Source organism: Sorex fumeus, unplaced genomic scaffold (genome assembly GCF_029834395.1).
Source record: "Sorex fumeus unplaced genomic scaffold, SorFum_2.1 ptg000098l, whole genome shotgun sequence".
Taxonomy (NCBI): domain Eukaryota; kingdom Metazoa; phylum Chordata; class Mammalia; order Eulipotyphla; family Soricidae; genus Sorex; species Sorex fumeus.
The window spans coordinates 88,859,964-89,004,142 of NW_026606155.1; the positions used below are offsets into that span (position 1 = coordinate 88,859,964).

At 44.6% G+C, this 144,179-nt stretch overlaps 2 protein-coding genes, 3 non-coding genes and 2 pseudogenes across 5 annotated transcripts; 2 read left to right on the top strand and 5 right to left on the bottom strand.

Annotated features, from left to right (window-relative positions):
* Positions 1–613: 613 nt before the first annotated feature.
* SHF (Src homology 2 domain containing F) lies at positions 614–20,779 on the bottom strand. Its single transcript, XM_056133570.1, has 7 exons — positions 20,291–20,779; positions 11,007–11,148; positions 8,337–8,546; positions 6,555–6,695; positions 5,413–5,584; positions 5,157–5,276; positions 614–1,330 (listed from the first exon to the last, which is right to left on the bottom strand). The coding sequence occupies exons 1-7, from the start codon at positions 20,777–20,779 to the stop codon at positions 1,144–1,146; spliced, it is 1,461 nt and encodes a 486-aa protein (XP_055989545.1). The 3' UTR covers positions 614–1,143.
* Positions 20,780–27,511: 6,732 nt separating this feature from the next.
* TRNAH-GUG (transfer RNA histidin (anticodon GUG)) lies at positions 27,512–27,583 on the bottom strand. Its single transcript has one exon. It is a non-coding gene; the product is annotated as a tRNA-His (tRNA).
* Positions 27,584–29,085: 1,502 nt separating this feature from the next.
* On the bottom strand, positions 29,086–29,157 carry TRNAH-GUG (transfer RNA histidin (anticodon GUG)). The gene has a single exon. It is a non-coding gene; the product is annotated as a tRNA-His (tRNA).
* Positions 29,158–29,474: 317 nt separating this feature from the next.
* Positions 29,475–61,033, bottom strand: LOC130041749 (dipeptidyl peptidase 3-like; annotated as a pseudogene).
* On the top strand, positions 29,728–29,799 carry TRNAH-GUG (transfer RNA histidin (anticodon GUG)). The gene has a single exon. It is a non-coding gene; the product is annotated as a tRNA-His (tRNA).
* A 3,695-nt stretch (positions 61,034–64,728) lies between the features above and the next one.
* On the bottom strand, positions 64,729–66,044 carry LOC130041750 (tubulin alpha-1A chain-like; annotated as a pseudogene).
* Positions 66,045–70,748: 4,704 nt separating this feature from the next.
* Positions 70,749–118,222, top strand: SLC28A2 (solute carrier family 28 member 2). Its single transcript, XM_056133984.1, has 18 exons — positions 70,749–70,794; positions 72,004–72,095; positions 72,226–72,314; positions 78,411–78,499; positions 79,668–79,851; positions 82,093–82,234; positions 85,546–85,659; positions 86,014–86,091; positions 86,460–86,540; positions 86,978–87,058; positions 90,398–90,523; positions 90,606–90,736; positions 91,117–91,285; positions 91,467–91,664; positions 92,831–92,912; positions 94,735–94,833; positions 94,981–95,092; positions 118,078–118,222. Exons 2-18 carry the CDS (start codon positions 72,015–72,017, stop codon positions 118,220–118,222), a joined length of 2,001 nt encoding a protein of 666 aa, XP_055989959.1. The 5' UTR covers positions 70,749–70,794; positions 72,004–72,014.
* The last annotated feature ends 25,957 nt before the right edge of the window (positions 118,223–144,179 follow it).

A 144,179-nucleotide genomic window follows, 5' to 3' on the forward strand; every position in this document is an offset into this window, starting at 1 on the left:
AGGAGGGCAGGCTTGGTGGGTCGCCCCGGGGGTCCAGGAACAGCGCAGGACTGGAGCTGGTTCCTGTGCTGAACGCCCTGGCCAACAGGGCGCGCGCGCGGCCGGCCCCGCCGGGCTCGGGCCCCAGGCTGGAGGGCGCCCTGGGCCGTGGCCCGTCAGGCTGCAGGTCCTGGTGGGGCGCCGAGCCCGGCGGGGTCGGGGGGCGCGGCCGGCCCCGCTTCCTCCGTGAAGGAAACGCCGGCGGCTGCGCCCGCCTTCCCGCCTCCGCGTGGCAGGGCCGCCCCGTTCCCTCCAGCCCGGCGCGCCGCCTCTTTGTCTCCCGCGGCTCCCCCATCCTCCCAGACGAACCGCCGTTGGCAGGAAACCGGCCGCGGGGCGGGGAGGCTGCGCCCGTCGGTGCGGCAGGGAGGGGGGCGCCGCGCGGCCGCTCGCCTGCGGGCGGGGCGGGACGTTTTGACGTCTCGTCGGAGGCAGGAACTCGATGCTTCGAAAGTGCTTTTCACAGCCGGCCCGCGTCGGCTCGGGGCGGGTTTATAAACAGAATCTGCGCTCGCCCGGCCGCTCCCTCCCGCGCGGGTCTGCGGAGGGGCGGCGCGGCAGGCGCGGACGCGCGAGGCCTGGCGGGACGCGCTTTATTTGTTGCCTCTGGCCGGGAGCCGGGGTGGCTCGGGGACCGCACAAGTTCCCTCCGGCCCGAGCCCCTCCTTCCCCTCCTCGCCTCCCCAGCCGCAGCGCCTCCCCCCGGCCCGGCCTCCCGGAGCGGCGCACCAGACTCAGGGCGGAGCCCGCCCGTGGTTCCGGGCTGGAGGCGGAGCGAGGTCCGGGCGCCTCGCGGTCTGTCCCCGCCCCACCCGGCACCGACCCCGGGAGAAGGTGGTGGTGGGCCGAGGGGTCGTCGCTCCGGGGAGATGCTCGGGAGACCCAGGGCTCCGGCACTCCCTTCCGGCAGGGCTCTCCTTTCTCCCTAGTGATGGGTTCCTCTGCTGTCGGCTCCTGGGCAGCCCTTCCCCTTTAGAATAAATTAAGGACTCTGGCTTCCACCCCTCCGGGACCGGGAAGAAAGGTAGGGGAGAGGTCCTGTCCCGAGGACGGGGGACGGGCACAGGGCTGGTCCAGATCTGTCACAGTGCTGGGGCCTCATATCTACAGAGTCCGGATGGCCACGGGGTAGAGCAGGGACATGTGCTCAGCCCCCTTAATGGGCAGCTTGCGGCTGGCGTAGTGATGCACGATTTCGGGGACGCTGCTGAAGGGCGGGCTGTTCTGGCCCAGCACGTACTTGTGTTCCTTGGTCCGAGACAGCTTCATGTGCATGAAGCCCTGACTGCTCCTGGGGAGAGGAAGGAGATCCGGGTGAGCGGGGGCGTCCTCCAGGCCTCCTCCTGACCCCACACAAGCTGCTGGCTGGGCGCAAGGGGCAAGAGGGGAAGCCCAGGTCAAAGCAGGGAGGGGGGCAAGGGAGCTGGCTTTGTAGCCAGGGTACTGGGTGTGCCAGGAATGTGTGTGGTGAGTATACTGGGCGTGTGCAGGTGGGAACTGGAGTGACCAGCATCCACCCGCCCCTGCAGAACCAAAGCAAACCTTCCAGCCCGTATCACCAGGGTCCTGGCACTGGGTTGGGCAGGGCAACCAAGCAGGTCTCCTTGGGGCTGGCTTGTAGAGACCAGGGAACAGGCTGAACCACCCTGGACATCCTTCCCAAACCTGGGGTTCCCCAGCAGCCTGGTCTGGGATGATGCCTTCACTTTTCCATCACACACACAATCCCTCTGCCTGGACACAGAGAGGACTCACCCGCCCAGTCCCTCAGCTTGGGCTGACCTCATACATGGTATCACCAGGCTGCAGCCCCGCCCTTAGTGGGGACCCACACCACAGCGGCTGAGTCTCCTCTCAGCCAGCCAGGAAAGCTGCAGTGCTTGGCCCTGCCTGGGGGAGGGGCTCTAAACTCCATGTGGGTGTGGGCCCCTCAGGGAAAACAGGTGCCCTCAAATACTACAGGCTTGTGGGTTGGACCCTCACATAAAGGGGACGCCATGGATGGGACAGCCCCAATGCCTGAGGACTCGTCCACTGCTGGTCAGAGCTGGTGGGCAACAAGGACACAGCCCTTATAGAACAAGTGAGGCCTGCCAGTGCTGGGAGACAAAGCTGGAAACTCCTCTCACACACCTCCCCTGCAAAGAAGGTTCTGGCTGGGCCATGAGGCCATGAGGCCAGTGAGAAAATGGAGAGACTGAGGAGGGAAATGACCTGAAAACAGGCCCCTCACTAAACCCAGCCCACCTGGGGTTTAGCACCCTCCTGGAGCCTGTTGCTGCCCCCCCCCCCCCCCCCCCCCCCCCCCCCCCCCCCCCCCCCCCGCCTCCCAGGGCTGGGTGTATCTATCAGGGTGGGAGGGGTTTATCCATCAGCTGCAGGGCTAAGATAATGGCTGAAGCTGATAGGGAATGCACAGGCCCAAGAGAAAAGAGCCTAAGGAACGTGCACAGAGCCCACAGATGGCTGGAAGGGCAGAGAGCATTTGCCTTCCCCAGGCCAGGCCCCCAGACTGGGGTTAGCAGTGTGTGTGTGTGGGGGGGGGGGGCACACTTCCCTTCCCTCTCTCCCAGGTTGGTGGGTAGCCCGTCCCCCCACCCACCAACAGTCCACAAAAGTAATTCTCCGTTCCCTAACCCTTGTACCTTCCCCTTTGTACCTTCCCCAAAGGTAACAAGTGGCCAGAGATCTGTGTGGGATGCCGAGTGTCCAGCTTCCGTGGCCTCCTGGGACAGTCCCCTGGGTCCATTAGGACACTGCAGAGCCCTTGCCAGACCCTCAGGGAGCTGGGGTGGGGCCAGTCTGGCCACAGGACCAGGGCTGGTCTGGCTTTTTGAGGAAGCTGTTTAATTACCAATGAAAGCCCTTCCATTACAGAGAGAAGAGAAACCATAATTGTATTTCAGAGAAGCCATTTATATGCAAACGAGATTCTGGCAGACAGATGCTGGCGGGGGCCAGATCAGCCTGGGCTAGAGCTGGTGTCCAGGCCTGCCTCCCCCTTTCCCTCTGCAGGCTAAGGCAGGGCCCAGCTCAGCCAGGCTGTACTTGGCTCTTGGAGCCAGACCCTTGGGGTCTCCCCTGGCCTTGGATGTTACTAGACTCGTGAGGGGTGGGGCTGTCCCCTGGAACAGAGCAATTCTTGGAGCCAGATGGAGCTGGGTTCCAGACCTGCTATTAGCACCTTAGCTGGTGGCCTTGAGACTCTAAATAAAAGACCAAACTTGGGGCTGGAGAGATAGCACAGCGGGTAGGGCGTTTGCCTTGCACGCAGCCGACCCGGGTTCGATTCCCAGCATCCCATATGGTCCCCTGAGCACCTCCAGGAGTGACTCCTGAGTGCAGAGCCAGGAGGAACCCCTGTGCATTGCCAGGTATGACCCGAAAAGCAAAAACAAAACAAAACAAAAAAAAGACCAAACTTGCAGGGTGCTAGTTGGTTTGGAAAAGGTGCATGTACTGTTTGGCAGTACTCAAAGCTCTACAGATCCCTTATTTTTATTTTTGTGGAGTCAGGGATCAGACTCAGGGTCTTATACACATAGAGCAAGTGCTCTACCACTGAACTACATCCCCTCCTAAAGTATAAATCTTAATTATGCTTTTAAAAGGAGAACATGTTAGTGAAGAAACAGGATTTTTCCCTGGCTGCTTTTTTTTGGGGGGGGGCACACCCAGAGATGGTCAGGGGCTACTTCAGGTTCTGCACTCAGGAATTACTCCTGGCGGTGCTTGGGGGACCATATGGGATGCTGTGAATTGAACCTGAGTCATCAGCCTGCAAGGCAAATGCCCTACCTGCTGTATTATCACTCCAGCCCCTCTAGCTGCTTTTTTTGACTGATAATGTGAGTCCTCCATCTACACATTCTAAAAGGAAGAGAAGTTAAGCCAATTTGCCTAAAAGCCCAGAGAAGTTAAGCCAATTTGCCTAGAGTCACATAGCCAGAATGGAACTCAGATAAAATTCAGATAATCTCACCATAGTTTAGTAATTTTTCTATTTTCACCCAGTGATGTTGAATAACAATCCTCAGCTTTATCTGCTGATAAATACTGATAAATACATTTCCAAATACTGGACTGTATTCTAATGTTGCCAAGAAAGTGGCAGGAAGTAACACAGATGCGCCAGGAGTGATGGGGGGATCTGACTGCCCCTAGTGGGGTGCTGGCCCATCAGGTAGAACTCCTGGTCACCCAAGTGCAGGAGAGCCAGGGGAGCAGGTGCTATTCTGAGTGTCTGCTCCTAGAGAGGAAGGCTGATGGAAAGGGAGGCCCTGCTCCCCTTCTTCTCCCAGGACCCTTGAAAGCTTAGTCTCCCTTAGCCACTTCAGAGTCAACAAGAACTGGGTCCTCCAGCTCATCCACCAGCTCCACTCTCGCTCTCCTCCCAGGACCCGCCTCCCTGCAGACTCCCCCAGGCAAGTTCCCATTTCCTTGCCTGGCTTTGGGCAACACAAGGGCTTCCGCTGGTATAGATGATGGTGACAACTTACCCAGCACACAGCTTCACCTAACTGTGTCTCTTCTACATTTCCTTTAACCTTGTCCTATAAGATAGATCTGGTTTGTGGTTCATTTTATTTTTTTTTTGCAATTACCAGGGCTCTTACCACTGAGTTATACCTCGAGCCCAAGGCAAACAGGATTATTCACCCATTTTTATAAGAAAACTGTCCTGAGGGGCTAGAGTGATAGCACAGTGGGTAGACTGTTTGCCTTGCACACAGCCATATGGGTTCGATTCCCAGCATCCCATATGGTGCCCCGAGCACCGCCAGGAGTAATTCCTGAGTGCATAAACCAGGAGTAACCCCTGTGCATCGCCAGGTGTGACCCAAAAATAAAAACAAACAAACAAAAAAAGAAAACTGTCTTGAAAGGTGGTGTCAGGCCATAGAGGTGGGAGGCGGCAGAACCCCGTTGCTCCTCCACTCTCCCTCCATTGACCCAATTCCCCAAGTGTTGGAGGGGGGCCTTGGACGGCTCTGGATCCAGGGTCCAGAAAAGTGGAGGTAGGGACGTTCTCCCTAGCTGGTGGTAGTGAGGGGTACATGGAGAACCTCCTGCTCTGCTCTTTGTGTCCCCTCCCCCCTGCAGCTACCCCCACTCACTTGAGAGAGAGGGAGAAGTCATTCTTGCTGGTCTCACTGTTGCGCACCAGGTAGCTGGCCTCTTTGCACAGCCGGAGCAGGTTCTCGGCATCTGTTCGACTGATGGCCCCATGGTACCAGCTGGGGACGAGAGAAAGAAAGGCGCATCTCTGCTGGGGCCCCTGTGAGCCAAGCCCACCCATGGCGGGTGTCGCCTGCAAGCAGGAGGGGAGGGAAGGAGAGAGAACAGAGTCCCCAGCTGGACACAGACACTCACACCTGGTTTTCCAAAGGTAGTGCTGGGTCTGTCCACTCCCCCAGGGGACTGCTAGGCTCCAGGCTTAGGGGCTTGGCAGACTTGGGGTTCCCTGCAGAGAGCCGGGGAGGTAGCCGCCCCTTCTCTTCGCGGCCAGGTGACAGGCAGTTCTTCTCCGATCCTTCGAATTGGGCTGTGGGGAAAACACCAGTCACAGGTATGCAGGATGCCAGACAGCCCCACTGACAGCCCCAGGCCTGCCCGCATCTCCCTCCCCATGGTATCTAAGGAAAGGTCCAGGTCAGGACCTGCTCATGGGCCTGAGGGGCCACAGGACAGAGTCCCAGCTAGGATTCACTTAAGCGTCTCTCTGCAGGAGGAGAGGGGAGAGGTGCGACCTGGCAGAACTTGGGCTTCTCCCTCTGGAGCAGCTGCTGCCTTCCCGGTTCCACTCGGTGGCTGCAGCGTTGATAATATTGTTTCTTTCTCCTCCTCAGAGTTCATTACCGTTCTCCAAATCACCCTGCCAAGCCATTCTGTAGAAATGACTTATCGATTGGAGCACAATTATCTGATTCCCCTTGGTGCCATCCTGACAGGCTAATCCTGCCCCACTACCGCCCCCAAGGTCGCTGCCCGCAGGCTCCCCTCCCCCCACCCCCTCCATGGAGGCTCACACTCGCCCTCTGGCTGCCCTTCTGGGGAGAGGGAATCTGGATGCTGTGCTTGGGAGCTTCCTCCCCTGGGGGTTCCTCTGCTGGGTAGTACTTTCCAACCCTTATCATCTTTCAGTCCCCAGATGTGCGGATCAGAGCTTTCTCTTTACTGGAAGGAGCCCACACTTCAGTGCAAGCAGCCCCCACCCCTTACTTAAAGGCAAAAGATATGGTGATATGGTTGGGCAAAGCCCAGGCCCAGACTTCACTAGCAAGGATCTGTGGGGTGAGGTGGGTGAGGCACATGGAAGGGGCCTTCCTGAGCATTCACCTCCCTCAGACTCTGAGCAGGGAGGAATCCGCCTCTGTCTCCCCCCACCACTTCCTCCAGGATGAGAGGTTCCGCCACTGGAAATGGTCCTCCAAACCCAGCCGCACCCCTGGGCTCCTCCACTCCAAGCCCAGGGGGCCTGAGCGCAAGAGGCCAGCAGCCCCCACAGGACCCACCGCTGCCGTCCTCCAGGCTGGGCTCGGGGAGGGGCGAGGCTGGACCGGAGATGTCCCTGTCCCCGTCGGGCAGGGAGGGGCTGCTGTCCAGCTGTCCCACGGGTGGAGGCCAAGGTAGGTCTTTGATGACCTTAATGTCAACTGGAGCCAGTAGCAGAAAGGAGGAGAGAGACAGGGACAGAGACAGAGAAGAGAGAGGCAGAGGTTGAGACACCAATCCAAAGCCAGGACACAGGAGCGCCTAGAAAGGAGGGTCAGAGCAGAGGCGGGGAAGAGGCTCTCAGAGGGCTGAGCAGGGTCCCACTGCCTGCCCACCAGACCAGCTTGGTCACAGGGTGGAAGGATACAGGGCTGGCTGGCCTGCCCAGCAGGGCGCCTTCATCTGACCTTTCACAGGGAACAGGGAAAGGGAGAGCAAGAGGGACAGGACTGCCCACAAGCCCAGCACCACACCCAGGCTCCAGCAGCCTCCTCAGCCTCCTGGCCTGAAGGAAGCTGGGAACTCCTGTGGGAAAGGTAAGGGTGAGACAGACGGGCTGGCTGCTGGGAAGGTGCTCACGCGGGCAGGTGGCATTTTATTGAAATCCAGCCCCTCACCACCAACCCCAACACCCTCAATCCTCAGCCCTGACAATTAGGAGAGTGAAGCCACTGACGCGGCCAGGCTGCTAACGAGGTTTCCTAATGACGAGCATAGATTTTCCCATTAAGCAATCCAAACAGTATTGATTCTCCGAGGAGACTTCTGTAGATAAACGGTCCAGCCTCGCCGGTGCTCCCTTTACAGGAAGCAAATGGGAGACTTACAGTCGTCCAGGCAGGTGGCCTGCCGCTGGGGAGGAGAGAGTGGAGGGCTCGGGGGCTGCTGAGGGCGAGCCCCTTGCTGGAGAAAGGAAGGGGGCACTAGTGGGAAGGAGGTCTAAGGGAAGTCAGGTCCCTCCATGCTCCCCCGGAATCAAGGGGTCAGCAGGACAAGCCAGCTCCCCACTGCAGGCCCCTGTTGCCCCTGCTCCAGCCATCAGCAGCACCTTCCCACACTGGCCTCGGGCCTGGGCTGGACACCGAGTGCCGCCTGGCACCTGAGGAACCTCACTCTGCATAGGGCAAGTCTCACAGCCTCTCTCTTACCACTGGGTACTGCCCCTCTGAAATCCCATGGGGTAGAGCGCCCTGTCTGGGTGGCATGGCCCTCTCCTTCACAGCCCTCTCCTTCATGGCGGTATCTCTCAGGGCTGTATCTCACACTGGCTGTCAGTGTCAACAGCTTTTAATGTCTCCTTTTGTCAAGAAAAATGACTTAACATAGTATGTTGCAAGTTATATAATTTTGTTTGGAATTTATTTTTGGTTTTGTGGGGCCACACCTGGCTGTGCTTGAGGTTGACTCCTGGCTCTGTACACTGGAATCACTCTTGGTGGGTGTCAGGGGACCACATGGGATGCCAGGGAGTGAACCCAGGTCATTCTGTCTCTAGGCCCTGGCATGTCTTTATCTTTAAATACACCTTTCATGGACTGTCACTTTCATGGACTGTCCCAGCAGACAGAAGGAGCACCAGCCTCTGGGTCTCTGAGGGGTGATACACATAACACCCTCCTCCTATATTCTCTGCCAGTTCCTTGCCCAGCACTCAGCACTCCTTCATCCAGTTCATGGTTTCCACGTGCACTTCCTGCCATGCTGTTCTGAGCCCAGATGCAAGTACCAATCCCCTTTCCATTTTTCTAACTCAAGAACCTTCCATAGGCCTCTGCAAACCCCTCCCCTCCAGCCAAGCTCACCTGCAAAGGCTTTGGAAATCCTCTCCTTCTTCCACTCCCAGGGCTGGTCATACTCCTCGGGGGGCCTCTCATCATCCTCAGGCAGGCGGGATTCCCGGGGCCAGGGGGCTCCCTCACCCTCTGGAGTGGCTCCCTCCTCCTCTGGTTCATAAGGTGTGTCATACAGTGGCAGGGGCTGAGCTGCCACCGCGTCCTTGGAGCCCCGGATCTCTGCCAGCACAAGACAGGAGGGGTGACATGAGTGGGGCCATGGATGCCTGCTCTGACTGACATCTTGGACAAGATTCTCAGCCCAGCTCCTACACAAGGTACGAGTGGTCGGGGGTTGAACACCCTCAAGACATCTCTGGGATTGCAAACGGATGTGACCCAATGGAAGCAGAGCAGAGAGGCAGCCTGATAGAAGAGAAAAAATGCTGTGACCAGCAAAGGCTGAAACCTGAGGCTCGTGTCCATGCCCGCCTCACTCCTCATCTTCATCAATTTCCTTAGTCCTATCACTGTACAGCTGGGAAAACCTTTCCTGATGCTCAGATACTGACAGCCTCAAATCCTTGAAGCTGTCCCCTTCAACAAGTCACTTTCATGGACTGTCCTCTCTGACCAACCTGCTGGGCCTCTCCCTGGATTTTCTCTGAGTCTCTGCTCCTAAGGAGTCTTGCTCAGCCCTCACTCCTTGGACCATGTGCCCCATCTCCGGCATCCTTTGATGTGTTTCCAATGGCTATAACCAGTTTCCCCTTATTTAGATGTCTCAAGCTCACCTTTTTCCACAGAAGTTCTATCTAGTCTGTTCTGTGATTATCTTTTGATGCTAGCTGAACCCTGTGAAAAACTGGTGAGAATTTGGGAGCGACTTGGCAGGAAAATGCACCATGTGCACATACAATTCAAGGGCCTGCATGGGTTTTCCTAGGAGCTACCTTCTCACTTATTCCATTCTTGTCTCTGGACTGCTTTCTCTGCTGCTGGACCTCTTTCATACCAATCCCTACAGCTTTCTGGGCACTAGGTTCCTCAGAATTATACTCTTGACCACTGTTGGCCCCTCACAGCTTGTCTGAGCAACCAGTGGAGGGTCTCCTTAGACCTTTCTTGCAGAGAGAACATCATGGTTCTTTTTTGTTTGTTTGTTTGTTTTTTGGGTCACACCCAGCCATGCACAGGGATTACTCCTAGCTCATGCACTCATGAATTTTCCTGGTGGTGCTCGGGGACCACATGGGATGCTGGGAATCGGGTCGGCCGTGTGCAAGCAAACGCCCTACCCGCTGTGCTGTCGCTCCAGCCCCAACATCATGGTTCTTTCACCTAATTCTCCCTCCTAAATCTGGAATCCTAGAGCTGTCCCGCATCTCCAGAGTCTGAGTGGACAGTCTATTCTGTGTATTAAGAAACCCATTGTGGTAACAAGGGGAAGTAATGTTCTCTAATCAGCTTTTATCAGTTAGTAATGAAGATGACATTATCTCTATTTTTCAGTTTCCTTAATCTTAGTTCTTAATTATTTCCGAGTTCAGGAGGGAAAGAAAAGGACATTAATTGTTGGTCTCTTATAGCAGCTGATTTCCACAACAGCCAACTATATCCTTCTCATGCCCAGTTCTTACGGTCTGTTCTACACACCAAAGCCTCAGTAATCCTCTTACAATGTGACATGCATCCTGGCCCCTTGTTGCTCAAGAATCCATAATGGCATCCCTCCCCTTTGGAGCAGGTCCAAATGTCTTGGTCCAGCCCTTCAGTCCCTCTTACACCCGCTTCCCTGCAGCCCCAACACTCTCATTATTTGCCCCTGAACAAACTCTCCTCTTATTCTGTCCTGGAGCCTGGGCCTATCCTCCTCTCCCCATCCTCCTCTCTGATCACCCTTTTCATCTTTTTTCCTGGCTCCTCTCAGCTTCTTTCTCCTGGGCCAGGTCTTATTCGTGTCTGCCTGCCCTCACTTTCAGGGTCACATCTCTGCCTCCTGTGCACTATGTCTGTGTTTCTACTTACATGTTTCTAATCATCAGGAAGATGTTTCTCATTGCCATCACATCACATCAAACTCGCCACCACCACCCCTGAGCTAGTGGTTCTCCTGTTGGGTTCCCTGACCCCACACTGGCAGCCCAACCCTTATTCTGCCCTCTCAGACAAGTCCCAGTTATTGCTCTCCCTCTGGGCTGGAGCGATAGCACAGCGGGTAGGGCGTCTGCCTTGCACGCAGCCAACATGGCCGACCCGAGTTCGATTCTTCCGCCCCTCTCGGAGAGCCCGGCAAGCTACCGAGAGTATTCGATATGCCAGACACAGTAACAACAAAGTCTCCAATGGAGACGTTACTGGGCCCGCTCGAGCAAATCGATGATCAACGGGAGGGCCTTTACTTACTTACTTACTTTACTCTGACAACTAACTCTGAGGCTGGCTCTATGCGTCAGGGCACAGGTGCCACCAGTCAGAGCTCGACTCCAAGAGGACCGACCCTCTTGCAGGTGGCGGTCAGGGAGCTGCGAAAGTTTTCTCGACAGTCTCGGAGGACTTAGCCCTTGCTGTTGTGGATCCCAGAATTTATCTACAGAATCTATTCTGTAGACATTCAGGCACCGGAGAGCACCTCCTCAAGCCCCCTCCTTTCAGCGCCTCCTCTCTCCCCCCCCTCACCCCCTGTCAGCCATTGCTTACCAGCCATCATCTTTTGGGCCTCATAAGGCTCCATGTAGCCATCATTTTCAGGGACCTTCTCTGAGGCTCCTGCAGCTCCTGCCGGGCTCTCACCCGTTTCCTGGATATCAAATGGATCTGCATAGTCTTCGAGGATAGCCAACTGCAGGATGAGAGTGAGAGTGGGCCTAGCTGTCTGAGGGGCAGCCCTGCTCACACCCCCTTAGAGCCCCCCTCCCCAAAGACTTTGCATGTGGGAGCCAGAGTCTGGGGCAATTTGGATGGGGACACAATGGGGATACTCTGGCTCCTCCTTTGCAGGGGTCCCCCCACTTAGCCAGCCAACAGAGAAGTGTATCTTTTCTGTTAGTCTTGTATCCCTGGGTTGTTCCCTCAGATTAAAGGCCTTTAGGTCCATTGCAGCTGGGGCCCAGGTAGGGCCAGAGCTACACCAGGAGCCTATTCCAGTGAATGAGTTCAGGGAGGGGGCAACAATAATGCTGGAATTGTTCCAAGGAACAGCAGAAGCTTGGAGAAATGCTCTATGTGTGACTTCCCAGGTGTTCACTTCCAGATGCTGGATCAAATTTTGCTGTGCACTCAGGGTGTGTGTGTGGGGGGGGGGGTGAGGGGGGTTGTGTGGCTGTCACTGGATGCCACAGCTCGATGGGCTTATCCTCACAGCGTCCACCACATCACACACTATCACCTCTCCCAACATCTCAGAAAATAGGGGTTCTTGGCACTTACAGAACAACATGCCCAAGACCTTTCTGCTTAAGTACAGGAACCAGTGGCTTTTTGCAAAATCATCCTTGCCAACTGGCCACCACAGGACACAGTGGCCATATCAGGAGAGCACAACTTGTCACAGGCAGAGGAAAGCCAGGAGTGAGACTGGCTGCAGCCACCTTGGTTTCTGGAGGGCAGGGCCGGGAAGGCTTCCTCCATCCTCCATGTGCCACCCAGCCCCCCTCTCTCCCCAGCAAGAGGTCATGGCTGCCCCTCTCCCAGGTTCCCAGTCCAGCCAGTGAACCACAAGCCGCACACCCTGCAGAGATCCTCAAGGTGCTGGGGCGGGTGTGGTTGAGGACAATGGAGCCCTTCTCCCTACTGGGCACAGCCTCCTGGGGACGGGCAAGGACAGGCAGAGGTGGAGACAGCCCAGCCCACCAGGGTTGCCACTGACAGGCAGGCGTTGACAGGAGATGTCTCTGGCCTGCAGCGTGGGGAGGGGCTGCTCCTGCTCAGACCCTCCCCAGTCTCCATTCAGGCTTTGCTTCTGACCACATCAGGACAGGGGTTTGGGTGGGGTGGGGGTGGGCAGCTGTGCAGCACTTGACCACCCTGCCTCGGTGGAAATGCAGGACCACCAGCAATTCAGAGATGGAGAAAGAAACCTCCCCACCTCAAACACCACCTCTATATGTTCCTTTGACCCTTGTCTTTCCCCGTTATCACTCCAGGATCTCTGAAGCATGTCCCAGTGGTTTCACCGTGTTATTTTACAATGTTATCTCACGGCGTTCTGGTCTAGACCCTGGCTCCTTTACCTGCCCTGATCTCGGCCTACTTCTGAGAACCAGCCCCCAGCTCCTGCTCCAAAGCTCTCAGTCCCTCAGTCTTTCCAGACCCACAGGATATCCTAGAAAAGGAAATGGTCTCACCAGCTCCCCACCCCTCCACCCCCAGCTCCCCTCAGAGTCGTTCTCCAGACCTCCTGCCTCCAAAAAGCAGAGAAAAGGAAAGGCTCTCCCCTTTTACCTCAAGCCAAACAGTATAGGTATACTCACGGCTCACCCGGGGGTCAATCTGCTCAGGAGAGATTCTGCACCCCGGACCCAGCCTCACAGAGCCACACAATGGCAGCCAATGGCTGTGCTCTCCTCAAACCTGCAATGCCTAAGTCTACAATTAAAGCCAGCAGTGGACAGATTCCACTTTCTCCTTTGTTTTCTCTCCACCTCCCCCGCGCCACCCCCCCCCCCCCCTTTAGGTCTGTGACCTTAAAGTAATGGGTTCTTTCTAGTCTCAAAGGCCTTTTCCTAGCATGGATCAGTTATCTTCCTTCAGAAAGTCCTGGCCAGCTCAGGGGCCTTAGTGCAAGGCTACCACCTCACTGTGCAAATACTCATTTCATTGTCTGACTTGGAGCTTCCTGAGGGCAGAAGCCCTGTTTACTGCTAAATCCCCAGTGCCTCGAGGTGCTGAGTAAATATGTGTTAAGTCAGTTCTCAGGAAGAATGGACAAAGGAAGCACTTTGCCTTGTTGGTTCAACAGAGGAAGCAAGAATCTGGGTGGGGCAGGGGCTCCTCCATGGGAGCCAGTCCCTGGGAACTGCTTCATAAGCAGAAGCACCTGGCCCTAGGACCCTGACCCCCCACTTCCACGGGGCCCCCTACCCTTCCCTTACCACCAGGCATCCTCCCTACGCCCTGGTTGATGCCCAGAGCCACAACCCCTCCCAGGCTGGCGTGGGCCTCCCCAGCGCCAGCGTGCAGGGCCCGTGGGCGCCCAGGTGGCAGCTCAATGGCTCCTCTGTTCCATGGCTGGTTCCACACCCTGCTCCAGGAAGCCCAGCTCTTTGCCCTGGGCCAGGCACCTTGGGGAGACACCCACGGGGCCAGGGAGTCGGGAGAGGCAGAAGAGGTGCTGGCTGGGAAGATAGGCAGTATGGTACCGGCCATGGGCACAGACAACCCCAATCTGAGGTCACGCCTATTTCCCCTCTAGCTTCTGGGTCAGGCGAAGAAGGAAAACTTTTTTGAAGGGTGCAAGTTGTCCCACAGACTCAAAACCTTTCCCACCACCTCTGTTTCCAGGTCCTTTGCCCAGTTCCCTGGTGCTTGCTTCTGGATCCTGCATCCATCCGTAGACCTGGCATACAGTAGGGTTCAAGGTCTCTGCATACACTAGGGACACTCAGAGGGTCTCCAACACTCCAGACTCCTGCTCATCCTTGCTGACCAACCCATATAGGCTGTCTCTTGAGAGAGAGATTAAGGCTCTTGACTAAAAGGCAGAAGGGAGAAACTGGAAGTACCTAAGATAAGGTACCAACCCGTATAAGAGAGAGGTTAAAGGCCCTGACTAAAAGGCAGAAGGGAGAAACTGGAAGGAAAGTACCTAAGATGAGGACTGATTCGAGCTAAAGCCTCTGGTAGTATGAGAACACAGCTAAAGGCAGAAATAGCGCCAAGCTAGGAGGTTTGCAGCTGCTGCTGAGAAGTCCCCTCTGTCCCCATGCCTCCCACCACCCTGCTTCCCCTTTCCCTGCTGCCATCCAGCAGCTTTAGGCACCTGCTCTTGCCCCTGCTCCAGCTGGGAAGTGTTCCTCCCAGAGCACCTGCCGTGCTTTGCCTCTCCTTCCTGCCCTCGCCTCTTCTGGGTAGCCGTCAGGCCACCATCTGCTCCTACCTTGCACCCTGTGGCTGGGCTGGGCTTCAAGTTTCTGACCCAACCCAAGGGTTCTGAGAGTCTGGGGTAAGCAATGAGGCACCCATCACAAGGTTTGGGCTTTGTTAGGTCCCTGGCATCTATCACTGAGTCTTGCCTCCATTTCTTTTAGTTTGATGTGTGGAAGCTTCTGTTTCATTACTTTTAAAATCTGTAGAATGTAGATAGTGCTGGAAAGAGGGCAGAGAAGTAAGAGGCCTAGCCCAGCGGCTTGCTCAGAATCAGTGCTCGATAAATGGGAGCTCTGATGATAATCAGACACAGGCATTTACTAAAGCTCAGAGCTTAGATACTTGTCCAGGGAACCAGCGTGACTCCAGCAGTGATAAAGACTGAGGCCTCAGTTTCCTGACATTCACTGCCTCCCCAAAGATTTTCTGAAAGACTGGGAAATGCAGCATCTTCTCTATTTGATTTAAAGTACACTTCAACGGGTTAAAGGATCCGAAAAAGGGCTGAGGATGTAGCTCAGTATAAAACATATGGCTTGCACACATGAGACCTGGGATTGATCCCCGGCACCATACACACACACACACACACACACGCACACAGGCTTTGAGAATTTCTATAGCAAGCAGCAAGCAAGCAGTTTAATTTTATTTAATCCAGCATTTCTCCAAAATATTTAATCAGAACCCCTTTCCACTGTCAGCTGGGGAAATGGTATCCTATTTACTTTCTCTGAGATCAAACATTTTGTTTGTTTTGTTTCTGGATCACACCCAGTAGTGCTCAGGACTTAATCCTGGCTCGGGTTTAGGGAATTACTTGCAGTGGTCTCATGGGACCATATGGGATGTCGACAACTGAACCTGGGTTGGCTGTATGCAAAGCAAGCTCCCTATCCATTGTACTATAGCTCTGGCCTTTGAGATCAAACTTTCTGCCTCTCCTGCCCTCAACTTGCAGGAATGCCCCTACGGCTCTCTATGCCAGGGAAACACCTTCAGATGAAACAAATGTGGCATTTTCCTTTCTAATAATAAAGAAATACCGCTGGAGCGATAGCACAGTGGGTAGGGCGTTCGCCTTACAAGCGGCCAACATGGCCGACCCGAGTTCGATTCCTCCGCCCCTCTCGGAGAGCCCGGCAAGCTACCAAGAGTATTCGATATGCCAGACACAGTAACAACAAAGTCTCCAATGGAGACATTACTGGGCCCGCTCGAGCAAATCGACGATCAACGGGAGGGCCTCTATCTCTCTATCTATCTCTAATAAAGAAATGCCACACTAGTAGAACTGTCAAACATCAGGCATGAGACCAATGCTACAAACTCCTTTCAGACCCTACTCAGGTGGGCCTGGACCTTTTCCATCTGGATGCCAAGTGCTGGCCTCATGCCTTTGCCCTCAGCAAAGTAGATGGACTGCTCAGCACTCCTCTTCCCCTTCCTTCTCTGAGTGCCTCCTAACCCGCTCATCAGCCAAGGCAAAGTGAGCACCTCTCTTTGAGGAGTTGGGGGGGGCTCCCCTCCAAAGATAACAAAGGTTCCCAGAGCAGGGTGCAAACCACTGTGCAGAGTCACACATGGCCGTGGTGCTCTCCCAGAGACTGGCTGTGAAATGGAACGAGTGTGCAACCACCCTATACTTGAGTCTCCCCCAGGAGAACCTGGGGAGAGAATCATTATTCTCCTCAGGGGCCTGCTGCTTCCACAGGGTACTGGGCCGACAAATGTCTGTCATGATCTTATTACAGACAAAAAAGCTTCCTGGGTCCTCCAGGAGCTCAGAGAGAGGGTGAAGGGAGGGAGGGAGGGAGGCAGGGAGGAGTGTCCAACTAACTGGTAAAGCTGGTGTTTTTAGGGGTGATGAAGCCCCTGGTTGGACCCTAGACTCTGTAGATACTACAGTCTCTCTTCTGCTCTCATCTACTGTCACACTTATTCAGTGGTGAGGGCAACCAGACTGGGCATGCCAAGTGCTAGACCCTCGCCAGGGTTTGCTCAAGCAACCAGCTGCTCCAATCCATGGCCCATGGGTCTCTTGCACCAGCTCTCAATGGGAAGAAACCCAGAGTTGAGGAGTCCTGAGTCATTGGCCAGGACAATGAGACTCAAGTGCCTTCCCCAGGGAGAAGTGCCACTGTAGGATGAAGCAGCACTGGGCAGAAAGACTGGCTGCCTGCCAATCCCACAGGTGCCAGAGGTCTCAGTCATCTGCGAGAGCAATACAGGCCACAGAGGATTGGGAGGATGGGGCTCCCCTGACCTGGCCCTTCTCTCTCCCTCCTCTCCCCAGGAACCTTCCTCCCCTCTACCTCCTCCAGAGAACACCTGCCAGACAGACAGATCTGATCTCTGTGGGAGTCCTAAGAGGAAAGGGAAGTAAAGCAAACTCAAAACAGGCGAGGATCAACCTCCAGGCAGTGAGCACCTGGAGTTCTCAGCACGCAGCGCTGCACACATTCTCAGCACCACAATTGGGTGCACACATGCTCAGCAGAGCTCACACTCCCAGTGGTACACACATCCTCAGAGGTACACAGACGCTCAGAAGCATGGACACAGAGGTAGGTATACACATTCAGTAAACATCCGCTGAGGGAGGGGCCTGCAGCAATGACCCCTTCCCACCTCTTATCCCCAGATGGACACATCTTGTTCACCTGCAGATGCCTGGATGTCCCTGTCCTTTTTCTTTTCCTCCCTGTTCATTCATTTCTAAATTTGGTCCCGAAGGATCCAGTGCAAGTGGATACCATCTGTGAGGTCTATTCTATCTATATGTTTTTTCAAAATTTCTTAATCTTGGGGGGGTCCTGTGAGGCTCCATGAGAATCTGAGAGCTATAAGCTTTTGCAGATATTCCAAGAATATCTGCAGGTTCATGAGCCCCAACCCCCTTTTATGAGCTAAGAAGAGCCCTTGTGTCAGTTCATGTGGGGTGCCTGGTCTTATTATTTGAGGCGTCCCCTTGGCCTGTCTCTCTCTCTCTCTCTCTCTCTCCACACACACACACACACACACACACACACACACACACACACACACACGCCTATTTTGTCCTAGAGGCCAAGCCACACTGCAGACGGCCACAAGCAGTTCAGAGCTTCCTCCAGCCAAGCCATTCTTCTCATTTCATCTGCTTCTCCTCAGAAGACTGTTTTCCCTCTTGAAGGGCTGAGAAAAGGGAACGAAGCAAGGCTCATCAGCCCCCTGCCTATGTGCGTTACGGTGGCCAGACGGGGCATGGGGCCATGCAGGGGCGCTTCCTGCAGCCAGATGGCCAGGTCTGCCTGTCGCCCAGGGCAGGGTGCGGCTCCTGCTGCTCCCACACCTGCCTTGCCAGGCCTGCCCAGATGGCCACCATGGCACCCCTGCCAACTGCAGCAGTGGGTCTCAGGGTGGACCAGTCGCCAGAGCCCCACACAGGGGGAAAACCAATGGCCCAGAGCCTCTAGCTCCTCAGTGCCAATCTTGGTCCTCCTGTCCTGCCTGCCCCCACACACTGGGCTCGCTTCCCCTCCACCCCTCTGGCTCATCATAGAAGCATTTCTACCCATTTCATCAAACATTGTGCCCCAGCCCCTCTCCCAGGCTGCTCCTGGCACTTGCTACTGTGCCAGGAGCTACACACGGGTTCTGTGCAGCTGCCTAGTCCCCAGTTCGTTTGAGAAAGTGACCCCAAGGCAACAAGCCAAGAGGAGCTCAGGTTGAGGAGATGAGAACAGGGAGAGACAGCCATACAGCCATACAGAATCGAGGGTGCAGCAGAGCCTCCTGGGGGCTGGGGCCGAGGCTGGAACACCTTCCAAGGGCCGGAGTAGTGTTAGGTCTGGAGGCTCATACCCAGGAGGCCTTAGCAGGGGCTCAGGGGAATGGACCCAGGTGGCTAGTTGGGCTCTTCCTAGGGTAAGGCTCTGGAATCCCATAAACTCTGCTCCTCGGAATGCTGGGTGGCCCATGGAAGGCCACAGAACAGCCCCCTGTCCTGGACCCGTTTGGAATGTACCCAAGGTCCTTGTCTTTACCTCCTCTGAAAGAACTGCCTGCATGGCCCCTCAGAGAGCCTGCTGGGTTCCATGCCTGCACCCACAGCTGACAAAGGAGTGAGACACCTCTCTGGCCCTTAGGTCTGAAACAGATCACAAGCCCACCCAGAGGCAGCAGGGGGAGGCCCTTGGAGAGAAGAGGCTGTGAGTCTCCAAGGCTGTGTGGGCACAGCCCATTTCTTGGAAGTCTCTGGAGGTAAATGAGCAAGGGAATCTATGGTTAGGGGAGTCCATAACCCTCATCCTGTGAAAGCAGTTTTCATGCAGGACGTATTCAGGCATCCCTCTTTAGGCCAAGCATCATTATCAGGCACTTGAGGGAAATGGACAAGAGGAGGTCCAGGCCTTGTCCTGAAAAAAGAAAAAAACCCTTGCTCAGTGGGCAGCTGCTGAGGCCCTGCTAAGACACTCGCAAAAGGTGAGGGTAGGGTGAGGGTCGGTGCAGAGGACAGTCAGTGGTCCACAGTGAGAACAAGCCCTGTCCTCCTGGAAGTGGGTAAGGAGGAAGAAGAGAGTCAAAGAACATGTGAAGCCAAAGCACAGGCTCCAACGGGAGCTCCCGCAAACCTCTGCATGCTAAGGATCCTGGCCTGGGATGGGCAACCATGCCCATGGCAGGAGCTCAGGGGAAAAAAATAATTCACATTCCTGAGGCTTCTGCTCTGACCCTGTCACATTTCTTATCCAGGAAATCAGGCAGAACCATACTTTCTCCTCTGCCAGCCTCAACCCTGAAGCCAACAGATTAAGAAGCCACTACCAGCTCTCCAATGGAACAAATCTGCATTCTCTGCCAAGCAGAGGGAGCAAGCCCCCAGCTCCGTGCTCCTAGGAGACAGTGAGGGGGCGAGTGGAGCTGCCGAGGTCCACATGTCCACATCAGAGAATTGGGTGCATCGGGAACCTGGGGGTCCTGCTGCCAGGCAGGGAAAAGGCTAAACTGGGGTTGGAGCAGGGCGGCTTCTCCCCTGAAGCCCAGTACATGTCTTGGGGAATCCAGGATGCCCACCTCTCCCTTCTCCCAGGGTGCCCCCAAATGCCCTAGCTGCCCCACACTGCAGTAGGGGAAGGGGAGGCCAAAAGGAGAGGAGGACTGGGCCCAGTGCCTCGGCACCTCCTGGGCAACAGGTCTCAGTCAGTGCAGACGGAACCCTCCCACCCCCCCACCTCAGGGGCAGCGACCTTGGCCGAGCGCTGCCTGTTCTGGTTTCCGGAGAACAACAGTACGGCCACCCCCAGTCACCGGAGGAGGCAACGGCCAGCTCTGGCTGCGCCCACCGGGTGGAAGCCCAGCAGTCACCTTCTTGGGGTGGCTGGGTGGGCTTCAACACCTGCAAGGATGCCGTATTCCGGGAGGAGGAGGAGCCTAGCTTTGTGCTCGCAGGGCTGGGAGGGAGGGGTCAGAGATCAAAGGGCAGCGAGCGGCTGCTCCCAGAGGGCAGAGAGGCTATAAAGCAGCAGGGGAGGGAGCGCCTCCAATCCCGTTAGAAAAAGGCTCGCCCATTAGCCTGGGGTGTGTGTTGGGGGAGGAGGGGAAGGGGGGCAGGGGCGGGGGGGGGGGTATCCTGGAAGAGGAGCGCTGAGTCCAGGAAGGGCAGGATCACCAGTCCCGGGGCGATAACAGGGAATAGAAAGCTGAGTTTGGGGGGCACGTCTGAGATCGGTCGGTGGAGAATCTGAACAAAGGTGGATGGAGGCTCCGGAGTCCCGGGGTCAGGGACTAAGATCTTGTCTGCCAAGAACCTGACACCGAAAGGCCAGGCCCCAGTCAGGCCACCTTTGTCCCTCTCTAAGCCCCAGACCTCCGGCCACCTTCTGCAGGCCGTCCCCGCCCGTCGTCGCACTCACCCTGTCGCTGCTGGCAGGGGGCCCAGAGATTCGCTCCTCGGGAGGGGGCGCTGGGGGTCCAGGGGTCTCAACCCGAATAAGGCGATGGGGGGGCGAACCGTGGCGCGGGGGCGGCGTAGGGCCGGGAACGGTGGGGGTGGCCAGGGCAGCGGTGCCGGACGGCCCCCCGGAGTACGGGTCTTCAAAGTCGCGCTCTCTCTGCAGCCGGTAGGCGGCCAGGATGTCCGGGGGCGGCGCGGGGGGCGCGGCCGGCGAGGGTGCCGGGGCCCGGTAGTCCGGCTCGGGGGGCGCCGGCTTGCCCCCTCCTCCACCACCGCCCCCCCCGCGGAAGCCCAGGTGCTCCCGGAGCCACTTGGCCACTCCGCCGCTGCCGCCCCCTCCTGGGCCGGCCCCCGCGCCCCGGCGCGATCCCCCCGGGCCGCCCCCCGCGCTCCCCTGCGCCCGCGGCGCGGGGCCGGAGCCCGCGGGAGGTGCTCCGCTCAGTAACATGGGGCGAGCCGGACTGAGCGCGCCGAGCGGAGGGCGCGCGGGGGGCGGGCGGCGGAGGGGCGGGGCTCCGCCGGGCGGCGGGCGGGGCGGGGCCCGGCAGCAACAAGGGGGGGGCGGGGCTCCGCGCCCAACGGGGTCCACCGCCCCCGGCGCGGGCTGCCAGCCAGTGTGCAAGAAAGAGAAGTGAGGTGGGCGTCCCCTGGGCATGCACCCCCGGGGACGCCACTCCCGGAATGAGGGTACATTTCCCTCTGCAGCTCCACGCCGAGCCCCGGTGGGGGCTTACCTGTCCCCCATCTGTTCCCCACTCCTGTGATGCCTAGAGAAGTACCCTCCTTCTCCAAGCACTCTACTCCTGCTCGTCCCATCTCTGCCCCGGACTCCCCTTGACCACCCCCCCCAGCCCCACCCTTTCTGGGTCTTAAGTAGGAAAGAATACAAGGAGGAACAGCCTGGGGAGCCAGAGAAGGGGCTGTTCCCTAAGGTGTGTCTGAATCCCCCTGCGCGAGGGTGGGGAGTGGGGTGAGGTGCGGGGGGGGGGGGGTACCCTGAAAGCGCCACCTCCCTTCTCATTTGCTCTCATCGCACAGACCCAAACGCTGGTTGCTTTTGGTCCAGCAGATGTCATCACAAACGATTCATTTCTTAAAGATAACGACTTTGCCAGTGGTCTTTCCTCCCTCCCTCCCTCCCTCCCCCGCACCCACCCCACCTCTCCTCAGAAGCCAACCTCACACAGAGCTTCCCTCTCTCCCTGAGTGCACAGAGCCCTGGAGCAGGCCCACTGCCCCCAAGCAAGCGCGCACCCACACGCAAATCCCTTCCCGTCACATCCCGGGTTTCATTGTCAATCAGATTAGTGACAGAATAGAAAGAGACAAGTCAATAAATCAAGTCTGGAAGCAGTCCCAGTGTTGTCTATCACAAACCCCTTATTCTCCTGAGGCGGGATACTCAAGCTATAGGCATTTTTAAAATAAAGTCAATCTCCCCCTCCTCCCCAAAGATGTCATAGTCTTGAAAATGCCACAATATTTGCTTTTAAGTCAGCTGATAAGGTAGTGCCTTCATCTCACCATCCTCTTCCCGGGCCTCTGTGTTTACTCTCTCATAACTGTTTTGTGAGGGAGCAAAAAAGCCACTTGAGGATCCAAAGGGAAGAGACCTCAAAGCCGCAGGAGCAGAGAAGGGTATGATGAAATAACTCTGACCCCCCTAGATCAGTAGGACCTCCATATCTAAAAATGTTTGCTGAGTTCTGCTTTTTGCATGTCCCAGCCAGTGTTCTACTGCTGTGCTTCTCAAACTTGAATGTGAACACAAATCACCTGGGGAAACTGCATCATCTTTGTACATCAGTCACCAGCTCAATTGCAGTTGCTGTCAGTCTAGGTCGGGTGGGGTCCTAAGTAGTTATTGGAATAGGATCTGAAGTGATACAGTTGCTGCCTGACACCCACCTCCACTGAATATTTTGAGTAGGGAAGCAATGGGGATACCCATAAACACTAAGTTCACAAACTCTTGCAGCAAAAATAACATGGGCACATTTTTTAAAAGTGTGGTTTAAAACTTGACTAATGATGTGAAACTGGACATAAAGATAATACCAGAAGAAAGGTCCAGTTAATCCACATTGTACGGTGTCTGAAATCTCAGAAGTCTGCCTCATGGTGTTCAAAGTTGTGGGATCCAGTCAAATCTCTGTATAGAGCACCAAAACCCAAAGTAAATAAAGGCAGAACAAAAGTCTCAATTAAATTCCTGGGTGAGACACAAAACACAATACCACTGATAACTGCAAAGGGCATGATAATTGTAAGAATGAGGCAAAGGGCCAGGGAGTCTAACTTTGTTAGATGACCTACCTCACGTGGTTCTCAATTGGGGCATTTGGCAAAAAAGATAAAGAACTGGGAAGATGGAGAATATGAACAGACTCTGGACATTTTAAAAGACCTTATTAATAGGTGTCAAATAAAGCCACATATGTTTATGTGGAAGTTTGGAGTTAAGCTGCTGATGACTCAAAGGAAAGGAATCAACCAAGTCTGCACAAAAGATGGCAGGCTTCATGGAGGAGGCAAACATGATCAAGGCAGGAACTGAACAGATGAGAGTGTAAAGTCATTCTAAGCTGGGAGGCAGCATGAACTGAGTGAAGAAGACACTGAGGTGAGAACCAGCATGCCATATAAAAGGGAATGATTAATGGAAGAAAGGAAGTAAAGTTAGATGAAATGGGGAGAGGATAATATAAGATTTGAAAGGATCATTAGGGTCCAAAATAGTACAGCAAGTAGGGAGCTTTCCTTACACTTGGCCTACCTGGGTTCAATACCTAGTACCACGTATGGTCCCCCAGAGTTCACCAGTAGTGATCCCTGAGGGCAGTGTCAAGAGTAAACCCTGAGCACTCCTGGATATAGCCCCCAAACAAAACACACATAAAAGAAGGATCGCTTAAAAAAGGTGCAGGATGCACTTACTCTAGTTTTATATGGTATGTTAATGTAGTTTTCTCCTCACCAGTGTGAAAGCTGTTGGAAGCAGGTACCTCATGGAGGCCAACACTGTCTAGGAATCAGGCACACAGCTGATACCGAAAGGCTATTAGGAGACTTGGGTTGGAGACATAGGTGCAGTCTTGCATGTTAAATATTGTTGGGCATGAAACAGTAGGATCAGGATTCTTAAGGGGAGCATTGTGTTCCCATCACCTAGTGCACAGCCTGTCATGTGGCAAGACCTCGCAAGTGTTCAAATGAATAAAGATCATCTCTCGTTACTATTTTTACATAGCTATAATTGCAGTAGGCACAATTTTGTTATTTTTTTCATAGGGCATTGTATAATTGCCCCCATTTTTTATTGTGAAAGCTTTGTTTTCCTTTAGCTTTTTTTTTGCTGTTGTTTTATTTTTTAATTCAAACCTAGAGAGTGCTAAAAGTACAAAGGAACTCTACACACTTCACTTAAAATTTTGCCATACTTTCTTCCTTTCTTTTTTCTTAATGATTTGATGCAAGTTTCAAATATCATGACACTTCAGTTCTAAATACCTTAGCAATCATTTCCTAAGATTTCCTAAAAATTTCTTCTATAGGGCCATAAGATCATTATCACACAACGGAAAGGAAACACACACACACACACACACACACACACACACACTATAATAGCATTGTATTCTGCACATTTTTCTCAATCTGTACCCCCCAAGTCATGTATCAGTGCATGTACATGGAAACCTATACAGTCCTATTTAAGATTTACTCTGTTCCCCACTGCATTTGCTGTTTTACTTGTTGCTTTTCTTTTCTCTTTTCCTTCCTTCCTTCCTTCCTTCCTTCCTTCCTTCCTTCCTTCCTTCCTTCCTTCCTTCCTTCCTTTCTTCCTTCCTCCCTTCTTGTTGAGCCACTCCTGGTGCATGCTCAGGACTTCTGACTCCGTTTTTGGGGATCAGTCCTGGCAGACTTTGGGGACCATATGACGTGACGGGGATTGATCCCAGGTCAGACATGAGCAAGCCTTACCTGCTGCAGTATCACTCCAGCCCAACTCTTTTTTTACATTTTGGTGGTGGTGAGGGGACAGTGGGTGGTTTGGGCTACACCCCGCAATGCTCAGGATTTACTTTTGACTTTGCATTCAGGATTCACTCCTGGCTGGGCTAACAGGATCATATGGGGTGCTGGGGAACTGAACTCAATTCAGTGTGCAAGACCAATAGCCTGCCTACTGTACTATGGCTATGCACCCCCCCAACTTTATATTTTTTAAATGACTACTATTATCAAATAAAATGGTTTAGTTTAACATTGCCTTATTTGTTGAACATTTAGGATATTTTTTATTCTCCTCTCTTCCATATGATTCTGGGATAAGGTACTAATAACAAATCTTTTTATGTAAAAACTTATGTAAGTTTAGGATTATTTCTTGTCCAATTTTCCAAAAGTGGAATTACTAGAGCCAAGTATGTACATTTCCCCTTAACTTTTATAAACATAGCCCATTTGACTTCATGGAATGTTTTAATACGCAGTGCAATTTATAAGGTCATGCCATGTAAAAATCATGCATATAAGTCATGATTTATAAGTATCAAACCTTATGATTTTCTCTCATCCCTTTATGTCATCCAAAGCACCCTCGTCTACTGTCCTCCTTTGTCCTTGAAACCTTCTTTTGAACTTTGTTTGTGGGGAGCCACACACTGCTGTGCTCAGGGCTTACTTCTGGGTCTGTGCTCAGGATGGCTATGTGCTCAGGACTGCATGCTGGGGGATCATATGCTGGATTTAACCTGGATTGGCTGTGAACAAAGCAAGTGCCTTACCCGCTATAATACCTGAGTTATCTCTCTGTTCCTCAAACTTTTCTTGAAAAAAAATTTTTAAATAATTTTTTAATTTTATAATTTTTAAATTTTTCACAATATTTCATTACATTTAATATTCAAACACTAATTCTACCATCATTACACCTTCCCACCACACTTTAGTTGTTTCCATCCTGAACCCCAATCCCTGCCCCAAAGCAGACCCGAAATAATATATTTTGCAATTGTTATGAAAAACCGCTGAAAATGCTACAAAAAAGTATCCTTGGAGGAAAGAGTGTGGAGATTGTTGTATTTCACCCAGGGGCCATTAAACCCTTCTAACCCTTCTATAAGAGATCACTTACATGTTGTTAAAGGTTGAGTCTTGTGTGATATATATATAAATATATATATTTATTTATTTCCCTCTAAGATTGGCTACCTCCTTCTTTAAACCCTATCAAATGTGGTGCGGTAATCTTGGAGTATGGGTAGGGGTTGTGTGGTTTGAAGTATCATGATGTGTGAATTGTCATCATGGCTGCGTGATCCAGGGATAGATTCACTCGTGGGTGATGCTCTGCCCGATCGTGTGGAGAGCGGCCATGAGCATGAGCATGGCGGCGGCTGGGTTCTGAAGATTTCTGGCTGCCGGGGTTGGGTCCCTTGGGGAGGGGAAGGGTCTCACCCGCCCCCTTCCAGGGTGCCCCAAGTGAAACAGCCTGATGTGGGGTCTGGTGGCATGGCTATGGCAAGCGTCATGTTAAAGCATCATTATTCTGTGTTCCCCCCCCCCCCCCTTTTCTTCAACTTAAACAACTCCTGCACTAGGTCCCAAGCTTTGGCCAGAGCAGACACTTTGTAAACTGATAATGAATGGGGTATTCTCACTTCTGCTTGCCTGTCTTTGGATGTCCATTCCTAAACAATGATCCTTTCTGAGTTGTCCTTCCTCCCTCCCTCCTTCCCTCCCTCCCTACCCACTGCACTATTGCTCTTTGCCCAGTACCCTTTTCTTTTATTTGGTTTCCTTTTTCTCTTCTTTTTTCTTTTCCTTTTAAAAATTTAATAACTATGAGATTACAAAGTTACTCATGAGTGTGTTTCAGGCATACAATGTTTCAACACACATCCTTTCACCATTGCCCACTTCCCTCCTCCTTTTGTCTCCAGGTTTACCCTGGGCGCATCTCTATCCAGGACTTTGAGAGGGTAAAATATCCTAGCATATTCAGGTATGTACACTGCTCTTTGAGATTCTGGATATAGATGGAGTTTCATTTACATCAGGTTTTCTAATCATTTATTATGAAAACAGCATGGTTCTGTGTTGAAAGACTACAATGTAAGATGTAACATATGGCAAACCAAGCCACTCCACTCATTTATAAACTATAAGAAATCTCTCTTCAATTATGGAGAGACTATGCTTGCCACACATAGGAAAATTAGTTCTGCCTTCAGTGAGCTTTAAAATTTTTTAATTTTAGTGGTTTGTGACATAAGCTGGATCCTGACAATAAGATATGGGAGAGGTGAAGTGGAAGATTTTTAAAGGTCTTCCTTGCTTTGGACGGAAGCAAATGCTTCTCAACTCCCAAATCTAGGATTTTTTCCTGCTCTTCCAACCTGAAATTTAAATAGGAGTGCTACCAGGAGAGCCAGGCTCCCATCCAAAGATTTTTAATGAACACAGTTAAGAATCCCCTTCCCCTATTCTAGCCACACAAACTTCTAATCTCCCTGCCCAGGAACAGGATCTGGAAGAAAAGGAGCAGGACCCAAGTGGGTGAGATCCTCTCCCAGTATGATGGAAAGAGGACATTGCCTTTCCTGTAAAGGGAAATTGCCCAGCAATGCAAATCTGTCATGTCAAGTCCTGTCTGATTTCTGGGCAGCTGAAGAAGTGAAGACTATGTATTAAGTAAAAGCAAGAGGGAGATAATTACATATATATCTACAGTGTACTTGTTTATACAAGACTGTCGTGCAAAGTGACAATGATTGGGGGAGGAGGAGAAGAAAAGGGAGACTTACTTTTCACTGGAATTCCGCACATGTAGTCTGTTTTAAAATGAGTAACACGATTTTAAGATACACGAAAAAAAAATTTGCAAGGTCACGGGGGCGCTGTTTTGCTGGTGTAAGAGGATGATTTAGGCAACGATTTTCGATGTTTTCGAGGGAAAGAATTACAGCTGCATTCAGAGAATTAAACGAGAACTAACGGAGGTGGCGATTTTAGGGGTTGTTCAGTGTTCAAGGAAAAGGGATGCAAGCGGTTGATTGGTTGATTTAAAAAGCCAGTTAAGATTTACACAGAACATTATGGATGAGGTTAAAAAAAAATGTTGCTGACCATTTTTAAAAGAAGTAGTCCCCTTGCCGCGCCATTGTTCCCACAATGCCGTGACTCGGATTCGAACCGAGGTTGCTGCGGCCACAACGCAGAGTACTAACCACTATACGATCACGGCGAGCTACCGGAGACTTGCAGGACAAGTTCTCCTGTTGTCCTCTTCAACAGTCATAGGTCTCCCCAGTCTGTACGTCATCAGCGGGCCCGCCTCCGGGGCGGGTTCCAGCCCGAGGAATAGAATGCGCAGGCGCATACCACCCTCGGTTGCTCTTTGCGCGGGTTCTAGCCTGTTCTGTCTGATTCAGTAACTGCAGGTGCGGGTTGGTAGTCCCGGGTGCAAGAAATCGAACCCTAGAGCCTGGGAGATCTGTTCAGCGACCTTGGGCCGATAGTCAGTGCTCCTCCGGGGTTCGTCTCCACTGACTTCCGAAGAGTGCTCCTGTGCCGCCTGACCAGAGGATCTGGACACCCAGAGAAGTGGGCTGGATAGGTAGAAGCACTCGCTGAATGCCTCTCGTCCGATGTTTCAACTCAACCCCCGCCCCGGCACACATTTCCCTGCAGCTTCTGTTAGTCGTCGGGCAGCCCTGACACCTTCCTGATTTACTGCTCCAGCCAGACTCGGTACCCACCTCTGTTACACCCCTGGGCGCCACCGCAGAGACGATCCAGGTTTTCTTCTTATCCATGAATACTCCCAATTTTCCGAGGCACCTAGAATCAGGTCGAATCCAAAGCAGGCAGTGGCTTCTTTTCTATTTTCTCTCTCTCTCCCCTCCTTCCCTCCTCTCTCTCTCTCTCTCTCTCTCTCTCTCTCTCTCTCTCTCTCTCTCTCTCTCTCTCCCTCCCTCCCTCCTCTCTCCCTCTCCCCATCCCCTCTCCCTCTCCCCCTCACCCTCCCTTGCTAACAACGTAGCTCCTGATTCTATACCGGACGGTAGTAATCACCCATCCCGCCAGGGTCACATGCTATAACCAAACGCACCCCCTCCCCCGACACCTGCAGAGTCGCCAAATTGGTCTTTCTAAACGCGAAAAGAAATTCTTTCATTGCAGCACCTCTCACCCCCACCCTGATTGCAAGGAAGTTAACACCGATCTTCCCTGGCTCATCTCTTTGGCGCGATTGTTCTTATTCCCTAATTACTTGTATTCTTCACTCCACAGGTAACTGAGAAGCACTACTCGGTCAAGCCAGGGCCTTTGGGCGTCTTGGGGGCGGGGAAGGGAGATTATTTACAAAGAAGAGTTATCATGTCTTTTTCAAGTCAGCTCGCGAAATTATCCTGGCGGCCTGGCAAATTTCCTTTTTAAGAGCTACAAGTCTCGACTTCCAATTACTGGGAGTCGGTTTCCACTACGGGCAAGGACGTTCTTCAATGCCTATTACACTTACCAACCCCATTATAACTGCTCTGTGCTTTGTCCCTAAGAACGCGCCTAATAATCCCGAAATACACCGACCGAAGGACACTTTAGACCGAACTGGCGCAAATCGCGTTCCCAATGGTCGCAAGGGAATTTGGGATCTAGTTTTGAGAATACTGTTACAGACTGGAAACCAAAAAAAAAAAGGAGAGCAACAAAATCGGATGCCCCTGCCGTGCCATTGCTTCGCAATGCCGTGACTCGGATTCGAACCGAGGTTGCTGCGGCCACAACGCAGAGTACTAACCACTATACGATCACGGCGAGCTACTGGGGAATCGAAAGCAACCGCTCTCGGCGGAGCTCTTCTCTACTGAAAGCCACGCCCCTCGGCCTCGTCACGCCTGGTTCCGCCCCCGCCGGTCTCCCGGTGCCTAGCAGCGGCCGGCGCGCTGGTCTCCTTGCGCGCTCTGGCTCTCCGTGAGCGCTCGCTCCGGGCCTACGTTCTGCCGCTGCGGAACCGCAGTAGCTCTCGCGCTCGCCTTCCCCTCTTTCGCCCCTCGAACTGCGAATTGTGAGGTGGCTCAGAACCAAATTTTCCTTCCTGCCGAATTGAAGAGACGGCCGCATTCCGAGCCCGTTCATTCCGATACCTGGGGCGCGAGGCTTTCGGGGCCTGAGCCCTGAGGGGACTTCCTCTCCGCTACGGATTCCTTTAAGCGTTTTTCCGGACTCCTGCGCGCGGCGCGCATGATTTTAGGGGGCGGCCGCCAAGGCACGTGTCGTTCGCTCCTCCTCAGCAGGCAAGGGGCGGTCCCGGAACCCAACACGTCGGCCGTCGAGTAGAGAAGGACGACACTTGGTGAGCCGGCCCGCGTGGCGTCCCGGTAGCTCGCCGTGATCGTATAGTGGTTAGTACTCTGCGTTGTGGCCGCAGCAACCTCGGTTCGAATCCGAGTCACGGCATTGTGGCGGCAATGGCACGGCAAGGGATTCCTTTTGGACTTGGGGGACCCTGTTGGTCTCAGGATGACGACGTCTTTCCTACTTCTTGTCTGGCCTAAGAACCGTTCTTGAGAGAAAGACCTGGACGTTTCTTTCTCCAAATTCTACCTTTTAGCGCAGTGTGTTACCCTCGGTTTTAATCCTTCCCTCTATTTTAGCTTTTGATCAGTATCAGTCTGTGCGGCCCTAATCAGTGTGGTTGACTCTTCACTAAAAACTACACGGGCATGAAAAAACAGACAAACAAACAAACACACAAACCCTCCGTACTTCGCTGAGTAGGGTTCTAGGCAAGTGTGTCTAATGTTTGAAGAATGCAGATTATAAAAGCCAGCGAACTGGTGATCCGGTGACAAGACTCAGACGTGAGCGCTTGAGGCACTGGTCACCCGTCCAGGCCACCGTGATGGGTGCTAATGGGAGCTCTGTGGCCTCCAACTCCATAGCCCATTATGTGAGAGGGTGTTCCCCACCCTCAGGGATTTTTTTTTTCTAATCCTCAGATTTAAAGGGAATTTTGTTACTTGTTTGTTTGAGGTGCACTTAAAGAATACACAGATAATAAATTCAGGTCTGTCACTTGGTATCACACAAAATGGAAGTGAATTTTGGATTTGGTCCTGGGGGTGGGGTGGCAGCAGTGTCACTATCACCAGTGAGGAATGAGGCTCTCCAGCCCCTCCTGGGGGATCTGGAGGTAGGGAAGTCAGGAAGCATTTCTCGGAGAGATGGACATGGCAGTGTAGTTGCATTCTTTTACCAGCGCCATCAGCTAAGACTTGTTAGTGTGTAAAAGCAAGACATTGGTGAGAGTTATTATTGTTCTCATTTCTATTCTCCCAATTCTCTAAATTTGATGCGTTCAAGACCTCAGATAGGAGAGTTTAGAGCAGGAGAGAATAGAATAGGGGAAGTAAGTGTGAAATCTCAATATCCCTTCCAATCCTTTTTACACACTTTCCACCTCCGGATGGTTTTATCTTGATTGGATTTGTTACTTTCTGCAGATTTCTAGTCTCCACTCTGTCAGTTAAATTTTATTTTCCTTCCTTCTGATGGACTCTGAGGTATAGTAGTTCACATACTGTAGACTGCCAAGCAGATGTGTCACTAGGATGATTCAGCAGCATGGTGTCTCAGACTTACCAGGTTTGGCTTGACTGTGTTATTTCTCTGTCTGAGGGGCTGAACTGTGTAAATACCAGTGGGTGTGGGCAGGTGGAGCACTGGGCCCTCCCGGGACTCTGCCTGCACAAATCTTGAGAAGACTCCAGTGGTCCGACCTATAAACCTGGCCCACCAGGTTTGGCTTGGCTGCAGCTTCTCTCCCACACAGTGGAATTTAAGCACCTAGGTGAATGTTATATTTCAAAGTAAGCGTTCTCCTTTCTCCAACTAGTTGCTCAAAATACTTTTGGAAATATTGTTTGGAGATTATCTTTAGAGTTAATTTAGAAGCTGCACTGCACTGTAGCACTGTCCTCCCGTTGTTCATCGATTTGTTCAAGAGGTCACCAGTAACGTCTCCATTGTGAGATTTGTTGTTACTGTTTTTGGCATATCAAATACGCCATGGGGAGCTTGCCAGGCTCTGCCATGCAGGCAGGATACTCTCGGTAGCTTGCCGGATTCTCCAAGAGGGGCGGAGGAATTGAACCCAGGTCAGCCGCATGCAAGGCAAATGCCCTACCTGCTGTGTTACCGCTCCAACACCGTTTAGAAGCTATGTAAGAAAATTAATTTCAATATATAGATTCTGTTATGAAGTTAACTCTTGTATAAGTTTGTAGACTTTTTTTAGGGAAGGGACAACATCTAGTGGTGCGTAGGGCTTACTCCTGGCTCTGTGCGCATGAGTTGCTGTGGATCACAAGACAGAGCCCTACCCACTGTCTGTAATTTTTGCTGTTGTTTTTGGTCCACATCAGGCAGCGCTCAGGGCTTACTCTGACTCTGTACTCAGGGATCACTGCTGGAGGGGATGTGGGTCTGTAGATTTAACCCATTGTGCAAGGCATGCACCCTGCCCACTATAATACCTCTCCAGCCCATAAGTGTGTAGGTGTAATTTATGATTCCATAAGTGCCATGTACTGTACTATGCACTGTACTAAGCATTTTAAGAAGGTCCTTTCTAGTGAGTCTTCTATGAAAGCTAGAACAGTGCTGCTCTTGACTAGAGGAGCTACTGTCTCCCATGGAACACCTCATTGTTCACCTTGTATGTATTTGAGTTATCAGGAGTGACCTGCCTGAAACCGATGTGTCTCATTGATGAGGGTGACATTGAGATTTGGAGAATGAGAAGATGAAGAGAGATGTAGGAGCCAGTTACTGTGTTTTGTGGGCTGATATGATGAGGGTGTAGCACAGAATTTCCACTAGGAGGTGCTACCTCCCAGGAAGTTGATGTGAAAACAGACTGGGTAAACACTTTGGATTTAAACTCTATACCACTGAACCCATTTCTTGGGGATTCTCTTGATAGTTAGTACGCAAGTTCCATTCATTGGTCCATTCATTATTCATTCATTCAGTGAAGTAGTATCTTTTGTATCTCAAAATGTTATGCATCCAGGGCACCGTAAAGCTTTATTAGCAGCATATTTCAATTTGAAAGTGCTGTACCACAGGCAACAACAGAAAAGAACAAGAAATTTTCTTTGGAAGAGACATTTCTTGCTGTGGTGTAAGGAAACTCCAAGGAAGAGCTGAGAAACTAAAATCATAATTAGAAAATAATCAAAGTTTATTTCCAGCATTTCACATTTAACTGGAAAATAAATTCAGTAAGAAAAGGAATGTTACATGTTGCATTGTTTTGCATTCTTGATTTTGTCATTTGAAGTGTACGACTACTACATGTCACAAGTGACTATGCTGGAGACTGACTCTGGATGCATAAGTTGGTCCTTCGTTTCCAAGTACTTTTTGTCACCTCCGCAAAATGAAGCCACAGGGAGATCCTGCAGGATTATTCCTGTCATGAGGCCTGAAACTCTTTTCTGGCTTAGGGAGATTGCCAGAGGGGACCACCTCTCAGAAGTAGAGATCAAACTAGTGATTTCTAAACATTTCAGAACAATAAATGGGAATGATTTTTTAAATTTTTAAATTTTATTTTTTAAATTTTTATTAGTGACAAACCATGAGGTACAGTTGTAAGGTAAAAGGTAAAGGCCCTCCCGTTGATTGTCGATTTACTCGAGCGGGCCCAGTAACGTCTCCATTGGAGACTTTGTTGTTACTGTGTTTGCCATATCGAATACATCACGGGGAGCTTGCCAGGCTCTGCCATGCGGGCGAGATACTCTCGGTAGCTTGCCGGGCTCTCCAAGAGGGGCGGAGGAATCAAACTCAGGTCGGCCATGTTGGCCGCTTGTAAGGCGAACGCCCTACCGCTGTGCTATCGCTCCAGCCCACACAGTTGTAGACTTACAAATTTTTGTGCTTGGGTTTCAATTATACAATGATTAAGTACCCATCCCTCCACCAGTGCCCATTTTCCACCACCACGGAACTCAGTATCCCTCCCACCCCCCATACCCCCAGTCCCACCCTGCCTCTGTGGCAGGGCATTTCCTTTTGTTCTCTCTCTCCTTTTGGGTCCTGTGGTTTGCAAGAGAGGCATTGAGTGGCAATCATGTTTGGTCTATAGTCTACTTTCAGCATGCTTCTCCCATCCTGGGAGGATCCTCCAGGTACTCCCTTTACTTGGTGCTCCCTTCTCTATCTGAGCTGCCTTTTCCCCTAGCATGTGTGGCTGGCCTCCAAGCCATGGAGTAAACCTCCTGGTACTAATCTCGGCTATTCTTGGTTGTTAGTCTCCTATTTTGTTACTTTATGTTCCTCAGATGAATGCAATCTTTCTATGTCTATCCCTCTCTTTCTGATTCATTTCGCTTAGCAGGATACTTTCCATGTAGTACCACTTGTATGTAAATTTCATGGCTTCATCTTTTCTAAATAAAAGGGAATGATTTTTTAAAAAATATTTAATGAAAAAAATTGTTCAGTGTGACAATTTTTTCAAGATTCAGTGTATTTACAGGGGTATGGTGCTGCCAGCAGGTCAGTCTGTACCTGTGAGGTGAGTACATCAGCAGCCTGATGGCACTTTCAGACTTCCAGATACCCCAAAATTGCTGCTGTGCCTTTGGCCAGACCCAAAAAAACTTGGGGCAAAGTTTACCAAGACCATTTACAAAATAAATGGCCAAAAGTTAGGTATGTGGGAAACACACCCACAAACCACCTCCAGCTCAGCTATATAATTGGAGGCATGGCCTCTCTGGTTCCTGATTGAACTGCTTAATGGCCATGATCCCAGAGACTCAGAAGTAAATCTCGAAACCCAGCGGCTTTTGACAGAAATGCGTCCAGTCCTTGCAGTAGGTTACTGGTGCTGGGCCAACCCAGGTGGGAATAGGTTTCGTGCCTTGGCCTATTCCCCCTGGCAGCCCAGTGGCCACTGAACAGTCAAGTTTGGGTCTGCAATGACGAGACACGCAGGGCTTCAAGGGATGGGGGTGGAGCCAGTCCTGTCCTCCCCACCCCAACAAGACCCCAAGACATCGCCCCCAAACGGCCTCTCTGGCTCCTGATCAAGCTGCTTAAAAGCCATGATCCCAGACTCAGAAACAAATCTCGAAACCTGGCGGCTCATTTCGAGAAATGGCAGAAATGCGTCTGCACCACGCAGTAGGTTACTGTCTCCGGGCCACCTAAAAGAAGATTATGTTCTTCTTAGTTTTTTAACTGTAAGAGTGATTTTTATAAGGTGATGGAGAAACTAGATGATAATTTTTAAAAGTTCTTCCTTAGAAACATTAAAATTTGGCAAAGCTATGCGGTTCTCTGTAATTATTTTTGAACATTTACTGCCAGTGGAATCTAAAAGGATAAAGTTGACTAGAGAGCCTAGAATGTAATATATTAAGCCAAGAAAAATATGGTCCTCAATGAAGAGGTGAATCTGAGTGAATGCTATTTAAAAAAAATTGTTATTTTCTCCAAGGATTAACTAGGTGTTGGGAGTGGGTTTGGGCTCCAGGGCCATTTCTGAGTGCTGGTAGGGGGACCGTATGTTGCAGGGATTAAACCCGGTTACTGCCTGTCCAAACTCTGCAAGAGAATGCTTAGAGGAAAATGTGCCCCTTTCTGTCATACAGTGGGCTCAATTTGCAAACCACCCACTCACTCATTCTACTGTAATCCTTAGTATCATCTGTGCTAGGACTTGGAGCTATAAACATGACTAATATCCCTTTCTACTCTCAAATCATCTCAGTCCATAGTTATTTAGATGAGTGAAGTACAGCTATGCTAAAAGAGTACACAAAATACATTGACATTTAAACCACTTAAGCAGCATATAACATTTGAGCAGGGTTTCAAGACACAAAAGAATAATTTTCTTACGGCGAAGGGGGAATGTATTGTAGGCAAACAAAGTCAGAAACAAGGAAATGTGAACCTATGGATTGTATAGGGAGACACAAGTGATTACTACAAGGTACCGAGGGAGTGGATGAAGAGAGGGTGGAGCCAAGTTATGATAAATCTATGGCTTATTTTTGAGTCAGGCCTTTTTACTGGAGACTGGTGCTCATGACTAAGTAAACGTACCACTTTGGGGATCCCCTGAAAGCCAAAGGTTTAATCTTCAAAACAGTATATTTATGACAAAATATTAGTAATTTACAGTATTACTGTGTTGGATAACATTGGTTTGTCCTTGCTCCTCCCACAGGAAGCTTAGATTTATTGAGTTACATCCACCACATTGCTCCCAAGGCACACCCAATTCCATCAGGCATTCCTATCCTATAATTGCTTTTCTCTTTCCTTTATGTCCTTTGCATGTTTAGCAATGTCCTTTTTTGTATAGACACAGGAAGACAGCTGATATGCTTTTATAACATGGGAGTTAATTGACTCTGAATAATATTTACTTCTGGGCATCTATCATATTTACCTGACAAGCTTCAGTTCCTCTTACTTCCTGACACCCCCAAAAGGAAAGAAAGAAGGAAGTGTGAACCTGTGGATTATATAGGGAGAGACAAGAGACAAGATTGCAACAAGGTACCTAGGGAGTAGATGGAGAGAGGTACTTGGATGGACTAGGGCAGGCTGTAAGCTATCCTGGCAGGGTAGGGAAAGGGAAAGGTAAGCACCATAACAAGTATAATAATTTAAGAGAACGGTCATGGACAAACCCTGTCATGACCCAAAAAGAAGTAACTGAATAAGGACCCTGCTAGGGTTAGGAAAGACTAACCTGGCTTGAGGAATGTAGTTTGGGATATATAGTGAGATGTTACCAGGAAGAGCCATTCTTTAAGTTTAATATATCTCTTACTGTGTTCATATAAAATGACTAGAAATAATAGTCTTTAATATGACTTTAAATGGATTACTAGCTAAGGAAGGAGAAAGCAGTACACCTTTAGATGGACTCTCGCCCTTGAGCTGATCTCCTAGTAATCTAGAGTGCTGAACTCTCAGGTGAGATTTTGCCCCTGAGTTAATCTCTTAGAAGAACTTCCCCTGAAGGAGGGGCTTTACATCTGTTTATTATTATGATAATGTTCAACCCCATCAATGTGTACCCCTCCTCATGATTTCTCTATAACTAAGATGTAAGAGAGAAGTAGAGGAGAGAAAAAAGGAATAAACGGTCACTGATAACCAACCAGACTGTGGCCCCTATTCCTCTGTTTTCCCATTCCTTTGACCATTGCTGTCTCGTTCTTGGCCACCAGATGCACGTGTCGTGCACCCACACTTTTTTTGAACTCACATTACTGGATTTTGATCATAGTCATTGGGGACCCTTCTTAGTCTCTGTTCTATTCATTCATTTATTTATTTTTAGACCTCCCAAGCCGTGTAATCACAAAATAAATAAGTGATCGACGGGCGATCTCTCTCACCTGCATGTACGTTTGGTGGCCATTTGCCACTTTCCCACTCCAGCCTGTTGCCGCTGACAATGGGTGCATGAAGGAGGGAACAGGGCCGCCAGGCTAGTTGGTGATCAGTTGCCATTTATTTCATTCTCCTCACGTGCCTGTTCCAAACTCACTAAGCACCCCATTTCAGGTTGACAATGCCCCTCATTCTTTTTTTTTTTTCTGGAGGTTTCTTTTTTTTTTTTTTTTTTTAGTGAAACACCATGAGGTACAGTTGTAGATTTACAAATTTTTGTGCTTGGATCTCGGTCTCACCATGCTCAAACACCCATCCCTCCACCAGTGCCCATCTTCCACCACCAGGATAATATCCCTCCCTCCCCATCCCCCCCATCCCCCTCTGCCACTGTGGCAGGGCATTCCCCCCTGTTCTTTCTCTCCTTTTGGGTGTTGTGATCAGCAAAAGAGGCATTGAGTGGCAAACATGTTCAGTCCAGTCCACTTTCAACCTGCATCTCCCCTCCTGGGAGGATCCTCCAAACACCCTCCATTTGGTGCTCCCTTCTCTATCTGAACTGTCCCCTCCCCTAGAATACCCGGCTGGCCTCTAGGCTATGGAGTAATCCTCCTGGTGTTGATCTCAGCTATTCTTGGGTATTAATCTCATATTTTGTTATTTTATATCCCCCAGATGAATGCAATCTTTCTATGTCTATCCCTCTCTTTCTGACTCATTTCGCTTAGCATGATACTTTCCATATTGTACCACTTGTATGTAAATTTCATGACTTCATCTTTTCTAAGAGCTACGTAGTACTCCATTGTGTAGATGTACCAAAGTTTCTTTAACCAGTCATCTGTTCTTGGGCACTCAGGTTTCTTCCAGTTTCTGGCTATTGTAAAGAGTGCTGCAATGAACAAACAAGTGCAGATGTCACTTCGGCTACACATTTTTGCCTCTCTGGGATATATTCCCAGGAGTGATATCGCTGGGTCAAATGGGAGCTCAATTTCTAATTTTTTGAGGAACGTCCATACTGCTTTCCAAAAGGGCTGAACCAGTCGGCATTCCCACCAACAGTGGAGGAGTGTCCCTTTCTCGCCACATCCGCGCCAAGCGCCAGCATCGGTTGCTTTTGTTCTTTTGAATGTGGGCCAGTCTCTGAGCTGTGAGCTTGTATCTCATTGTGGTTTTGATCTGCATCTCCCTGATGATTAATGATGTAGAGCATTTTCTCATGTGCTTTTTTGCCATTCGGATTTCTTCTTTGAGAAAGTTTCTGTTCATTTCATTGCCCCATTTTTGGATGGGGTTGGATGTTTTCTTCTTGTGGAGTTCAACCAGTATTTTGTATATCCTGGATATCAACCCCTTGTCAGATGTGTATTCGGTGAATATTCTTTCCCATTCTGTAGACTGTCTTTGTATTTTGGTCACTGTTTCTTTGGAGGTGCAGAAGCTTCTTAGTTTAAGATAGTCCCATTTATCTATCTCTATTTTCACTTGCTCAGCCAGTGGTGTGGCATCTTTGAAAATACCATTAGCCTCAATGTCATGGAGGGTTTTGCCAACTTTGTCTTCAATGTACCTTATGGTTTCTGGTCTGATGTTGAGGTCTTTAATCCATTTTGATCTTACCTTTGTACATGGTGTTAGGCAGAGTTCTGAGCCCATTTTTTTGCATGTAGCCATTCAGTGATGCCAGCACAATTTGTTAAAGAGGCTTTCCTTACTCCACTTCACATTTCTTGCACCTTTATCAAAGATTATATGATCATATGATTGAGGGGAGATGTCAGTGTATTCAACTCTGTTCCATTGGTCTGCAGTTCTGCCTTTGTTCCAGTACCATGCTGTTTTGATTATTACCACTTTGTAGTAAAGTTTGAAGTTAGGGAGGTTGATTCCTCCCATTTTCTTTTTCCCAATAATTGCTTTAGCTATTCGTGGGGGCTTATTGTTCCATATAAATTTCAGGAGTGTTTGCTCCATTTCTTTGTAGAATGTCATGGGTATCCTTATAGGGATTGCATTGAATTTATACAATGCTTTCGGTAGTATTGCCATTTTGACAATGTTAAGTCTCCCCACCCATGAGCAGGGGATATCTTTCCATTTCCTCATGTCCTCTTTTATTTCCTGAAGTAGTGTTTTGTAGTTTTCTTTGTACAGGTCCTTTACTTCCTTAGTTAAGCTGATTCCTAGGTACTTGATTTTCTGGGGCACAATTGTGAACGGGATTGATTTTTTCATGTAGCTTTCCTCTCTCTCACTATTTGCATATAGGAAAGTCATGGACTTTTGGGTATTGATTTTATAGCCTGCAACTTTACTATACAAGTCTATTGTTTCTAGGAGTTTTTTGGTGGAGGTTATTGGGTTCTCTAAATATAGTATCATATCATCTGCGAATAGTGAGAGCTTGATTTCTTCCTTTCCTACCTGAATGCCCTTAATATCTTTTTCTTGCCTAATCGCTATTGCAAGTACTTCCAGTACTATATTGAACAGCAGTGGAGAGAGTGAATGCCCCTCATTCTTGTCTTCTCCTGTCCCCCATGCTAGTCTCTCTGCCCTCTGTCTCACAACCTTGGTCTCATGCCCAACCTCTAAGTATTGGGGGTAACTACTACATCCAGGTCAGATAGCACAATCAACATATCAAAGCCTTTCCTTCCAAAGGAAGCTCTTTTAAAACAAAGATCTCCTGTAGCCAGGAGATCTGCTCAAGGGTGAAATACCACTTAGGGGTGTGTTTCTCCTTTCCTTAGTCCAACAACCATTTAAATATTCATCTTAACTCTACTTCTTAATAATATTAGTCATTTTGTATGGACGCATGCAGTAAGAGATACATTCAGCTTGTAGGGTGGCTCTCCTGGGGACATGTCACTATAGATCACAGACTACATGTGCTCAGGCCAGATTAGTCTTTCCTAACTTTAGCAAGGTCCTAATCCAGTTATTACTCTTTGGATCATGACAGAATTTGTCCATGACCGTGCTGTTATTATTAAATTTTATGGTGCTTGGCCTGACTTGTTTTGATGCCAGGGTACCTCACAGCTTGCCCTGGGTCCACTGCATTTGGGGTGTTAGGAACTAAGGGCAACAGAGGCTTAAGTTGAGAAAACAGATTTCCAGTAGCAAATATTATTCGGAGTCACTTAACTCCCAAGTTACAAAAGCATAGCATTAACTGTTTTCCTGTGTCTATACAAAAAGGACATTGCTCAGACTGGAGCTATAGCACAGCCTGTGGGGCATTTGCCTTGCACAACCCGGGTTCAATTCTCAGCATCCCATATGGTCCACTGAGCAGGACATTGCTCTTAAAGTAAACTCTGCAAAAGGACACAAGAGAAGGATAAAAGCAATATTTTACTTACAAATACAAAATCAGAGATTTCTGAGGAATTTGACTTCACAAGTCACAGGTAATAGTTAGGGGAAATTATGATTAACTGGTTGGAGAAGAGCGCATAGAGAAGAGGTTAAAGGTAAACACAGAGGAATGGGAGTGCCTCGGGAATACTGTGAATGGGCACAGTCCAACAAACCCAAGCTCCCTGTGACCAGGGAGAAAGGACAAACCAATGTTATCCTACACCAAGCTATGCTCAAAGAGACTGCGGCAGGGGTCCCTTTTGATGAAAGTCAGGCTAAGGATGTCCTGCTGCTTGGGGCTATCTGTAGCTGGGATCAATTTCAGGGCCTCAGATATGTAAAACACGTGCTCAACTGCTGGGTCACATTCCTTCGAGTTGTCTCCCTGAGTCTCCATTTTCATGAGCGGGACGGTCATACTTGACTGTGCTCAGGGATTATTTCTGACTATGTGCTTAGGTTCACTCTTGACGGTACTCATGGAGATCATAATATGTTTCTGGGAGTTGATTGGTGGTCAACCATGTGCATAGAAAGCACCTTATCCCCTGGACTATCTCCCTGGCCTAAACTTCCATTTTCCAGTGAGTGGAGAGGCATAATCACATTTGTGTTTTAGAAAGGTGAGGTTCAAATGAGTAATTATTGACAATATTATTGACACAAAATAGAGACAGAAGAGAATTTCAGTCTCTTAGTTTGGTTGTTGAGGTTGGAGATTAGACCTAATTTGGTAGTAGAGGAGGGACTCACATTGCACCTGTGTTTTCTGCTTTAAGTCAGGTAGAAGAGGTGAGTGTGTCAATGAAGGAAATGGATATGAGGGTTTGAGAGGAGTTCTGTCAAGAGTGAAATGTTGGGGCCAGAGATATGTTTAAGAATTAAGGCACTTGTCTGTACCACCAGGGTTGATTCCTAAGCAGAGTCTGAGAACCTTCACCTTCCCCTAAAAGTTAAATGTGTTCTAGAGTCACAATAGTCAAGCCAGTATGAAAAAATATCACTTCACTTCACTTAATCACTTAATCCCCGTTATTCATCGATTTATTCGAGCGGGTGCCAGTAACGTCTCCATTCATCCCGGTTGCGTGCTAGCGTAGCCCAATGGTATCTGTTCGTTTTAGGAACATGTAGAGCCTCAAACCGATCATTTAGGGTCTTGACGAAGAAGTCTGACCATCTTATAGGTGGGCGTCCACGTGATCTTTTGATGTCTCGTGGAATCCAATCAGTAATGGCTCTAGTCCAGCGGTTGTCTGTAAACCTCATTACATGTCCAGCCCATCTGATTTTTGATGTCTTGGCAAATGAGACAGCGTCTCTGATTCTTGAGCGTTGACGAAGATCAGAACTCCGGATTCTATCTCTCATTTGAGTGAATCGTGATATTCCAAGCATAGTTCTTTCGATTCCTCTTTGAGAGACCCGAATAGTGTTCTCATCCTGTTTTCGTAGGGTCCAGGTCTCTGAGGCATATGTTAATGCAGGAAGAATAGTGGAATCAAAGAGATGTGCTCGTAGTTGGAGGTTCTTTGTCCTTTTAGTTATTTCTTCAATGCTCTTGAAGGCATTCCAAGCCGCTCTCTTCCTCCTGCGTAACTCAGGTGCCAGGTCATTCATCATGTTGATTTCTCGACCTAAGTATATATAACTGTTGCATTCGGAGATGGTGGTTCCGTTGAGAGCGAATGGAGCGTCAGGAACAAGGCTGTTTCTCATAAACATTGTCTTCGTAAGATTCAGCTGTAGTCCAACCTTTCCACACTCACGGTCAAAGTCCGCAAGCATTTGTGCCGCTTGGCTGATGTTTGGTGTTATTAGAACGATGTCATCAGCAAAGCGGAGGTGGTGTAGTTGCCGACCATCTATCTTCACTCCCATGTTTTCCCATTCTAGTCGTCGCATGATGTTCTCGAGGGTGGCATGAAAAAATATATATGCAATTAATATTGTAGTATAATTGCTAGTATTGAGAATTTGATACAATGGACATTTCAAATATAAATTTAATTTAAAATGAAGAGAACTTGTTTTCCCTTAATTATCTTCAAATCAAGTACTCTGAAGGAACATATGATGGTTAAAGTTTGGGTCCGGGGAAAGGCATCAAAGGGCTGGAGCATATTTTGCATACTTGAGCCCTGGGTTTAATTCTTGGCACTGCATGAGCAAACACCACTGCCCTGGGAGTCAGCCCTGACTATCATTGGATGTGGGCCCCCAAATAACAAATTCTTTAGTTCTCCATTCCAGAGGTAGAAATTAATTTCTCTTCCTGGAGTATCTTCTTGGAATTACTAGATAAGAGATTACGTAGTAAGATGTTTTACTTCTTAAATGGTATTATAAAGTGTACTGTGACTTCCTATTTCTTTTCTTTCTTGAGTCATTGCTCATTTTTTTTTTTAGTGAAGCAAATAGGTTTTTTGGTGGGGGCATACACCCAGTTATGCTAAAAGATTACTCCTGACTCTGCACTCAGGAATTACTCCTGGCTGTGCTCAGGGTCAGATGGGATGCTGGGGATAGAATCAGATTGACCTTATGCAAGACAAATGCCTTACATGCTGTACTATTGCTCTGGCCTGGAAGATAGCTTCTGAACACAGGCTTCTTCAGAATAGAAAAAGCAGGATCATTGCTCATTGAATTTATTGAAAAACTCTGCCCCCTCCATTATGTGACAGTATATCAACCTGCTACCAGGGAATTGGCTGATGACACTGAAGCATGATAAAATTCTATGGACTCAGCAGTGGTTTCTGCTCTTGGTAGATTCAGTGGCCACCTGTCATCAGAGAGAGGGCAGATAAGCCTCGGTGAGTAGTCACTGGTATAGGGTGTGTCCATAACTTTATCAATCTGTCACCCATGTTTATGTCCACTTTATAAAAATCTGGAATATCTAAGGAAATAGATGGGAAGATAGCTGATCTCCTTCCAGTGGCTCCTATTAAATTCTACCAGAAACTACAGGGTGAGCTATTGATTACAGTCAATACAGGCCAGAATTGGAATGAAGACAGGTAAGGTCATTGAGAGTACAATATAACCCCTATATACTACTTTCTTAAGAACATCCATACTCTCACTAGAATTTATATGTTGCCATCTAAGCTCTGCCATTCTCATATCTCATTATTCCTATTGAGATCAAGGACTTAGAAAATGCCTTGTGAATAATGTGTGTTTAATACATCTTGAATACAAAGCACTGTGTGGAATAGATTTTGTCATTTGCTCTCATATTTTCTTTCAGTGAATTGGTATAATTTTCTAGCTGTGTTTTTATAGGTAATCCTACCAGATTTTAAATGATTCTTAAATACTTAATGTTATAGTAACACATACATACATATACATATACATATATCACAGTCCTCCCGTTGTTCATCGATTTGCTCAAGCGGGCCCAGTAACGTCTCCATCATGAGACTTGTTGTTACTGTGTTTGGCATATCGAGTATGTCATGGGTAGCTTGCCAGGCTCTGTCGTGCGGGCGAGATACTCTTGGTAGCTTGCCGGGCTTTCCGAGAGGGGCAGAGGAATAGAACTCGAGTTGGCCATGTTGGCTGCGTGCAAGGCAAACGCCCTACCGCTGTGCTATTGCTTCATATATATAACTAATATTAGTATTTTGTTTTCTGCTTGGGGCTTACTCCTGACTGCTCAGGGACCACTACTGATGGTGCTTGGGGGACCATATGCAGTGCAAAGCATGTACCTTATCCTCTGTACTATCTCTGTGACACCATATTACTTTCTTAAAAATAGGGGCCACACCGTCAGTACTTTTAGAAGTGGCACTTTCAGTACTATCGCTCCAGCCCCCAGGTATATTACTTTTAGTCCCAGGAAGCTTGGTTGTTGGATGGTCTAAGCATTAGCTCATGGAAGCAGCAGCGTCTACAATACTCATAATTGCCTCTATGTCAGGAGTTATGTTTTCAGCAGTGAAGAGTGGATTTTTTTCACATCTTTGATAACATCAGAACTCTCAGAATACGAAATGATGGCAGAAAAACAAAGTCAGTACTACGGGAGTTTAGAGGATTGGAGTCTAGCCTTGTTTTCGATTGGGCACTATATTTGTTTCTTGGAGTTGTCGTAAATTGCTATATCTGAAAACAAGAGAATTTTTGTAGGAGTACTGCTATTTATTCAGCCACTGATTAGCTGATTGAATTGTGCATGAACTCCACCTTACTTTTTTTTCCCCATTTTTTATAATTTTATTTATTGAATCACTGTGAGAGCAGTTACAAAGCTTTCGGATCTAAGTCTCAGTCATACAATGAAACACCCGTACCTTCACCAGTGCCTATTCTCCACCACCAAAAATCCCAGTATACCCCCATCCCACACCCTCCCCCTACCTGTGGGGCAGATGATTTCCACATTACTCTCTCTCTACTTTGATCACATTCACTATTTCGACACCAGACCCACCATTATTTGAGATTTTACCCCAACACTCAGATCTGCTGAAAAGGCAATAGACAATTTGTGTTCTATTGCTGGTTATGAATAACATATGATGTCGTGTGGCTGCAGTAGGGCCATGTGGTTTTGAAATTCTGAAATTTTAACACTTAAATCTGGAGGGATTTCTGCCAAAAGCCACTGGGTTTAGAGATCTGCTCCTGAGTCTCTGGGATCATGGCCGTTGAGCAGCTTGATGAGGAGCCAGAGAGGCCGTTCGTGGGCGATGACTTGGGGTCTCGTTGGGGTGGGGAGGACAGGCCTGACTCCCCCCCATCCCCCATCCCGTGAGGTCCAACAAGTTTTGTCACTGCGGGCCCAAGCCTGACCGTCCAGTGGCCCCTGGAGGATGACAGCCACCAAGTCGCCAAGAGGGAGCAGGCGGAGGGACAGCACCCATTCCCCACTGGGGTGGCCTGGCGACAGTAACCTACTGTGGAGTCCGGATGCATTTCTGCCAAAAGCCACTGGGTTTTGAGATTTGTTTCTGAGTCTCTGGGATCATGGCCGTTAAGCAGCTTGATCAGGAGCCAGAGAGGCCATTTGTGGGCGATGACTTGGGGTCTCATTGGGGTGGGGAGGACAAGCCCGGCTCCACCCCCATCCCGTGAGGCCCTGTGTGTCTCGTCACTGGGGGCCCAAATGTGATTCTCCAGTGGCCTCAGATGGATGGCGGCCACTGGGCCGCCAGGGGGAACAGGCCAAGGCACGAAACCTATTCCCACCTGGGTTGGCCCAGCACCGGTAGCCTACTGCAGAGGCCAGACGCATTTCTACCTAAAGCCACTGGGTTCTGAGATTCGTTTCTGAGTCTCTGGGATCATGTCCATTAAGCAGTTCAATCAGGAACCAAAGAGGCCTTGCCTCCGTTTATATAGCTGAGCCGGAGGTGGTTTGTGGGTGTGTCTCCCACATACCTAACTTTTGGCCATTTACTTTCTTGGTAAACTTTGCCCCAAGTTTTGGGGTCTGGCCAAAGGCAGCAATTTTGGGGTATGTGGAAGTCTGAAGGCGCCATGAGGCTGCTGATGCACTTGCCTCACAGGTACAGATTGACCTGCTGGCAGCACCATACCCCCCACAAGAGAATTTTATTCTCACAGTTTAGGTTGGAAGTCTGAAATAAAAAATTGTACTCTCCAAAAGTTCCAGGGGAGAATCCTTCTTTGTTCTTCCAACTACTGTTGGCTATAGGCATTCTTTGATCTCTGACTTGCTTTAATTACATCTCTGTATGTGTCTTCATATTGTATCTCTCTCTCTCTCTCTCTCTCTCTTTCTCTGCCTCCCTCCCTCCCTCCCTCCCTCCCTCCCTCCCTCCTTCCCTCCCTCCCTCCTTCCCTCCCTCCCTCCCTCCCTCCCTCCCTCCCTCCCTCCTTCCCCCCCTCTTTCTCTTTCTTGCTCTCTCTTTTGGTGGGGGAGTGGTTTGAGCTACACTCAGCCATGCTTAGGGGTTACTTCTGGTTTTGCCTCCAGGAATTACTCCTGGCAGTGCTTGGGGTACCATATGGGACATTGGGGATTGAATCTAGGTTGGCTATATGCAAGGGAAACACCCTACATCCTGTACGATCACTCTGGCACCTTCTTATCTTTTTTAAAAAGTTTGGGTCACACTCAGTGGTGGTCAGGGTTTATTCCTGGCTCTGAGCTCAGGGATCACACCCAAAGGTGCTTGGGGGACCATATGTGATACTGGGGATCAAATTCAAGTGTTTAACCCCTTGTACTATCTCTTTGACTCCTGTCTCTTCTGAGTCTCAAATCCCTTTACCTTTCTCTTATATGGATACTTGTTATTGGGTTAAGGGTCTCCCTTAATTAAGAATGATCTTAAGATATTTGGCTTAATTACATTTTCAAAGACATCTTTTCTAATAAGATTATGTTCAAGCTTCTAGGAGTTAGGACTCGGACCTATCTTTTCTAGAGTCCACCATTAACCCTTTCTGTAGGCACCTCAAGTTAACAGAAACTGGGCCTCAGTTTTCTCATGTGTAAAATGAAATAGTTTGGGGTTAGAGAGATAGAATAGTTGATAGGATGCTTGTCTTGAAACTGACTGATCTGGGTTTGATGCCTGGCATTGCATATATTCTTCCAACTACTGCCAGATGATCCCTGAGCACAGAACCAGGAGTAAGCCCTGAATACCGCTGGGTGTGACCCCCCACAAACAAATAAACAGAAAAGTAGATGGTCTCTAAATATTTTATAGTTTTCTTTTGGTTGTGGTGGCAGTGGTAGTTTCTTGGTAGTTCTAGGGAGGCTATGAAATGTTGGGGTTCAAATCCAAGGTTTATAAATGCTAATCATGTGTTCCAGTTCTTTGAACTGCATCTTTGACACCCATAGTTTTTTTCCCCCTTTTTGGGTCACATCCAGCAATGCTCAGGGGTTACTCCTGATTTTGCACTCAGGAATTACTCCTGGCGTTGCTTGGGGGACCATATGGGATGCTGGAGATTGAACCTGGGTCAGCCGTGCGCAAGGCAAATGCCCTACCTGCTGTGCTATCGCTCCGGCCCCTGACACCCATAGTTTTTTGTTAATTAAATAATCAAGGTTACATAAATAATGTCACCTGAAACAAAGTGGTGAGAGATAATCAATAACTATCCACTACAAATTTCGAGCATAGACAGGAGGCACTGTTACTGACTTTGGAGCTGGGTTTGTCAACCTAGGTTCAGCTGGTTTAGCCTCAAGACACTGAAGCTGCCTCTAACTTTGACAGCTTGCTTCAATAGCTAACAATCAGAAAGAAGTATGGATTTCTAATTTTTGAACTAAGTTTGGTCAAGGGGAGAAGGTCCTCTATGCTCATTATTCACCTAATGATTTAACAAAATATTTCCCAGAATGAAGTAGCTTATATTCTCATCCTGGATTTTGTAAATCCATCTTTGGGGGACTGCTAGTTTTGTCCTATGACCTTGGGTTTCTAAAGGCCATTCTATTGTGACTCTTGAAAATAAGAATTGTTGGGTGCTTTATCTACTTATATCCTAAGTCCAAAAGTTATCCATATATAGTTATTTTGGCAGGGGATACCCCAGCAACTTTCAGTGGGCTCCAAAGAAAACGTTGCTGAGTTTGTGCTGAGTGGTATGAAAGCTGTTTTTCTGGCACCCTGCAAGGCAATGAGGCCTCATCCCATAGACAACAAGGAATCTTGAAATTCTAGACAATGACTTGCTACCTATCCTAAAATTTTCAGAGTGATGCAAAGACTCAGTGTTTCATTGAGCTAGAGTTAAGACTGTAGAAAATGTTTGATCATACTTTATAATAGTTTCATAGGAAACTATTATAATAGTTTTCAATAGTCTCTAGCCCCATTTCTCAAGCATCTGGGATGTGTATAAAGTTTGGAGGGTGTGATGAATGTTTAGCACTGTGTCCCCACTCCTCACTGTCTGCCCCAAGGCATGGCAGTGAGAGGTCCAGTTGTCACTCAGACTTCTGCCTCTTGCCCCTGGCCAGCCACTGTCATACCCCTTCTCTCCCTACCACTCTATTTATTTATTTTTTTGCGGGGGGGCTCACACCAGGTGGTGCTCAGAGGTTGCTCCTGGCTTTGCTCAGGGATCACTCCTGGTGGTGCTCAGAGTGACCCTTATGGGACACCAGGGATCAAACCCAGATCTGCTTTGTGTAAGGCAAGTGCCCTATCCACTGTACTATCTACCTCCACCCGAAGTCCATTTCAATAGGTACTTTCCTTCTACCTCTTTAACACTCCACACCTGGATTCCACCTCATTCACATATAACCTTTTAAGCCCTATCCTTGGAGCACTGTTATTCAATTTTCAGGATAGTTAATAATTCATCTTAATTTCTCTTAAATGCTTTATAATTTCCTTAACCTTTGAGACAAAGGGTTTTTTTTTTTATCTTATCTGGTAGATAGGGGTAATTATCAAGTCAGCAAGGTTTGTTTGCTGAGTTTTGCTTTTTTGGGTTGATTTGATTTTGGGCTGTGAGGCCACTCTTGGCAGAACACTGGGGCTAACTCCTTGCTCTGTGCTGGGGATCTCTTAGCAGTGTTCAGGGAACCCTGAAGTACTGGGGGATTGAACAGAGTATTTTTGCTCTTGCTTGAAGACACCTTCTGGTTCCTAAGCTTAAACCAGGACTCTTAAACCTTCTTTTGGGGGCCTCACATAGTGGTGCTCAGGGACTATTTCTAGCTCTGTTCTTAGTGGTGCTAGGGGATCATATGCAGTGCTGTATAAGGATTGAGTCCATGGCATTCAAGGTAAAATACCTCTCCAGCTCTGTATATGATCATTTTTTTCTTTTTTTGTGGGGAAGGGTGTTGGGCCACACCGAACGGTGTTTGACAATTCTAGAGGAATCATATGGAGTGCTAAAAATGGAATGAACCAGAATTGACTTGTAAGACAAGTGTCTTAACCCCTGTACTGTCTCTCTGGCCTGAAACTTTTCTCTTAAATACAAGAGGAGAAAAGGTTGTTGTTTTTGTTGTTTTATTTTTTGGAGCCACCCCTGGCCGTGGTCGGGAATAACTCCTGACTCTATGCTTAGTATCACTCCTAGAGGTTCTTGAGCGATCATATGCAATGTTGGGGTTTGAACTGGGGTTGGGTGTGTATAAGGTAAGTGCCTTGACCCCTGTATTATCTCTCTGGCCCTCGAAGTAACTCTTCATCCAATTCCCTTCAAAGGGAGTCAGTCAGCCTCTTGTTTATTGAAAGATGTTAACAAATTATTCTCCTATCCACGCTAACCTGACCATGAAAATGGAGATATCTTTTTAAAAATTTTATTTATTTATTTATTTATTTATTATTAGTGAAACACCACGAGGTACAGTTATAGACTTGAAAATTTTTGTGCTTGGGTTTCAGTTATACAATGATCAAGTACCCATCCCTCCACCAACGTCCATCCTCCACCACCACAGGTCCCAGCATCCCTCCCAACCCCCGCACCCCCATCCCACCCTGCCTCTGTGGCAGGGCATTCCCTTTTGTTCTCTCTCCTTTTGGGTTCTGTGGTTTGCAAGAGAGGCATTGAGTGGCAATCATGTTTGGTCTATAGTCTACTTTCAGCATGCTTCTCCCATCCTGGGAGGATCCTCCCAACACCCTTGATTTGGTGCTCCCTTCTCTATCTCAATTTCCTTTTCCCCTAGCACGTGTGGCTGGCTTCCAAGTCATGGAGCAAAATTCCTGGTACTAGTTTTGGCCACTCCTGGGTGTTAGTCTCCCATGTTACTTTATGTTCCCCAGATGAATGCAATCTTTCTGTGTCTATCCCGCTCCTTCTGACTCATTTCGCTTAACATGATACTTTCCATGTAGTACCATTTGTATGTAAATTTCATGGCTTCATCTTTTCTGACAGCTACATAGTACTAAAATGGAGATATCTTAAGTCAACCTCTTTAGGGCCAGAGAGATAGTACAGGCTTAAGGTGCTTGCCTTGCAAACCTCTGATGCAGGTTTGATCACTGGCATTGCATATTGTCCCCCGAGCCCTGCCAGAAGTGATACCAGAACACAGGGTTACAAGTCAGTCTCGAGCACTTCCGGGTATGACCCCAACTCCTCTTCACCCCCAAAGGAAAAGAGAACCTTTTTAATGGTGAGACCTGGAGACCAACACAGAAGGAACAAAAAAGTTCTCTGCTTTTCATCAGGATTCAAAGTATATCTGGATTGTGTAAGTCTGATTGTAACATCGATTATACCATCCGTCTTATTTGTGATACAATATTTGAGACATGGCAAAGGAGAGAGTGTGGAGGAAAATGAAGTATTGTGTATACCTGTATGAAATAAAAGATATACAATAGGAAGAAATTTGACTTCAGTAACAGTAGGCCCAGAAGATGTATATTCATTTGAACTTGTCTGAGTATTGTTCTTAAAGAATTTTAGGGAAAGCAAGAATCTTGTTCTGCTCAGGCTGCCATACCAAAACTCATAGACTGATTAGCTTGAACAACGGAAACTAATTTTCTCATATTTTTTGGAGACTGGGAAGTCTAAGACCAAAGGGCTAGTTCATTTGTTTTCTGGTGAGGACTCTCTTCCTGGCTTGCAGTTGATAATCTTTTTATTTGTTCTCACAAGGTGGAGAGAATGAGATCTCTAATGTGTCTTCTTATAAGGACAGTCATCCTTCTGGATTAGGGCCTTACCCATATGACCTCATTTAATTTTCTTTCTTACTGTATTCAAATTTAGGGTTAGGTTTTCAACATATGACTTGGGGGGAGAGGTCATATTCAAAGGATTAAATGCACTGTTCTGTAACCAGGCAAAAGTTTAAGAATTACAGATAGGCCAGAGAGAGGGTAGGGGATTTCTCTTGCACATGTTCTTGATATCCCCTGAATATTATTAGGAGTGATCTTTGAACACAGCCAGGTGTGATTTAAGAAATGGAAAAAAAACAAAAAACAACAGAGTCACTGGTAGGTGCTGTAAGGGCAACCCACATAAAGGAATGTAGTGTTTAGTGTTTGTTTGTGTGTTCTGCTGCTTAGAAATCACACGGACTGTGATCTTTCTATCCTTTTCCTCAAAGCTCTGCCTGGTACCTGTGACCTCTTGAGTCCAGAACCCTATGTCAATTGGTGTGTTATTTTAGGGTCCTGAGAGAGACTTTGGTCTATAGTATTGATTTATTTATTTGTTTTACAAATTTAAAGAGCTAGTCACTGATCAACATACAGGAGGATAATTTTCAACAGGATGTACAAAGTCAGGGACACCTTTACTTACTCACAGATTACTAGAAACCCTTTAGCAGGCACAGAAAGCACTTGAGTACTTTCTGATTTTGCTTCCCAGTGACACAGCCAATCACAGTTACTTTCTGAGAACATGTTTTGGGCAGACTGAGAGAGGTAGAGAGGGATGGAGGGAAGGAAGAGGCAAGAGGAGGGAGCTCTTGCCAAAGATTCTTTGCTGGCTTCCTCTTTATCTGTACTGTCCTTCAGAACATGTCTCAAGACACAGGCACCTGTCTTCAAACCCTCCTCTGACTCAGGTTGAATCTCATTTCCCTCTCCTCTCAAGATGACATAGGAAGTTAGTGAATTTTCTTGGACTGAAGTGGTGGAAGAAAGAGGACTAGGTGAGACAGATGGCAGCCACAATACCTCTGTCTTCCTTGCAGGCAGGGTTCACCTTTTGGCTACATTGAGTCAGTTGAATCCTTGAGAAATTGAGAAATCAGCCTTTGTGGATAGACTTCAAAGCCGGCGCCGGCTTGGCGGCCCTTCCCTACTCTTATCTTCTAATTTGATTCAAATTACATTTAATGTTTGAATAACCTTTCGGAAAGCCTTTTTAGGAACTGCAGCAGCTTCCTGAGATGATAAGGATCTTGGGAGTGAATCAGTCCTCCAGAGGAAACATTTTTGCCTGTACCTTAGGGGCATAAGGAGGCAAGTTTGGAACAACTGGGAGTTTGTGACTCTACTTAAGAAAATTCCTAACAATCTCGATTTATAGCTAAGACTTCCTCTTAACAGAAGTTGGGTAAACTTTTAATTAATTAATCTGTTAATTAATCCTGGAGTGTTTTGGGGATTCATGTTAGAATATCGTTTCTGGTAGAGTTGTCCCTCCCCCCACGCACCCTCCCCCCCTGCCCCCCCCTCCTCCGCTCTAGTACACACACACACACCTTGGCCTGTGTCAGACACCTTGGCCTGTGTCAGATTCTACTGAATCCATTCATGTTTTGGCAAAGAGCTCCACAAAACCCAGTCAGCACTCTGGCCTAGGCCCATGGTTCCTGGGTGCCAGGCTCTGCTATGGGAAAGGAGGATGTCGCTTGGTATGCTCTTGCCGTGGATTGGGGACCATTTATTTTATAGAACTCCCACTTCTGAAAGTTTTGTTCTTTGTCTGGCATTCCTTTCTATTATCTTGCAGTATTGAAGAGAAAGCAAGAATAAGAATAAGAATACTAACAAATTAAGGTCTTATACTGTGCTGCAGAACTATTTTAAGGGACATTGGGGTGATTACTATTTTAAGAGCCTGATTATCTCAAATGGGGAAAATGTAACATTTAATTTGGCTATATCACTATTTAAATATTGTTGGGTATGAACATTATAGTCATGTGGGAGAGAGTTCTTTTTTTTTTTTTTTGCCATACCTGGCAGTGCTCAGGACTTACTTCTGGTTCTGCATTCAGGGATCACTACTGGTTTGGCTCAGAGGATCATATGTGGGGCCAGGGATTGGATACTGGGCCAACCACGTGGAAGGAAAGCATCCTACCTGCTCTACCATCTGTCCAGTCCAGTATTTAATTTTTCCCATTTATACGTCAATAAATTTGTGTTTAGCCACCCAATAATATATTATATAGATAAATAATCAGTTCAGATGTGGTCTACCACTTTGGATTTCAATCTGTGAAGATGATCTATCAGTCTTGTCAGGAGCTGTTTGAAAGGAATACAGGGATCATGACTAGGTAGATTGAACACTGACCCTAAATTTAGGGAAGAAGAAAGAGCCACAGAAAGGAAAAAGGGAGGATATTTATTGGTTATCTCTGTGTACTCAATAGTGTGTTAAATACTTTAACTATTTCACTTGCATAAATGAATTGTTAGTTTCTTTAGTTCTGCCCCTCTGAGAAGATGTCATTGCATTTTTAAAAAAATAAGGTGTTGGAGTTTTGTTGCGTGCAAGACATGCTCTCCACTTCTTTGATCTATCTCCCCTGCCCTTTCCCTTTTAAATATTATGTAATATATCTAAAGATTTTGATCTAGATAGTAAATATAATAATTTGGGGACACAGGTTGTTGTATCAAATGTGGGCACAGGACTAGACAGCTAGATTTCACCCTGACAGCAAAGAACCAATCATTCAGGCTTTTTCCCTAACCCAGGCTTGTCTGACTCACTGTTGGCTCAGTAACCTAATGACCAGGATGACCAGGATGTCACCACTCTGAGACTGCTTTCCCCCATCTTACAAGGAGGGGAGATACACTGATACTTCTCATACTACAGAAATATAATTCCACGAGCTACTGTGTTATTGTGTAGGGATGAAATTCAGGCTCATACATTTAGTTCCATATTTTGTCATTGTTCCTGTCCTTAGAAGGTTATAGTGCAGTTAGAGAGAACATCAACAAACAAGTTGTTACTAAAGTGTTGACCACTTAGATACCATCTAAGGTCCCATTATGCTTTAGTATTTAAATAAAATGGTCTTGAACCTCTCGTTCCTATAAAATGAGAGTATTTCTATCATTCTCAACATCTGAGAATTCTAGACTTCTCTCTATGTTGTCTCTGATTGGCACATGTCTTCTGCACAATTCTCTGATTTTTCTGGGTAAACTGACTTTTACATATTACCTCCCTGCTTCTCCCCTCTCAGAAGCTCTGAACATCCCCTAGCTATGAATTATAGCTATGTAGGCTGGAGCGATAGCGCAGCAGGTAGGGCATTTGCCTTGCATGCAGCCGACCCTGGCGACCTTGGTTTGATTACTCCGCCCCTCTCAGAGAGCCCGGCAAGCTACCAAGAGTATCTTGCCCATACTGGCAAGCAACCCGTGACGTATTCGATATGCCAAACACAGTAACAAGTGTCACAATAGAGATGTTACTGGGCCCGCTCAAGCAAATCGATGAACAACGGGAGTGACAGTGACACAATAAATGTTAAATATCCCTCTCAACCACCTTATTGTTACTGTCACCACTGAAAAGACCTCACTGGACACCCCTTTTCCTCACACCCTTGTTCTCACCACATTGCTTCTTTTCTTTCTTTACCTTTTCTCTGGCCTACTTTGACCTAATCCTGCTAAGATGCTCCCCAACTATTGCTCTGTTACTGTGTAGAGGAGTCACCCTCTCGTAACACTTCATTCGAACTAGGTACTATGCTAATTTGTCTAACAGCAGACATTCTCACTTCCTTTGAGCCAGAGGAAATCCAGCACTAGCCCAGGTTCTTCTGTGTTTTTTTAAAAACAAATAATTTTTAAATTTATTTTTTATTGTGGGCTGGAGCGATAGCACAGCGGGTAGAGCGTTTGCCTTGCACGCAGCTGACCTGGGTTCGGCCGTCCCTCTCGGAGAGCCTAGCAAGCTACCTGAACATCAGAGCCAGGTAAGCTACCTGTGGCGTATTCAATATGCCAAAAACAGTAACAACAAGTCTCACAATGGAGACGTTACTGGTGCTCACTTGAGCAAATCGATGAATAACGCGAGGACAGTGCTGCAGTGCAGTGCTGGACTAGCTGGAGTTGGGATGCTCAGATGATGCAGGCCTGAAGTTTTAGTGCTCAGCTAACCCATGCATGCGGATGGGGCCTAAGCTATGCAGTGCTGATGGGGCAAGGTGTTGGTGGGATCACCAAGGCTACTTTGTATTTTTGGGGATCCATCTGAGTGCTTCAAGTTTGAAAAGCATGTGCTTCATTTCTTTGAGATCCTTCACTGTTTCCCCTCAACAAGTAAATTAGACAACTTTTATGTGGGAGGTACTGGGGCTTCTGCTCTAATGCTGTTTGATAGTCAAAGAGCTGATCAAAATAAGTTGAAGTTATTTGGGCAGGGAGATTGCTCAAAGTTCTGAGCACATTATTTGCATGAAGGAGACTGGAATTTAAACCCTAATACCACAAGATCCCCTGAACATTGCCGGGAGTAACCTGAGCATAGTGTCAAACTCTCTCTAGAGTTTGTTAAATAATGCACTAGTGGAAATGAGTAACTCGATTTCCACTTCCATAAATATTTTTCCTTCAGGCTACAACATGGCAAATTGCAATATTAGATAAGACAAAAAGTTGCCTGGGGCTAGAGAGATAACAAAGGCACTCACCTTACATGTATCATTCAACCCTGGCTCAATCTCTAGCACTGCAAATGGTCGCCCAGCACCAATAGGAGTGATCCTTGAGCATCACCCGCTCAAAAAAAGTGGAATATAAAAATGCGACATGACATAAACATGCTGCTGGACGCCGCGCCAGGCTATTTCACTTGGGGTGCCCCATATGGGAGTGGGTGAGACCACCCCTCCCTAAGGGACCCATCCCCGGCAGCCGAGAACCTGCACAACTCACCCGCCACCATGTTCACAGCTGCTATCCACACGCTCGGGCCAAGCCTCACCCACGAGTGAACAAATCCTCAGAAAACCCAGGTATGTGGAACTTTGTGACTGAGAACTCTGGGTTCAACGGGACCAGAAATGGAGATCCTCTGCCTGTAACCCACTATCTCTGGGTGATTCAGCAGTCATGCCCATAAACTACTCCTGGCTGGCGCCAGATAATCAAGTCATCGGCCACCATTCAGATCGCATGCCCTTTTCTCCCGGAAGGGAGCATAACATGACGCTCGCCATAACCATGCTGCCGGACCCTGTGCCAGGCTGTTAAACACGGGGCACCCCAGAGTGGGGGTGAGTGAGACCCCCTTCCCTCCCCAAGGGACCCAGCTCCTGCAGTTGAAAACCTCCACAACTCAACCGTCACCATGTTTAAACTGCTCTCCACACACTTGGGCTGAGCCTCACCCATGAGTGAACTTTTTCCTGTCGCAGTGTGGCTGCGACACTTCGTACAACACACCCTACCCATACTCCAAGAGTACCACAACACGTTTAATGGAATTCAAAGTAGGAGGCAACCGACCTTAGAGGGAAATATATTGTTTTGGTTCTGCTTTGGGCAGAGATTGGGGTTTGGGATGGAAACACCTGAAATATGGTGGTGGTAAGGTGTACTGGTGATGGGATTGGTGTTTGAATATTAAGTGTAGTCAAATATTGTGAGCTACTTTATAAAATAAAAAAATTTTTTTAAATGCCACATGATTGATAGACTTGTGTAGCTCAGGCAGTAAAAGGACAGTGAATTTATTGGCAGTTGGAACGTGCCCAAAGACTTTCAGGAAAAGGCGTGTCCTCTGAGTTGGATCTATGGGTAGCATGAGAATAGGAAGAGGGGAGAAAGACAGAGGAGACCTGGTAGGATGAGCCGTAGAGAGTCATGGGAGACAGTGAGAGCTCTGGGCTGGAAGATTGGAGCTCCTGCCTTTGAGGTACAGGACCATGGATTTCATCCCCAGCATCACATCATCCGATTCCCCAATTCACATTCACACCAACCCTACACCCCACATACCTTTCACGGTTCTGGTGCACTCCACCATTTATGATTCAGGCCTGAAGTTTCAGTGCTCAGCTGAATTTCCATTTCGGTCTTGTTAGACTTTAATCTTCTCCAATCCTTTAAGCAGATATATATTTATCATACATCACTTTGCCAAAGGAAAAATCATGGCACAAGCAAGTGATTTTCCCCAAATTCATAAAGTCATTTTTGGCCGTGAAGTCTCCAAATATTTATAATCCTGCCTTAAAAGTGATAAAATGTGAGAGAGATACCCTTAAAAGAATAGGAACAAATAGGTCAAGGTTTACGTTTTAGAATTTATTTTCTAAACAAAGAGAGGCTTTCACTGATGGGGTATAATTTACCAATATGAAGGGGACATCCAGAGCGAGACACTAACACTGAGAAAGTTGCATTATACTCCACACACCTTACAGTTCAGCCATGGAAAGTAATAGCCAGCCACAAACCAGTCTAGAATATGAGGACTCAGGCTTTCTTATTGGAACCCACAGTCTGGAAAGACAACTGTGGGGGCTAATTGCTGAGGGTGCAGCTATCAACACAAGAACAGATGTGTATGTATTTGTGGGGGCACATCGGGCTCCCACGTACCTTCTTCCCATCACAAAGCTGAGATTATGCTCCCACCCGTCCTTGACCTCAGAGTCACATGCCAGAAAACTATCAACCAATTTGTCCCCTGAACATGTGCCCTGAACCTCATGAGCTCTGACTTGCCAGAGCGTGCTCTCTCATAGGTCTCACAACACTGCAAAGGAGAAGAAAAGGAGGGGTGGGAAATAGAATTCAAGGATTTTGAGGGAGAGAAGAGAGAAAAGGAGGTCCTTTGAGAGAGAGGGAAAATAAGTTACAAAATGAATATAAGAGCATTAAATAAGAAAGGAACTGCCCACAGGAGGATTACTCCATAGCTTAGTGGCCAGTCAGGCATTCTAGAGGAAAGGGCAGCTCAGATAGAGAAGGGAACACCAAATAAAGGGTGTTTGGAGGATCCTCCCAGGAGGGGAGATGCATGTCGAAAGTGAACTATGGACTGAACATGTTTGCCACTCAATGCCTCTTTTGCAGACCACAACACCCAAAAGGAGAGAGAGAACACAGGGGATTGCCCTGCCACAGAGGCAGGGGGGGATGGGGGAAGGGGGTTGGGGGATATTATCCATGGTGGTGGAAAATGGGCACTGGTGGAGGGATGGGTATCTGATCATTGTATAATCAAACCCAAGCACAAAAAATTGTAAATCTACAACTGTACCTCATGGTGTTTCACTAATTAAAAAAAATTAAATAAAATGATTAAAAAAAAAAAAAAGAAAGGAACTGCCTCATACCAAGGCAGGAAGGTGGTGTCTCCTTAGGATTTACAATTTCCTCACTCTGGGTTCTGAGTTCAGCTAACATTTGGTTGGTCTTCCAGTTATGTATTTTCAGAAACCTTTTTGTTTGTTTTTGGGTTTGTACCAGCAGTGTTCAGGGCATAATCCCTCTTCTGATTTGGGATTACTTTTAGAGGTGATCAGGGGAACTTGCAGTTCTGGGTATCAAACCCTGGCCTCCTAGATACAAAGAATGCACTCAGATATTGAGTTAACTCTTCACCCTCTAGAAATGTTTTTTTTTCTCTAAATCTTGAGAAGAGCTATCCAAGATGTGGTCATTAAATTGACTAAAACTAGGTCTGCAGTATAGAGGGGTAGTATCATCTACTCCTCTGTTTCTTATCCTTCACACTGTATAAAGATTCTGTATGTGTGACAAAGATAGAAAGAAAAAAACCTTAAGCTTGTGTTTTGTTTTGTTTTGCAATCTTATACAGTGCTTTGGGTGCTCAGGGATTACTGCTGGCTCTGTGCCCAGGAATTACTCTTGGTAGTGCTTGGGGAAACCATATACAGTGCCAGGGATGGAACCAGAGTTGGCCATATACAAGGAAAGGCCACATACAAACCTCTGTACTATCTCTTCAGTCCAATACCTTAAAATTCTTGCAGTAAAAATTCAGAAAGCATCAGAATTTAATGATAAATGGCAAATATTTAAAAACTATCATTGGTTGTATGGCATAAAAGTTACAGGGTCCTTGGAGGACACTTTGTCTTCATAACTCATTTAAACAAACTATTTTAATTGCCTGAAGTACAGTTGTTATTAAAAATAGTATAGTATGATTGAAACTCAAACATGAAAGTTTTGTTACTGTACCTTACGGTGAATCAATCACGGTCACAGTCCTCCCGTTGTTCGATTTGCTCGATCACAGTCCTCCCGTTGTTCGATTTGCTCGAGCAGGCCCAGTAACATCTCCATCATGAGACTTATTGTTACTGTGTTTGGCATATCGAATACCTCACGGGTAGCTTGCCGGACTCTCCGAAAGGGGGGGAGGAATTGAACTTGGGTCGGCCATGTTGGCTGCTTGTAAGGCAAACGCCATACTGATGTGCTATCACTCCAGCCCACGGTGAATCAATAAAAATTAAAAAACAAATAGTTAGGTAAATTGGCCACAATACTGCAAAATTTTATGGTCTCATGAACAAACTTGTAGAACTCCATGGCGAGGAGCCTGGCCAGAACCATGTTCAGCAGTTGACGTAGATGACGTCCTCGGCCTCGGAGTCCTGGAAGCCGAAGATCTCCAGCATGCCGGGGTGCAGCCAGAGGTAGAGCCCCATGCTCTCAGCACGGCGCTCCTCGTAGCTGGAGGTGATGGTGCTGAACCTGCTGTCCCACGTCTCCCCGCTCCGGTACCAGCTCTGAATCTGCTCCCTGGTCTCCGGGTTGATCACTGTCTCTGGGTCAAAGTTGAAAGCTCCTTTCTCGTCCTGCACAAAGAGCTTCCCGCTGCCGTGATCCAGTAGCTCGTGCAGCCCCACCTGCACATCAAAGGAGGGTTCCTTCCAGTGGATGTACAGGTCCTTGTCCTCCTCCTCCAGGAAGGTAGCTTCTCCCGCTTGGTGGCATAGGCCATGGCCAGCACATTGCCCAGTGGCACATTCTTGAAGCCTTCTGGCTGCTGCAGGTCATCTTAGTTGGGCATGTTGATGCCGGCCGGGATGCCAGAACCCGCGAAGGTCATTACATCCAGGGAGGTGAAGTCGGGGGTGAGGAACTTATCCTTCTCTGAGGCCGGGGGCCAGGGCAGCTCTGTGAGCAGCTGCTCCGCGCTCGCCACCAAGCACGTGAAGTTGGCGCTCTGTTCATGGCCCTGTTCACGAAGCCTTCAAACTCTCCACGGAATCAAAGGGGTCTCGGTAGCTCTCGATGAAGCCGATGTAACTCTCCACAATGGGGCCTTTGTCCTGGATCCAGAAGCGGAAGCCTCTCTTGTAGGCCTCAGTGGAACCCTGCAGGAAGCTCTCCATGCACTGCGCCAGCATCTGCTCCTGGTGGCTGTTTGCTGCGGACGCCTTGGCTTTCTCCAGGTGATCCACCACCTTCTGGAGGATGGGAGCGTAGTTCCCTCCTTGCCCCCTCACCTGGAAATGGCTCCCCTGGAAGTCATAGCTTTTCAGCTTGGGATCCACGTCGGAGTCCAGAGTGGGCTCTGAGCTCAGCGCAGAGCCCAGCTGCACCTGGTAGCGGGGCTGCCAGTCTTGACCCACCTCCTTGAAGAGCCGGCTGTTGTAGGCACTGAGGTTCTGTGAGTCCAAGAAGTCTTGAGCCAGCTTGGCATCCTCCAGGGTGCACCCCCCCTCCCCCGAGAAGTCGGTGGTGACTCCCTCCTTCCCCAGGCCGAGGTGCTGGAGCCCCAGCTCCAGGGAGAACATGAGGTCCCCGCACATATGCCAGAGGTCCCGGACTTCCTCTGGGTGCTGCTGGGCCGCTTTGTTCCCCAGGATCACGCGTTCCAGCTTCTTGGGCAAGTTGGGGACAAACTTGGTGTCGCCAAAGGATTTGTAGTTTCCCTTGTTGAAGTAGATGCCTGCAGTGTAGATCAGGAACGCCTGGAATTCCTCCTTGCTGAGGCCCTCTGCCAGGGTGTGCTGGCACAGCTCATCGGGCTTCTGGGCCCAGAAGAGGTGGCTGAGCAGGGCATAGATGTAAGGGGCTTCAGGTGAGGTCTGCAGCAGCATCGCCAAGCCCCCATACCAGGCAGCGCGCAACAGGTAGTGGGCATAGAGGCGCTCTGAGGGCGATAGCAGGTGGAAGGCCTCGCGGCAGTTCAGGCCGATGTTATTGGGCAGGATGTACTGGGTGTCCACCATGGGCCCTGCTGTGGCAGCTGCTTTCTTCGCAAACATCTTATTATCTCATTCTTGCTTTGGACAACCTGGCAGGCTACCGAATGTAACCTGCCCACAAGGTAGAGTCTGGCAAACTCCCCATGGCATACCCAATATGCCAAATACCAGTAACAATGATGGGTCTCATTCTCCTAATCCTGAAAGAGCCTTGAATGTGGCACTTTTTTACAATCTCAGGGTAGGACAAAGGAGCCGTTATTGGTGCCTGCTCGAGGCAATCAACGAACAACAGGGTGATCCTGACTGTGATCATGCTGAACAAACTCGCTGCATCCTCCACTTCCTTCAAAATACTTAAGAACCTCTACCACTATCCCCATATCACCTCTAGTCCAGCTCCTCATTCCCTCCATCCTTTCCTCCATTGCTTGGTAATCTGAGTTTTGCAATCCAAGGCCAAAGTTTTGTCATTGTGTGATATTGTATATTCCCTTATTTTGTCTGTCTATATGCACAAATGAGTGAGATAATATGGTATTTGTCATTATCTGTCCCTCTGACTTCCTTTGTTTAACATGTTACCTTCAAGTTTTATCCTAGTTGCAGTTGACTGCAGTGTTTCATATTTTTGTACGGTTGCATAATATTCCATTGTGTGTATCTATGATATAGCTTCCTTAGCCTTTCCTCTGTGATGGGACATTTGGGTTGTTTCCAATGTTCTCCATTCTTAATGACAGGGATTATGTTCTGAGAAATATGAACATTGATTACTATGGGAATATAAAAATGTAACCACAGAAACTTAGAGATTCTGTAATACTGCTTGGATATTGAAAAGTCCAGCCCATCACTGTTATGTAGCACATGACAATAATTCAAATGTTCTGGTATTCAGGATCAACACTACTGCAAATTGTGTGTTTTAATGTTTCCCTTTCCATTCTACTTCCACATCTCTTTTATTTTCCTTCACAAGGTCATTTTTCTGATGAGATGGAACCAGGAGTTTGAGTTGCAACCCCATGCCAAGCTCTAACACCAGGCCCCATGAGCAAAGTACCAATGGGAGAATAGAAGGAAAGAAGCAATGATAAGGTGTGCTTTGCTTATGACTCAGTGGAATTTGGAAAGAGGTGATAAAGAAGAAAACAGTCATAAGTTTCTGTTTCGAGTGCACTGGTGCTGAAAATTACTTTTGATTTCTTATTGTAACTTAGGTGGCACTGTAGCACTGTCCTCCCATTGTTCATCGATTTGCTCGAGCGGGCACCAGTAACATCTTCATTGTGAAACTTGTTGTTACTTTTTTGGCATATAAAAATATGCCCTGGGGAGTTTGCCATGCTTTGCTGTGCAGGTGGGATACTCTTGGTAGCTTGTCAGGTTCTCTGAGAGGGACGGAGGAATTGAACCTGGGTCGGCTGCATGCAAGACAAACACCCTACCCGCTGTGCTCTCTCTCCAGTATACTCACATTAATTATGAACACAAAGGGGAAAAGCTTGCTGTAGAGCTATGAAATCTTTCTATCCATTCTCTTTACAAATGTGTGAATTTCTTAGAAATGCATCTCAGAACACAGCACCATTGGCTCTTGTGATCTGCTTCCAGTTATACAAAGCATCAAACTTTAGCCTAAGTCTTCTCTGCTGTTCCCTGGGCGGGGAGGGAGTAGCTATTTCTAAAACTTAGAATGAAGAAAATAATACAGCCCAAAACACAATATGATACTTCCAATTCACTGAAATCTTTAAGTCTGCACAAGCCATCTTGGGTCTTTGAATCACTTATATCTTCATTTATGTCTTTAAGAAAGCATATCTGGCATTATGTACTAAGAAATTTTTCCATAACTGATTCTTAGGCCTGATGACTTTGGTGCTGGTGCCACCAGGTATACCCGGGAAGTCTCCTGATATTTCTGTGGGTCACAGACATGATCTCACAGTCCAGTGGAGAAACAGGTGATACCAAGCTGTCTTCCTTTCCACCCATGCAAAGCAAGAGATTCAGAAGTTGATATGTTAGCAAGTACTAAAACAGAACAACCTTAATTAAAAAGTGGAGTGAGTCACAATCAAAGATCAGCAGGAACACGGGTAACTTAGGTAACATAGTTAAAATAGTGTTACTATGATCTTGATATACAAAGTTACTGCACCCCAACAAAGTGTCCAAGACCCTGTGCCACTATCCTGTGTCACCAACTCTAGTCTGATTTTCATTACCTTTCACAGAAAAACAAAACCAAAAATGAATCCCAGAAAAATAAAGACCTAGGAAAAAATATCAGTTGTAATACAAGGCCAGAGATTTGTCATTATTCAATACTGTCTATTCTTTTGTCTCTTAATTGGATTTACCTTCAGATTTTTGAGAAGACTGAAATGTTAGGAAACTCCCCAAGGTCAGGCAGTGGGAGTTGTCCTCATGAAATGAAAGGTGCATGATAGGCTATCGGGCTCACCAAAGGTCTGAGTCTGTGACAAGCAAGCACAGAGTCCTGCAGCTCGATGACTTTGCAGCACCATTGTATTGATTTACAGGAAGTTCTGAAGGTACATTTTTCTCTAAATGCACTTAAGAGATAACCTGCTCCAACGCCCCCAGATAACTAATTTTATGACCCTGTCTGGCACCGCGGCCAGATGAAATTGAGTAGGAAGGCCTTTCAGAGGCATGATTTCTAAATCATTCTCTACCCTAGCTAATAACAACATAATACATATGTGTTTAGCATTAGATCAACTGGTGATTGGGAAGTTGGGCTTTACTGTCTTTTGTTCTCTGCCTTTCTTCTAAATAATATTCCTTCATTGATGACACATTTTCGACATTTTCTTCAGCAGTCGCTATATGTTAGTGTACAGCTAATTTATTACATTAATACTGGCAGCCCCAACCTGGGAGCTTGAAAAAGGTTCAGCCACATGGGAAGACTTCCTGAGTATTATGTTTAAAGCTCTTAAGATCCTTTCATTAGAGAATCATTTCTTCTGTCTTCTTCATTATTCATTATTCAGCAAGTATTATTAAGTGTTTGCTATGTAATAGACCTGGAAGCACTATGCATTTGACTAGTGATAGATGAGTGTTTTGACTGGATTGCTGGTCTGTATGTTTTAAGTGCTTTAGCAAGTTGCTGGTAAGGCTTTCTGTTTCCCAGGTAACTGAATGTGTCATAAAGGGACTATTTTTTTTAAAACACATTTTTAAATTAAAAAAATATTTTTAATTGAATCACAGTGAGATACACAGTTACAAGGTTGTTCATGATTGGACTTACTTATATAATGTTCTGACTCTGGGAATTTTTTTCTGCAATTGAAGTAGGCAGGGAGGGCTTAATGTGACCTGGGAAGTCACACAGAGTCTCCTTTGAAGAGGCCCCTATGCTTGGTTTAATACTCTGCCACCCCTGACTTATAGCCCTTCATCTCTGAGCAAGGAGGTCCACATTTTCAGTTTGACAGTGGGCCCCACAAATAAGTTGTTAGAAAGCAGATTTATAATTTTATAATTTTCTCTGGGAGAAAATTTTGCATCTTGTAGGAGACAATTATATATAAAAAGAGTAACAGGAGCTGAACAGGAGTGGGTACCAAGGCATCAGATACTGCTCTAAGATGTAGGTTTGAGAACCTAACTATTTGTTGAAGGGAAGTAAAATGCAGCCCACACCCAGCAGTGTGATAAGTAAGTGCTTTACATGAATTCAAACTAAAATTTTATGAAATGGGAATTACAGAAGCCACACCAACCTCTTCATACTCCTTGTCAAGGGTGGTCTTGTCCTCACAGGCCTCAGAGAACTCTCTCTCCTCCATACTCTCACCCATATACCAATGAACAAAGGCATGTTTGCATATATCAGATCAAATTTGTGGTCCAGGTGATCCCAGGCCTCAGCATTGTCTGTGATGTTGCTCAGCGTGTACACAGCTCACTGGACTTTGGCCGCGTCTCCACTAGGAACCACAGTAGGAGGCTGTAATTAATATCAACTTTGAAGCCAGTGGGACATCAGTCCACAAACTGGATGGTATGCTTGGTCTTGATGGTGGTAATGGTAGCGTTGACATCTTTAGGGACCAGGTCACCACTGTATAATAAGTGGCAAGTCATATATTTACCATGGTGAGGGTCACATTTCACTGTCTGGTTGACAGGCTCAAAGCACATATTGGTGATCTCTGCAACAGAAATCTGTTCATGGAGGGCTTTCTCAGCAGAGATGAAAGCAGTGTATGTGACCAGAGAGAAGTGGGTTTGGGGTAAGCCACCAGCTTGATCTGGAATTCTGTCAGATGAACATTCAGGGCCCTATCAAGTCACAGGAAAGCAGTGACAGAGAACACAGTTAGGCCTGTTAATCTGTTCAGGTTAGTTGAGTGTTCAGTATCAAGGTTTCTATGACAAATGTCACAGATGACCTGTTGTTCATCACAAAGGCACAATCTGAGTGCTCCAGCGTAGTGTGAGTGGAGAGAATGGGATTGTAGGGTTCAACCACAGCAATGGAAGCCTGAGGGGTTAGGTAAATGGAGACCTTGGGCTTGGACTTCTTGCCATAGTTGATGGAGTGATGTTCTATCAGTAGGGAGGTGAACCCAGAACTAGTTTCTCCACTGAAGTTTGAAACACCAAGAAGCCCTGAAGCCCTGTGCACTGGTCAGCCAGTTTCCAAATTTTGTCCAAGACGAGGTCAGTGATCTCCTTGGCAATGCCATAATGTCCACAAGCATAGTTGTTGGTAGCATCTTCCTTGACAAGCTGCTCAGGGTGGAAGAGCTGGTGGGAGGTATCAGTGCGAACTTCATCAGTAACTGGGCTCCAGGTCTACAAACACTGCCTTGGGCACATGCTTGCCAATACCTATTTCACTGAAGGAGATGTTAAAGGAGTCGTCTCCTCCCTCAATGGTCTTGTCACTGGGCATCTGGCCATTTGGTTGGATGCCATGTTTCAGACAGTAGAGCTCTCAGCAGGCATTGCCAGCTTGGGCTTCAACCTGATCAGTGTGTATGGTAATACACTCATACATGGTTGCTGCTTGTAGTGGAGATGGTGAAGAAGAGAGGTTATTGCTTTTTACAACACAACTCTTAGGTGGTTGATATAAGAGAAACTTGAGGTAGAATTTTTTGAGTGTATCCCATTCCAGCATCCCAGCGCATTTCTTCTCTGTACTTTCTAGCACATTCCATCTTGGAATGGCCCACATCCTACTACTCTTAGTGTGCTGTGTTTTCTGTTACTTTAAGGTGCATGCTGCTCTGAGATCATGAACATTCCAACTCGAGGTATTTAAGTTCTTCATTACTTTACAGCACTCCACTCTGGGGTTGCCCATGACATTCTTTCTCTTTTTCCTTTCTTTATTTTGGTGTTTGGGTTTTTGGGCCACCTCCAGATGTGCTCAGGGGGTGCTCCTGACTCACTATTCAGGTGCCACTTGTGGTGGTGCCCAGAGAACAACACATTTCTGGGGATGAAACCTGGGTCTTGTGCGTAAAAAGCATGCCCTTTGAAATATCTCCCCAGTGTCATGTTTTTCTTTTAAAATTTTATTTTTATAAAGTTGTTCACAATAGTTTATTACAGATAATATTCAAACACCAATCTCACCACCAGGCACCGTCCCACCACCATAAGAGGAAAGTGTGTGAAGATTATTGTATTTCATCCTGGACACACTTAAGCCCTTGTATAAGAGATTACAAACATATATGTTAAACCCAAACAAAAGTATGCTACTTCTGGTACATCAGGGCTAGAGTATAAGAGATTGCACGGCTGCATTTGCGGCTGCACACCCAGGATATTCTGTCATTCTCTTCCAGGAGCTTTATTTCATAGCCTCTGGATTTTGGTTGTTGATGAGATTATATGGCACCAAAAGCAGTTTGTGTGTGTAACTGCCAAGCTACTGGAAAACTGGAGAGCTGACAGGGAGCGGGGAGGAGGCCCAGTCCCATTTCAAGTGAGCTTGGAGATCTCAGTCATGGGTCCCACATACCTTTTTTTTTTCTGCAGGTTCCCCCATAGGTGAAGCTCGTCTGAGCCTGTGGAGGGAGGCCTTGAGCACGGTTGTGTGGTTGGATTCTGGAGGTTTTCAGCTGCTAGGGTTATTCTGGGGTGGGGAGGGAAACTCAACCCGCCCCCCTCCGAGTTGCCCTGGTGAAGACAGCCTGGTGTGGGGTCAGGACGTTCTCAGTGTCATGAGTTTTAACCATATTTCATTTACTTTGGGTCTCCCTTCTCAATCTGGAGAATCCCCATTTTCCTTTCAATTAGTATCTTCCCTCAATAACATTTTATTACTTGAAAAAATATTTTTTTTTCGGGGGGCTGAGGATGTGGCTTATGAGAAAGCTCTTATCCTGCATACATGGTCCTTGGCACCAAAACTTTTTTTTTTAACAAAATAGATGCAAAAATTATTTTCAGAGATTGGATACACAGGATATTAATTACTTAAAGAAGATGAGCTTTATCTTAGATTACTGTCTGCAGTGAGTTTCCAGAATCAGAGAAGTATGAAAGAGATTGGGAGGTCTTCCAGCATTCAGGGAGGCCAGTGTATCCACAGGACTGAATATTGACAGAGGGAAAATGGTTTCAATTGACTCCCACCGATTTTAATTTTTTTCTTTTTGGGTCACACCTGGTGATGCACAGGGGTTACTACTGGCTCTGTACTAGGGGGTTACTCCTGGCGGTGCTCAGGGGACCATATGTGATGCTGGGAATCAAACCCAGGTCGGCTGCATGCAAGGCAAACGCCCTACCCGCTGTGCTATCTCTTCAGCCCCTGATTTTTTTTTTTTAAGATTGTAAATGACTGGGGATATGGCTCAGCAGCACATCACTTGATTTACATGTGTTGAATTCCCAGGTTAAGTCTCTAGCACTGGGGAAGAATTGTAAAAGATTACAGAACAGACAGTCTCTTATGTACCTTATACTTCACCTCCCACAAATAATACAGAACTGGGAGTAAGAATCCCAGGATATGGTTTGGTAGAGGCATTACTAGCTAATAGCTCTGAGTAAATCACTTAATTCTTCCTGATCTGTTATTTGAGAGAGTTTATCAGACTATTCACGATAGAGCAGCAAAGCAAACATTTAAGCAATGAAGCCAAGGTCTCTGAGCCAAAAGTTTATTGGGGGAGGTATCAACCTGGTCAATTTTCTTCTTTTTGACGGTTGGTTATGTCAATAAAACCTGCATTTAAAGGTGTTGAATTCTTTGTGAAAGTGATTGACTTCTTTAGAGTGTAGAAAAGAAGGAGAAAAGAGTGAGTGTGAGAAGAGAGAGGTGATCACTGGTATCGTTTCTCCTGGACTGAAGCTGTGATCTATCCCAATCCTTATTCCTGCACTTGGAAATTAAGGTAAAAATTAAAACATATAATGTGATCTAGGATGAGCAGAAGAGACTTCAGAGTCATATTTATATGACATCTGCTTGAGAATACATTTAATTTTCTGAATTAGTCTTAAGGCCTTATGATAGTAGTCAACAACTCTAAGGTCACTACTGGTTTCCAAGTTCATTTTCCTTACTAAATAATCTTAATTTTCATAATCTCATGAGAAAGCATTAGTTAAGACTAACAGAAGGGGTCCAGTATGGTAAAATGAGTTGTCTAGGATGTGTATTGATACTTGAAGCAGGTGGGTAGATGGGAGCAAGTTTGTGGAGGGAAGTCAAGGGAGGAGAAAAGAAGTTACTCTGATATAAACCTAAAAGACACGAGGGCTGGGAAACCATTGAACTACAGAAAGGAAGTCCCTGAGAATGCTGAACCCTGTGAAAGAAACTTCAACATCAACCAAAGGTCATGATAAGACTATGAAAAAGAATAGCAAAAGTTTCAAGTTCTTTCACTGGACAACCCCCTGAACAAGGAGTCATTTTGTTATTACATAGAAAGCCAAAAGAGGAAGTAGTTTGGGAAATAGTTTGCAAAGGCAAACTTGACTCTCTCTTCTCTGGATAAGCTCCTTTCTCTCTAATATTTTTCCTTCTTTCTTTCTTCTCTGGATAAGCTCCTTTCTCTCTAATATTTTTCCTTCTTTCTTTCCTCCCATATTATTTACTGAATCTCACTTCACAATTTGTCTCCCTCTCAAAAAATATATTCTTTTTGTAAGGGTACAGAAAAGACTGGGGATGGGAGCAGAAGGCAGAGGGCAAGACTGACTTACATTTTGGGCCTTTTTTGGGGGGGGGGTTGTTGTTGTTGTTGTTATTGTTGTTGTTGTTTTCAAAAGAGTAGTTTCTCACTCCAGCCTAAGGATATGGTGCCTTATAATTGGGATGGTAGTGATCATTTTTTGTGATGTATAGATCAAGTGAACCTCAGATGCATATTGATGCCTGTTTATTGGGGAGCAGAAGGGATTTACTGGGCAGGTAAAGAGGGACAGAGTGTCAGAGGGAGAAGGGAGAGTATCTACGGAGAAAATCACCTTGGAATGTTTTTAGAGCATTACATGAAGATGGAGGGCATAAAAGTAGTTGTTGAATAAATTTGAAGAATTATATTCTTCTGTTAATTCCTTTCTCCATCTCCACCAATAACCAGTGCTTCCCTCTATCCATCCTTTTCCTCTGCTTAGAGCCACACCTTGTCTGACCTGGTTGCTTTTGTATCCTAGCAGGCAATGTGAAGATAGGCTTTAAAATGAGCCCATCTCTGCGAACAATTCCTGTGAACCTGATCCTCCAACCCACCAATCAATCGCTGTTCATCCCACCCTCTTTAGAGGGTCTCGAAAGCTGGGCTGGATTTTTGTTACTACTTTACTAAGGAGCCAGCAGGATTCCTGCCACCTTGAGTAAGCAAGGGTCTTGGGGGAGGGCAGGGACTTGATTTATCTAGCTGGCTTCCTGTTCCCATATGCATCTTAGGTTCATCTTTCTTCTGCCTCCCTGTTTGATTTAGAATGAACCCAAACTTTTAGTCTGCATACTGAGCCTACTTCTCCTGTACTTAACGGACTCTCTAGACAGTTCTTGATAGTCCATTTCTACCTCTACTTTTTTACATAAGAGGAAGAAAGAAAGAAACTACTCCAGTACAAACCTAAAAGACATGAAGACTGTACGCAATTTTTAAAAAATTATACAATAGCAGATATTTGTTGACTGACTTCTCAGCAGCCATTGCATTCTAATCACAGGTAGCTCTGCTCTGTTATTTGATAAAAACTTGTTTCACAGTGCTAAGTGCTACATTTTCTGAGTTACCTTTTGCTTTTTACTTGCAGGGTCCCCAGTGAAAAATTCCATGCTGGTCAATGCTTCTCTTGATGTGTCTAGTTGAAATTGCTCAGGAATTTTGTTTGTTTTCTAGCCATGCCTGGAAATGATAAGGGGTTCCTCTTGGCTCTGCACTCAGGAATCACTCCTTGCTGTGCTCAGGAGACCACATAAAATGCTGGGGATTGAACCCCAGTTAGTCGCATGTAAGACAAGCCTATTATTTGCTATACTGTCTCTCCCATCCAGCTGAATAATGTTTAACACTCCTAATAAGTCTGTAACTTTAAAATTAATTCAGGTTATTCAATATTTAACTGGAGAGTTAAATATTCCTCTGCAGGTGAAGTGAAGATGAGCCAATCTCTGGGAACAATTCCTGTGAACCCTACCCTCCAACTCCACCAACCAATTGCTGATAGCTGTTGATCCCGCCTTCTTTAGAGGGTCTCAAGAGCTGAGCTGGATTTTTGTTTGTTCTCTCTTTACTAAGGAGCCAGCAGGAATCCTGCCAACTGGAGTAAGCAAGGGTCTTGGGGGAGGACAGGGACTTAATTTCCTGTTTTTTTTCAAATTTCTTTAATGAACATATTTAGGCCAAATTCAAGTAGCTCTATGCCTGCAATATGACCCTAATATATAGACAACAAAATTTATGTATGTTCAATGAATTGTAATTTAAATGTCTGAAGAGATTACCTCTTATAAAAATCATTTCTTTGGGAAGGAAATTTTTTGGCAAAGCAAAGAACAGTTCAGAATGGACATGACATTGAATGTTTTCTAGTGCTGCTTATAGGTGAGGTCTAGATGTTGGCTTTAGTTACTTGATCTTCTCATTTTGCTTTAAAGCTTTATTTGGAATAATTACATGGATAGTCATTATTCTACACATGGATTATTTTTATTTAAGGATAAGCTCTGGATTAGATGCTCTAAAAACAATTCTTGTTCTTTATTAATAAGGATCTTGAAAGTTGTAAATACATTTTTCACTAATATATTTGGGGTGTGGGTCTTCCCAGATCTCTGCTCTCTCTTATGTTTTCTTTTTACTCAGTCCAGCTCCCCAGACTAACAGGAGTTTCCTTCTGAGACAAAAACAGAGTTGTACCCAAAAGGAGAGAGAGAACAAAAGGGAATGCCCTGCCACAGAGGCACGGTGGGATGGGGGTATGGGGGTGGGAGGGATATTATCCATGGTGGTGGAAAATGGGCACTGGTGGAGGGATGGGTATTTGATCATTGTATAATCGAAACCCAAGCACAAAAAATTGTAAATCTACAACTGTACCTCATGGTGTTTCACTAATAAAAATTAAAAAAAAAAAGCAAAAAAAAAAAACCCAAACAGAGTTGTTCTCCATCTAGGTGCTGAGACCTGAATGAACACTGGGCAAAATTTATTTGAGTTCTTCCTGCTCTTTATTTCTTTTTTTGGTTTGCATCTTTTCTAGCTATTCATCATGGGAAATAGAAGTCTCAGTTGTCATTATTTATCATATAAAATTATGCTTCCAATATTCTAATTTTATATTTTTAAATTCTATTTTAATTTATTTTTGTGGGTTTTATTTTTTGGGGGGCACACCCAGTGGTGCTCAGGACTTAATACTTACTCTGCTTTTTCTGCAAAAATATGTAAAAAAATTCTTCAGGGCCTCTTTAAGACTTTTGATTTTAGAATGACTACTCTTTATAACCATGTTATTATTTGTTTTTCACCCAGGAGAATAGCAGATGGAGCAAACAACTGGAAGTGAATCTGTTGGTATGCCCACGATGAAGGTGGGCATAGAGAACTCTGGAACAGAGCTCTTGGTAATTCTAGTGGTTTCCATACAACTTTGTGGGCTATTGGATGGCTTCGGTGGAGGATCTGGGACTGCTATAATCCAGTCATCACTGGTGGGGGTCCTATCACTCACACCAACTTTCCCTATGCTTCTAGGAAGACGGAATAAATCTGGAGGAAACCAGGAGGACTGTAGAGCAAGGAAACAGCTTTGGGAATGGACTGGGACCTCCCGATCACCATAGGTACAGGTGTTCTATCTGGAGTGGGATTAGTTGGGATCGAAGAGCCAAGAAATGACTGTTATGGTATTTGATTGACAAGGGGTCAGACTCCATTTTCTGGGTGTTTGGGTTCTTATTGAGAAGACTCATCCATATGCTGTAAATACTTGCACACATATATTTTTATGTAATTTTTATATGAATGAAATTATTATATACCCAGTACCATTAATACTGGGAGTTTAGAAATATTAGCTTTGATTGGACTGACCACAAAAATAATAGTTGCCATTTCTTGAGTACTTGCTATGCTACAGGATGTTTTATAATTAATATATTAATATTTCACAGCAATGAGTAGGTACCAATTTTTAACCTTTCCCCCCAAAATTATGAAATTAAGCCATAGAAATGAACTTCTATCTTTTTTTTCTTAAAAACAATTCTTCTGGATTACTCAGATTGAGGGATGGGTAGAAAAGGAAACTAGAAGAGATAGAGAAGGATGCATCATGAGAGGTAATGGAGAAAGTAAAAATGTACATTCTTGGAAGTCAAAGAGAAGGGAGGATGAAGAAGAAAAGCATCGTTCAAAATCTACATGTGACAGGGCCAAGAACTGAAGGTTTATAAAAGTATTTTAGTTTCACCATGGTGGTGGTTGAAGAGTATTACTAGCTAAGTGTATACTTTGAGTAAAAGAGCAAAGGAAATCATATTTTTTTCCCACCAAGTTTCTGAATATTTAGAATCTAGATGCCTAGGAGAAGATAAGAAATAAATTATAAAGGAAATGTGTAACCATGATCCAAAGACGCTCCTGCCAAAAGTGGGTCATTTTTGTTAGCTTTCTCTTTAAGAATTAATTCAGAGAACTCACAGTGAAAGAAGGCCTAATACGTTTAATTCTTTTTTCTTCTCCAGAAAGTCACTTTTATGTACACATTCACATATACTGTCTAATAAAATTGTGGACATGACTACTTCAAAGTTTTGTTTTCCACTTACTTTATGTATCTCATTTTATGCATGACTCTGGAATAGTAATTTTGAGTATTCGTTGATATATTTTTGTTCACCTTTGTGACAAAGACTATGAACTGGTAAACTTTTTATGTAAAGGACCATGTGTAAATATTTTAGACCTTGTGGGCCCTACAGTTTCCACTATTATTGTTCAGATCTACCATTTTAGCAGGAAAGCAACCACCAGTGAGATTCAACAAATGGTATTAGTGGTGTTTTAATTTTTTTGTTTTGTTTTGTTTTTCTTTTTTTGTCTCGGGGATTGAAACCAGAGCCCTACACATATTTATTTGAAAAAATTAAAAACGTATATATTTTTGCAGAGTGGCAGTGTTTAATAAATTTTTTTTATAAAAATATAGTGGACAGACTTTTTTAATAAATATGTACTGGGATTGAAGAGCCAAGAAATGACTGTTATGGTATTTGATTGACAAGGGGTCAGACTCCATTTTCTGGGTGTCTGGGGTCTTATTGAGAAGACTCATCCATATGCTGTCAATATTTGCACACATATATTTTTATGTAATTTTTATATGAATGAAATTATTATATACCCAGTACCGTTAATACTGGGAGTTTAGAAATATTAGCTTTGATTGGACTGACCACAAAAATAATAGTTGCCATTCTTGAGTACTTGCTATGCTAAAGGATGTTTTATAATATATTAAAATTTCACAGCAATGGGTAGGTACCAATCTTTAGCCTTTCCCCCCAAAATTATGAAATTAAGCCATAGAAATGAACTTCTATCTTTTTTTTAAAAAAAATCTTCTGGATTACTCAGATTGAGGGATGGGTAGAAAAGGAAACTAGAAGAGATAGAGAAGGATGCATCATAAGGGTTAATGGAGAAAGTAAAATTGTACATTCTTGGGAGTCAAAGAGAAGAGAGGATGAAGAAGAAAAGCATCATTCAAAATCTACATGTGACAGGGCCAAGAACTGAATCACCACAGGTAGAGGCACAGGTAGAGCCTGGCAAGCTACCTGTGGCATATTCTATATGCCAAAAACACTAATAATAACGGGTCTCATTCCCCTGACCCTGAAAGAGCCTCCAATATGGCAGCGTTGGGAAAGATGAGTAAAGAGAGGCTGCTAAAATCTCAGGGCTGGGACAAATGGAGACATTACTGGTGCCCGCTCGAGTAAATTGATGAACAGTGATACAGTGATACAGTGATTGAATCACCATGACATACAAAGTTACAAAGCTTTCATGATCCAGTTTCAGTTATAAAATGTTCCAACACCCATTCCTCCACTAGAGTACATTTCCCACCATCAATGTCTCTAGTATCCATCTCACCACCCCCACCCCACTGCCTGCTTCTATGGCAGGCACTTTTCTTCTTACTCTCTACTTTGAGGAATTATGGTTTGCAATACAGATACCAAGAAACCATTGTGTTTGGTCCTTATCCACTTTCAGCACACATCTCCATTCCAGAGCGATCCCTCTAATCATCATTGTCATAGTGATCCCTTCTCTATCCCAACTCTCTCTCCCCGAGCAAGCTTGAGGCCGACTTTCAACCATGGTTTAATCCTCCTGGCTCTTGTTTCCTTAGACAATTCTTTTATTTTATTTTTTAATTTTAATTTTTTTCTTTTTGGGTCACACCCAGCAATGCTTAGGGCTTACTCCTGACTCTGTACTCAGGAATTACTTCTGGCATTGCTTGGGGGACCCTGTGAGATGCCAGAGATCAAACCCAGGTCAACCACATGCAAGGCAAATGTCCTACCCGCTGTACTATCACTCCAGCCCAGAATAATCTTTTTAAATTGGGGACACTGGTGCTGGACAATGTACACTGGGGAGGGATGGGTGCTGGAACGCTGTGTAACTGAAACCTAATGAGCAGATTTGTAAGCATCTATTTCACAGTCTCAATTAAAAATTAATTTTTAAAAAGAAAACTCTTTAAAAAATGTTATGTAGTGTTCAGGACCCTCAACTATGCCCGTATGTTACCTCCCATTTGCCATAAAAGTTTCTCCCCTATCTCTGGTTGCACACACTTTGTTGCAGTGTGCTGGAAAGTACATGCTTTGTTGTGGCACCAGGGATCCCAATCAGGAGAGCCACTAGGATCATGTTCTGCACATATGGCCTGGTACCAGGTACTCAGTTCATCCTAGCCTCCATCCATCTCCATCCATCCCTGGGTCCCACGATATATATATATATATATATATATATATATATATATATATATATATTTGTTATTTTTGATGAGTGCCAGTCTCTGTGGTATGATGGGATATATCATTGTTTTGATTTGCATTTCCCTGGTGGTGAGAATATAGAGCATTTTTTCCATATGACTTCTGGTCACTTGTATTTCTATTTTGAGGAATTTTCTGTTCATCTATTCTCTATATTTTTTGATGGGGTTGGATTTTTTTTCTTGTAAAGTTCTACCAGTGTTTTATATATCTTGGATATTAACTCTTTATTGGATGAATGGTGGACAAATAATTTCTTCCAGTCTGTGGGCTGTTTTTGTATTCTGGTCATCATTTCCTTTGGGGTGCAGAAACTTCTTAATGTAGTCCCATTTATTTATCTTTATTTCCACTTGCCCAGTCAGTGGCATTTCGTCCTTAAAGATGCCTCTAACTTCAGTGATCCAGTGTCATGGAGGATTATACCTGTGCTTTCCTAGATTTAGGTCTGATACTGAGGTATTCAATGCATTTTGTTTTGACTTTTCTGCATGGCATTAGAAAGAAGTCTGAGTTTTTATTACTGTTTTTATGCACATGGAAGATTAGTTTTCTCCACTCCACTTATTGAAGAGGATTTGCTCCACGTCACTTTTTTTTTGCTCCTTTATCAAAGATTAGCTGATCATATATCTAAGGGTCTGTCTCTTAATTGGAGAGCCCGGCAAGCTACTTGATATGCCAAACACAGTAACAACAAAGTCTCCAATGGAGACGTTACTGGGCCTGCTCGAGCAAATCGACGATCAACGGGAGGGCCTTTGCTCGAGCTCGAGCAAATCCCATTGATCCATGGGCCTGTCTTTATTCCAGTACCACACTGTTTTAATTACTACTGCTTTGTAGTACAGTTTGAATTTGGAGAAAGTGATGCCTCCTGTCTTCTTTTTCCTGAGGACTGTATTGGCTGTGTGTGTTGCTGTTTGTTTGTTTGTTTTGATTGTTTTGGATCTTTGTGTGTGTGTGTGTGTGTGTGTGTGTGTGTGTGTGTGTGGTTTTTGTTGTTCTGTATGAATTTCAGAATCTTTTGATCATTTCCTTAAAAATGTAATGAGTATCCTTATAGGGATTGCATTGAATCTGTATGCTGATTTGGGGAGGATTCCCATTTTGACCATCTTAATCCTCTCAATCCATGAAGAGGGGATGTGTTTCTATTTCCTCCTTTCCTCTTTTATTTATCAAAGTAGTGTTTTTAGTTTTCCTTGTATAGGTCTTTCATCTCTTTAGTTAAGCCAATTCCTTGAACTTGATTTTCTGAGACACAATTGTTAATGGGATTTAAAAAAAAAATCTCTCCTCTCTCTTCATTATTTGGGTATAGAAAAACCATGGACATTTTTGTGTTGATTTTTATTTTACTATACAAATTTTATTTGTAATAGGTTTTTTTTGTCTTTATGGCTTTCAAAATACAGTATCATGTCATCTGCAAACAGTGAGAGCTTCTATCTGGATACTCTTTTTTTTTCTTTTTGGGTCATAACTGGCAATGCACAGGGGTTACTCCTGGGTCTGCACTCAGGAATTACTCCTGGCAGTGCTCGGAGGACCTTATGGGATGCTGGGAATTGAACCAGGGTTGACTGTGTGCAAGGCAAACACCCTACCCACTGTGCTATTCTCCAGACCCCTATCTGGATGCTCTTAATATCTTTTTCTTGCCTGATTTCTATTGTAAATATGGTACTTCCATTACTATGTTGAATAGAAGTGGTGAGAATGGGAAACTTTGTATTGTTCCTGATCTTAGAGGGAAGACAATTTTTCCTTTTAATTTGGATATGTTTACTGTGGGCTTATGGTAAATCGCTAGGACTATGTTGAGGAAAGTTCCTTCAGTTCCCGTTTTGTTGAAAGATTCTATCATGAAAGGGTGCTGGATCGTGTCAAATGCCTTCTCTGTATCTGTTGATGTGATTATATGATTTTTTCATAATATGTTAAGCTTGCATTTGGTGAATCATCCTGAATTCCTGGGATAAATTCCACTTTGTCATGGTGTCTGATCTTGATGAGTTGCTGGAATTTGATTTGCTAGTATTTTATTGAAGATCTTTGCATCTGTGTTTACCAGGGATATTGGTCTATAATTCTCCTTTTTTGGTGCGGTTTCTGTCTGCTTTTGGTATATGGGTAATACTCTCTTCATATAAAGTGTTTGAGAGTGTCTATTTCTTTGATATCTTGAAAGACCCCCAAAAGGATAGAAAGTAGCGCTTCCTTAAAGAGTAGAAAGAATTCACTAGTGAATCCATCTGGTCCTGAGCTTTTGTTTCAGGAAAGAATTTTGATTGTCATTTCAATTTTGTCGAAGTGACAGGGTCCTTATTTTCGGGTTCTTTCTGCTGTTGGGAGCCACCGTGCTTGCTCCCCCTTTGAGCTCCATCCTCCTGGCCCAAATATTCTTGATGGCTTGGTGGTGTCCTGGCCAGTCATGCCCATATGATTGCTGTTCAGGGTTAGGAGTTTGTGTGGGGTTAGAAATAAGGTGAAATCTCTATCTTAGAAGAATGAATTTTTCACTATGTGGATACTTAGACATATCCAGAACAGGGTAGGAGTAGATTTCTGGAGTTTCCCCAATGTGTACTGTTGGCTATTTCTATGGAACAAGATTACAGACAATATTGCTAGTCAGGACTGAGGAGGATTAATCTAGCTTATTGCTGCTGGGCCAAGGTTGATCTGGACTTCTTGCCATTGTCCAGACACTAATATCCTCATGGAGAAATGATTTACTTCATTCATCAAAAGAAATTTCTTCTCTAGCCAGATAATCTTTAAATCCTAGGAATTGATACAAAAGGGATGTAACATATTTTATCTTAACTTTTGGGTTTTCATTAGTAGGAAGCTACAGCCTTTCACCAGGGCAAGAAGTTTCTACAAAACACATGCTGGCTTATTCAAGAAGATTCTGCAGATCCTGTTGTGTTTGGGTGAGGTGATGAGAATTAATGGATGGGACAGACACAATCATTTTAGGAAATTAAGCTTGTATGTCAAGAGTATTACTGGATGGAAAGAAACCTCACTCTCAAATTGATATAAATTATGGGCTATTTGATATTCAGGTCTTCTGATTACTTGTAGTAATGAGAACTATGAATTATTGAATTGAATCTCCAGGAATAAGTAAGATATAACAATAAACCACTACCTAAAATATACTAAAGCTGGGGATGTCGCTCAGTGATAGAATGCATGTTTCACATATGGGAAGCTCTGGGTTTAATCCCTGGAACCCAAACACACACATCATATATAAACATTTATAAAATATACATGTGAAATATATATTATTTGATAGACATATTTCAAAGAATATAGGTTTGTCTTTTTTTAGTCTTGATTGAATATCAAGACAACAGGACATTTCTTGTCTTTATGAGAGAAACCTATTTTCTTATTTTCTGGTATACCACTAATATCAATGAAATAAAATATTGAAAAAACACAGCAAATCTCCATTTCAAATATATTGCCAGTGTTGAAACATTGTATGACTGAAACCTAATCATGAACAACTTTGTAACTGTGCATCTCATAGTGATTCAATAATTTTAATATATATACACACAAGTGTGTATGTATATATATGTAAATAAATCTTTATGTATAGTAATGTAATGTATAGATCTTTGGCATCATGTTTGAGGACTCTGGATGGTGAGAACTAAAGTTCTATTTAGGGGTGAGTTAGAAAGCTCTGGACTGAGGACCATATAGCTATGTTTTCTATTAGTAGCCCTTTACATAGTTTTGGTCAATAAAAAGGTTAAAATGACTGAAGTTAAATTATTTTTAAAGAATGCATGGCAAATGCTGATCCAATGCATCCCAAGGAATATATCAGATAAAATGGAAGGGAGGAGGAGACAAGTGGCTATACAGTGTTCAGACCAAGTTGAATCTCATTGGAGATCCTTGAGAAGAGCCAGTGAGTCATCCATGTCCTGGCATGAGAGCCTCAGCTCTGTGTGACAATGGGGATTGATGACAAGGTTGGTGGGGAGGATCTTGCTTTAAATGACAGATGTTGTATGAAAACATGTACCCCTGGACACACTGCTTTGCTGACCCTTCTTCTGTACCTTCTCTCTTTAGCTTATGCTGCTTACTTCCTGATAGCCTGCATAATGGATTTCCAAAGGGCCCTGGCCTTGTTTGTCCTTACCTGTTTTGTGCTCTTGGTCCTGGTTCACCACTACCTGAAAAAGTTCTTTGGTAAAAAAATAACTTGTTCTCTGAAGCCCTTTAAAAACCCCTGCCTGAAGCTTTGGATGAAACGGTGAGTAATGACTGGTTGAAATGTTGCACAAAATAAGCCCTTCAGTTTTTCCTGGTTCCACAATGTGTCAAAACCCCAGTCAAGCTCTCTTCTCTTTTGATCTTTTTTTGACAGTCCTCCAGTGTCTTTAATACCCTCACCTACACTCTTCAATAACCAGGACTCAGAGAGTAGATAGTAACGGTCTCTGTGTACTGGACTTTAATCTAGTTTCCTGTACCATGCTCTCAATATTGCAGCAGCTAGGCGGGATTAAGTGTTAGACAGTATTTCTGACTATTTATTGTTAGGGCTCATGCCATAAATGAGGAAAACAAAAATATTCTCCTTTTCCATAAAGTAGTAAACGAGAGGACTTATAGCTGAGGCCACATGTCAATCAACTTCTCCCTGACTAATCTTGTGCTTCCTCCTGCCCCCTTCTAATCTCAGAACCTCTCTGTTCTTAACTGGTGTTTTGAGCAGTTTCTTAGAGTTTAAGAGTAAATGGAGTCTCATTCTGTAGCAGCCACAGATCATCTAACTCTGGCATGTCATGTGTCCTTTTAGCACGGGTTTGGAATGAGAAAATAACTTTCATTAAAAATCCCATTTCTCTGTCTGGTCTTCTCTGGATGCACAGAAAAATAGGTATTAATGAGATTTGTATCAGCAATAATTTGAAGAGACACCAAAATTTGGTGTGAATTAGGATGTAGAGCTGACAGACTTTGTTAGGAAGGTAGATTCTCTAAGTAGAGTTTATTTACTTTAATAAACATGAATTTACAGTGAAAACTTACCTGTAAATTAAGTTTTATGCCTTTTGTTGTTATCTCCATGGATGGACAATGTGCTTTGTTTTTCTCAGTGACTGCCCTTCTAATCTTTTCCCTTGGTCTAAAATGACTCCAGCATTTAAGCTTGAGGAGAACGTTCATGTACTGATCACGTTTGCTGGATACATGAGGGACCATAAAATTATGGGTGGAGGCAGTTGATTTGTGGCTTAATCTTTATTGTTTTTCTTGTAGATAGTGGTTGGAAATTGCACAGGGATCCATGGAGGACCAAAACATACTTTTTTTTAAATCTTTGTTTATTTTTTTTACTTTTCAGTTGAATCATTCTGAGATACAGTTAGAGTTGTACGTGACTGGATTTCAGTCATACAATGTCCCAATACCCATCCCTTCATTAGTGTACATTTCCCACCAAAAGTGTCCCCAGTTTCCTTACCATCAATGCCTTTTCTGCCCTGCCCCACAGCCTGCCTCCGTGGCAGGCACTTTTCTTTGAATCAAAGCAAACTTTTGACCTATTTTTAATAATTTGATTGTTCATTGGTAAAGTGTTCAAGAATAAAATTTCGTATGACATTTTGCTGGTGTGGAATCTTGAGGAAAGGAAGCCATCTAATTTACATGTTTAGATTGACCTTTTTCCATTTATTTCTGTAAGTAAAAGAATTGGAGGGGCCAGAGAGATTGTGTAGTAGGTAAAATGCTTGCTTTGGTCGTGGTTGACCTGAGTTCAATCCCCAGCACCCTGCATGGTCCTCTGAAGCTACCTGGAGTAAGCCCTGAATACTTCTGGGACTGGTTCAAACTCTACCATCCAAACAAGTAGGGGAGAAGGTTGGTTGCTAAAGAATTCATCACAAATGATTCTCAAGATATGTCTTGTGTCTCATTTACAATAAAAAATTGAGTTCCTTAGTTTATACTTGGGGTGAATTCTTAAGTTTTTTTTTTTTTGCTTTTTTTTGGGTCACACTTGGCAATGCTCAGGGGTTATTTCTGGCTTTTAACTCAGAAATTACTCCTGGTGGTGCTTGGGGGACCATATGGGATGCTGGTAATTGAACCCAGGCTGTCCGTGTGCAAGGCAAATGTCCTACCTGCTGTACTATTGCTCCAGCCCTGTTTTTTCTTTGGTTTTAAATTTTTAAAAAATTTATTAAATAACTGAGACTTACAAAGTTAATGATAGTTGAGTTTTAGATATAAAGTGTTCTCACATCAGTCCCACCACTAGAGTCAACTTTTTTTCACCAGTGTGCCTACGTTCCCCCCCCCCCCCCCCCCGCCAGCGTGCCCCCTTGATGGTTACATTTTTGAATTGGTTTTTATAGTTTGCATCTCATGTTGTCAGTGTTGTTGACTCTCTAGTTTGGATATATAGCTGTGGTACTCTTCTAAACCAACTTATGTCTCTATTCATTATTACATTCATTCCATGATTTTGATATTCCCTCCTCAGGGTGTTCGCAGGAATTGCTTTGATTGGCCTTATCCTGTGGTTGGCCCTAGACACAGCCCGAAGGCCAGAACAGCTGATCTCCTTCGCAGGAATCTGCATGTTTGTTCTCATCCTCTTTGCCTGCTCCAGACACCACAGTGCAGTGAGTCTGGTTACTTGGGTTGGGCAGAGTATTCAACCTGGGACCACATGTTACTAATTAAAGCCCACATGTATCAAGCATTGATTAACAGGTCATAGAACTAAGTTCTTAACAATTTCTGAAACTGCCTCCTTGACAGTTTTGCTCCTAACCCAAGTTTTTAAGTTCTCAGTGGCCCTTTAACACTATATATCTGATCAATAAAGAGTTTTGATATTAAGTTTTTGAACCTGGGCCAGTGTAAAGAAACAAAAAAGGGAAGAAAATAGAATTCACTAGAGAATAAACTTCTATTGCACATATAATATTAAAACTTTGATTTATGACACATACATGTATATATGTATACCATCAAATTTGTAGACATAGTTATAGAAAGCTGATGAAAAAATATGGCTTTCACATATTACTGTCTTGTTTTCTCTACTTCTACTCTATCTTAACCTAGATTTATTGTTAATATCCCAGGAAGAGTCCTCACATACCCTTACAAACAGATTTTGAAATAATGCTCTTGTCCCCTGCCCATTTTTTAATTGAAGCATCATTATTTAGAATATAATTAATGATAATTTCATGCATACATAATTCTAACACTGTATCCATCGTCAGTGTCCCTCCACCAGTGTTCCATAGGCCTCTCCAATTCACCTCTCTACCCTAAATAAGCACAGTTCTGTAGCTCAATTCTCCAGTTCTGTTGCCTTTGACCAGTTGTTGCTCTCATTATGTATCTTTATTTTTTTTCCCCAGAGATTGTTTCAATGGTCTTTTTTTTTTAACTCAGAAAATCCTTTTGATTTATTTTGTGCTTAATTTTCAAATGTTTGACTTTTCCCGTCAGTTCTGTTTGTGAATTAATTTCAGTTTTTAAAGCACCATGATCTGAGAGGATAGTTAATACAGTTTCCATCTTCTTGTTTTATGGTGTATGTCTTGTGATCCAGCATATGGTCTATCTTGGAGAACAACACATGTGCCCTACATAATAATGCGTATTCAACATTTTGAGGAACAGAGAGCCCTTTATGTGACTTTTAGACCCATCTATTCCATTTCTTCTTCAAGGCTTTTTTTTACTTGTTGACTTTTTGCCTAGTAGTGATCTATCCAGGAGTAATACAGGGGTGTTAAAGTTTTCTACTACTATTGTGTTGTTGTCAATAGCTTTTTTTTTTCTTTTTTTTATTAGTGAAAAACCATGAGGTACAGTTATAGGCTTACAAATTTTGTGCTTGGGTTTCAGTTATACAATGATCAAGTCCCCATACCTCCACCAGTGCCCGTCATCCATCCCCATGGGTCCCAGCATCCCCCCCCCCTCATCCCCCCCCCCCGTCCCATCCTGCCTCTGTGGCAGGGTATTCCCCCTTGTTCTCTCTCTCTTCTTTTGGGTACTGTGTTTTGCAAGAGAGGCACTGAGTGGCAATCATGTTTGGTCTATAGACTACTTTTAGCATGCTTCTCCCACCCTGGGAGGGCCCTCACAACACCCTTCATTTGGTACTCTCTTCTCTATCTGAGCTTCCTTTTCACCTAGAGCCTGTGGCTGGCCTTCCATTCATGGAGCAAAATTCCTGGTACTAATCTCAGCCATTCCTGTGTGTCACTCTCCCTTTTTGTTGCTTTATGTTCCCCAGATGAATGCAATCTTTCTGTGTCTATCCCGCTCTTTCTGACTCATTTCGCTTAACATGATACTTTCCATGTAGTACCACTTGTATGTAAATTTCATAACTTCATCTTTTCTAACAGCTACATAGTACTCCATTGTGTAAATGTACCAAAGTTTCTTTAACCAGTCATCTGTTCTTGGGCACTCAGGTTTTTTCCAGATTCTGGCTATTGTAAAGAGTGCTGCAATGAACAAACAATTGCAGATGTCACTTCGACTATACCTTTTTGCCTCTCTGGGATATATTCCCAGGAGTGCTTTAGCTGGGTCAAATGGCAGATCAAATTCTAATTTTTTGAGAGTCGTCCATACTGTTTTCCAAAAGGGTTGGACCAGCCGGCATTCCCACCAGCAGTGAAGGAGAGTCCCATTCACAATTGTGCCCCAGAAAATCAAGTATCTAGGAATCAGCTTAACTAAGGAAGTAAAGGACCTGTACAAGGAAAACTACAAAACGCTACTTCAGGAAATAAAAGAGGACACGAGGAAATGGAAAAATATCCCCTGTTCATGGATGGGGAGAATCAACATCATCAAAATGGCAATACTTCCCAAAGCACTATACAAATTCAATGCAATCCCTATAAGGATACCCATGACATTCTTCAAAGAAATGGAGCAAACACTCCTGAAATTTATATGGAACAATAAGCCCCCACGAATAGCTAAAGCAATTCTTGGGAAAAAGAAAATGGGAGGAATCAACCTCCCTAACTTCAAACTCTACTACAAGGCAGTAATAATTAAAACAGCATGGTACTGGAACAAAAGCAGAGCTGCAGACCAATGGAACAGAGTTGAATATACTGACATTTCCTCCCAAACATATAATCATCTAATTTTTGATAAGGGGGCAAGAAAAGTGAAATGGAGCAGGGAAAGCCTCTTCAACAAACTGTGCTGGCAAAATTGGACGGCTACATGCAAAAAAGTGGGCTCAGATCTCTGCCTAACACCATGCACAAAAGTAAGATCAAAATGGATTTATGACCTCAACATCAGACCAGAATCCATAATGTTTATTGAAGACAAAGTCGGCAAAACTCTCCATGATATTGAAGCTAATGGTATCTTCAAAGATGTCACGCCACTGGCCGAGCAAGTGAAAACAGAGATAGACAAATGGGACTATCTTAAACTAAGAAGCTTCTGCACCTCCAAAGAAACAGTGACCAAAATACAAAGACAGCCTACAGAATGGGAAAGGATATTCACCAAGTACACATCCGACAAGGGGTTGATATCAAGGATATACAAGGTACTGGTTAAACTCCACAAGAAGAAATCAACCAACCCCATCAAAAAATGGGGTGAGGAAATGAACAGAAACTTTCGCAAAGAAGAAATTCGAATGGCAAAAAGGCACATGAGAAAATGCTCTACATCACTAATCATCAGAGAGATGCAGATCAAAACCACAATGAGATATCATTTCACACCACAGAGACTGGCCCACATCCACAAGAACAAAAGCAACCGGTGCTGGCGCGGATGTGGCGAGAAAGGGACCCTCCTTCACTGCTGGTGGGAATGCCGGCTGGTCCAACCCTTTTGGAAAATAGCTTTTCATTGGGTCTATTAACAATTGTTTTAAATATTTTGATGGTCTATTCTATACTATTCTTACTGGTTACAGGTGTCCTGGAGGACAGTGCTTTGGGGCCTGGGTCTTCAGTTTGTCCTTGGGATTTTGGTCATTAGAACTGATGTTGGATTTAATGCATTTCAATGGCTGGGAGACCAGGTTCAGGTATGAGAAGTTAAATATGTTAAATATGTAACAGAGAAAGGAGGTTTGGGGGAAGGATGAAAAGAATGACTGCATTTTCTTAATTCAAATTGTGATGGGAGATCTTGTGGGAAAGCAGAGAGTGTACTGGAGTACACGTAAGCATATGAACAAGAGGACTGTTGCTGAGTACTGTTATTTAATGAACAGCTCACGCAGACAGCCTGTTCTCAAGCTGTCCTTGGGATGCCAACCTAGTTGCTGTTGAAGGTCCTTATTACTTATTTGCTTGGTTTCATTTTTTCTTATGTCCTTTCTGACTTCATTCTTATTTTCTCCCTTTCTTTTTCTTTCTTTTTTTTTTTTTGTCTCCAGATTTTCCTGAACTACACTGTGGAGGGCTCCAGTTTTGTCTTTGGTGACGTGCTGGTCAAGGATGTCTTTGCTTTTCAGGTTATATTTATATTATGGGCAGAAATGAAGTCAATCTTAGGGGAGGTGTAAAACAGAGAGCAATCCCCCCAGGACCTATAAAAGAAAAAATATAGGATTATCATTTTCATCTTGATGTTGATAGAGGGCTTGGGGAAGAAGGATTGGAGAATACTTCATTGTGGATTAATAATGAATTTCTATATCTTTAAAATGTATCTCTAAACTTGTTTGTGTTTAAAAATCCACTGAGTCTCTACATTGTATTAGCTTCTCTTGGGATACTGAAGCTTAATTTAGAGGCCTAAAACCCAAAACCAAGTATGCCCTGAGTATGTGATTGCATTCACTGTGAAGTCTTAGCTTTTTTTCCATCACTCTTTTTACAGTCCTTACCAATTATCATTTTCTTTGGATGTGTGATGTCCATTCTCTACTACCTGGGCCTTGTTCAGTGGGTAATCCAGAAGGTGAGTCATTCTTCTCTAACGGTTAGGAGATGGGCTTTCATCTTGTGATCTGTCAAGAGACATGAAGATCACACTTCCTTTAGGGAAATGCATATGTGTAGCATTTAGAGCATTGAAACCAATGTGAAGAAGCAAATCCTTTCAAGAATGCCTAATATCAGACCATTAATTAGGCATAGGTTCTAGGCAGGCTGAGAAGCAGAGGAGAAAATGAATTCAGCCATCATTTCACCCTGAGCTTTTATGTACTTGTTCTGGATGCTAACAAGTCTGAGTTCTGATCCAGGCTTGGTGGTAACTAGCTTTATGGCCTCTGGTTTGTCACAATAGTGCTCTGGGTCTCAGTTTCCTTACCAGTAATGTGGAGGAGAGATTTTACCAAGTACTCTTTAATTTTCCTGTGACTGTTAGTGACTTAAATCTTTGTGTCTCTTTAGGTTGCCTGGTTTTTGCAAATCACCATGGGCACTACTGCCACAGAGACCTTGGCTGTGGCAGGAAACATCTTTGTGGGTATGGTAAGCACCCTGCAGCCTTCTGGTCTTCTCTCTGGGGAGCAGAGCATGTGTCAGAAAACAGAAAAATATGAGTTTCTGCTGAAAAATCAGACAAATGAAGAGTGCACAGGCAACCAATGATTAAAGAAAACTCAGAAACACAAAGAGAACTCAGATTTTTGTTTCTTATTCTCTTTTTAAAGTTTTTTTTTTTTGGTTTGTTTTCAATGTCAGGTATCAAACCCAGGACATCACCCATGCAAGTAAAGCTTAACTACTCTATTGCTGAGTTTTATATCCAGCCTGGAACTCAGCTCATTACTTTCACTTTTCATGCCTACTAATACTTACCTAAGCCAACTTAATTTGGGATACTTAGTCATTGGTAAAATTTCTTACATAAGAATTTAGGGGAAGGGTTGGAGTGGTAGTACAGTGGGTAGGGGATTTGCCTTGAACGTGGCTGACCCGAGTTTGATTCCCAGCATCCCAAATGGTCCCCCGAGCACTGCCAGGAGTAATTCCGGAGTTCATGAGTCAGGAGTAACTCCTGTGCATCACTGGTGAACACCCCCCAAAAAATAATTTAGGGGAAATCTTATTCTCCAGGGGCTCTGAATACTGCTTGCTGTATATTCTAATTTCTCCCTGTGACCCTTGTTTTCATGGAGGCAAAGCTTAAGGATAACAACAACTTTCCTACCCACAAAAATTGTTTGATGCATTTGTCTGTACAAAGTAGGTACTCAATATGTGCTGTGAATGATCAGCTCAAAGTTAAGGACAATGACTTGTCGTATTGCCTAGGAATCTTTCCTTCTGGAAGCCTTATGTGATTAACTGCTTGTGATATGTTCTCAGAATACTTCTGCATATTGTTACCATAGCACTCTACATTCTGCTATAATTACGCATAATCATCTTTGTTTCCTCTGCTAAGCTGTAAGTTAAAAAGGACAGGAATTTTGAATTATTCTTATTAATAGCCTTAGCACATAGGAACACAGGGGGTCCATTTTTTATGATTATTTATTTATTTTTAATGTAGGACTATTGCTATTTATTCAGTCATTGATTAAGCTGACTGAACCAGGCATGAACTCCACAGTACTTTTTTTTTTTGCTTTTTTTGGTCACACCCAGCGATGCTCCGGGGTTACTCCTGGCTCCACACTGAGAAATCACTCCTGGCGGTGCTTGGGGGACCATATGGGATGCTGGGGATCAAACCCAGGTTGACCACGTACAAGGCAAATGCCCTAACCTCTATACTATCACTCCAGTCCTGCACATTACTTAAAAATTTTTTTATTGAATATTTTGTGAGATAGACCAAAAACTGTTCATGATTGGATTTCAGTCATACAATGATCCACTACCTATCCTCCATTTCCCATCACCAGTCTCTCTCATTTCCTTCCCCCAACACTGCATCCCCCAACCCCAGCCTTCCTCTATTTTTGTGCCATATGGTTTGCAATACAGGTATTAAGAGTTCATCATATTTGTTCAGGACATCCAATATTTTTATTGGGATGGTAATGTTGGAGTAGCTTTTTAACTGAATTGCAGCTTTGAGGTGTGGACATGACTGCCCTAGACTTGCAGAAGTACAGGGAAGTAGGGGGAGGTAACCCATCCTGACTCCAAGAAAGCCTTGGAGATTTCAGTCACAAAACCTGCATACCCAAATTTTCAGCAAATTATATCTCGGTTAGGTCTGTCCTGAGACGGTGGGATCAGGATGGGGACATGGCAGTGCTTTTGGATTGTGGAGGCAAGTGGCTGCCAGGGGCTCTGCTTAGGCAGGAACCAGGCTAACAAGGGTCCCATTTTAATGGTCAGCACCAATATTTTAGATTGCTACTGATATAATTTTTATAGCTGGATCTTTATAACTTCATAACATTCTCTTTCTCTCTCTTCAGACTTTTGGGCTACATCCCTCTATCCTCAGGAGCTACTTCTAGCTCTATGCTCAAGGATCACTGGCAGTAGTGCTGCAGGGATCAAACCCAGGCCTCCCCCATGCAATCAATGCCTGTGCTCCAGCACTTTCAACCTTCTTCCCAGACCCACAAATATTCTTCCTTATGATTATTTTGTTAACCTTGTCCTTAGTCATCTATCTGTAATTTATTTAACGAGTGATTTTAAAGCAATTAATATGCACTCACTCAGTAAGTGCACCATATTCCATAAGGTCATTCTTAAATGTAAAGGTCTAACATTGAGAACATGTGGAAGAAATATATACCAGTACTCTTCAATAGATTTGGGGTTTACTTTTTGTTGTTGTCGTTTGTTTGGTTTGGCTAGTGGAACACACCTGTAGTGCTCAGGGACTATTCTGGCTTTGTTCTTGGGGATCAGTGCTGTTTCAAAGGATCACATACTTATTTGAAAAACATGCCCTCAGTCCTTGAGCTCATTCTCCTGCTGAGCAGAGACTGGAAGATAGCTGGAAGGGCTGCTATCTTGAAGGGTGATCATGAAGGCTTCAGCATGCAAGCTTTGACTGCTGGAGGCCTAGATCCAATTCCTGGTATTGGTCCTCCAGGTACTTCCAGGAGCAACCCCAAGCACCCAGGGGAGCAGACACCCAATTATGGGCTGAACATTACCTGAGCACCACTGAGAAAACAAAAATAATTAAAAGGCCAGGATATATCACAAAGGTGTGGTGCATATACTTGCAAACGCAAGACCACCAGTTTGATGTCCAGCACTGCATGGCCTTTCCCTGCCCTGGTGCTTCTGGGTTTGGCCCTCATGTCCCTTAGCACCCAGGTGAAGGCTTCCTGCATTGCATGGTAAGAGTATTAAACCATCAGACATGAAGAATAGCCTGGAGTAGCCCCGCAGCTCGGAGCACTGATGGGGAAGGTCCCCCAAAGTAAGCATAATAAAAATTAAGGTTTTAAATATATGAAAGTAACATGAGGGGCCGTAGTGATAGTACAGTGAGTTGCCTTGCACATGGCCTACTGAGTTCAATCCCAGGCAACCCATATGGTTCCCTGAGTACTATCAAGAGCAATTCCTGAGTGCCGACACAGGAATAACCCCTGAGCATCATCCGGTGTGACCCAGAAACAAACAACAACAATAAAAACCAAAAAAGAAAATAAAAAAAGAAAAAAGGAAATAAAAAACCTATAAAGAGCACAGATGCGAACAGTGTCAGGCAGAATGTGACTAGGTTCCAGACAGAGTGAGGGAGACACTAGGAAGACTTGGGAGGAGGGCTTGGGCCTGGGAGGACAGTCTCACTGGAGAACTGTATCCTGGAATCCATGGGGAGCACTCTTGGGTGAGGAAGTTACGTCCTCTTTGATCTGACATACTTCTTGTTTATAGACAGAGGTACCTCTGCTTATCAGGCCATACTTGGCAGACCTGACAGTCTCTGAAATCCATGCAGTGATGACAGGAGGTTTTGCCACCATTTCTGGCACTGTGTTGGGAGCCTTCATATCCTTTGGGGTGAGTATAACTCTGGAGGAGAGGGAGTTGGGGCGCCTCCCCAACTGATCCCAAGTTACTGATCCCAAGGCTGGCCTTTCAGATTGATGCGTCATCCTTGATTTCTGCCTCTGTGATGGCTGCCCCTTCTGCTCTCGCCTTATCAAAGCTGGTATATCCAGAAGTGGAGGAGTCCAAGTTCAAGAATAAGGAGGGGGTAAAACTACCTCGTGGGTGAGTCCAATGAGCCAGAGAATTTGGGAGCTTCAGAAGTCAGATGCAGAGTAAAAAGGTGGCAAAAACTAAGATACCTAGAGAAAGAATAATCTGATTCCATGTCCTTTTTTGCCTGCCTCTAACTAATCATGTTGATTTGCTTCTTTCACCGAATCCCCCCCGCCACCTCAATCTCTGCATGTGATGTCTCTGCATGTGATATGCTCTTCTTGTCAGTGCAACTTAATGGTAATTATGTCACTAATTTCTACCAAGAGCCATTAAGGAACCTCACTTTGTGCCTTTTTGAACCATTGGGAACAATAGGATTTCTCCTCTTCTAGGTATTGAGACCTACTGAAGACAACATATTCTTCATCTGTCTCCAATTCCCACAGGAAGGAGAAGAATGTCCTGGAAGCTGCCAGCAATGGAGCCTCAGATGCTATAGGCCTTGCTGCTAATGTAGCAGCCAATCTGATTGCCTTTTTGGCTGTGTTGGCCTTCATCAATGCTGCCCTATCCTGGCTAGGGCAATTGGTAGACATTGAGGGACTGACTTTCCAGGTAAAGGATTACATTTGTTGGTCTGATTTCTTGGGTATGTTTAAGTAGTCCTTGAACTGTACATGTTTTCTTGACCCACAGAGATAGGAGAAGAGGGGAGGAGGGGCAAAGACAGGGTGCAGAGAAACTCCTGGCCTGGGTTTTATGTTCTTCCTTATTGTGGGATATATCTTTCACACAGGTGATCTGTTCCTACATCTTAAGGCCCATGGTCTTCATGATGGGTGTAGACTGGGCAGACTGTCCAGTGGTAGCTGAGTTGGTGGGGATCAAGTTCTTCATCAATGAGTTTGTGGCCTATCAGAAACTATCTGAATACAAGAATAGACGTCTTTCTGGAATAGAAGAGTGGCTCAACGGTCAGAAACAGTGGATTTCTGTAAGTGACCATCCAGAAAAACAATCTCTGTGCAGACAGAAAGTGTTACACAAATTTTTGTTTCATACCTACAGACACCTTACTTTTGTAGTTAGGCCAGTCCTAACTACAAAACAAGACTAATAGTGTTCTTAGCCTAGAGTCAGCTGCATTGAGGTCTGTGTTTATTGTCCACAACCATACCCACAACACCCACCCCCACTCCCTATACTTTTCTCTCCTGCCACATTCACCAGATTTCTCTATAATGTAATCGTAATCTTTATAGTTGGGGTAGTCCAAGGAAGACACTTTTTATGATAGTTTAAGTATCCTTCTGGGACTAGAGAGATAGTATAGGAATTAAGGTGCTTGCCTTGCTTGTGGCTGAATTTAATTTGATCCTGGAACCACCATAAAAAATTCCTGAACACCCATGGCATGGCACCAAACCCCCTTCTTCATGTAAAGGTAAAGGTAAAGGCCCTCCCGTTGATCGTCGATTTGCTTGAGCGGGCCCAGTAACGTCTCCATTGGAGACTTTGTTGTTACTGTGTCTGGCATATCGAATACTCTCGGTAGCTTGCCGGGCTCTCTGAGAGGGGCGGAGGAATCGAACTCGGGTTGGCCATGTTGGCCGCTTGTAAGGCGAACGCCCTACCCGCTGTGCTATCGCTCCAGCCCCTTCTTCATGTATTAACTTACATTTCTAGAAGTTAAAGTTCCCTCTCTGTCTCTCTCCACTCTCTATCATAGGCTTTCTGATCTCCTCATACTCAGGTCTTCTTATTCCCTGGCTTCAACAAAGGGACAGTGTTGGATGAAGAGGCCCATGGTGGCTCCACATCTTTATCTCTGTCATTACTCAGAGTGTGGTTCTTTCTGTGCTTTCTTGACATAGTCATTAGAGCAGTGTGGACAAGAATCCTGGCTTCTAAATGTAAACCTCTTTCCTTTTTTTGATATTATGGTCAAACCTGGCAGTGCTAAGGGCTTACTTCTGACTCTGTGCTCAGGTACCATATTGGATCTGGGGGTCAAACCCGGGTCATTTGCAAGGCAAGCACCCTACACACTGTATTACTGTACTATCATTCTACCCCTTCTAAATGTAATTTTATACTCTTATTATAGGACTGCACACACAAAACTAAGTTCATTTACTTGTTTATTTTTGTTTTCCCTAGGTGAGAGCTGAAATCATCGCAACGTTTTCACTCTGTGGGTTTGCCAATCTTAGTTCCATAGGAATCACACTAGGGGGCTTGAGTAAGTTTATTTCCCCACGTTTTTAACGCACAGATTTCATTTTCTGAAGTTGGCATTCCCGAGTATGTTTTTGTTAAGTTGAGCCCTGATAGAGAAGTTTGTGTGCAGTGGGCATTCTCAGGCAGCAGTCAATGTGCAGACAACTATGCTGTTTGGCTGTGTGTGGAGTCCAGGAATTTCAACTTCCAGTTAATTAGTAATGATATGATTTAAATTTTGCCAGTGGACGGGGTATAAAGTATAAATAAGTAAAGGTGCTTTACTTGGTAGTAGAGGTCATTTTAAAAATTAGATTGCTTGCTGCTTCCAGGTTCTTCAATAGATGTAGGAGTTGGACAAGAAATGAAAAGACAACTAAAAGCAGCAGATACATACATCAGGCATGACTTTAGTAAGATAAAGTGTTAGGTTAAAATCTGAATGTCACTAACAGTGGGAAGAATGAGATTGGAAACAGATAAAGCTACATTTAGACTGCTGAAGATGTTACTGAATATAAGTGCTGGGGGACAAAGTAATATGGGAAAAGTGAAATTTATTTTGAGGACTGTAGCAGGGAGAATCACCACAGCAAATTCTAAGAGTTTGTAAGAATCAAGTTAAAGGTGTTAAAGTTGTTATACAAGAATTAGAGAGAGTATATAGTGAGTAAGGCTCTCACCTTGCACAAGGCCAACCTGGGTTAGATTCCCAGCACCCCATGTGGTACCTGAACCCCATAAGAATGATCCCTGAGCACAGAGGGATCACCAAAACAAAAAAAAAACCAAATACATCTCAGTGTTGCCATTATGTTGTGATACTTGTATTTTAGGTAAGAATCATTAAATTATTTGGTAGTTGTTAGAACAATGTAAATGTGAATAAGTGTAGTTTATTTTTTCCTCTTCTGTTACCTATTTGTTTGTAATGTATAAAGTTGTTGTCTGACTATGCTATGATAGTATAACTGCTCTGTAGTAAGGGCTCAGACATCATGTAGTTAAGACTTAAGTGAATGTTTCCCTTCCAATCCCTCAGGCTGAAAATAGTCTAATTGTGGTCTGGATTTAAGAGTGAAGATCTTTGGACAATGGGAGTATCATATTGAGTGAAATTAATCAGAGAGAGAGGGGGACAGATATAGAAAGATTGCATTCATTTGTGGGATATTAAAAAAACATAATATGAGACTAATACCCAGAGACTGTAGAAAGGGCTAGGAGAACTAGTTCATGTTTAGAAGCTTGCCACAAAGCAGAAGGGGGACTACAGTTAGGAACTATGACAATGATGGTTGGAAATGATCACTTTGAACAAGAGTTGAGTGCTGAAAGCCAGTAAAATGATATACATGATAACCTTTCAGCACCTTTATTGCAAACCACAGTGCATGAAAGGAGAGAGGGGTTGGGGGAGGAAAGGAGAAGAACTAGGCTGGGAGGGAAATTGGGGGTCACTGTAGGTGAGAAATGTACACTGGTGAAGGGTTGGGTATTAGAACATTGTATGATTGAAACCCAATCATGAACAACTTTGTAACTGTATATCTCATGGTGATTCAATGAAAAAGGGGGTTGGTAAGAGTGAAGATCTTATCTGCTGAACACCCTGATATTAATACCTTCCTGGAGTAACTCAGAGCATTGCTTGACCCAGTACAACTTGAGAAACATTCCTGAGGAAGATCTGATGTGGTGATCCTTCAGCGACACACTTCTTAGAAAAACATGAGCCAGCCTCTGGGGAATAGGGAACAGGATGCTCTTCATCTCAGAGTTTTGCACCTCTGCATTCTTCTAAATGTATTTAATTGCAAACACTTTTGCTTTGTTGTCTGCAGCCTCAATGGTGCCCCATCGGAAGAGTGACTTTTCCAAGGTTGTAATCAGTGCCCTCTTGACAGGGGCTTGTGTGTCCCTTATTAGTGCTTGTATGGCAGGTAAGTGACTCAGGTGGTCTCCTGACGAAAGTGACAGCTTGATATTAATAAGGTTTCTCTCAGAATATTGGCCTAATATGTGTCTCACAGAAAACGCTCCTGTCTTGCATCTAAAGAATTAAGAGTATTTCTCTCTTTATTATCCAGGAGTTCTCTATGTCCCCAGAGGAGCTGAAACTGACTGTGTCTCCTTCCTAATTACAACTTTCTCCAATAAAACCTATGAGAGCTATGTGTGCTGCCAAGAACTCTTTCAGAGGTGAGTGCTGGGATCCCTGATTCTCCATATGATACTCCACACTCCACTCAGGAATCTTTTGAAGCAGGGAGAAACCTTGAGGCCAGTCCTCTGAATGCTGAGGATAAGATAAAGGAGATGCACATGCTTGAAGGTTGTTATTTTCTTTTATAAAGTCCCCAGTAGCTCGTTGTGATTGTATTTTCTTTTATAACATGCACCCTCAGTATTAGCTCTAGTACAGACAAGTGACATATTATACTTATGTTTGTGGAATACTGATAAGTACAGGGAATGGGAAGAAGGAAGGTGTGGTGGTTTCTCTGATAAAAGTTGCTTATTTATTGTGATTGAAATCTAGATAAGTTTTAAGTGACCATATATAGTCACTTAGTTTTCAATAAAGGAGCCAAGAGTATACTATGATGGAAAGAGTGTTCTCTTAAATAAATGATTCTGGGAATACTATCAATGTGTAAAAAAATAAAGTTAGACAGTGACTTACATCACAAATAAAAATTAACTCATGTGGATTAAATACTGATTATAAGACCTGAAAGCTTAAAAATACTATAAAGAAACATAAGGGATAAGCTCCTTGCCATGGGTCTGGACAATAATTTTTTTTGTATTGATACTCAAAATAAAAATAAACAAGTGGGACTTTGTAAACTTAAAATCTTCTGCACAGAAAAGGAAACAGTCAACAAAATGAAAAGTCAGCATACACAATAGAAGAGGTCTAATAATGGGTTAGTATGCAAAACATGAGGACTTTATATAATTCAACAGTAAAACTAAGCAAACAGAAACTACCTATCAATCCAATTAAAAATAGACAGAGGCCAGAGTGATAGTACAGTGGTAGGGCATTTGCCTTGCATGTGGCCAACTCAGATTTGATGCCCACCATCCCATATCACTCCCAGCACTTCCAGGAGTAATTCCTGAGTACAGATACAGGAGTAACCCCTGAGCATCACTGGATGTGACAAAAAAAAAAAAAGAAAAAAAGCAAAAACCCCCACCAAAAAAGCAAAACCTAAAAATGAACAGAGGAATCGAGCAGACATTTTGCTAAAGCATCCAAATGTCCATAAGGTTATGGAAAGGTGCCCAATACACCTGATACATCAGGATATGCAAATGAATTCATAAAGATATGTCACCTTCCACTTGTTAGAATGGATGTCATCAGAAAAACAAGGGATACAATGGCTAGTTGGGATGTAAAGGAAAGGAAGCCTCAATACACGGAGGACATTTAAAATAGAACTACCTTATTCACCAGCAATCCCACTCCTGCTTGTATAAAGGCCCTCCCGTTGTTCGTCGATTTGCTCGAGCGGGCCCAGTAACGTCTCCATTGGAGATTTTGTTGTTACTGTGTTTGTTGGAGTGATAGCACAGCAGTAGGGCGTTTGCCTTGCACGCAGCCAGCATGGCTGACCTGAGTTCGATTCTTCCGCCCCTCTCGGAGAGCCCCGCAAAATACCAAGAGTATCTCGCCCACACGGCAGAGCCTGGCAAGCCACCTGCTTGTATAACCAAGGAAAAAAAATCATTCTCTGTGTACCATGTTGATTGTAGCATTAGCCATAGTAGCCAAAGTATGGAAACAGCTAACATGTCTGCTGACAGAAAATCACATAAAGAATTATATATGATGGAATTATATATAATTATATATGATGGGATATTATTGATTCATTTTTTTTATTAGTGAAACACCATGAGGTACAGTTGTAGACTTACAAAATTTCGTGCTTGGGCTTCAGTTATACAATGATCAAGTACCCAATCCTCCACCATTGCCCATTCTCCACCATCAGTAAAATCCCAGTAGCCCTCCCACCCCCCACCCCATCGCCCTCCACCCTGCCCTGCCTTTGTGGAAGGGCATTCCCTTTTGCTCTCTCTTTCCTTTAGGGTGTCATGGTTTGCAATAGAGGTATTGAGTGGCCATCATGTTCAGTCTATAGTCTACTTTCAGCACGCATCTCACATCCCAAGTGAATCCTCAAAACATCCTTTACTTGGTGTTCCCTTCTCTATCTGAGCTGCCTTTTCTTCCAGAATGTGCTGCTGGCTTCCAAGCCATAGAGAAGACCTTCTGGTACTTATCTCAACTATTCTTGGATGTTTGTCTCCCATTCTGTTACTTTATATTCCCCAGATGAGTGCAGTCTTTCCATGTCTGTCCCTCTCTTTCTGACTCATTTCACTTAGTATGATACTTTCCACGTAGAACCACTTATTTGTAAATTTCATGACTTCATCTTTACTAACAGCTGCATAGTATTCCATTGTGTAGATGTACCAAAGTTTCTTTAACCAATCATCTGTTCTCAGGCATTCGGGTTTCTTCCAAATTTTGGCTATTGTGAACATTGCAGCAATGAACATACAAGTGCAGATGTCATTTCGACTGTACTTTTTTTGACTCTCCAGGATATATTTCCAGGAGTGGTATTGATGGGTCAAGTGGGAGCTCAATTTCTATTTTTTTTTAATGTAGGAGTACTGCTATTTGTTCAGCCACTGATTAGCTGATTGAATTGAGCATGAACTCCACCTTACTTTTTTTTTCATTTTTTATAATTTTATTTATTGAATCACCATGAGAGCAGTTACAAAGCTTTTGGGTTTAAGTCTCGGTCATACAATGAAACACCCGTCCCTTCACCAATCCCATTCTACACGACCCCAAACCCCAGTATACTCCCACCCTACACCCTTCCCCTATCTGTGGGGCAGTTGATTTCCACATTACTCTCTCTCTACTTTGATTACATTCAATATTTTGACACCAGACCCACCATTATTATTTGGGACTTTACCCCAACACTCAGATCTGCTGAAAAGGCAACAGTAGTCAAGTTGTTTTCTATAGCTAGTTATGAATAACATATGATGTCGTGTGGCTGCTGTAATGGCCTCAGGATTTTGAAATTCCGAAATTTTAACACTTAAATCTGGAGGGATTTCTCCCAAAACCTTCTGGGTTATGAGATTTGTTCCTGAATCTCTTGGATCATGGCCATTAAGCAGCTTGATCAGGAACCAGAAAGGCGTTAGTGGGCGGTGACTCGGGATCTTGTTGGGACGAGGAGGAAAGGACCGGGTCTGCCCCCATCCTGTGAGGTCCCGCATGTCTCGTCACTGCTGGCCGAAATCTTTGTCCAGTGGCCTCTGGCAGATGGCGGCCACTGAGCCGCCAAGGGGGAGCAGGCTGAGGGACAGCACCCTTTCCCCCCTGGTGTGGCCTGGGAACAGTAACCTATTGCACTGTCCGAATGCATTTCTGCCAAAAGTTGCTGGGTTTTGAGATTTGTTTCTGTGTTTCTGGGATCATGACCATTAAACAGCTTGATCAGGAGCCAGAGAGGCTGTTTGTGGGCAGCAACTCGGCACCTCATTGGGACGGGGAGGAAAGGGCCAGCTCCACCCCCATCCCATGAGGCCCCACGTGTCTCGTCACTGTGGGCCCAAACCTGACTGTCCAGTGGCCTCTGGAGGATGGTGGCCACTGGGCCGCCAGGGGGAACAGGCTAGGGATGAAACCTATTGCCACCTGGGGTGGCCCAGCGCTTATAACTTACTGCAGGGACTGGACGTGTTTCTTCCAAAAGCTGTTAGGTTTTGAGATGTGTTACCTGAGTCTCTGGGATCATGGCCATTAAGCAGTTTGATCAGGAACCAGAGAGGCCATGTCTCTAATTATATAGCTGAGCTGGAGGTTGTATGTGGGTGTGTCTCCCACATACCTAACTTTTGGCCATTTACTTTCTTGGTAAACTTTGCCCCAAGTTTTTGGGGTCTGGCCAAAGGCACAGCAGCAATTTTGGGGTATCTGGAAGTCTGAAGGCGCCATCAGGCTGCTGATGCACTTGCCTCACAGGTACAGATTGACCTGCTGGTGGCACCATTCTAATTTTTTGAGAATTGTCCATACTGTTTTCCAAAAGGGAAATTTCTAATTTTTTGAGAATCGTCCATACTGTTTTACATAAGGGTTGAACCAATCGGCATTCCCACCAGCAGTGAAGGAGGGTCCCTTTCTCGCTACATCCGCGCCAAAACCGGTTGTTTTTGTTCATTTGGATGTGGGCCAGTCTCTGTGGTGTGAGATAATATCTCATGGTTATTTTGATCTGCATCTCCCTGATGATTATTGATGTAGAGCATTTTCTCATGTGCCTTTTAGCCATTCGAATTTCTTCTTTGAGAAAGTTTCTGTACATTTCATCACCCCATTTTTTGTTGGGGTTGGATTTTTTTTCTTGTGGAGTTCAACCAGTGCTTTGTGTATCCTTGATACCAACCCCTTATCGGATGGGTATTGGGTGAATATCCTTTCCCATTCTGTAGACTGTCTTTGTATTTTGGTCACTGTTTCTTTTGAGGTGCAGAAGCTTCTTAGTTCAAGATAGTCCCATTTGTCTATTTCTGTTTTCCCTTACTTGGCCAGTGGCATGTCATCTTTGAAGATACCATTAGGTTCAATGTCATGGAGGGTTTTGCCAACCTTGTCTTCAAGGTACCTTATGGATTCCGATCTGATGTTGAGGTCTTTAATCCATTTTGATCTTACTTTTGTGCATGGTGTTAGGTAGAGATCTGAGCCCATTTTATTTTGCATATAGCTGTCCAGTTTTGCCAGCACAATTTGTTAAAGAGGTTTTCCTTGCTCCACTTCACATTTCTTGCTCCCTCATCAAAGATTAGCTGATCATATATTGGAGGAGGTGTCAGTATATTCAACCCTGTTCCATTGTTCTGCAGCTCTGCCTTTGTTCCGGTACCATGCTGTTTTAATTATTACTGCTTTGTAGTGAAATTTGAGGTTGAGGAGGTTGATTCCTCCCATTTTCTTTTTCCCAAGAATTGCTTCAGCTATTCCATATGAATTTCAGGAGTGTTTCTCCATTTCTTTGAAGAATATCATGGGTATCCTTATAGGAATCGCATTGAATATGTACAATGATTTGGGAAGTATTGCCATTTTGACAATCTTAGTTCTCTCAATCCATTAGCTGGGGATATCTTTCCATTTCCTCGTGTCCTCTTTTGGTTCCTGAAGTAGCATTTTGTAGTTTTCTTTGTACAGGTCTTTTCCATCCTTAGTTAAGCTGATTCCTAGCTATTTGATTTTATGAGGCACGATTGTGAACGGGATTGTTTTTTTTTCATGTCACTTTCTTCTCTCTCATTATTTGCATATAAGAAAACTATGGACTTTTGGGTATTGATTTTATAGCCTGCAACTTTACTATAAAAGTCTATTGTTTCTAAGAGTTTCTTGGTAGAGATTTTAGAGTTCTGTAAGTATAATATCATATCATCTGCTAATAGGGAGAGCTTGATTTCTTTCTTTACTTCCTGAATGCCTTTAATATCTTTTTCTTGCCTAACTGCTATTGCAAGTATTTCCAGTACTATATTGAATAGCAGTGGACAGAGTGGGCATCCTTGTCTTGTCCCTGATTTTAGAGGGAAGGCTCTTAGTTTTTCCCGATTGCGGATGGTGCTGCCATATTCTTGTGGTAGATGGCTTTAACTATATTGAGAAAAGTCCCCTCTATACCCATTTTGTGAGGGTTTTCATCATAAATGGGTGCTGGATCTTGTCAAATGCTTTCTCTGCATCTCTTGTTATGATCATATGGTTTTTATCTTTTCTTTTGTTGATATGATGGATTATGTTGATTGATTTATGAATGTTAAACCATCCTTGCATCCCCAGGATGAATCCCACTTTGTCTTTGTGTATGATCTTTTTGATGAGTTGTTGAATTTTATTTGCTAGTATTTTATTGAGACTCTTCGCATCTGTGTTTATCAGGTGTAGGATGACACTGTTTTGTCCTTCCTCAGGTAGCTTAGGTTTATCAGGTCACACCCATCTAAGGACACTGAACTTTTATTGTAAGCAATGTCCTTTCTGTGTGGACACAGGAAGACAGTTCATATTATGCTTTGTAACTTGGGAGTTGATTGACTCCGAATAATATTTACTCCTGGGCATCTGCTTTCTTGACTCAGTTGCCCTAAGTTCCTAGCACCCCAAAAGCAGGGTCCCAACGATGGACTGAATGGACCCAGGGCAAGCTGTGAGCTACCCTGCCATCGAAATGGGCCAGGCCAAAGCGCCACGATACTCAACTATAAGTTGAGGGCATGATAATGGACAAATGCTATCATGATCCAAAAGTAAGTAACAACGAGACTAGGACCCTGCTGGAGCTAGGAAGATTAACCTGGCCTGAGGACTGTGGAATGTATAGTGAGATGTTCTTAGGAAGAACCAAACTAAGTTTATATCTCTTACTGTGCTCATACAGAATGACATTGCTAGAAATATTAGAAGTAGATTTATTACAACTATTTAAGTAGATTACTAACCGAGAGAAGAACACACCCTTCTTGAGATCCCACCCTTGAGCGGATTTCCTAGTAATCTGGAGTAATCTCTTTAGATGAGATTTTATCCTTGAGTTAATCTCCTGGAGGGGTGGTCTTACCTCTCTTTGTTGATTTGTCAATATTCAACCCACCTTTATGTCACCGCCTTACGTGATTGCTATATAAACTAAACTGTAAGCTTGGGGAGGGAGAGTCAGAGCAAGAAGCGCTCAAGCTTGAGAGAAAGAACAGCCATCCTGATCCAAGCCACACACAGGGCTCAAGAGTACTGAATGGAGGCGATGAGAAAGAGCCATCTGGTGAGCCCGTGAACACACAACCTTCGGCGTGATAAGATTTTACAATCAGGGATATCGGCCTGTAGTTTTCTTTTCTTTTCTTGGGCTCCTTTTGTTGGTGTCTTTTTTTTCTTTTGGGATTAGAGAGATATGAGCCTCATAGAAACTGTTTGGGAAAGTTTTTGTTTCTCAATTCCCTGGAAAAGTTTGAGGAGAACTCGCAATAGGTCTTCTTTAAATGTTTGGAAAAATTCACTAGTGAATCCATGTGGACCTGGGCTTTTGTTTTGGGAAGACTTTTGATTACAGTTTCAATTTCCTTGATATTAATAGGACTATTCAGATATTCCAGATCTTCTTGGTTCAACTTTGGGAGATTATAGGAATCCAGGAATTTATCCATTTCTTCTAGTTTCTCTTGTTTTGTGGCATACAGAACTTCAAAGTAGTCTCTGATGATCTTGTGAATTTCTTTGGTTTCTGTTTTGATGTCCCTATTTTCATTTCTGATTTGGTTTATTAGAATTCTCTCTCTCTCTTTCTTTGTGAGTTTCATTAGTGGTTTATCAATTTTATTTATTTTCTCGAAGAACCAGCTCTTGGTTTTATTGATCTTTCAGATTGTTTTTTGTGTTTCCATGTCGTTGATTTCTGCTCTAAGTTTTATACTCTCCTTCTGCCTGGTTTGGGCTCCTTTTGTTGGTCATTTTCTAAGATCTTTAGCTGTGAAGTCAACTTGTTTATTTTTTTTTTTTTTTTTTTTTTTTTTTTTTTAATTTATTTATTGAATCACTGTGGGAAAGGTTACAAAGCTTTCAGGTTTATGTCTCAGTCATGCAAATATCAAACACATTTCCCTTTACCAATACTTATTTTTTACCCTGAAGAACCCCAATAGAACCCCACCCCCCACCCCTCCCCGTCCCTGTGAAGCAGATGAATTCTAGTTAACACTCTATCTGCTTTGATTAGATTCATTGTTTCAATAAAAGATTCACCACTATTATTTAGAGTTTACCCCCCCCCCCCAAATCAGACATGCTGAAAAAGCATTGTGAAGTGATTTGCTTTCTACGGCTGGGTTCAAGAATTAAATGTTGGTTTTGGATTTCTGCTCTTTTACCTATTGACCCTGGAAGTATTTCTACTGAAAGTCAGATAGTTAAGAAATTGGTTTCTGTGTTCTGGAGTCCTGGCCGTGCTGGAGAGCCGCTCGTGGGGGGCAACCGGTGGCCTCGGTAGGGCGTGAAGGGCGGACCGAAACGCCCCCCTTCCCATGAGGTTTTAGTCGCCCCCACACTCCCGGCTCATACCTGCTGTCCACAAGGCTCCCATGTGGCCGCCATCTTTCTTTCCAAAGAGGAGAGGGCGAATGGGGCAACACCCTTTCCCCTCCGGCAGACTTGATGGCCTGGATCAATGCATAGTCCGTTCACTTTTCTGCTCCAAGCTGCTGGGTTCTGCATTAAGTCCTTGTGCTTCTGGGGCCGTGGCTGTGCTGGAGAGCCGCTCGTGGGGGGCAACTGGTGACCTCGGTAGGGCGTGAAGGACGGACCAGAACGCCCCCCTTCCCATGAGGTTTTAGTCGCCCCCAACCCCCGGCTCATATCTGCTGTCCACAAGGCCCCCATGTGGCCGCCATCTTTCTTTCCAGAGGGAGGAGGGCGGAAGGGAGCAACACCCTTTCCCCTCTGGGCAGAGATGATTGCCTGGATTAACGCATAGTCCTTTCACTTTTCTGCTCCAAGCTGCTGGGTTCTGCATTAAGCCCTTGTGCTTCTGGGGCTGTGGCCGTGCTGGAGAGCCGTTCGTGGGGGGCAACTGGTGACCTCGGTAGGGCGTGAAGGACGGACCGGAACGCCCCCCTTCCCATGAGGTTTTAGTCGCCCCCACACTCCCGGCTCATACCTGCTGTCCACAAGGCTCCCATGTGGCCGCCATCTTTCTTTCCAGAGAGGAGAGGGCGAATGGGGCAACACCCTTTCCCCTCCAGCAGACTTGATGGGCTGGATCAACGCATAGTCCGTTCACTTTTCTGCTCCAAGCTGCTGGGTTCTGCATTAAGTCCTTGTGCTTCTGGGGCCGTGGCCGTGCTGGAGAGCCGCTCGTGAGGGGTGACTGGTGACCTCGGTAGGGCGTGAAGGACGGACTGGAACGCCCCCCTTCCCATGAGGTTTTAGTCGCCCCCACACCCCCGGCTCATACCTGCTGTCCACAAGGCTCCCATGCGGCCGCCATCCTTCTTTCCAGAGAAGAGAGGGCGAATGGGGCAACACCCTTTCCCCTCCGGCAGACTTGATGGCCTGGATTAACGCATAGTCCTTTCACTTTTCTGCTCCAAGCTGCTGGGTTCTGCATTAAGTCCTTGTGCTTCTGGGACTGTGGCCGTGCTGGGGAGCCGCTCGTGGGGGGCAACTGGTGACCTCGGTAGGGCGTGAAGGACGGACCAGAACGCCCCCCTTCCCATGAGGTTTTAGTCGCCCCCACACCCCCGGCTCATACCTGCTGTCCACAAGGCTCCCATGTGGCCGCCATCTTTCTTTCCAGAGGGAGGAGGGCGGAAGGGAGCAACACCCTTTCCCCTCTGGGCAGAAATGATTGCCTGGATTAACGCATAGTCCTTTCACTTTTCTGCTCCAAGCTGCTGGGTTCTGCATTAAGCCCTTGTGCTTCTGGGGCTGTGGCCGTGCTGGAGAGCCGCTCGTGGGGGGCAACTGGTGACCTCGGTAGGGCGTGAAGGACGGACCGGAACGCCCCCCTTCCCATGAGGTTTTAGTTGCCCCCACACCCCTGGCTCATACCTGCTGTCCACAAGGCTCCCATGCGGCCGCCATCCTTCTTTCCAGAGAAGAGAAGGCGAATGGGGCAACACCCTTTTCCCCTCTGGGCAGAAATGATGGCCTGGGTTAACGCATCGTCCGTTCACTTTTCTGCTCTAAGCTGCTGGTTTCTGCATTAAGTCCTTGTGTTTCTGGGGCTGTGGCCATGCTCCAAACTTAACTCTGATTTTCAGGGAGAAAGATTGGGTGGTTTACTTCTCATTGATCACTTTGTATATAGAGAGATGTCGCGCGGCCGCGTAAGCGGCCGCGCGGTTTTGAGAAAAAGTCCTCGTTCCCGCATACTCGAGCTGTGTTTGTAGAGGCTTCTGGTCACCAGGGTTCCATCTGGGGGAGGCGGGATGCGGCGCCTACTCCATCTGGAACTTCCCGGTGCTCTCGGCTCTTTTTGGAACCTGTTTTTTCTTTTTTCTTTTCCTCCGGGATCCCGCACTCTCCATGTGTTCCTTCTCTTATTCTGAACGTTTCAAAGATGGCGCTGGGGGGCGGGCTGTGGGCATGACTTCCGGGATCAGAGGTTACCTGGGAGGTGTAGTCCGGCAGATTTGAGAAAAAGTCCTCGTTCCCGCATACTCGAGCTGTGTTTGTAGAGGCTTCTGGTCACCAGGGTTCCATCTGGGGGAGGCGGGATGCGGCGCCTACTCCATCTGGAACTTCCCGGTGCTCTCGGCTCTTTTTGGAACCTGTTTTTTCTTTTTTCTTTTCCTCCGGGATCCCGCACTCTCCATGTGTTCCTTCTCTTTCAACTTGTTTATTTTGGCCCTTTCTTCCTTCCTGAGGAATGCTTGCAGAGCTATAAATTTTCCCCTTAACATGGCTTAAGCTGCATCCCACAGGTTCTGGTAGCTTGTGTATTCATTTTCATTTGTTTCCAGTATCTTTTGATTTCTTCCTGGATTTTTTCCTGACCCACTCGTTGTTCAACATTGAGTTGTTTAATTTCCAGGTGTTTGATTTGGTTTTCTGCATCTCTACATGATTAACTTCTATCTTCAGTGCATGGTGGTCTGAAAAGATAGTTGATACAATGTCTATCTTCCTGATTCTGTTGAGGTATGCTTTGTGGCCTAGCACAGGGTCTATTCTGGAAAATTTTCCATGTGCACTGGAAAAGAATGTATATTCTTTTTTGGGGAGATATAAAGTCCTGTATAGATCTATTAGCCCTCTCTCTTCTATTTCTTCCTTTAGAGCCATTATTTCCTTGCTGAGTTTTAATATTCTTGACATATCCAGAGGTGATAAAGTGGTGTTGAAGTCCCCAACTACTATTGTATTGCACGCAATGTCCTTCTTAAGGTCTGTTAGCAGTTGTTTTGGTATTTGGCTGGTCCCTCACTGGGTGCGTATCCATTTAGGAGTGTGATTTCTTGCTGCTGTACATATCCCGTGATTAATGAAAAATGGCCTTCACTGTTCCTTCTAATCTTTTTCAACCTGAAATTTATGTTGTCCGATTTGAGTAAGGCCATCCCAGCTTTTTTGAGGGGGTTGTTTGCTTGCACGATTATTTTCCATCCTGTGACTTTGAGTCTGTGTTTGTTCTGACTGTTCAGCTGTGTTTCTTGTAGGCATCAGAATGTTGGGTTCTGTCTCTGAATCCATTTTTCCACTCTGTCTCTTAATTGGTGAATGTAGACCATTGACATCGAGAGAGATTATTGTCATGGGGTTTTGTGTCATCTTTCTGTAAGAGTTTGTTGTGCTTGTAGGAGTTTGTCTTGTCTTACAGTATCCCATTTAGCCTTTCTTTTAGGTTTGGTTTTAAGTCTATGACGTTCCTGAGCTGTTGTTTATCCATAAAATAGTGTACGTTCCTTTGAATTTGAGTGAGAGTTTAGCTGGATAAAGTATTTTTAAAAATTTTTTATTAGTGAAACACCATGAGGTACAGTTGTAGACTTACAAATTTTTGTGCTTGGGTTTCAGTTATACAATGTTCGAGTACCCATCCCTCCACCAGTGCCCATTCTTCACCACCAATGATCCCAGTATCCTTCCCACCCTCCTCATCCCCCACATCCCACCCCACCTTTGTGGCAGACATTCCCTTTTGTTCTCTCTCTTCTTTTTGGATGCTGTGGTCTGCAAAAGAGGCATTGAGTGGCAATCCTGTTCAGTCTATAGTCTACTTTCAGCATGCCTCTCCCATCTTGGGAGGATCCTCCCAACACCCTTTACTTGGTGCTCCCTTCTCTATCTGAGCTGCCTTTTCCCCTAGCATGTGTGGCTAGCATGTTCACTTCACCATGGAGTGAACCTCCTGGTACTTAAAATCACTTATCACTTAACTTCCCGTTAGTCGTCAATTTGCTCGAGCGGGCGCCAGAAACGTCTCCATTTGTCCCTGTCGCGTGCTAGTGTAGCCCAATGGCATCTGTTCGCTCCGGGAACATGAAGGGCCTCAAACCAATCGTTCATGATCTTGACGAAGAAGTCTGACCATCTGGAAGGTGGGCGGCCACGCGGTCTTTTGACATCCCGTGGAATCCAGTTGGTAACAGCTCTAGTCCAGCGGTCGTCTTTAAATCTCATTATGTGACCAGCCCATCTGATTTTCGACACCTTGGCAAATGAGACAGCGTCCCTGATTCTTGATCGTCAACGGATGTCAGAACTCCAGATTCTTTCTCTCATTTGAGTGAAACGTGATATTCCAAGCATAGCTCTTTCTATTCTTTTTTGGGAGACCTGAATAGCGTTCTCATCTTGTTTGCATAGGGCCCAGGTCTCTGAGGCATATGTTAATGCAGGAAGAACAGTGGAATCAAAGAGATGTGCCCGGAGCCGGAGGTTCTTTGTCCTCTTAGCTATTTCTTTGATGTTCTTGAAGGCGTTCCAAGCCGCTCTCTTCCTCCTGCGCAGCTCGGGTGCCAGGTCATTTGTCATGTTGACTTCTCGAAGTAGGTACACATAGCTGTTGCATTCGGAGATGGTCCTTCCATTGAGAGCGAATGGGGCGTCAGGAACGAGGCTGTTTCTCATAAACATTGTCTTTGTAAGATTCAGCTGTAGTCCTACCTTTCCACACTCACGGTCAATGTCGGCCAGCATTTGTGCCGCTTGGCTGATGTTTGGTGTTATTAAAACAATGTCATCAGCAAAGCGGAGGTGGTGTAGTTGCCGACCATCTATCTTCATTCCCATTCCTTCCCATTCCAGTCGTCGCATGATGTTCTCGAGGGTGGCACTGAAGAGTTTCGGTGAAATGGTATCACCCTGCCGCACCCCTCTCTTGACATCAACGATCACTTCTTTGTAGAATGATGAGATCCTGGTAGTGAATCCGCAATAGAGCTCACGGAGGATCCTGATGTATTGGGCTTGAATGCCCTGATTGGCTAGGGCTTCAATGACCGCTTCCGTCTCAACAGAATCAAAGGCCTTCTTTAAATCAATGAACGTTAAACAGAGCGGCATCTTGAACTCCCGAGAAACCTCAATGAGCTTGGTTACCGTGTGGATATGGTCGATGGTGCTGAATCCTTTGCGGAACCCGGCTTGCTCGCATGGTTGTCCTTCATCTAGTGTTCTGCCAATCCTATTTAGGATGACTCAAGTGAACAACTTGTAGATGACAGACAATAGGCAGATCGGGCGATAGTTGCCAATGTCATGGATGTCTCCCTTCTTGAACAGTAGTACAGTCCTGCTGGTTTTCCATTGGGACGGAACCTTGCATTCAGACAGGTAGCGAGTGAAGAGCCGAGCCAGTGTATTGATGAGTACTGACGGCAGGTTCTTCAGGTGTTCAGGTCTGACCTTGTCTGGGCCGGGTGCTGTTTGTTTCTTTATCGATGAAATGGCGTGTCGGATTTCGGAAGGGAGAATGTTTGGAACGACATATCCATCCTGTGGAATTTGGTATGTTGGCAAGTGGACATGGCTATAGAAGAGATTTGAGTAGAAGTCATGGATAATCTTCTCCATTGCCATTCTGGAGGATGTGATGGATCCATCAGGACGTCGGAGGGCAGTCATCTTGGTCTTATAGTTGGCAAAGGACAGGCGGGCGTTACGAATACTTTTCCTGGCTTCTGCCACATCTACCAGTACTTCTGCTCTTCTCTCTTTGAAGTCTTCCTTGATCGCATCTCTGCACTGCTTTGCGAGCTCAGACGTTAGCTTGCGGTTGCCTGAGGCATGCGCCAAACCACGCTGGCGAATTAGCTCAAGAGTTTTCGAAGATAGGCGATTTTTTGTGGCTAGCTCTCTCTTGGCATTCCTCGCACATTCATGGAGGTGCTGGTTCCGAGTAGGCTGCTTCTCCGCACACCTGAAGGTACTGGCAGAGGGACAAAGCCACGTGGGTTCCAGGGCTGAGATCTCCAAGCCTACTCGGATTGGAGTTGAGCATCCTCCACCCAGATCCTCCAAATTCCAGTAGATGGGGGTCACACCCACCAACTGGCCCCCTGGCGCTGTGTAATCCCATCAGCGGCCAAGACTCAGAGACTATAAAAACCAGCTCCAGGGGGAGAAGAGTGCAGTTTCCTGCCCCCGCGCCTGGCTATTCCTCGCCAGGGCCCCTTGGAGGGGAGCGGGTTGAGCTTTCCTCCCCACCCTGACCAGGTCCCCGGCAGCCAAAGACCTCCAGTTTCTTTCATGTCCTCCTTTAATTTACTGGATATCTGTCCCACCATTTCTTTGAGTTCATTGAACATCTTCAGTAGTTCATCTCTGAATTCTTTATCAGAGAGCTCACATTTGTGAGTAACGCCTATTGAGGCTTCTGGACTCTTCATTGTCCTCTCCCAGTGGTGGGGATTTGCGCTGTTTCTTCATGTTGTTGTGGTGATATGGGGACTGAGATGTGACACCAGATTGCTGAGTATGGGTAAGGTAACTGCAGCCGTAGGCCCCAAAACAGGTCACACCCACTTCGGCAAGACCACCTCCACTTCGGTGGAGGCCACGCCCCCTACAGTACCTGGTTTGTGTGGGGGGTACAGACCTGGGAGAGAGAGAAAACCAGGCTCTGCGTTGGGGATGAACAGGAAAGTGCTCGGGGAGGGTGGGCAGCCCAGGGTCCAAGAGGACGCTGGGGTGTGGGGGCAGGGGAGGTGGCATCCCGGGTTTGATTCTATCGATTCATTCTTATAAAAGAAAGAAATCCTGGTATTTGCATTAATGTGGATGGACCTGGAAGATATTATGTTAAGTGAAATAAAGCAAAGACAACTTCCTGACATCATATATGGGGAATCTGAAAAGGAAATTGGACTCATTGAAATGGAGAGGAGATTGCTAATTGCTTGGTACTAGGAGTGGGGGACATAGGAAAAGGCTGGTATAAAGTCACTGTCACTGTTCTCCCGTTGTTCACCGATTTGCTCGAGCAGGCCCAGTAACGTCTCCATTGGAGACTTTGTTGTTACTGTGTTTGGCCTATCGAATACATCATGGGTAGCTTGCCAGGCTCTGCCGTGCGGGCGAGATACTCTCGTTAGCTTGCCGGGCTCTCCGAGAGGGGCGGAGGAATTGAACTCGGGTCGGCCATGTTGGCTGCGTGCAAGGCAAACGCCCTACCGCTGTGCTATCGCTCCAGCCTCTGGTATAAAGTACAGACCTTCAAATATAAGAAATAAAAGGGTTAATCAAATATGATGACTGTTGTTGATAATTGAAACTTGGTAAAAGAGGAGAACTTGTGGTCTCAATCCTCCAAAAAGTATGTATGTGGGGTTGGAGAGATAGTACAGTGGTAGAACTGTTGCCTTGAACTCAGCTGACTTGGATTCAGTCTCCAGCACTGTGTATGGCCCTCAGCACTTCACCAGGAGTGATCCCTGAGCTTACAGTCAGGAGTAGTCCTGAGCACTGCCAGGAGTACTCCCGCCAGTCCAAAACTGAACAAAAAGTATGTACGTGAGGCGATGGATGTGTTCATTTTTGTATTTCTTTTACAATATACGGGGCTGGAGCGATAGCACAGCAGTAGGGCGTTTGCCTTGCACACAGCCAACATGGCCGACCCGAGTTCGATTTCTCCGCCCCTCTCGGAGAGCCCGGCAAGCTACCAAGAGTATCTCGCTCGTAGGGCAGAGCCTGGCAAGCTCCCCGTGACGTATTCGATAGGCCAAACACAGTAACAACAAAGTCTCCAATGGAGACGTTACTGGGCCCGCTCGAGCAAATCGATGATCAACGGGAGGGCCTTTTACAATGTACAAATATACACTGTATCACTGTCACTGTCATCCTGTTGTTTATCAATTTACTTGAGTGGGAACCAGTAACGTCTCCATTCTTCCCAGCCCTGAGATTTTAGCAGCCTCTCCTTACTCATCTTTCCCAATGAAAAGTATTGAAAGCTCTTTCAGGGTCAAGGGAATGAGACCCGTTATTGTTATTGTCTTTGGCATATCAAATACACCATGAGTAGCTTGCCAGGCTCTGCCGTGCAAATGTTTTTCTATACATATAAAATATTTAGGATATTATAAACTTGAAAACTTGAAATATATTATGATATTGTCACTTAGACCTTAGTGAAGCTGAAACACAGATGGATAGATAAATAAATAGTTATATATTGATAGGATAATCTCATTCTCAAAAAAAGCACATGATCAACTGAATGGAAAAGAGGAACTTTATTGGTAATAAAAACAATTTAAACTGGGAAGGACTGAGAACAACTTTAAAGAAAGGAAATATGGGGTATGTGTTTATGCCCAATAGAGGCAGAGTGACATAACAGCTTAAGCATATTCTAGTTGTTTTTCAGAAAATTCATATATATATTCATGAGGGAGAATGGCAAACATGTGCAATTAAGAAACAATGAACATACATTACATGTATAGAAATGGCAGAGAAATGTTGGAGGTTGTATTTTAATATTGTAATAATGATCAAGGAGGCTAGAGATCGAAATGGGTTCTACTGCAGTCTCCAAACAATGGTCAGCACTATTTGGTCAAGGCCTGGAGTACTTAATAGTACCCAAAGTTTTACTTTGACCCAGTCAGAGCCAATAGAGTGAAGCAGGGCAGATTTTCCCAGGGAGTGGTTTTCACATCCTCTGAACTACAGCACTCAGGGAATTCTACTCCCTTCCACTCTGGCTTGGTTCTAGTAGCCTCCACGCCCAATCACTGCCATATCAACAGGCCCAGCTCCACATCTCCTGAGCCTCTGCTAGCCAAGACAGGTAGGGAAAGAAAAGAGCCGTCGGCAGATTCACCTTCAGCACAGCAGGAGCACAGCAAACTCAGTGGCAAAGACATATACAAGCCCATAAAGTTCTTGAGTGAAAACAATAATACTTAAGGCTCACCCAACCAATAGCTCTGTAAATTCTAAGAGAACGACTTTAGTAACACTTTGTTGAGGATATTTAATGAACTCAAGGAATCAATGATATAATTAACAAAGCACAAGAAAGTATAAGAGCCAAAAAATAGAAAACTGCAATCAGAAATAACAGAAATGAAGAGTATAGTAGTTGATATCTAAAAACTCAGTAGAAGGTCTGAGCAGCAGAATAACGACAACCAAGGAAAAGAAGCTCCAAGATGAGATGCAGGAATCCTCTAAAAAACAATAGAAAATACAAAAAGGTCTGAAAAGAAATAAACAGCACACCAGAGAATTATGGGATGGGTTCAAGAGGAATAGTACAAAAATCATCAGAGTCCCTAAAAAACAGGAAGGGGAATTTTAAGAAGAACCAGCAGTTAAAGAATCACAGATAAGAATTACCCAGAGTTGGGGCTGGAGCGATAGCATAGCGAGTAGGGTGTTTGCCTTGCACGTGGCCGACCCAGATTCGATTCCCAGCATTCTATATGGTCCCCCAAGCACTGTGAGGAGTAATTCCTGAGTGCATGAGCCACAAGTAACCCCTGTGCAATGCCAGGTGTGGCCCAAAAAGCAAAAAAAAAAAAAAAAAAAAAAGAATTACCCAGAGTTGAGAAATATAGGTGACCAGATCCAAGAGGCTTCAAGGGTCCCAGTGAAAATAGACTCAAATAGAAAAACTCCAAGACTCAAAATGACAAAGGCCAAAGACAGAGACAGACTACTGAAATCAGCAAGATCAAAGAAAGGTCCTAGAGTGATAGTACAACAGGTAGGGTGCTTGCTTTGCATGTGGCCAACCCGGGTTTGATTCTCAACACCGCATATAGTCTCTTGAGCTTTGCCAGAAGAATTCCTTGAGCATGAAGCCAGGATCAGGTGTGGCCCAAAACTTGGAGAAAAAAAATAAAGAAAGAACTTATACACAAAGGAAAGCCTCCAAAACTCATAGCAACTCTATCAAATGAAACTCTATGACCCAGAAGAGAAGGAGAGATACAATACAAAAAATCCAATGAAACAAATATGTCAACCCAGAATACTCTATGCACCTAGTTTATCATTCAGATTTGAAAGAATAATAGAGGAGCTTCAGGGACAGACAATAGCTTAGGGAATTCTTAATCTTAAAACCAGTTTTGCAATATGTATTAAAGGAGCTTCTTTAAAAGACAAAACAAACTTCTAAGCACTTGGCATTGAGTATAGCATTCGCTCATAGTGTTTATGGTTACCCTCTACTACATTAAGAAAGGGTTGTTTATTCCTAACTTACTGAAGTATTTACATGTTTTCAATAATGAATTAATATTTCATCTATATAGAATGTTCTGTCTGATCAGTTTTATTTTTTATATCCAGAGATTTTTTTTTTTTGCATTTTGGGTCACACCCGGCGATGCTCAGGGGTTACTCCTGGCTTTGCACTCAGGAATCACTATTGGCAGTGCTCGGGGGACCATATGGGATGCTGGGAACCAAACCTGGGTCGGCCGCGTGCAAGGCAAATGCCCTACCTGCTGTGCTATTGCTCCAGCCCCACATCCAGAGATTTTTATTACAGTACTTTACTTATTAATGCAGGTACTTAATGCTATCTACAATATAATATTTTATTTATTTATTTTTTATTAGTGAAACACCATGAGGTACAGTTATAGACTTGCAAATTTTTGTGCTTGGGTTTCAGTTATACAATGATCAAGTACCCATTCCTCCACCAGTGCCCATCCTCCACCACCACGGGTCCCAGCATCCCTCCCATGCCCCATCCCCCCCATCCCACCCGGCCTCTGTGGCAGGGCATTCCCTTTTGTTCTCTCTCTCTCTCTCTCTCTCTCTCTCTCTCTCTCTCTCTCTCTCTCTCTCTCTCCTTTTGGGTCCTGTGATTTGCAAGAGAGGCACTGAGTGGCAATCATGTTTGGTCTATAGTCTACTTTCAGCATGCTTCTCCCACCCTGGGAGGATCCTCCCAACACCCTTTATTTGGTGCTCTCTTCTCTATCTGAGCTTTCTTTTCCCCTAGCATGTGTGGCTGGCCTCCAAGTCATGGAGAAAAATTCCTGGTACTAATCTCGGCCACTCCTGGTTGTTAGTCTTCCATTTTGTTGCTTTATGTTCCCCCAGATGAATGCAGTCTTTCTGTGTCTATCCCGCTCTTTCTGACTCATTTCACTTAACATGATACTTTCCATGTAATACCACTTGTATGTGAATTTCATGACTTCATCTTTTCTAACAGCTACATAGTACTCCATTGTGTAAATGTACCAAAGTTTCTTTAACCAGTCATCTGTTCTCGGGCTCTCAGGTTTTTTCCAGATTGTAAAGAGTGCTGCAATTTGTAAATTTTTTCCAGATTGTAAAGAGTGGTGCAATGAACAAACAAGTGCAGATGTCACTTCGACTATACTTTTTTTGCCTCTCTGGAATATATTCCCAGGAGTGGTATTGCTGGGTCAAATGGGAGATCAAATTCTAATTTTTTGAGAATCGTTCATACTGTTTTCCCAAAGGGTTGGACCAGTCAGCATTCCCACCAGCAGTGAAGAACGGTCCCTTTCTCGCCACATCCGCGCCAGCATCAGTTGCTTTTGTTCTTTTGCATGTGGGCCGGTCTCTGTGGTATGAAATGATATATCATTGTTGTTTTGATCTGCATCTCCCTGATGATTAGTGAGGTAGAGCATTTTCTCATGTGTCTTTTAGCCATTGGGATTTCTTCTTTGCGAATGTTTCTGTTCATTTCTTCGCCCCATTTTTTGATGGCGTTGGGTGTTTTCTTCTTGTGGAGTTCAACCAGTACCTTGTATATCCTTGATATCAACCCCTTGTCAAATGTGTATTTGGCAAATATCCTTTCCCATTCTGTAGACTGTCTTTGTATTTTGATCACTGTTTCTTTTGAGGTGCAGAATCTTCTTAGTTTAAGATAGTCCCATTTGTCTATCTCTGTTTTCACTTGCTTGGCCAGTGGCGTGACATCTTTGAAGATACCATTAGGTTCAATATCATGGAGGGTTTTGCCAACTTTGTCTTCAATGAACTTTATGGATTCTGATCTGATGTTGAGGTCATAAATCCGTTTTGATCTTACTTTTGTGCATGGCGTTAGGCAGAGATCTGACCCCACTTTTTTGCATGTAGCCGTCCAGTTTTGCCAGCACAATTTATTAAAGAGGCTTTTCTTGCTCCATTTCACTTTTCTTGCCCCCTTATCGAAGATTAGATGATCATATGACTGGGAAAAGATGTCAGTATATTCATCTCTGTTCCATTGGTCTGCAGCTCTGCATTTGTTCCAGAACCATGCTGTTTTAATTATTACTGCTTTGGAGTAGAGCTTGAAGTTGGGGAGGTTGATTCCTCCCATTTTCTTTTTCCCAAGAATTGCTTTAGCTATTCGTGGGGTCTTTACAATATAATATTTTTAACATAAAAACAGTATTCTCTTTGTGGCGGGTGGGAGTTGGCAAACATAGCGATGCTTGAGGGTTACTTTTTACTTTGCACTCAGAAATTACTCCTAGCGGTTCTTGGGGTACCATAAGCGATGCTTGGGATTGAACACAGTAGGCTTCATGCAAGACAAGCTCCCTACCTGTTGTACTATTGCTCAAGCCCCAATATTTCTTTTCTTAGGATACTTTTGTGCTTCTATAGGCCTATTTAGATTTTTTCCTTTAAATTTTCTTAACTTTTCACTCTTGCTAAATTTTACATCTGTAGGACTCATCTGTTTCACACTAATTTTAGTTGTATTAGCAGAAAATTATTCATAATATTTAAAAATTTATATACTGTGAATAAAAAAGATCATTTTTGAAAAATATTTTATTTTACAGCTTATCAATTTACAGTTCTTTGGCACTTCAAGAATTTAGCTGTTTATATGTGTATTGGTGTCACCAACCTCCACAATAAAATGTTTTTTAAAAAGATCTCTCTCATATATGGGATAAAAAAGAATGTAATGTGTCTAGAGTGTTAGTGTAGCAGGTAGGGAGTCTGCCTTTCACAAGACCAGACTGGTTTCCATCCCTCACATATGATCCCCCGAGCATTGCTAGGACTGATCCCTGAGTGCAGAGCCAAAAGTAAACCCTGCACACAGCCAGTTGTGGCCCAGAAAAGATAAAAAACCGCCAAATTAAAGAAAAACATAGTAAAGGAACAACAACTAGCCAAAGTCAATGGAACTAGGGATTTTGTCTCTAGAACTGACCTAACATGGATGGGGGTGAGGGTGGTGGTGGCTGGAAGGGGTCCTTGGAACACTAATGGAAGGAAGTGGGCACTCTGGTGGTGGGTGTTAGAATGATGTGAACATGAAAAGTATAATTAAGAGTTTTGTAAATGTTGGAATGATGTAAACATGAAAAGTATAATTAAGAGTATTATAAATCCTGGCACCTTTGTAAAAGTGGTAAAATACAAAAACAAAAAACTGCAGGCCTCAAGGCCAATCTGATTTAGCTTTTCCAACTGCAGAGGGTCCTTCTGAATTTGGGGCAGGAATAGGGGTGAGGAGAAAAGGAAGTTGCAAAAGCTTTGACCAGGGATCAGTTGATCAATAGATAATCAGATAGATAAAGCTTTCATTGTTTTTCTTTCTGAAAAGGAAAGTGGTTTTGAAATACCATCTTTTGTGTGTGTGTGTTTTGCAGGGAGTCAAACCCACAGAGCAAGGCAGACACTATAGCTCTGAGCCACATCCTTGACTCCATCTCACTTCTTTAGAATAAATTCTATGGCCAGTCACATGGCAAGGCATGCGTTTTGCCCCAGTGATGTTTTTTAATAGCACAGAGGGTAGGGCGTTCGCCTTACAAGTGGCCAACATGGCCGACCCGAGTTCGATTCCTCCGCCCCTCTCGGAGAGCCCGGCAAGCTACCGAGAGTATTCGATAGGCCAGACACAGTAACAACAAAGTCTCCAATGGAGACGTTACTGGGCCCGCTCAAGCAAATCGACGATCAATGGGAGGGCCTTTACCTTTTACCTTTACCTTTTTATTAATATATTTTGGCCTGGGAGCCACACGAATGGTAATGCTCAGAGGCCACTCATGGCTCTGTGTTTGGATGGTGCTCCCAGATGCACTCAAGAAATCATGCTGACTTCCAGCCTGCAAGCATGTGATGAGTCCATTAAGCCATCTCTGCAACAGTTTATTTTAATTATTATTATTATTATTATTATTATTATTCGGGCTGGAGCGATAGCACAGCGGTAGGGCGTTTGCCTTGCATGCAGCCAACATGGCCGACCTGAGTTCGATTCCTCCGCCCCTCTCGGGAGAGCCTGGCAAGCTACCGAGAGTATCTCACCCGCATGGCAGAGCCTTTCAAGCTACCCGTAATGTATTCGATATGCCAAACACAGTAACAACAAAGTCTCCAATGGAGACGTTACTGGGCCCGCATTGAGCAAATCGATGAACAACGGGAGGACTGATTATTATTATTTTGCTTTTTGGGTCACACCTGGCAATGCTCAGGGGTTACTCCTGGCTTTGCGCTCAGGAATTACTCCTGGCAGTGCTCAGGGGACCATATGGGATGCTGGAAATCGAAGCTGGGTCGGCCGCATGCAAGGCAAATGCCCTACCCGCTGTGCTATTGCTCCAGCCCCAGCAGTTTATTTTTTAAATTTATTTTGTGGTGTCAGAAATTGAACCCAGGGCCTCATATGCAAGACATGTACTCTACCACTGTATCACATTCTGGTTTGCCTCAATGATGTTTAGAAAGAAAATTCTCCAAAGAACTAGGAATTGAGTTTGCACTAGGGTTAGAAATTGGACAGAAGAGCACACACATTTTATAGGGCAGCACTCTGTAAACTTTTACACCTGTGGATTGGTACCTGTCCTGTATAACCAAAGCGATAAACTCAGGGTTTTCAGACTGGCCCTGTCTGTGGACTGTGATTGGAGATCACTGGTATAAAGTTTCTTGATAATGTTATCTAGAGCATGAATGAGAATATAAACTTAATTTTGTTCTGGTTTTTTTGTTCCTTGAGAATGGATCCATCCATTTGCTTTAGTTTTTGTTTGTTATCCTCCAGATGCTTTACATATAATTTATTGATATTTGTTACATTAAGTTTTGAAACCTGATCCATTGTATCCTCTCTGGATTTTCATTTCAGTACTTCTCTGAATGGCACCAACACTCCTTCTTTTTCTGGTCCCTGGGAAGATAAAGAGCACAGTGCCAGGGCCTTTGCTAACTGTTGTGGATTCTACAACAATACTCTCTGCGGTGAAGCTGGTCTATTTCCATGGCAATTTTGAGGACTTTGTTGCTTATGTACTCAAAGGTCCTATTTCACATAACATCATGATCTTTTGTAGTAAATGTAAAAATGTAAATGTAAATGTAAAAATTTCAGTTTGCCTAGCTGGATGTCAAAAATGAAACTCAACTATTGTCTTTCTATTTTAAATAAATTAAATAGAAATTTTATTTAAATTTATAGGTTAAATTAAATAGAAAATTACTTATGGGTCCTGAGTTTAGAGTTGAAATAATAAGCATCTCCATAAGAAAACCCTTGTAAATATTGCTCCTAGTTCCCATCTAAAAAATCATGTGATGCATTGTGCAATAAATATGATTTGGTGTGTAATGTGTTCTGAAGTGAAAAGCTATTTGTTAAAATTCTGTGGATAAGTTGCATTTGTGGTATTAAATTCTGCATGAAATGTACATGACTTATATGATTTTTCTGGTTGTTAGTCATTCCTAAATCTGCAAACTCTTAATATCATTGCATAACAAAAAATGTGTCATTTATGCAGATCTATAAGGATTTATAAGGAAAATGCCCTTACTTTCTTTAAGTATTCTATCAGTGCCACATTTGCTTCAAGTTTACAGAGAAGGAATAAAAACTAGTTTTCAGTGGGAAAGAGGAAGAGGTATTTTTACTTCCTAGGTGACATTTGGCCAAGTGTTGATGCAGTATTTGTCACAACTGGGAGCAGGGTGAAATGATACTGACATCATCTTGGCAGAGGCTCAAATTGCTGCTGAGCACAGGTAAGTCCCTGAAACAGAGATTCCCCCAGCCCCAAATGTTTGCAGTGTTAAATCTAAGACACTGTGATTTTGTGTTTAATGCATTTATTACATTAATATTACTTTTAATATTAACACTATTATAGCTTTAAGAAAGAACTTCAAAAGAATGTTGAACACACGGACTGTGGAAATAGACCAGAAGGCAAGGCACTTAGGCACTTGCCTTCTATGTGAACTTGATGGCTGTGACCTTGATTTGAATCCCCAGTAAAACATACAAGTTTGAGACCCTGGTTTCAATCCCTGGCACCACACACACACACACACACACACACACACACACACAGAATTTAAACATATGACCTATAATCCCTCTCCTAGATACATCTCCAAAGAACTGAAAACAGGTATTTAAACAAATACATTTGCATGTGTGTTCATAATAACTCTATTCACAATTTTCAAAAGGTGGGAAACTGTTCATATGCTTATTAATGGATTAATTAGTGGATAAGTAAATTATGTTTTATTCAAACAATGCAATTTTATTGGTTATAAAAACCATGAAGTACCAATACATGCAGGTAAAGGAACCCGAAACATGCTAAATCAAAGACACCAGAAGCAAAGAAAGCTCATTATTTATGATTACATATGATTCGATTTATGTGAAATATTCAGAATAAGTCCACAGAGACAGTACATCAGACACAGAGAGAGTACAGGAGGTAAGCCACTTGCTTTTCATGTAGCTGTGGCAGCTATAACACTCGTTCAAATCCCTGGTACCATATATAGTCCCCCTGAGCCAGGGGTCACTACTGAGCTCAGAGCAGAAATAGGCCCTGAGCATTGCTGGATGTGGCCCCCAAACCCAAAATAAATACATTTTAAAAAGAATACATATTGGTGATTACCAAGAGTTTGGGGGGTGGGTGGCGTTTCACAGGGAATAGGAGATGATTACTTAATAGGGAATGACTACAGCTTTACTTTGGAGTGAGGAGTTACTTGGGAACTAGAGAGAGATTATGATTGCAATATTTACAACACTGTGCATGAAGTAAGTGTCATTTTATGATGGTTAAACTATTATGAATTTTGCCTGAAAAAAACTATACTTTTGAAACAGATATAGATACTTAATGTTCCCTTGGCTATTTTACCTTTCTTCCGTTTCTCAATTATCTGAACTCAGAACTTGTTAGTTTTATTTCAAGTCTCCATGACGATCTCCACTCCCATATTTTTCACATTCAATATAAATAAAGATTAAATCTCAAGAAACTGCTATTTTGATCTAGCTGCTAATTTTACATTTTGCCTGGCTGCTTCTGAGAGGCAGCAGAATTGCATTATTCTGGTTGGTTGATGGGATAGGACTCTAGTATATGAATTGAATGACTGTGACCTTGATTTGAAGGTCATAGATCACTTAGATTGATTCTGACTCAGCCGTTTATTCACCAAGGTCACAAAAGTTAAGGAACCAGCACCATTTTTGTGTCTACCATTTATTCACCAACGTCACCAAGTTAAGGAACCCACACCATTTTTATCTAAAAATTGGTGAAAATGTACTTGAAATAGTGGAGGCAGTAGCAGAGGAAAACTTCCATATGAACCTAAGTTCTTGGCTTTGTTTGCAGGCTGAAAACCTTGAGAAAAGCACATTTACTTATTTTTTATGAAGCAAAATTGTTTTATTGAAACTTATTTAGAAATATTATGAGGAGAAACAGAGAAGTATGTGTTCAAGAGATAATACGGGCTTTCCGGTGTGGTAGTAGGCAAGCAAAGAAACGTAGAGACAAGCAAGCAAGACACATGTTTAGGGACTGGAGTGATAGCACAGCGGGTAGGGTGTTTGCCTTGCACAAGGCTGACCCAGGTTCGATTCCAATCATCCCATATGGTCCCCCGAGCACTGCCAAGATAATTCCTGAGTGCAGAGCCAGGAGTTAGCCCTGTGCATAGCTGGGTGTGACCCAAAAAAGAGAGAGGAAGAAAAAAAAGAGATTTTTTTAAGGGAGAACACGGGCTTGAGGAGCAAGCCTGGCAGCCTTACCAATTTTTATAAAATGATTTTTATAAAATGGACTCTGAGAACCAGTTTTAGCCAATTATTTGAGCATGTGCAGTGAATAGAAACCTGAACTTAATCTCACTTTTCCTTTCAGTAAGCCCAAATCTATACTGTCACATACCCACTAGTTTTATAATGAGATGCTAACGATATTGTGACAGATGGGCAGTGATATAGTTTTTATATACATGTGCAGTTTTAGCACCATATGAGCCCTCACTTATATTTCCCCCATTAGTATACTTCTTCTTTATTTTTAAAATTTGAAATATCTTCGTTTGCAGTGCTTAGGGTTTACTACTGGCTCCGTGCTCAGGGATCACTCCTGGTGTTCTCAGGGGACCATATGGGATGCCCGAATCAAAACCAGGTCCACTGTCTGCAAGGCAAGCACCCCACCCACTGTACTATCACTCTGGTCCCCTCCCTTCATTTTCTCATCATCTCTTCCCTGCCTCCCCTCTCCAACCTCAATTCCCAATTCTGTTGATTACATGTCAGAATTTGTTTTTGTTGGGGATTGTCTAATTCATTTTTGTTTCTTTATACTCCACATATAAGCAAGATTCTCCACTACCTATTGTTTACTTTGACTCACTTCATTCAAGTTAACTCACTTATAAAGCCCATTCCCCAAAGCCTGGTGCACACACTCCCCTGCACCTGTTCCTTGAGGGTGCACTATTGCTTAATAAACCTAAATAAACCTTTCTGCTTTCATCCACATTCTCTCTTGTCCTTGAGCTCTTTTTTTGTTATTTTTATATATTTTATTTTCACAAAAGTAGTTCACAATGGTTCATTACAGATAATATTCAAACACCAATCCCAGCACCGAGCACCTTCCCACCACAATAAGAGATAAGTGTGTGAGGGTTGTTGTATTTCATTCTGGAGCCATTTAAGCCCAAATATAAGAGAATAAAAGCAAGTATGTGAGAAACCAAACAAATGTGTTATACTTTTGATAAGTAAGTGAGGCACCGTGTAATCCTATCAATGGCCAAGACCCATAGACTATAAAACCCAGATCCCGGAAGAGAACAGTACAGAATCTCCTGCTCTCGCGTCTGGCTGTCCTCGCCAGGGCCCCTTGGAGGGGGGCAGGTTGAATTTCCCTCCCCACACCGAGCAGAGCCCCGGCAGCCGAAGACCTCCAGAACCAGCCACAACCATGCTGAGACCACTCTCCACACGCATGAAGGTACTGGCAGAGGAACAAAGGCATGCGGGTCCCGGGGCTGAGATCTCCAAGCCTGCTCAGATTGGGGCTGAGCATCCTCCACCCACATCCTCCATCTTCCAGTAGGCAGGGGGCACACCCACCAACTGCCTCCCCGCCCCCCCTCCCCGTGTCGTGTAATCCCATCAACGGCTAAGACCCAGAGACTATAAAACCCAGTTCTCAGTAGCATGCAGCTGCATTCACCGCTGCGCGACATCTTGTTATCTCATTCTTACTTTAGACAACCTGGCGGGCTATGAAATGTAACCTGCCCACACAGCAGTCTGACAAACTCCCCAGTATGCCAAATACCAGTAACAATGATGGATCTCATTCTCCTAACCCTGAAAGAGCCTTGAATATGGAACTTTTTAAAATCTCAGGGCTAGGTGAAGGAGACATTACTGGTGCCTGCTCGAGGCAATCGACTAACAACAGGATGATCGTGATCATGAAGTAAGTGAGGTAGAGTATAAGAAGTCCATGAATTCTGTGACGCTCTCTTCTGGGAACTTTAGTTTATAGACTTTGGGTCTTGGCCCTTGATGAGATTACATGGTCCGGGGGCATTTTTTGGATGTGACTGCCAAGGTACTGGAAAAGTGGTGAGCTGGGGGAGTAGGTCTAGTTCCCAATCCTAGCAGGCTTGGAGATCTCACTCATGGGTTCCCGCATACCTGGGTTTTCCTGCTGGTCTGGTGAGGTTCATCCTTGCATTCTTTCTCATGATGAAGACAAGAATTCCAGGTAAGGTTAACCTAACTTCTTTTTTACCTTACCTTTTCAAAGAGCAGAACTTGTTCTGGGCTGAGATCCATGAATCAATGAACATGAAGTGGTAGAGACATGGTTTCAGGCTATGCATGTCCAAGTGGAACTCAAGTGTGGTCTAATAACTGCCCCAGCAGGACTGGCAGAAAATTGTTCCAGGCTGTGAAGGAGCTTACACAAGAATCTCTAAGTCTTTTTTTCTCTATTTTTGACCAAAATTTTGGGATTGGGTTAAGTACATTTTTATTTCTCTTTCTAGACCCAAAAGAATTCAGTTCTTTTTTGTGCTCCTCCCCGTGTGTGTGTGTGTGTGTGTGTGTGTGTGTGTGTGTGTGTGTGTGTTGCTGGGGGTCAAATCTAAGGCTCACACAAGTGAGGCAAGTACTGCCATACTGATCTATTTCCCTGGTCCCTATTTATTAGAACACTCATGGGTATAGCTTGTATTTCCCATTAGATTGAATGTTTTTTTTTTTAAAGTCAAGACCAGAGAGATAATAGGGTTATCTTTTAAAGTCAAGACCAGAGAGATTATAGGGTTAAGATACGTGCATTGCCACAGCTGACCCTGGTTCGATCCCCAGCACTGCATATATCCCTTGAGTACCATGAGGCATTATCCCAGAGTTCAAAGCCAGGAGTAAGCCTTGAGCACTGCCAAGTGTGTCCCCAAAACAGCAGCAGTAAGAAAGTCAACTTTTCCTTTCGGAAAGGGAAAAAAGCGTATTTTTTAATGGCCCTCCCGTTGATCGTCGATTTGCTCGAGCGGGCCCAGTAACGTCTCCATTGGAGACTTTGTTGTTACTGTGTCTGGCATATCGAATACTCTCAGTAGCTTGCCGGGCTCTCCGAGAGGGGCGGAGGAATCGAACTCGGGTCGGCCATGTTGGCCGCTTGTAAGGCGAACGCCCTATCGCTGTGCTATCACTCCTCCAGAATTATTTTTTTCACTGTTTCCAAGCTAATTTGTCTGTCACCACTACCAGTACACAAATTTACCTTCACAATAAAAATTCAACTATATTTTAAGCAATAATAAAAATGGAACATTAGAGCAGTGTTTAACATTTAGAACAGTGAGTTCTATTTTTACTTGTCAAGAGCTGCTGTCCCTCAAGGGAAGCAAACCATGTCTGCAGCACTGAGTGACTTATAAAGAGAATTTGATAGAAAGAGCTCTTTTCTCCGTGGTGACAAAGCTAAAACGTAAATTATTCATTAAATGAAGGATCTTTATTTAGATTAATCAAACTCACGGGGTGATGTGGCAGATTTCCAAAAGAAAATATTATCCGTAAGATATTTGTTTTAGAAAGCTTCTGTATTCATGGTTTCAGAAGCAGATCTGTGAGTGTGAATGAGAAAACTATCCTTAGGCTACATGGCTGGGATTATAGAACAAACAATCCAACCGCGTATTTCCTTAGTGGATATCAGAGACAAGTTAAATATTTAAAAGAATTTCTACGTATAAAACCCTGAGCTCAGTTTCTGGTATGGAAAAGAAAATTTAGGTGGCTAGACAATAGAGTACATTTTAACTAGTCGTATTTTTATAAAGGCAGAATATTCAGCTTCATTGAATAGCTGTATGCTGCCTGGTTGATGGCTACTAATACTGTGATGCAAAGCCAATTTGGCCGACTGATGTCTCCTCTGTGGACCACAGTCCATATGGCATTGTTGAGCCCCTCAAGTGTGTCTGACTTTATGTCAGAGCATGGAGTCTAGTAGTGTTTAACAAAGGCTAAGGAAGGTTAAGGGAAATGTTTAGTCATATCACAATCATAACAGAGCAATAACATAGACAAAGCCTCCTGATTGCTCGAGCGAGCGGGCCCAGTAACGTCTCCATTGGAGACTTTGTTGTTACTGTGTCTGGCATATCGAATACTCTCGGTAGCTTGCCGGGCTCTCCGAGAGGGGCGGAGGAATCGAACTCGGGTCCAAGTGCATACTAAATGCCAGATACTGGATGATATATGTATATTGGCTATTCCTGGTTCTATGTTCAGGAGTAACCCTTTGTAGAGATTCAATAGCGTTCAGCCAAATGAAGATAAGCACCTTGCCTCCTGTGCAATCTCTTTGGCCCCACAATGGATGATATTAGTTGACTCAGACATCCTATAGGTTTCCCACAGCCACAGCCCTGCTGCCATCTGCCACAAGCAGAGGGTCTCCCACATGAAGTGTTTACCAGAGGAAAAGTCCTAAGCCTGAAAAATAGACAGAAGAGACTGCAGAGATTCTATCCTTCCAAAAAGCAACCTGGAGGGGTTTTTTTTTAACCTCCCAGAAGTGTGAGGGAGTTAAAAATCTAGGGTTGGGATATATCTTGTTTTGTTTTGGGGGCCACACCCAGAAATGTTTAGGGCTTACTTCTGGCTCTGCATTTGGGATATCACTCGTTTTGGGACTCTGAGGACTAGAAGGAGTACAGGGAATTGAACCCACATCTGTTGTGTGTAAGTTAAGTGTACTAATTTACTCTACTATTGCTCTGACCCTGATTCCAGCAGCAGGTAGGGATAAATTTTAACCAAGGAGACCAGGGTCAGAAAGAAGCCAGAATTGCCCGCTCCTTTTTTTTTTTTTTTTTTTTAGCATGATGGTTAGTTAGGAGAGGCAGTAGCTTCATATGTTTTCTCTGTAGATGTCCAGAAAGAGCAAGCAATCAGCTTTATTTTTTCCACTGATGATCCTGGTAGATGTTTTCCTTGTAGATGCATTCCTTGTAGATGTTTTTACTTTTTCTCTTACACTTTCTTCCCTCGATTTTAGTCATCAATAAATCATTAGTACATAATTTTTTGCTTCAGGTTTAATTTTCTTGGGACATGAGTTAAAAAAATATTAGTGGGGGCCTGATAGATTGTATAAGTTTAAGATGAATGCCTTCCATGTAGTTGAGCCTAGTTTCATATCTGGCTCCACATGATTCCCTGAGCATTGCTAGGTGCCAAACATTCTTGTTCTCTTTCCTCTCTGTTAATTGCACTTTGCTTGCTTCCTTGGGGATTTTTTTCCCCTCATATTACTTACTCTTTATATGCTGAGTTTTTTTTTTTTTCAGAAAAGTCCTAAAACTTTTCTCACCCACTTACTTCATGTCTTGAGTAACAAAGCTAATATTTCTTTTTCTTATGTAGGAGTACTGCTATTTATTCAGCCACTGATTAGCTGATTGAATTGGGCATGAACTCCACCTCACTTTTTAAATTTTTTATAATTTTATTTATTGAATCACCGTGAGATCAGTTACAAAGCTTTCAGGTCTAAGTCTCGGTCACACAATGAAACACCCGTACCTTCACCAGTGCCCATTCTCCACCCCCAACAACCCCAGTATAGCCCCATCCCAACACCCTCCCCTTACCTGTGGGGCAGATGATTTCCACATTACTCTCTCTCTACTTTGATCATATTCAATATATTTTTTGGCGTTTTGGGTCACACCCGATGATGCACAGGGGTTACTCCTGGCTTTGCACTCAGGAATCACTCCTGGCGGTGCTCAGGGGACCATATGGGATGCTGGGAATCGAACCTGGGTTGGCTGCGTGCAAGGCAAATGCCCTACCTAGTGATAGCAATTGTGCTATCACTCCAGCCCTGATCACATTCAATATTTTGACACTAGATCCACCATTATTATTTGAGATTTTACCCCAACACTCAGATCTGCTAAAAAGGCAACAGTAGACAATTTGTTTTCTATTGCTGGTTATGAATAACATATGATGTCGCATGGCTGCAGTAGTGGCTGTGCAAGTTTGAAATTCCAAAATTTTAACACTTAAATCTGGAGAAATTTCTGCCAAAACCTGCTGGGTTCCAAGATTTGCTCCTGAGTCTCTGGGATCATGGCCGTTAAGCAGCTTGGTCAGGAGCCAGAAAAGCAGTTTGTGGACAATGACTTGGCGTCTAGTTGGGGTGGGGAGGACAGGACTTGCTCCACCCCATCCCATGAGGCCCTGCGTGTCTCGTCACTGTGGGCCCAAACCTGACTGTCCAATGGCCTCTGGAGGATGGAGGCCACTGGACCGCGAGGGGGAACAAGCCAAGCACAAAAACTATTCCCACCTGGGTTGGCCCAGCACCAGTAACCTAGTGCAGGGACCGGATGCATTTCTGCCAAAAGCTGCTGGGTTTCGAGATTATTAATATGCTGTTAAAGGTTGAGCCTTGTGTGTTTATATATCTATATATCTATATCTACATATATATCCGTAAAATATATATGTATATATCTAAAAATATATTTCCCTCTAAGATTGATTGCCTTCTACTTTAAATCCCATCAAATATGCTGTACTACTCTTGGAATGAGTGGTGTGAGGTATGAGATGTCATACATCCACAAATGCAGTCCACGAATCGGTTCACTCATGGATTAGGCTCAGCCCGAGCATGTGGAAAGTGGCTATGAGCATGGCAGCAGTTGAGTTCAGGATGTTTTTGACTGCTGGGACTGGGTCCCTTGGAGCGGGGCGGGGCCCCACCCATCCTCCTCTGTCCCCAAATGAAGCAGCCTGGTGCTGTCCGGGGCAAGGCCATTTCCTCTTGCATCTCTTCTCATTCATTCTGTCCAGGATCATTACAAGTGCTTAATAACAGGTTTTCTTTCACACCACTGCCACCAAAGCAATGTGTCTAAAATACAAATCATGGGCCAGAGATGTGGTTCAATGTTTAAGTAAATGTCTTGCATGCACGAACCCCAAGTTCAGTCCCTGGCACCACAACAGAACAAAACATTTTTTTAAAAAAAAATGAATATAAGTTAGGTTGATCCGGTATTGGAAAACCTCAGTCTTGAATATAGAATAGCTCTAATTCCCTGGACATGGTCCTGTAACTCAATACTTTCCATGGGTCTAGGCTACTCATAATCCCATCCTCAGGTCTCACATTGCTCGTGATATTTGGAATTCTGTTGTCCAAGAACAAAAAGAACTGCACTGCACTGTAGCACTGTCCTCCCATTGTTCATCAATTTGTTCCAGCGGGCACCAGTAATGTCTCCATTGTGAGACTTGTTATTGTTTTTGGCATATCGAATACACCATGGGGAGCATGCCAGGCTCTGCCTTGTGGGCAGGATACTCTCGGTAGCTTGTCGGGCTCTCCCAGAGGGATGGAGGAATTGAACAGGGGTCGGCTGCATGCAAGGCAAATGCCCTATCCGCTGTGCTATCACTCCAGCCCAAAATCAAAATATGAAGCTGTATTTGTTGAGCATAGTATTGTTATAAGAAATTAAAATAGTATGATTCAAAATATAATCAATATGAATGAAGATATTGAAGAATGATATGTTATCAAAGCACACAAAATGTAAAATTTTAGGGAAGACATGAGTCTGCTAGATAGGTAAGCAGGAAAGTTCACTAAGAAGGGAATGTGTGCAAGATTTTGAAAAATAGTAGACTTCTCACAGGTCAGGACGAAACTCTCAAAATGCAAGAGATTTTTAAAAATAATAAGATGACATGAGCAAACATCTACTGAAGTGGACAGAGCAGATAAACAAATTAGCCATTAAGGAAATACAAACTACAACACAATGGCGGCCAAAGCAATAGGTCAACAGGGTGGCCAGGCTAGACCCCAGCACCAGTCGGGACCATCTGAGATACCAGAGATTGATTTGGGTTGACCACGCGCAAGGCAAATGCCTTACCTGCTGTACTGTACTATTGCTCTGACCCCTCATTCCTTATTAGAAATATTTTGTATTCAGCTTTTGAAGCTTACTCAGTTTAAATATAAATGATTATATAAGCTAGAAGAATAAAATTAAAGTTAATAAATTCCTGAGTGAGAATGAACTTGTTTTCCAAATTTTACAATATGAGAAAATGAGGCCGGGGAGAAAGAAGATGATGTATCAAATTTTCAAGAAATATATTTGAAAATCTATTTTAAGGGAGGATTCCCTTAAATAGTGTGTGCTAAATATGGAGCTTGTTATAGAAGGTTAATAAAGCTGGAAGATCAACAATGGACTTTTATTGAGCACTGACTCTAAACTAATCTCAGGATATAAAAAGTTTGCTATCTAATTGCAGAGATACTGGGGCTGGAGTGATAGCACAGCGGGTAGGGCATTTGCCTTGCATGTGGCCAACCCAGGTTCGATTCCCAGCATTCCATATGGTCCCCCGGGCACTGCCAGGAGTCATTCCTGAGTGCAGAGCCAGGAGTAACCCCTGAGCATCGCCGGGTGTGACCCAAAAAGAAAAAAAAAACAATTAATTGCAGAGATACTAATTGCAGAGATAGGTACTTAGGTACTTAAGTATGCAATTACAGCACAATGTGACATCTGTTGTAATTTGCTAGGATAAGAGGTTCAGTTTAATCTTGCTAGACCAAAGATGTGTGTGCATGTGAGAGACACAAAGAGAAAGAGGAGGAGAGATACAAAGACAGACCCACAGAGATATGCCTAGATTTAAGTTCTTGTGGATGTTATGCAAGATTAGCATGCTGATCGCCAGATGTCTTTGTGTTATAAAATGTTATGGTTATTTCATTTTACATCTCCTGTAGATATATCTCTAGGTTACAGCAGGCAGAAACAGGAACTTCTGTGTCCAGGACAAAAACCCCAATCACTACACTTTCTTCTCACTACTTTTCTTGAAAGTCATAGCTTGATGATTGTTATTCTCACAGTCTCTTCTCTCTTCACTGTCATCTTCTCCTCCTTGCTGCCTTTCCTTTGTGACCTATGAGGTCATCTTATTGGACTGACCAATGAGGGTGTGGGTGATTGTGAATGACAAATAAGATAGCATATGCCCTTATAAAGTTTGTAAGACTATTCAATATGCCTCATGCAAATAAGGTTTGTAGGATGACCAGTTGGAGTGCGCTTATATGGATTATAAGGATTGCATGTAAGGTTGTAAGATAATCTGTTGGAGGTCTTGGTTATCTGACCTCTCCATCTCCATCCTCATTTCCTCAAACAAGAGGAAGAGATTCAGTGCAGGGGGTGATGAGAGTTCCAAGACCTTTATCTGGGAAAATCAGTGATCCTGAAGAGTTGATGTGACTGCTAGTTTAGGTGGGTTTTTCTTTCTTTATTTTTTACCCCTTCTCTCCCATAATATTAATAGTAGCCTCCCCCAGATTTTCATTTTGAAAGATCATATTGGTTGCAACATGAATGCTGAAATTGAGAGGTTCGAGTCTAAAGGTATATGCATACTCCAACCAAAAGGCTGCTTCGAACTGCTTTAGTAGACACTGGGGTGCTGCTTCCTTGGACTCCGGTGCAGTGACAGTAACTAATGTTTCACAGCTACTCCTTTTTCCAGAGAATTACCCCCCACTGACAGCAGCCACTCACCCAGGAATTCAATATTCTGCTTAACCACTGGCTCAATTAGTGACTATTGGGGGTGGGAGTAGAGTAAATGAGGTTCACTCCCTTGCCTCAAAGAGAGAATTGCCATTCTACTTTGTGGATAATCTTGTACTGGTATTTCTTTAAAAATAGTTTTGTTTGTGCCTTTTTTGTCATCATTAGGGTCAAATCTAGTAAAAGGATGATAAAAATAAAAACCATATTTGGGCTAGTAAGATAGTATAGGGATAACCTAAGTGTTTCTTACTCCTTTCAGAGTCAGAATGAACTAATTGTCAAAAGCATCATAATGAAGGTTCCATTTTAAACCAGAATCTGAGGTGACTATTTGAAAAATTTAAGCATTTAATTATTTTTGTGTATGGGGAGGCTCCCAGGAATGCTCAGGGAACTCAGGGGCTACTACCAGTGATTCTCAGCCTAGCTAATGGGCTCTGTGCTTCAGTGCTTTGACCAGGAGCATAGTTCTGAGGGCCACCAGACCCACCCTAGAGAGCTCAAGGGACCATGCCAGGGGTCAAACCTGGGGCCTCTGCATGCAAGGTATGCAGTCTGGCCCCTTGAGTTATCATCCTAGCCTAGAAGAACATTTTTTAAAAATTGAATCACCATGAGATACACTGTTACAAAGATGTTCATGATTGGGTATCAGTCATACGATGTTCCAACATCCTTGCTTCTACCAGTGAATATTTCCCACCAATGTCCCCAGTTTCCGTCCTACCAATGCCCCCCCCCAGCCATTCGGAATGTACTTTTCTTCTTCCTCTCCCCCCACACCGCCCTCTCTCTTTGGGGATTTATGATTTTCAATACGGATACTGAGAGGTTATCATGTTTGTTCCTTTACCTACTTTCAGCACACATTTCCAGAGTGATCATTTTTGTGATAAAAATAAAAATCAAATTTGGGCCATGAAGATAGTATAGGGTGACTTCTTTGTCAACCAACTATCTTTGTCAATTGTCCAATAAGGACTATATATTTTTTGTAGTGAAATTTTTATTTATTTATTTATTTATTTTTTTGGTTTTCTACACATAACATACTGAATTTATTTATTTATTTTAATTTTTTTATTAGTGAAACACCATGAGGTACAGTTATAGAATTATAAATTTTTGTGCTTGGGTTTCAGTTATTCAATGATCAAGTACCCATCCTTCCACCAGTGCCCATCCTCCACCGCCACGGGTCCCAGCATCCCTCCCACCCCCCATACCCTCCATCCCACCCTGCCTCTGTGACAGGGCATTCCCTGTTGTTCTCGCTCTCTTCTTTTGGGTACTGTGTTTTGCAAGAGGGGCATTGAGTGGCAATCATGTTTGGTCTATAGACTACTTTTAGCATGCTTCTCCCACCCTGGGAGGGTCCTCACAACAGCCTTTATTTGGTGCTCTCTTCTCTATCTGAGCTTCCTTTTCACCTAGCATGTGTGGTTGGCCTTCAAGTCATGGAGCAAAATTCCTGGTACTAATCTCAGCCATTCCTAGGTGTTAGTCTCCCATTTTGTTGCTTTATGTTCCCCAGATGAATGCAATCTTTCTGTGTCTATCTCGCTCTTTCTGACTCATTTTACTTAACATGATACTTTCCATGTAGTACCACTTGTATGTAAATTTCATAACTTCATCTTTTCTAACAGCTACATAGTACTCCTTTGTGTAAATGTACCAAAGTTTCTTTAACCAGTCATCTGTTCTCGGGCACTCAGGTTTTTTCCAGATTCTGGCTATTGTAAAGAGTGCTGCAATGAACAAACAATTGCAGATGTCACTTCGACTATACCTTTTTGCCTCTCTGGGATGTAGTGAATTTTTAAAATTGGACTTAAAAAATTTGATTCACAGTGAGATACACAGTTACAAAGTTTTTCATGATTGGGATTCAGTCATAAAATGTTCTAATACCCATCCCTTCATCAGTGCACATTTTCTACCACCTATGTCCCAAGTTTCCCTCCTGCATCCTTCTCCTAATTCCCACTTTTAAGAAGGGCTGTTTTTATTCTCAATTAATATATGAAATTAATCCTAAAATTCTGTCTTCTCTTTTTGAGAATAAAGAGACCTGAGGATACTTAACCAAATTTTTAGGATGCAGGTCCCAAGTAGTACCATTTGATAAAGCAAGCACTTAAGTTTGACAGAGCCTGGGGAATGAGACTAGTACTGTCTTTCCTTGGTTCTTCTGAGTAGGACCGGTTTCTACAGGGACTGTGCCCGTGGATAGACACATTAGAAGATTCACACACTAAGTCACAGCAGGATCACCCCACATGCTACTCTTCTCTTTCTTTCCTTACCTGTCTTTATAGAAAGATTTGCTCTCTGTAAAGGATCTACCCTGGAAGGGGTTGGTAAACTGGAAAGTTCTGGCTCATAAGGTATTTACAGGAGGACTTTTCTTCTTGTTAGGCTATGTCAATAATTTTTTGTAGTATTCCGTGGTCCTATCTCACCTCCACCTAAGAAACCTTGATTGGTGGACTTATAGACTGGTAACATAGGAATGAGCATACTGAGATAATTTTTTAAAATATTTTTATTTTTTAATGAATCACCATGAGATACAGTTACAGACTTACAAACTTTTGTGCTTACGTTTCAGTCATACAATGATCAAGCACCCATCCCTTCACCAGTGCTCGTTCTCCACCACCACTGTTCCCAGTTATCTCTCCCATTTTGCCCCACATTCCCCATTCCCACCATCCTCCCACCTTGCCTCTGTGGTAGGCGCATTTCCTTTTATTCTCTCTCTCCCTTAGTGTGTTGTGGTTTGCAATGCAAGTATTGAATGGCCATCATGTTTGGTCTACAGTCTACTTTCAGCATGCATCTTCAATCCGAGTGGGCTCTCCACACACCCTTCACTTGGTGTTCCCTTCTCTATCTGAACTACCTTTTCCCCCAACCTGTGAGGTCAGCTTCCAGGCCGTGGAGTAAACCTCCTGGTACTTACTCTACTATTCTTGGGTGTTAGTCTCCCATTCTGTTACTTTATTTTTTTCTTTATTTTTTTTTATTAGTGAAACACCATGAGGTACAGTTGTTGACCTTACAAGTTTTTGTACTTGGGTTTCAGTTATACAATGATCGAGTACCCATCCCTCCACCAATGCCCATTCTCCACCACCAATGATCCCAGTAACCCTCCCACCCCTCCCATACCCCCATCCCATCCCGTATCTGTGGCAGGGCATTCCCTTTTGTTCTCTCTCCCTTTTCAGTTGCTGAGGTTTGCAAAAGAGCATTGAGTGGCAAACATGTTTAGTCTATAGTCTACATTCAGCATGCATCTCCCACCTTGGGAGGATCCTCCCAACACCCTTTACTTGGTGTTCCCTTCTCTGTCTGAGCTGCCCTTTCCCCTAGCATGTGCGGCTGGCCTTCAAGCCATGGAGTAAACCTCCTGTAAATTATCTTGACTATTCTAGGATGTTAGTCTCCTGTATTTTTACTTTATGTTCCCCAGATGAATGCAATCTTTCTATGTCTGTCCCTCTCTTTCTGACTCATTTCACTTAGCATATTTTCCATGTAGTACCACTTGTATGTGGGCTGGAGCGATAGCACAGCTGGAAGGATGTTTGCCTTAAAAGCGGCCAAAATGGCCAACCCAAGTTTGATTCCTCCACCCCTCTCGGAGAGCCTGGCAAGCTACCAAGAGTATCTCTCCTGCATGGCAAAGCCTGGCAAGCTCCCCGTGGTGTATTCAATATGCCAAACACAGTAACAATTGTCACAATGGAGATGTTACTGGGTCCACTTGAGCAAATCAATGAATAACGGGAGGACAGTGACAGTGACCACTTGTATGTAAATTTCATGACTTTGTCTTTTCTAACAGCTGCATAGTACTCCATTGTATAGATGTACTCAAGTTTCTTTAACCAGTCATCTGTTTTCGGGCACTCGAGTTTTTTCCAGATTTTGGCTATTGTGAACAGTGCAGCAATGAACATAGAAGTGCAGATGTCATTTCAGCTGTACTTTTTTGCCTCTCTGGGATATATTCCCAGGAGTGGTATTGCTGGATCAAGTGGGAGCTCAATTTCTAATTTTTTGAGAATCGTCCATATTGTTTTCCAAAAGGGTTGGACCAGTCAGCATTCTCACCAGCAGTGAAAGAGAGTCCCTTTCTCGCCACATCCATGCCAACACCAGTTGCCCCTGTTCTTTCGGATGTGGGCCAGTCTCTGTGGTGTGAGGTGATATCTCATTATAAGATAAAAACCATATGATCATATCAATAGACGCAGAGAAAGCGTTTGACAAGATACAGCACCCGTTTATGATGAAAACTCTCACCAAAATAGGTTTTGAAGGAGCTTTCCTCAAGATAGTCAAAGCCCTCTACAACAAACCCATGGAAAGCATTATCCTCAATGGGGAAAAACTAAGGGCCTTCCCTCTAAGATCAGGGACAAGACAAGGATGTCCACTATCACCACTTCTGTTCAATATGGTACTGGAAGTATTTGCAATAGCGATTAGGCAAGAAAAAGACATTAAAGGCATCCAGATAGGAAAGGAAGAAATCAAACTCTCACTATTTTCAGATGATATGATATATATCTAGAGAACCCTAAATCTTCTACCCCTCTACCAAGAAACTTCTAGAAACAATAGACTTGTACAGTAAAGTTGCAGGCTATAAAATTAATGCTCAAAAATCCATGGTCTTCCTATACACAAATAGTGAGACAGAAGAAAGTGACAGGAAAAAAACAATCCCGTTCACAATCATGCCCCAGAAAATCAAATACCACAGAATCAGCCTAACTAAAGGACCTCTACAGTGAAAACTACAAAATGCTACTCCATGAAATAAAAGAGGACACAAGGAAATAGAAACATATACCCTGCTCATGGATAGGAAGAATTAACATTGTCAGAATGGCAATACTCCCCAAAGCATTATACAGATTCAATACGATCCCTATAAGGCTACCCATGAAATTCTTCAAAGAAACTCATCAATCACTCCTGAAATTCATATGGAACAACAAAAACACACGAATAGCTAAAGCAATTCCTGGGAAAAAGATGTGGGGAGGTATTACCCTCCCCAACCTCAAATTCTACTACAAAGCGGTAATAATTAAAACAACATGGTACTGGAACAAAGGCAGGGCTGCAGACCAATGGAACAGGGTGGAATATTCGTACATACAACCTCAAATGTATGAACATCTAATCTTTCATAAAGGAGCAAGAAATGTGAAGTGGAGCAAGGAAAGCCTCTTCAACAAATTCTGCTGGCGTAACTGGACAACCACATGCAAAAAAAAAAAATGGGTTTAGACCTCGACCTAACACCATGCACAAAAGTCAGATCAAAATGGATTAAAGATCTCAACATTAGGCCAAAATTCATAAGGTACATTGAAGACAAGGTTGACAATATCCTCCACGATATTGAGGCTAACAGTATCTTCAAAGACAACACTCCACTGACCAACCAAGTGGAAACAGATAAAGAAATGGGATATGTTAAATTAAGAAGCTTCTGCATCTCAAAAGATATAGGGACCAGAATACAAAGCTAATCTACAGAATGGGAAAGGATATTCACCCAATGCTCTTCTGAAAAGGGGTTGATATCAAGGATAAACAAAGCACTGGTTGAACTCCACAAGAATAAAACATCCAACCCCATCAAAAATGGGGTAATGAAATGAAAAGAAACATTCTCAAAGAAATCTGAATAACTAAAAGGCACATGAGAAAATGCTCTACATCACTAATCATCAGGGAGATGCAGACCATTCTGTTACTTTATATTCCACAAATGAGTGCATCTTTCTATGTTTGTCCCTTTCTCTCTGACTCATTTCACTTAACGTGATACTTCCCATGTTGATCCACTTATATGCAAATTTCATGACTTCATCTTTTCTAACAGATTCATAGTATTCCATTGTGTAGATGTACCAAAGTTTCTTTAACTAGTCATCTGTTCTCGGGCACTCGGGTTTTTTTTTCCAGATCCTGGCTATTGTAAACAGTGCTGCAATGAACATACAAGTGCAGATGTCATTTCTACTATACGTTTCCTGTCCAGCATATATTCCCAGGAGTGGTATTGCTGGGTCATATGGGAGCTCTACTTCTAATTTTTTGAGAAATGACCGTACTGTTTTCCAAAAGGGCTGAATTAGTCGACATTCCCAACAGCAGTGTAGGAGAGTCCCTTTCTCCCCACATCCATTCCAATACAGGTTGCTTTTGTTCTTTTGGATGTGTGTCAGTCTTTGTGGTGTGAGATATCTCATTGTTGTTTTGATCTGCATCTCCCACATGATTAGTGATGAAGAGCATATTTTCATGTGCCTTTTGGCCATTCAGATTTCTTCTTTGAGAAAGTTTCTGTTCATTTCATGGCCCCGTTTTCTGATTTGGTTGGATGTTTTCTTCTTGTAGAGTTCAATCAGTGCCTTGTATATCCTTGATATCAACCCCTTATCATGTGGGTATTGGGGGAATATCCTTTCTCATTCTGTAGTTTGTCTTTGTATTCTGGTCATTGTTTCTTTTGAGGTGCAGAAGCTTCTTAGTTTAAGATAGTTCCCTTTGTTTATCTCCGTTTCCACTTGCTTGGTCCATACTGAGATAATTTAGTAGGATCCTTCATTTTTAGGTTTAAAAAAAAACTCTTGAGGTTCACAAATTAGAAGTGCATTGAGACTTTAGTAAGTACTGGATACTATGCTTATCTTAGCCTGGATGGTAAAAGGCTCAGCTCTGGGTACATTTGTCTCCCTTTTACAAATAAGGCAAGAGGCTAACAGTCCTTAATTTTCTTTTATCTTGTAGCACTTATTTTTGATCCCACCTGCTAAACTAGTTGAGTGAAAAAAATTATTAGAAAGTGGAAGGATCACCTGTTTTCAGTTCAGATCACATACCCTCTTTAAAAAAATAAAGTCACACCACCATTTCTATTTCTTAAGTTCAGGACTATATTTTTCAGAAGTTCAATTATTTTATTGTATATGAATGGAATGTAATCCTACTTTGCTATCTCATACTCATTTTTCCACTTTGTTTCTATAAAACAATCTCATTTCAGAAAAAAATGTATAGTTTTAGCTTTTTTTAGGGGGGCGGTGTTTACACCTGGCAATGCACAGGGATTACTCCTGGCTCTTCACTCAGGAATTACTCCTGGCGTTGCTCAGGGGATCACATGGGATGCTGGGAATTGAACCCGGGTTGGCCACATGCAAGGCAAACGTCCTACCTGCTGTGCTATCACTCCAGGCTCTAGTGTGAGCTTCTTTACAAGCTAAATTTGGAGATTCATAATGCTGACTTTACAGTTCTGACTATAATGTATTTAGGCATTGAAAAGATAAGAAGTAAAGCTAGAAATTATTGAAATGACAGTTGCTGAAACTTCAGGGTTTAAATCGATTGAATCCCCTTGTCAGTACTAAATTTTAGGAGTGGTTTAGGGGATCTCTAAAGCTATAAATAATATTATGAATTTTTAGCACTAACTTCTACTTAACTATCCTGAGTTACCATCTTCCCATCACCATTTTTCTTGCATGGACAACTCCTGACATGGTGAGAAACACTATAATTTCTTATGTCTCATGAAACCATGCAATAATCTCAAATCTGTCTCAGTTAAAATTTGTTCTCTTCACACTATTCATTGACTTTTTAAAAGTTTATCCTTTTTTCTACTTAAAATTATTTTTCTAAGAGCAGCAGTAAATCATGAAGCAGCCCTCTAACATTTTAATTGGATTCTATATTATATACCTCGAGCAAATTATATACCTCATTTATTATATATGTAGAAATTTTAAGTAGGAGAACAAACAGATGAAAAAGTTCTATTCACTCTATAATTCCACTCATTTTCCTAAGAATAATCTCTGTCAATAATTTGCTATATTCTGTATCATTACATTTATATAGATGTGAGTATAGGGTGTGTGTGTGTGTGTGTGTGTGTGTGTGTGTGTGTGTGTGTGTGTATTTTGGTATTCATTGGGGGAGCATGTCTAGGGGTATTCTCCTGGTATGGTGTTTAGGGGACCATTTGGTGAAAGGTTCAGACTCTATGCAGTGCATGCATGCAAGCTTTTGAGCCAGCTTCCCATCCCCAGCACACAAGATTTTTTTTTTTAAAAAAGAGATATTGTATCATCCAATGCCTTAGGAGACAGAACCTCCCTATCGCCCACATTATGTAGGGAAAAGTAGCTAGAATTAATTAATAGCTAGGTATTAGCTACTAATGAATAAAGAGAAATCTAAAAATATAATAACATATAAAAAGTATCCATTACTTCTAGGGTTGAAACAAGGCACTCAAGGAAGGAGAGAATTTCAGAGAGACAGTCCCTCTTTTCTCCTAGACTTACAATCAGATTTCATAGGAGAGTGATAGATGATGCCAGTGGATGAGGAGGTATAATGAATTGCTTACTGAGGAACTGACGTGAAGGAAGCTGATTTGGAGTGCTGAGGAAAGATATCAGGAAGCTATACATATTCTGAGAAACTACTCAGAAGGGTGCTGGCAGAACTGAACAGGAACACACACACAGGCTGCTATTCAAAATAACTGTCCACTGGGTACTGTCGAAACTTGATGGTAGAAAAACTACTTCCCTAATAAAAAAAAATAAAAAAACAAAAGGAGAAAAGCACCCAGGAACTAGAAAGAGAACTAGAAAGAGAACTATTGCTCTAGTGCCCTCTACTGGTAGATTTATCAGCTAGCAAAGGAGAAATGTTCAAAACATCTAACACTCAAAGAATAGAGCAGTGATAGTAGATAAATATATAGACACAGATGTTTTCACTTAACATCTTAGAGAAATCTCCATATTGGCACACAAAGAGTTATCTTATTCTTTTTAATGATTTCATATTATACCATGGAATTTAATTTCATTCACAGATAGAAATTTGGGTGATTTTTAATTGTTCATTGGTGTGGTGATTTCAGACATGTCACCTTATGTTCATGGCAACTATTTCTTTAGGATTAATTTCTAGAAGTGAAATGACTAGATCAAAAGATATATTTGCTTTAAGCCTTGGTTGATATAATTCAAATGGACTTCTATTAATTGTGTTATCATGTATGGGTTTAGTCCAATTTTCATCAAAATGAATGTTATAAATATTTTTTGTTTTGAATACTGGATGAGTAGAAAATATTTTAATTTGTATTTTTTAATTATTGATGAACTTGAGTATCCTGACATTATTGGTCATTTATTTTTATGAACATTTGTAGAATAACATTGCCAAAGGGAGCTTAGATTTATGAATTACACCCATCATAGTGCTCCCGAGTCACTCCCATTCCTCTGTTTATCTGTAAACTCTTCTCTGTGCTTGCCTCCCCAGCCAGTTAATCACCTTTTCTCCCTAATCAGATTCTGTTAGCTTGTAAGATCAGATCCTTCTAAGGACACTGAACTTGTAAGTTATGTCCTTTGCATAGTTTACCTTAAAGCAATGTCCTTTCTGTAGGGACACAGGAAAACAGTTAATATTATGCTTTGTAAATAGTTTTACTACAACTATTTAAGTAGATTACTAGCTGAAGAAAGAATACACCCTTGTTGGGATCCCACCCTTGCAGATCTCCTAGTAATCTGGAATAAATCTCTTTAGATGAGATTTAATTCTTGAGTCAATCTCCTGGAGGAGTGGTCTTACCTCTCTTTGCTGATTTGTTAATGTTCAACCCACCTTTGTGTCACCACCCTACGTGATTGCTATATATACTAATACTGTAAGCTCAAAGGGGGCTTGGGCTCAAGAGAGCACAGACTGAGTCTCAGCCTGAGGCTCGGGCAGAGGCTCAAGCTGAGGCGCGGGCTTGGGCTCTGGAGCTTAGGCTCCAGAGGGCAGAATCAGAGATGAAAGTGAAGATTGGAATAAACTACAATTGATACCGACAAGCCTGGCCCTCATTCATTCCTTCACCTGCCCATCGCCAATGACCACCCTGAGGTGGGGGAAACCGCTCGAGACTACTGAACGAGGGCGGCGGGAGAGATAGAGCACTGCCTGACCTTCTGAAAACACACAGACATTGTTTTTTAAATTTAAGCCCAAGTATTTCTTTGTGTGTGTATGCATGTACTCTTATAAATGACATTTTTCTTTGTTTGGGGGCCACACCTGGAAGTTCTGTGGACTGTCCCAGGTGTGGTGTACAGGGATTGCTCCCCAATAGTGCTGTCTGATACTAGGGGTGAAGCCTGAGGCTCTGCTTGTAAAGCATGTGCTGAAGGCCTGTGAGTCATTTTTCTTCCCTAATTATTCTTTCTTTCTTTCTTTCTTTCTTTCTTTCTTTCTTTCTTTCTTTCTTTCTTCTTTCTTTCTTCTTTCTTTCTTTCTTTCTTTCTTTCTTTCTTTCTTTCTTTCTTTCTTTCTTTCTTTCTTTCTTTCTTTCTTTGATGTAGGAGCACTGCTATTTTTTCAGCCATTTAGGGCGTTTGCCTTACACGCGGCCAACATGGCCGACCCGAGTTCGATTCCTCCGCCCCTCTCGGAGAGCCCGGCAAGCTACCGAGAGTATTCGATATGCCAGACACAGTAACAACAAAGTCTCCAATGGAGACGTTACTGGGCCCGCTCGAGCAAATCGACGATCAACGGGAGGGCCTTTACCTTTACTTTTTTTTCAGCCATAATTTTTTTTTAAATTTTATAAGTTAGTTCACAATGTTTGATTACATTCAATATTCAAACACCAATCCCACCCCCATTACACCTTCCCACTGAAAGAATCCATATTAGGACATCAAATATTTGCATGCTTCAGCTAACTTGCAACATTGCTTTCTGTAAAACTGCTTGGCTGCTTTGCACCTGGGGGAGAGGGGACTTGGAAAGTGAACAGGGCATAACTTCTTTCTAAACCAAGTGTGACAGGATTCAGGTGTATTTACTGTTCCTGAAATGTATTGTCTCAGTAAAGCACCCTGCAGACTTGGGTAAAGGATAACTCAGGATGCGGTGGTTGGGGGAAATTGCCCTTTCCTGGAGTGTATTGTCTCACTAAAGCACCCTGCAGACTTGGGTAACTCAAAATGTGCATGGTCAAGGGAGATTACCTAAAGCTTAATGATTCCGGCTATAACCTTGCTTGTGCTGACAATCAATGTACGTAAATGCTGATCTTTGAATCTATAGGCTAAGGAGTGATGTACTTTTAAATGGATTGGTTAAAAAAGTATATGTTGTTACAAATCTATTGGCTATGAAATGTGCGGGCCTTGCTGTAATGGCCAGTGAAGGCCTATATAAGATCCCCTTTCAAGAAGCTCAGGGCTCTCAGCCGCTGCCCACTCTGGGGTATGCTGTGGAGCCCCAGCATGCTGGCCTAAATAAACCCCGTTTTTACTCCTGCAGGAATTGTGTCTATCTGGTCTCTCCGCGCCTCCCAGAGCTAGGGAACTCCCGATCCCAACATTTGGAGGTCCCACCGAGATCACCGAGGACCCTGACCCAGGGACGCTGGATTGAGCCGCGGGGTAAATTAAGGTGCCTCTTTCTCTCTCTTTGTTTCTCCGGTACCGTTTTACTGTAGTAACCGATCGGTGGCACAGTGGTGTGCAGCACAGTGGTGTGCGTGTGAGCCTTGTGTCTGATAGACGTGTTGGGAATAGACACGGGCCGCAGCCCTGGGGGACGCCCCGGAGGTGGATGAGGGCCAGGGACGCCTGGAGGCCTCTTTTGTGGTAGCCTCGGAGAGGCTACATCTGGTGTATCAAAGAAGGAATCATCGGCCGCTCTATTACTTCTCTATTCTTCTTTCCTCTCCAAAAGGCCTTGCGCTTGCGTCATTCTTTTTTGTAGGTTGGATCACGCTCATCCTTTTTCTCTACCGAGGCACCGTCTTTGGAACCATGGGACAATCTCCGTCCACTCCTCTCTCACTCACTCTCTCCCACTGGTCAGAGGTCCGCTCTCGTGCTCAGAATCTTTTTCTAATTGTTAAAAAGCCTAAATGGCAGACCTTTTGCTCTGCAGGATGGCCGACATTCCAGGTTGGTTGCCCCCCCCCCCCCCCCCCAGGGATCATTCCACTCGCCACTTATCTTCCAGGTCAAGGGAGTCATCTACCAGCCTGCTCCCCGGGGGCACCTGGACCAGGAGCCTTAGGCGGGAGTGGGGGGGGGAGAAGGGGCCCCCACTGACTCTGCTCCTCCTTTGCTCCTGAACCCCGAACTCTCTAATGCCACTCCCAGGCCAGCACTGGCCTTTCCCTACTTCCGATCTCTTCACTTGGAAGAACTAAACCCTCTGGAGGTGAAAAATCATGTGTACGCCCTTTGGGCATATTCGGGAGTCCCAGGTTGACTGGTGAGTGTGGTGCACACCCGTGTGAAAGAGTGGACCGGTCCGAGCGAGTGCCTAAGTGTGATCTGTGCGTGTATCATAGTGTGTTTATTATCTTTCTCCTAAATCTGTTTATTAAGATTGTTTAATACGGGTCAGAATTGATCACTTCTCTGAGATCCACAGGAAAGCTCAGGATCTGGGCTTGATGATCAAGAAAGGTAAATTTGACACTTATTGTTCATCAGAATGGCCTTTCTTAGGTGTGGATTGGCCCCCATGAGGTTCCTTCTCTCCAAACCTTTTGGCTCAGATAAAGGAGGTAATCTGTGGAAGATCTGCTGTGAAGGTATGCTCCCTTGGAAATCTCTAAGAGGACTGGGGGAGGAATGTGATAACCTCTGTGTGAATGCGTGTGTGTATGAGCACCCTGATAGGTCCTCCTATCGGGCGTCACAATGCTGAACCACTAAGACTAAGTTCTCCACCGGCCAGGCAAGCATCTGAATGGTCTCTGCAAAGAGGCACCCCTCCTTTGTCTGTTTTGCGTCACCATCCACTATGGGAGGGACAGGAGGAAAGCCCACTAGTGAGAAGATTGGGAAACTAAGGCAGATCAATTTCCAGGCAGAGAGGTCAATTGAAATGTTAATGAAGGCAGTTCAGATGTAAAGCAGAAAAAAAAGGGTAACGGGACAGAAGCCACAAGCCAGCAAAAAGTGGGAAAAGTAGAAAGCTAAGAAACGCAGAACTTTTTTTTTTTTTTTTTTTTTTTTTTTTTAAGGAGCAGAGTTTTAAGACCACAGCACCAAGTTTGGCTCGGGCACACAGCTGTGGGTCTGTCCAATGCCAGGCCCGCCCAGGAGAGATGAGCCTCTGAATAAAGGCCAAAGTGATAGACCTGGGGAGAAGTTTTGCCAAGGATCCCTCCTTTTTCATAGATTATTGCTTGCAACTTGTAGATGACAGACAATAGGCAGATCGGGCGATAGTTGCCAATGTCATGGATGTCTCCCTTCTTGAACAGTAGTACGGTCCTGCTGGTTTTCCACTGGGACGGAACCTTGCATTCAGACAGGTAGCGAGTGAAGAGCCGAGCCAGTGTATTGATGAGTACTGACGGCAGGTTCTTCAGGTGTTCAGGTCTGACCTTGTCTGGGCCGGGTGCTGTTTGTTTCTTTACCAACGAAATGGCGTGTCGGATTTCGGAGGGGAGAACGTTGGGAACAACATACCCATCCTGTGGAATTTGGTATGTTGGCAAGTGGACATGGCTATCGAAGAGATTTGAGTAGAAGTCATGGATAATCTTCTCCATTGCCGTTCTGGAGGATGTGATGGATCCATCAGGACGTCGGAGGGCAGTCATCTTGGTCTTATAGTTGGCGAAGGACAGGCGGGCGTTACGAATACTTTTCCCGGCTTCTGCCG

Bases quoted from the DNA above. Each gene is read 5' to 3' on its own strand.
- SLC28A2 (XM_056133984.1), top strand. From the start codon at position 72,015: ATGGAGCAAACAACTGGAAGTGAATCTGTTGGTATGCCCACGATGAAG. The intron at 92,913-94,734 runs GTAAGTTTATTT...TGTTGTCTGCAG, and splicing joins AATCACACTAGGGGGCTTGA to CCTCAATGGTGCCCCATCGG. The intron at 94,834-94,980 runs GTAAGTGACTCA...TTTATTATCCAG, and splicing joins TATTAGTGCTTGTATGGCAG to GAGTTCTCTATGTCCCCAGA.
- SHF (XM_056133570.1), bottom strand. From the start codon at position 20,779: ATGTTACTGAGCGGAGCACCTCCCGCGGGCTCCGGCCCCGCGCCGCGG. The intron at 5,585-6,554 runs GTGGGTCCTGTG...TTTTCCCCACAG, and splicing joins CAGCCTGGAGGACGGCAGCG to CCCAATTCGAAGGATCGGAG. The intron at 5,277-5,412 runs GTGAGTGTCTGT...TCTCGTCCCCAG, and splicing joins CTACCTTTGGAAAACCAGGT to CTGGTACCATGGGGCCATCA.